General features: G+C 41.0%; 2 protein-coding genes across 3 annotated transcripts; one reads left to right on the top strand and one right to left on the bottom strand.

Annotated features, from left to right (window-relative positions):
* Window positions 1-8,158: 8,158 nt before the first annotated feature.
* Window positions 8,159-11,203, top strand: LOC101289185 (ubiquitin carboxyl-terminal hydrolase 25-like). The gene is given in 4 exon segments (XM_049707866.1): window positions 8,159-9,405; window positions 9,407-9,575; window positions 9,577-9,716; window positions 9,718-11,203. Coding segments are annotated over 4 exon segments (3,042 nt in total).
* A 35,797-nt stretch (window positions 11,204-47,000) lies between these two features.
* PRELID2 (PRELI domain containing 2) lies at window positions 47,001-132,604 on the bottom strand. Of its 2 annotated transcripts, none has more exons than XM_004280405.3 (7): window positions 132,360-132,604; window positions 118,490-118,547; window positions 115,545-115,618; window positions 113,856-114,016; window positions 79,915-80,020; window positions 55,669-55,738; window positions 47,001-51,294 (listed from the first exon to the last, which is right to left on the bottom strand). In XM_004280405.3, exons 1-6 carry the CDS (start codon window positions 132,432-132,434, stop codon window positions 55,679-55,681), a joined length of 534 nt encoding a protein of 177 aa, XP_004280453.1. In that variant the 5' UTR covers window positions 132,435-132,604; the 3' UTR covers window positions 47,001-51,294; window positions 55,669-55,678. The 2 variants fall into 2 exon arrangements, with proteins under 2 accessions (XP_004280453.1, XP_049564016.1); XM_049708059.1 differs by lacking the exon at window positions 132,360-132,604 and adding an exon at window positions 122,219-125,659.
* Between the last annotated feature and the right edge of the window lie 11,575 nt (window positions 132,605-144,179).

Here is a 144,179-nt window from a genome sequence, read left to right as displayed (position 1 = left end):
TCAACAAAGAAACGCAAACTTCAATGAGAATGATCTCAGCTCAATTAAAATTGCCCCCCCCAAAAAATCTTTAAAGATGACAATAACCAACTCTAACACAGTTCTGATGAAACAAGTACACTTATGCATATGACCATATAAATGGATATAGCTGGGCTTCCCTGGTGGCGCAGTGGTTGACAGTCTGCCTGCCGATGCAGGGGACACGGGTTCGTGCCCCGGTGCGGGAAGATCCCACATGCCGCAGGAGCGGCTGGGCCCGTGAGCCATGGCCACTGAGCCTGCCTGTCTGGAGCCTGTGCTCCGCAACAGGAGAGGCCCCAGGAGTGAGAGGCCCGCGTACCGCAGCAAAAAAAAAAAAAAAAAAAAAAGGATATAGCTATTTTGGAAATCATATTGTAATATGGTCTAAAGCTTTGACCCAGTAATCATACTCTTATAAATGTATCCTAAGAAAATAATTGCAGAGACCATTCTCTACCTTGCTGAACCCTCCTCATCTAACTATAGTTCAGCGATGTCCTATTTAAAGACTAATTAGTAAAAGTGTACACCATACTTTACATATAGTAGAATGTAGAATACAGTGTTCCTACTCATTTTCAGGACCCTGAATAATATTTCTGTGTATACTAATGAAGCTCAACTTTTTCTTGGAGGGGAGGGTGGGTAGTTTATAGTAATCTTATCAAATCTCTTTTGCATATAACCATTACTTAAATCTTGCATTGTAAGTGAGTTCTTTACATGTTTATAGCTCATCTCGTCAAGAAGACTGGAAGTTCCTTGAAACAAAGTACTAGCTCTCATCTTTATAACCACCCAACAACATTTCAGTCAACAAACATGTAGTACATGCCTACTATGAAGTGGAAACTGTGCACAGTAGCTAGTGCAGGGCCATGCACAGCTGATGTTGGACAGAGATTATGATAAATGTCTTCCTGGGAATATTTACCTGGCAAATGTTTCTACGATACAATGAACTTCTTGAGGTTTTCATTCATCTTTGTATTGCAAAATTTAGAGCAGTGCAGACATACAGTATGCTCTATAAATGCTAAATTAATTGATTAGTAAATAAATTTTTAATTGACTGAACCTGAATATTTTTGAGAGTTCCAGTTGATGGGGCAGAAGACATTTACATGTATTTTTGTCCAACCAGTTCTGCAAGCTTATATGTACACATACACAAACACACACACACACCCCTAAGCCTTGGATGCAACTACGCCATGCATTTGTGATTATTAGCAAAGGGAACACTTGACGAGCTAGAGACCTTCTCCCAGAACAGCACCATGCATCAATCATAAGCGTTTGAGCTGACAACTCAAGAGGTAAAAATGTTCAGTATTTTCACCCAAAGGATGACATTTTGTCTAATGATGTTAATTTTGCACCATAAACACTTTATACTACCAAAAAAAAAAGTAAATGCGTGTCAGGTTGACAATTACAAATGGCAAAGGAGAAATAGATTAATTCCTGCAACAGTGAGTTTGAATTATCTAGAAGACAAGTATTTAAAAAGCAATTTGACAGAGATTAATTAGGTCTGTGTCTTCATAAAGCAACATCTTTTGTTTGGTGCCACTTTGGCTCCAAATACACTCCAATTTGCCTGTAGTGTTAAGTATATGGGTTTGGTTTACTTTACTTGCTCAGTCTTTACCTGAATTTTCATTCTCAATTTTCCACTGTCATTTATAACTCTTGCCACAGTCATAAGGTCTCCATTTAGGAACACATTTTTACTTGTACATAGTTGGTTACCAAGGGGATTTTCAGCTAAAGCAACCATTTGATAAGAGGGAATACAGGTCAACCTCACTTAGAGAAACTCATAAAGCAACTGCCTAATACTCCAAATGTATAAAACTACAAAATTGTCTGCTTTTCAAGATTGTTCCCATAGTTTCCTTATTTCATGATTTTGCTGAACTTTATATATCAGTTCGAGAAATTTAACCTAAGGAAGGTATCATATCGTTATGCAAAGATTTACCTTCAAGTTGCTTTATTGCAGAATTATTCATAGTAGCCAAGAAGGGAAGGGGATGGGAGGGGATGGGAGGAAAAGGGAGAGGAGGGGAAGGAAGAGGACGGAAGGGGGAAGAGAAAGGAAGGAGGGAAGGAAGGAAGGGGAGAAGGGAAGAGGGAAGGAGGGAAGGAAACAAGGGAGGAAACAAGGGAGGAGAGGAGGAAGGAGGGAGAATTTCTAACAATTTTTTAAAAATAGAAGAATTAGAGCAGCCAAGTATTGAAATACTGCACAGCCTTTACAAATTATATTGGAGGAGAACATATAACAGTTGGGAAAATGTTCTTGATATAGTGATAAGAGAGGAGAAAAAAAAAAAAAGCAAGCCACAAGCAATATACGGAGCAGCAAAAATAGTGATTAACACCATGGATGCTGGAGCCAGACTGCCTTGGCTCAAGTCCCAGTTCTACTACTCAGTAGCTGTATGACTTCAATCAAGTTAACCTCTTAGTCCCTCAGTTTCCTCATCTGTAAAATGTGGGTAATATTAGGATCATAAGGTTGTTGTGAAACCTTAGATCGTAAGGTTGTTGTGAAATTAGTGTAAATAAATATAAATCAAGCACTTAGAACAGTGCCTCAGAGTAAGTGCAATGTAAACATTGGCTCTTATTAACATTTACAGTATGCTTCTGTTTTTATACACAACAGATGAAACTATTACACACAGGAAAAATACTTAGAAGAATATGCTCCAAAATACTAGCAATGATTACCTCAATGGGATTAAGGGTAATTTTTAGATTTTTTCTTTACTTTTTTGGGTTTTTTTTTTTACTTTTCTAGAATAAAGTTGCAGCATTTTTGTAATATTAAAAATTAACTTTTAATCAATCACCTTTTATATGCTTTTTCTCTTAAAATATTTTATTAATAAAACTATTTTTAAAAGCAAGTATATTACAGTATAATGTAATATCCAGCTACAGATTTTACCTGAAAGTAAGCACAAATTCACTGTAGTTAAAGAATTTGAAGTTCATGATATAAAGTAAGGTGGTTTTGTTTTCCTTTGTTTTGTTTTTAATGTTTTTTTCCTGGGATCAACCATCCCTATATGATATTCAGATATGTCATTCATTTATTCACTTAACAAATATTTTAAGTGCCTACAATGTGAACAAAATACACAAAAATCCTTGCCCTCCTATAGTTTAAATTCTTGTGGGGGGAAACAAAAAACAAAATATATGAGTAAATTATGCAGCATGCTAGAATATGATAATTGGGTCTGAAAGAAATGAAGCAGCATGGCAGGGATTCAGCAGAGGGCAGAGGAAGAGGGGATGGAAGGAGGTTGGGCTACAGGTTTTAAAAGTGTTCAAACTGAGCCTCACTGAGCAGGCAATGTATGCCAGAACTGACGAAAAGTCTTTTGATAAATATAAGGGTCCATCAACAGATGAATGGATAAAGAAGATGTGGTACATATGTACAATGGAATATTACTCAGCCATAAAAAATGAAATAATGCCATTTGCAGCAACATAGAATGACCTAGAGATTTTCATTCTAAGTGAAGTAAACCAGACAGAGAAAGACAAATATCATATGATACCGCTTATATGTGGAATCTAAAAAATAATACAAATGAATGTATAGGCAAAACAAACAGACCCACAGATATAGAAACAAACATGGTTACCAAAGGGGAGGGGAGAGGGATAAATTAGGAATTTGGGATACACACTACTATAACAGATACACACTACTATATATAAAATAGATAAACACAAGGACCTACTATATAGCACAGGGAACTATACTCAATACCTTGTAATAACCTATAATGGAAGAGAATGTAAAAAGTGAATATACATATTTACATATATACGTATAACAGAATCACTTTACTGTATACCTGAAACTAACACAATATTGTAAATCAACTATTTCAATAAAAATTTAAAAATAAAATTCAAAAAAATACAAATATTCACTTCATCATTCCACAGAGTTGCTGAGTACTTAGAATTTGCCAGGTCCTAGGCTGGGTGCTAAGGAAGAGGTAGTATCCAAGGAGTCATGCTTCCTGTCCTACTTTACAAAGGGTAAAATCTTATGGTCATAATGGTCCTTTACAGGAAAAGTTTCCCAACCCCTGCTCTTAACCATTATCTTACTTTAAAAATTAATTTGAAGTTTTAGGGGAAATAATTGCAGTCCATTTAGACAAGAAAATCCCTTGGGTGTGGTTGTGCCTGCTTAGTTTAGATCTACAGTGAATTGGGATACGTAGACTGTGCCTTTGAGATTTAATGCATTGAATGCTTGAGGAGAATGACAGGAAGACATTTTGTGACATTTGAAGCTGTTTCGATTTCAGCTGCCTGTTATCTGACACTCCAAAATAAAATCACTAAAAATTTTCAGCCTGCTTACTTCGAAGTTCACATAAGACCTGTGATTATCCTGATGCCCCTCAAATATGAAAAATCATTTTAGAGACGTTATGGCTTGCAAGGCAATGAAAAATATAAATTCAAGACCTTGGGTATTATCAACTAAAAATAGCATCCATGCTTCTTTGCAAGCTCCGTTATATAAATCTCTATTATAAGTCTAGAGAAAGTTTAGATTTTAATTCCAATCCACAAAATCTCAAGTATTCACTCATTCAACAATTTTTTACTGAGGACCTACTATATGCCAGGCATTGCTACTGCTTAACAGAACAGTTACTTCTCAAGTGTCAGGAGCCTTCCAGTATGACATACCCCTTTTTAAGTGAAATGATAAACATTTTTTCATCTTTAAACAAGAGGAAAAAATAGATATGTCCTTAGTATCTTGCAGTGTGCAGTCTACTGGAGAAGAGAAAACCCAAATAAACACAAATAACAAAAAAAAAATTGTATCATTACAACTGTGCAGAATGCATGAAGAATAGCCTTCTAGGAAAGGAAAGGGAATAATAGCCCACCTCACTGCCACTGGAAGACTTGGAAAGCTCCCTGGAGGAAGTGTCATCTCCCAGAGGAGGAGCAGGGCAAAGCCAAATGAATTTTGTGGGAAGAGTACCCTTACCCCTACCACAACGGTCACACACTGAAATGCTAAGGATTGCAGGAAAGTGGGACCAGAAAATAATATTTAACATATGAAAGTTGAATATTAGTATTATTATTACCCTTCGATACACACACACACCAACTTACAAAGGGGCCAACTGAGGCTGGGAGAACTGCCGATTCATCCACTTCCCAGCAGTAAATGGCAAATCTGGGGATCAACTTCAGGTTGGCTCAGAGGCCAGATCTTTCCACTGCCCCATCACATGCATCTCTTCTGGGCTCCACGACACTAAGGAAACCCAGAAGCCTTTGTGCCACTCCTAGCTCCCATTTCAGTTCATGTGACACTGTGCTGTTCTAAGGAGAAACTATTTCAGAGCCATGTGATCTTGCTTTAAGATTTCCAAATTCAGGGAGAAGAAACGTCAGATACTGTCATTTAAACTAAGCTCAGCCCCACCCTCTCCAGCACTCCGGCACCCCACTCACCCCACCCTCAATAACAAGTTTCTTTTCTGGAAAGAACACATCACCGTCCATTCTTCAGAGTCCTGGAGATTCTTCCAGAAAGAGACCCTGGTGCTCTGTGACATGCAATCTCTCCTTCACCTGGCTTCCTGGTCCTGATGGGGTCCCTCATTTCCTGGGAATGCAATATCAAGCTCAGGTAGCTGAGTGTAAGTCCCAGGCAGGAAACCATTTTTCTTTTAGAGCAAACATAGATATGGATAGACATAGCCACACATGTCTTTGTGGTCATTTCATTCCCACTTGACAGGCGACGAAAATGGCTGGAGTGGAGTGATGTGACCTTGCAACTCTAATAGCCATTTACATGATATTTCCAAACAGGCACTGAAACTCAGAGGTGTTTCTGGTCCTCAATGTTCCCTCTGCTTTAGACATTGACCTGTAATGATTCCAGAACCAACAGACCTGTATCCAAACCCTTCACACATTGGCTATGTGACCTCGGGCAACTTACCTGATGTATCTGAGTCTTACTTTACTAATACCATGTGTTCTAAAAATATTAACTTACATTCCTATATCCTGTTTGACTGATATTCTGCTGGCTTTCATAAACAGGACAGAAGCCATTATAAAATATTAAATATTATTTAGTTTTCATAAATAGGCACTGCCTTGAGCTCTCCAAGGAAACCCTTTTCCACTATCCCCAGCAGTAAAAGTGTTAGTAACTGGCACATCCACCACCTCTAGGTTCCCACAGCTGCTATTCTTTATGACTGGTTGATGCACAAGACAGTCAATGTGCCCAATATATCTGTACTTGCCCCCCACCATAGATTCTCCAAGTAATCCCCAAGGGCTAGCCCTACTGTCTCCAGGCACTCCTCCAGGCCCTGGGAATCCCTGGCCATCCTGATACCCACATATAAGAGCAGCCAATTCACTATGCTCCCATATGCCAGGATCTGTTCCACCTGCCAGAGTGTGTTCTGATCCGGCAGAAGTTGGGTGGGGGATGCCTTTGGTGGCATTCCTTATACCCACGTGGGCAAGCCCTCCATGCTCATCTGGACCACAGAGGCTGTGACTGCCCACCTTGGTCCGGCACTCCCTAGAATCATCTCTGTGTGGCCACTTGTGGAAAATGAAGCCACCGTGAGCCAGGCTCTGAGAGAACCAGAGAAAGATGGGGATGGCAGATGGTCAGGCCAGACGACAGTAAGAGCCACTAAAGAAGAGGAGAGTTCTTTTTGTAGTAATTTATTTTAATTTTTATAATTACTATGATTTTCCTCATTTCACAGATAAGGAAACTGAGGAATGAAGAGGCCATTTAAAACGTCAGTGACAGCAGGTGTGTACTTAACCATCACACTCACCACCTCTCATTTGACCGGAAGTATAGTTTCAACTTAATTAAAAATGACATTCCAGGGACTTCCCTGGTGGTCCAGTGAAGAATCTGCCTTACAATGCAGGGGATGAGGGTTCGATCCCTGGTCAGGGAACTGAGATCCCACATGCCACGGCGGCAGCTAAGCCCGCGAGCCACAACTACAGAGCCCATACACTCTGGAACTCGTGCACCATAACTACAGAGCCCATGCGACCTGGAGCCTGCACACCACAACTGGAGAAGAGAAAACCCGCATGCCACAACTAGAAAGAAGCCCACGCGCCACAACGAAGAGCCCACATGCCACAATGAAGGATCCCACGTGCCTCAACTAAGACCCTGTGTGCCACAACTAAGACCTGACACTGCCAAAAATAAATAAAGTCTAAAAAAAAAATGACATTCCAGTAAATTATTTTCATGGCTTAGTTGATGGGACAGAATTTGACCATATAAAAATCTTTGGCAACATTGTAAAATCTAGGAAAAATTTTAACATAATTGCTTAGTTCAACAGAAGCTGAAAAAGTTCTTAGCACCATGAAAAACATTACTGATTTTTAAGAAAGTCTCCATTTTTTTTTAAACATCTTTATGGGAGTATAATTGCTTTACAATGGTTTCTGCTTTATAACAAAGTGAATCAGTTATACATATGTTCCCATATCTCTTCCCTCTTGCGTCTCCCTCCCTCCCACCCTCCCTATCCCACCCCTCTAGGTGGTCACAAACCACCGAGCTGATCTCCCTGTGCCATGCAGCTGCTTCCCACTAGCTATCTATTTTACGTTTGGTAGTGTATATATGTCCATGCCACTCTCTCACTTCGTCACAGCTTACCCTTCCCCCTCCCTATATCCTCAAGTCCATTCTCTAGTAGGTCTGTGTCTTTATTCCCGTCTTACCCCTAGGTTCTTCATGACTTTTTTTTTTCCTTAGATTCTATATATATGTGTTAGCATACGGTATTTGCTTTTCTCTTTCTGACTTACTTCACTCTGTATGACAGACTCTAGGTCCATCCACCTCACTACAAATAACTCAATTTCGGTTGCGGGGAGGGGAGGGGAGGGGAGGGGAGGGAGTCGCGGCGGGAGGAGGAGGACAGCGCCATTCCGGCAGCTCCCTCTGTCCCTTCTCCCTTCCCCGCAGTGGCCCGCGAGCCGCCAGCGAAGGAGCGCGCGCGTGACGCGTCCTCCCGCACCGAGCGTCCGCCGCCCGCTCATGGCCCGGGCCGCGCAGAGTCGTGGGGCCGCCGCCGTGGCTCTCGCTGTCTGCGCCTCGCCGCCATCGCCTTCGCGCCTGGCTGGCGGGGACGCTGTCCTCCCCGGTCGTCCGCGCCGCTCCCTGGAGCTCGGCGGAGGGTGGCAGTCAGTGCCGGCGGAGGCTCGAGGAGCCCGACGCCGCCGCCTGTGTCGCCGCCGGCGCTGTGGGGGCCATGACCGTGGAGCAGTGCTGCAGCAGAGCGCGGCGCAGAAGCACCAGCAGACGTTTTTGAACCAGCTGAGAGAAATTACTGGGATTAATGCTGCCCAGATATTACAGCAAGCCTTGAAGGATAGTAACGGAAACTTGGAACTAGTAGTGGCTTTCCTTACTGCGAAGAATGCCAAGACCCCTCAGCAGGAGGAGACAACTTACTACCAAACAGCGCTACCTGGCAATGATAGATACATCAGTGTGGGAAGCCAAGCAGATACTTATGTGATTGATCTCACTGGAGATGATAAAGATGATCTTAAGAGAGCAATTACCTTGAGTTTGGCAGAATCAAACAGGGCATTCAGGGAGACTGGAATAACTGATGAGGAGCAAGCCATTAGCAGAGTTCTTGAACCCAGCATAGCAGAAAATAAAGCATGTTTGAAGAGGACACCTACTGAAGTTTGGAGAGATTCTCGAAACCCTTATGATAGAAAAAGGCAGGACAAAGCTCCTGTTGGACTAAAGAATGTTGGCAATACTTGCTGGTTTAGTGCTGTTATTCAGTCATTATTCAATCTTTTGGAACTTAGAAGACTAGTTCTGAATTACAAGCCTCCATCAAATGTTCAAGATTTACCCCGAAACCAAAAGGAGCATCGGAATTTGCCTTTTATGCGTGAGCTTCGGTATCTAGTTGCACTGCTTGTTGGTACTAAAAGGAAATACGTTGACCCATCAAGAGCAGTTGAGATTCTTAAGGATGCTTTCAAATCAAATGCCTCCCAGCAGCAAGACGTGAGTGAGTTTACACACAAATTATTAGATTGGTTAGAAGATACCTTCCAAATGAAAGCTGAAGAGGAGACGGATGAAGGGAAGCCAAAGAACCCCATGGTAGAGTTGTTCTATGGAAGATTCCTAGCCGTGGGAGTGCTTGAAGGTAAAAAATTTGAAAATACTGAAATGTTTGGTCAGTACCCACTTCAGGTCAATGGATTCAAAGACCTACATGAGTGCCTAGAAGCTGCCATGATTGAAGGAGAAACTGTCTTTACATTCAGAAAATTCAGGAAAGTCTGGCCAAGAGCATTGGTTTACTGAACTACCACCTGTGTTAATGTTTGAATTGTCAAGATTTGAATTTAATCAGGCATTGGGAAGACCAGAAAAAATTCACAACAAATTGGAATTTCCTCAAGTTTTATATCTGGACAGATAACATGCATAGAAACAGAGAAATAACAAGAATTAAGAGGGAAGAGATCAAGAGACTAAAAGATTACCTCACAGTATTACAACAGAGACTTGAAAGGTATTTAAGTTATGGTTCGGGTCCCAAACGATTCCCCTTGGTGGATGTATGCGTTGGAATTTGCCTCAAGTAAACCTGTTTACACTTCTCCTGTTGATGATATTGATGCTAGTTCCCCATCTAGTGGTTCTGTACCATCACAGACATTACCAAGCACAACAGACCAGCGGGGAGCTCCTTCTTTAGAACTGCCAAGCACATCACCTGCATCAATAGCTGCCCTTTCATCGAGATCAGTAATACGCAAATCATTCACTCAGACTCGGATACCTCCAGATTTGCCCATGCATCCAGCACCAAGGCACATAACAGAAGAGGAACTCTCTGTGCTAGAAAGCTGTTTACATCGCTGGAGGACAGAAATAGAAAATGACACCAGAGATTTGCAGGAAAGCATATCTAGAATCCATCACACAATTGAACTAATGTACTCTGACAAATCTATGATACGAGTTCCTCATCGCTTACATGCTGTTTTAGTTCATGAAGGCCAAGCTAATGCCGGGCGCTACTGGGCATACATTTTTGATCATCGTGAAAACAGGTGGATGAAGTACAATGATATTGCTGTAACAAAATCATCATGGGAAGAGCTAGTGAGGGACTCTTTTGGTGGTTATAGAAATGCCAGTGCATACTGCTTAATGTACATAAATGATAAGCCACAATTCTTAATACAAGAGGAGTTTAATAAAGAAACTGGGCAGGCCCTTGTTGGAATAGAAACACTACCACCAGACTTAAGAGATTTTGTTGAGGAAGACAACCAGCGATTTGAGAAAGAACTGGAAGAATGGGATGCACAGCTTGCCCAGAAATCTTTGCAGGAAAAACTTTCAGCATCTCAGAAATTGAGAGAGTCAGAGTCTTCTGTGACAACAGCACAAGCAGGAGAACCAGAATATCTAGAGCAGCCATCAAGAAGTGATTTCTCAAAGCACTTGAAAGAAGAAACTATTCGAATAATTACCAAGGCATCACATGAGCATGAAGATAAAAGTCCTGAAACAGTTTTACAGTCGGCAATTAAGTTGGAATATTCAAGATTGGTTAAATTGGCCCAAGAAGACACCCCACCAGAAACAGACTATCGTTTACATCATGTAGTAGTGTACTTTATCCAGAATCAGGCTCCAAAGAAAATCACTGAGAAAACATTGCTAGAACAATTTGGAGATAGACATTTGAGTTTTGATGAAAGCTATCACAACATAATGAAAGTTGCTCAAGCCAAAATTGACATGATAAAACCTGAAGAAGTAAACTTGGAGGAGTATGAGGAATGGCATCAGGATTATAGAAAATTCAGGGAAACAACCATATATCTCATAATTGGGCTAGAAAATTTTCAAAGAGAAAGTTATATCCGTTCTCCCTTTATCTGTCCTTCCTTCCCTTCCTTTTTTATTATTTTATTTATTTTGCAGGAGATGGGGCTAGCCCTCAGCATCCCTCCGTGGGAGAATCAACACTCCCCTACTTCATGTGGTCCTGGCAGAATGCATCAGGACACATTCTATAACATTAATTAAGAAAGAAAAAGAGGGGGGAAAAAAAAACCCTAACAACCAGCCTCACATAATAAGACATTAAGAACTGTGAGATAATAATCTCACCAAATAAGAAGCCAAAAGGGAAAACAATTCAATAACATTAACGTCCTCTGTTCTTCAATGAGCTAAGGAACCTTTCCCTAAAGCAATCTCATCCCCAGCAGACTTCCATTCTGCCTCTTGGCCAGAACTGAGCCACACACATCCTTCTAAGCCGTGTACTTCCATAGGGGAAGGAATTGTCTCAGTGATGTAGATTCGTCATGACACTCCTGAGATTCCAGAGCACCCTAGTGAAACTTCATCAGCCCAAAGGCAGAAAAGATACCACTTGGGCTTAAGTTCTACATTCACTAGAAAAATTCATAAAGGTAGACCACAGGAAATACTCTCAAATAAAGCAATCGTTCATCTCTCAACCCTGATAAATGTACACTAGCCATGCAAACAGGAAGCTGGGAACAAACTGGGAACTAGATTTGCCGTTCCTTTACTGGTGTGTGTAGCACCCGCTGGCCATCAAGGAACAAGTGTGTTCAGCCTTTGGAAAATGCCAAATAACCAAGCAAACATCATCTATTCAGAGCAGACAATTGGTGGCACTACTTATATTTGTTAGGAATTTTTTAATGCAAATGATTTTAAACTCAGCTCAAATGGCTTAAGCAACCCACTCAGCGTGACTTTCAGTGAAGTTTGTTGATTTAGCAGCTCAGACATCATCACCAAGAACCCTTGGTGCCTGGTCTTCTTTCCATCTCTTAGCTCTGCCTCCCATGGGGTCAGCCTTATCATCAGACTCCAGATGGCAGACACACCCCACATATACGCAACAGCTAAAACTTTACTCTTACGGCAAAATGGCTGCTTCAATTCCAGGTCCCACATCCTTATCCTAAATTATCTATGGCAAAGAAAATACCAGTTCCCATAGCACATACCCTGGTCCTGGGACCTTTCTTTGTCCTAAAATGAGTCAACTGACTAAACCCAAATTAATAACTGTAACCAGGGGAAAGACTACACAGGTTGGCGTGGGTCCATCAGAGCCTACTTTTTTTTTTTTTTTTTTTGTGGTACGCAGGTCTCCCACCGTTGTGGCCTCTCCCGTCGCAGAGCACAGGCTCCGGACGCACAGGCTCATGGGCCCAGCCACTCCAAGGCACGTGGGATCCTCCCGGACCGGGGCACGAACCCGTGTCCCCTGCATTGGCAGGCGGACTCTCAACCACTGTGCCACTAGGGAAGCCCAGAGAGCCTACTTTTTGAACTGTGTGTGGGATCAGTCCCACCCCAAAACCACACAGAAAGGGGATATGTTCAGGGCATATCAGAGGGAGAAGGGGAGGAGAGAGGAATGGTTATTCGAGTGACAAACAACAAATTTCCACCACACCTGTCCTCCACACCTGAGTTCCTCTAGATAAAGGAATTCTTCCAGCAAGTCCACAGTTTCCAGAGCTATTCCGAAACTACATTTTACAAAACCACATGGCTCATTTTACTCCTTCAACTTAAGAGAAAAAAAATCCATAAAATCACAGCATATTTTATTCAACAAGTGCCCCAGAATCAGAGTCATGGTACCTGGGGTGTCCTCCTGGGTTGGCACAGGAGTGGGTTTTGTAGCAACAGCCATCACTGACGAAACACCATGTCACAGCCGTTTCGGGATGCATGTTCACTGGGCTGCAACCACTGCTAATCAAGCTTGGAGATTTAGTTACTGGCATTAGACACAGGGATGTGAGACAAAAGCCAGGCTAAGGGACAATATCCACAGATTGGCATGTGGATCATTTTCACTCAATTTCCCTCCGTGGATGGATCAAAGTACTCTAAGCACAGCAATCAACCAGGAGAAAATTCCAAAACCTGCATCTGTCCATCCAGCTCCCAGCCTGGAGACAAAGTAAAAGACACCAAGGGAATTCCCAGCTTCCAGTAATATATAAAGCAACGAGATAAAAATGAGTGAACCACCATCTGCAGCCAATGTTACTGTTGTAACATTGAATGTTAGATTCAATAGAATTCAAATAGAATGTTACTGTTGTAACATCCCAAGTGCAAGGCAGTTAACCAACAGCAGTCTGCTGTACTCAAAACACGCCTGGGATTGGAGTTTGTAGACTTATATTTTACCAATTATTTTGCTCCTTGTGTAATTCACTTGGTGTCTCTGAGACTCAATTTCCTCCTCTGTAAAATGGGAGCAATTTAATGAAGCTGATACATTTTGAAGTAGCTGTGTAATTCACAATTACCCCACCTAACTCTCCCCAATTTATAGAGATGCCATTTTGTAAATGCTTCCCCAGCAGCTGTTTTCTATGAAAGTTACAGGTGATCGGACCAGGAGTGAAATCTGGCCAATACTGGGCCAAATACATTACTCTTCCTCATAATATTTAGAATTGGGCCCAAAAGGGAACAATTAAACTCCTTCAGAGTGGTGGGGCCAGTAATGCGGAACCTCATACTATTAGCAACCAGAGTCCACTAGTACTGACCAGCAGAGGAAGACGATCTATGCAAAAAGATTAAAAAGTAGACACACAAAGGGGCTGAGAGGGGACCATGAGACTACTTTCCAGGCCCTTCCAGCTATAGTCCTGCTCAAGAGTTCCATGGCAAATCCCATAATCTTAAATCAATCCTCCTAAATCCCCTTTTCTTGTTTAAGACATTTAAGTTGGTTTCTATTACTTGCAAGAAAATAGTTTTAATGAACTCATAATGTCTATCTCACTGGGTGGCTGTGAGAATTAAATGAGATAATAATGCCTTTAAATGGAAGGTACTTACAAAAACTGGTAAGGACAATAAATATAGTGACTGACAAAGACATAGACCTGGACAAGTGTCCTGTTTTGCTAATGAAAAACAAATTATTTTGGAGAGAGGAATTTCTTGATATGGAAGGATGTTTAAGATGTATCATTACTCAATACTCTGTAATAACCTATATGGGAAAAGAATCTGAAAAAGAATAGATATATGTATACATATAACTAAGTCACTTTGCTGTACACGTGGAACTAACACAACATTGTAAATCAAATATACTCCAATATAAAATTTTTTTAAATAAAATAAAATAAAAAGATGTATCAGTAAGCAGGTGATCAAGTTACCAACATAGACATTATTTATATCAGAGGTTGGCAAAATTTTAGGGTAAAGGGGCAGACAGTAACTACTTTATGCTTTGGGGGCTGTACAATTCCTGTCACTACACTACTGTTACATCTAGGAAGCAGCCATAAATAGTATGCAAACAACTGAGTGTGGCTGTGTCCAAAAAGATTTTTTCATGGATGCTGAAATGTGAATTTCATATAACTTCACATGTCACAAAATAATATTCTGTTGACTTTTTTCAACCATTAAAAAATAAAGTGTAAAATATATTCTTTGTGCACTGTACATACACAAAAACACACACGACTTTGACAGTCCTACTTCAATAAAAACAAAAATAAACAAATGGGACCTAATTAAACGCAAAAGCTCTTGCACATCAAAGGAAACAGTAAACAAAACGAAAAGACAACCCTCAGAATGGGAGAAAGTATTTGTGAACGATGTGACCAACAAGAGATTAGTCTCCAAAATTTACAAACAGCTCATGCAGCTCAATATCAAAAAAACAACCCAAACAAAAAATGGGCAGAAGACTTAGACATTTCTCCAAAGAAGACATACAAATGGCCAAGAGGGACATGAAAAGATGCTCAACATCACTAATTATTACAGAAATGCAAATCAAAACTAAAGTGAGATATCACCTCACACCAGTCAGCATAGCCGTCATCAAAAAGTCTACAAACACGGCTTCCAGGAAGATGGCGGAAGCATAAGATGGGGAGATCACCTTCCTCCCCACAGATACACCAGAAATACATCTACACGTGGAACAACTCCTACAGAACACCTACTGAAGGCTGGCAGAAGACCTCAGACCTTCCAAAAGGCAATAAACCCCCCACGTACCTGGGTAGGCAAAAGAAAAAACAGAGACAAAAGAATAGGGACGGGACCTGCACCAGTGGGAGGGAGCTGTGAAGGAGGAAAGGTTTCCACACACTAGGAAGCCCCTTCATGGGCAGAGACTGCGGGTGGCAGAGGGGGAAAGCTTCGGAGCCGCGGAGGAGAGCACAGCAACAGGGGTGCGGAGGACAAAGGGGAGAGACTCCCGCACAGAGGATCAGTGCCGACCGGCACTCAGCAGCCCGAGAGGCTTGTCTGCTCACCCGCCGGGGCAGGCAGGGCTGGAAGCTGAGGCTCGGGCTTTGGTCGGAGAGCAGGGAGAGGACTTGGGTTGGCGGCGTGAACACAGCCTGCAGGGGGTTAGTGCGCCACTGCTGGCTGGGAGGGAGTCCAGGGAAAAGTCTGGAACTGCTGAAGAGGCAAGAGACTTTTTCTTCCCTCTTTGTTTCCTGGTGCGCGAGGAGAGGGGATTAAGAACGCTGCTTAAAGGCGCTCCAGAGACTGCAAGAGCCGCGGCTAAAAGCGCGGACCCCAGAGACAGGCATGAGACGCTAAGGCTGCTGCTGCCGCCGCCAACAAGAAGCCTGTGTACGACCACAAGTCACTCTCCACATCCCTCTTCCGGGGAGCCTGTGCAGCCCACCACTGCCAGGGTCCCGGGATCCAGGGACAACTCCCCCGAGAGAATACACGGCGCGCCTCAGGCTGGTGCAACGTCATGCCGGCCTCTGCCGCCGCAGGCTCACCCCGCACTCCGTGCCCCTCCCTCCCCCCGGCCTGAGTGAGCCAGAGCCCCCGAATCAGCGGCTCCTTTAAGCCCATCCTGTCTGAGCGAAGAACAGACGCCCTCCGGCGACCTAAAAGCAGAGGCGGGGCCAAATCCAAAGCTGAGCCCAGGGAGCTCTGAGAACAAAGAAGAGAAAGGGAAATCTCTCCCAGCAGCCTCAGAAGCAGCGGATTAAATCTCCACAATCAACTTGATGTACCCTGCATCTGTGGAATACATGAATACACAACAAATCATCCCAAATTAAGGAGGTGGACTTTGAGAGCAAGATATATGATTTTTTCCCCTTTTCCTTTTTTGTGAGTGTGTATGTGTATGCTTCTGTGTGAGATTTTGTCTATATAGCTTTGCTTCCACCATTTGTCCTACGTTTCTATCCGTCCGTTTTTTTCTCTTAATAATTATTTTTCTATTTTAATAACTTTATTATATTTTATCTTACTTTATCTTCTTTCTTTCTTTTTTTCCTTCCTTCCTCCCTCCCTCCCTCTCTCCTTTCTTTCTTTCTACTTCTACTAATTCTTTCTTTCTACTTTTTCTCCCTTTTATTCTGAGACATGTAGATGAAAGGCTCTTGGTGCAGCAGCCAGGAGTCAGTGCTGTGCCTCTGAGGTGGGAGAGCCAACTTCAGGACACTGGTCCACAAGAGACCTCCCAGCTCCACGTAATATCAAATGGCGAAAATCTCCCAGAGATCTCCATCTCAACACCAGCACCCAGCTTCACTCAACAACCAGCAAGCTACAGTGCTGGACATCCTATGCCAAACAACTAGCAAGACAGGAACAAAACCCCAACCATTAGCAGAGAGGCTGCCTAAAATCATAGTAAGTCCACAGACACCCCAAAACACACCACCAGACGTGGACCTGCCCACCAGAAACACAAGATCCAGCCTCATCCACCAAAACACAAGCACTAGTCCCCTCCACCACGAAGCCTACACAACCCACTGAACCAACTTTAGCCACTGGGGACAGACACAAAAAACAACGGGAACTATGAACCTGCAGCCTGAAAAAAGGAGACGACAAACACAGTAACATAAGCAAAATGAGAAGACAGAAAAACACACATCAGATGAAGGAGCAAGATAAAAACCCGCCAGACCTAACAAATGAAGAGGAAATAGGAAGTCTACCTGAAAAAGAATTCAGAATAATGATAGTAAAGATGATCCAAAATCTTGGAAATAGAATAGACAAAATGCAAGAAACATTTAACAAGGACCTAGAAGAACTAAAGATGAAACAAGCAACAATGAACAACACAATAAATGAAAAGAAAAATACTCTAGAAGGGATCAATAGCAGAATAACTGAGGCAGAAGAACAGATAAGTGACCTGGAAGATAAAATAGTGGAAATAACTACTGCACAGCAGAAAAGAGAATGAAAAGAACTGAGGACAGTTTCAGAGACATCTGGGACAACATTAAACGCACGAACATTCGAATTATAGGGGTTCCAGAAGAAGAAGAGAAAAAGAAAGGGACTAAGAAAATATTTGAAGAGATTATAGTTGAAAACTTCCATAATATGGGAAAGGAAATAGTTAATCAAGTCCAGGAAGCACAGAGAGTCCCTTACAGGATAAATCCAAGGAGAAACACACCAAGACACATATTAATCAAGCTGTCAAAAATTAAATACAAAGAAAACATATTAAAAGCAGCAAGGGAAAAACAACAAATAACACACAAGGGAATCCCCATAAGGTTAACAGCTGATCTTTCAGCAGAAACTCTGCAAGCCACAAGGGACTGGCAGGACATATTTAAAGTGATGAAGGAGAAAAACCTGCAACCAAGATTACTCTACCCAGCAAGGATCTCATTCAGATTTGATGGAGAAATTAAAACCTTTACAGACAAGCAAAAGCTGAGAGAGTTCAGCACCACCAAACCACCTCTACAACAACTGCTAAAGGAACTTCTCTAGGCAAGAAACACAAGAGAAGGGAAAGACCTATGATAACGAACACAAAACAATTAAGAAAATGGAAATAGGACCATACATATCGATAATTACCTTAAATGTAAATGGATTAAATGTTCCCACCAAAAGACACAGACTGGCTGAATGGATACAAAAACAAGACCCATATATATGCTGTCTACAAGAGACCCACTTCAGACCTAGGGACACATTCAGACTGAAAGTTAAGGGATGGAAAAAGATATTCCATGCAAATGGAAACCAAAAGAAAGCTGGAGTAGCAATTTTCATATCAAACAAAATAGACTTAAAAATAAAGACTATTAGAAGAGACAAAGAAGGACACTACATAATGATCAAGGGATCGATCCAAGAAGATATAACAATTGTAAATATTTATGCACCCAACACAGGAGCACCTCAATACATAAGGCAAATACTAACAGCCATAAAAGGGGAAACTGACAGTAACATATTCATAGTAGGGGACTTTAACACCCCACTTTCACACATGGACAGATCATCCAAAATGAAAATAAATAAGGAAACACAAGCTTTAAATGATTCATTAAACAAGATGGACTTAATTGATATTTATAGGACATTCCATCCAAAAACAACAGAATACACATTTTTCTCAAGTGCTCATGGAACATTCTCCAGGATAGATCATATGTTGGGTCACAAATCTAGCCTTGGTATATTTAAGAACATTGAAATTATATCAAGTATCATTTCCGACCACAATGCTATGAGAGTAGATATCAACTGCAGGAAAAGATCTGTAAAAAATACAAACACATGGAGGCTAAACAATACACTACTTAATAACGAACTGATAACTGAAGAAATCAAAGAGGAAATCCAAAAATACCTAGAAACAAATGACAATGAAGACACGACGACCCAAAATCTATGGGATGCAGCAAAAGCAGTTCTAAGAGGGAAGTTTATAGCAATACAATCCTACCTTAAGAAACAGGAAACACCTCAAATAAACAACCCAACCTTGCACCTAAAGCAATTAGAGAAAGAAGAACAGAAAAACCCCAAAGTTAACAGAAGGAAAGAAATCATAAAAATCAGATCAGAAATAAATGAAAAAGAAATGAAGGAAACGATAGCAAAGATCAATAAAACTAAAAGCTGGTTCTTTGAGAAGATAAACAAAATTGATAAACCATTAGCCAGATTCATCAAGAAAAAGGGAGAAGACTCAAATGAATAGAAATAGAAATGAAAAAGGAGAAGTAACAACTGACACTGCAGAAATACAAAAGATCATGAGAGATTACTACAAGCAACTCTATGCCAATAAAATGGACAACTTGGAAGAAATGGACAAATTCTTAGAAATGCACAACCTGCCAAGACTGAATCAGGAAGAAATAGAAAATATGAACAGACCAGTCACAAGCACTGAAATTGAAAATGTGATTAAAAATCTTCCAACAAACAAAAGCCCAGGACCAGATGGCTTCACAGGCGAATTCTATCAAACATTTAGAGAAGAGCTAACACCTATCCTTCTCAAACTCTTCCAAAATATAGCAGAGGGAGGAACACTCCCAAATTCCTTCTACGAGGCCACCATCACCTTGATACCAAAACCAGACACGGATGTCACAAAGAAAGCAAACTACAGGCCAATATCACTGATGAACATAGATGCAAAAATCCTCAACAAAACACTAGCAAACAGAATCCAACAGCACATTAAAAGGATCATACACCATGATCAAGTGGGGTTTATTCCAGGAATGCAAGGATTCTTCAATATACGCATATCAATCAACATGATACACCATATTAACAAATTGAAGGAGAAAAACCATATGATCATCTCAACAGAGGCAGAAAAAGCTTTCAACAAAATTCAACACCCATTTATGATAAAAACCCTGCAGAAAGTAGGCATAGAGGGAACTTTCCTCAACATAATAAAGGCCATATATGACAAACCCACAGCCAACATCATCCTCAATGGTGAAAAACTGAAAGCATTTCCACTAAGATCAGGAACAAGACAAGGTTGCCCACTCTCATCATTCTTATTCAACATAGTTTTGGAAGTTTTAGCCACAGCAATCAGAGAAGAAAAGGAAATAAAATGAATCCACATCGGAAAAGAAGAAGTAAAGCTGTCACTGTTTGCAGATGACATGATACTATACATAGAGAATCCTAAAGATGCTACCAAAAACTACTAGAGCTAATCAATGAATTTGGTAAAGTAGCAGGATACAAAATTAATGCACAGAAATCTCTGGCATTCCTATACACTAATGATGAAAAATCTGAAAGTGAAATCAAGAAAACACTCCCATTTACCACTGCAACAAAAAGAATAAAATATCTAGGAATAAACCTACCTAGGGAGACAAAAGACCTGTATGCAGAAAATTATAAGACACTGATGAAAGAAATTAAAGATGATACAAATAGATGGAGAGATATACCATGTTCTTGGATTGGAAGAATCAACATTGTGAAAATGACTCTACTACCCAAAGCAATCTACAGATTCAATGCAATCCCTATCAAACTACCACTGGCATTTTTCACAGAACTAGAACAAAAAATTTTTGAATTTGTATGCAAACACAAAAGACCCCGAATAGCCAAAGAAATTTGAGCACGAAAAACGGAGCTGGAGGAATCAGGCTTCCTGACTTCAGACTATACTACAAAGCTACAGTAATCAAGACAGTATGGTACTGGCACAAAAACAGAAAGATAGATCAATGAAACAGGATAGAAAGCCCAGAGATAAACCCACACACATATGGTCACCTTATCTTTGATAAAGGAGGCAGGAATGTACAGTGGAGAAAGGACAGCCTCTTCAATGAGTGGTGCTGGGAAAACTGGACAGGTACATGTAAAAGTATAAGATTAGATCACTCCCTAACACCATACACAAAAATAAGCTCAAAATGGATTAAAGACCTAAATGTTAGGCCAGAAACTATCAAACTCTTAGAGGAAAACATAGGCAAAACACTCTATGACATAAATCACAGCAAGATCCTTTTTGACCCACCTTCTAGAGAAATGGAAATAAAAACAAAAATAAACAAATGGAACCTAATGAAACTTCATAGCTTTTGCAGAGCAAAGGAAACCATAAACAAGAGGAAAAAACAATCCTCAGAATGGAAGAAAATATTTGCAAATGAAGCAACTGAGAAGGGTTTAATCTCCAAAATTTATAAGCAGCTCATGCAGCTCAATAACAAAAGCAAACAACCGAATCCAAAAATGGGCAGAAGACCTAAATAGACATTTCTCCAAAGAAGATACACAGACTGCCAACAAACACATGAAAGAATGCTCAAAATCACTAAGTATTAGAGAAATGCAAATCAGAACTACAATGAGATATCATCTCACACCAGTCAGAATGGCCATCATCAAATTTAGAAGCAATAAATGCTGGAGAGGGTGTGGAGAAAAGGGAACCCTCTTGCACTGTTGGTGGGAATGTAAATTGATACAGCGACTGTGGAGAACAGTATGGAGGTTCGTTAAAAAACTACAAATAGAACTACCATATGATCCAGCAATCCCACTACTGGGCATATACCCTGAGAAAACTGTAATTCAAAAAGAGTCATGTACCAAAATGTTCATTGCAGCTCTATTTACAATATCCCGGAGATGGAAACAACCTAAGTGTCCATCATCGGATGAATGGATAAAGAAGATGTGGCACATATATACAATGGAATATTACTCAGCCATTAAAAGAAACGAAATTGAGCTATTTGTAATGAGGTGGATAGACCTAGAGTCTGTCATACAGAGTGAAGTAAGTCAGAAAGAGAAAAATAAATACCGTATGCTAACACATATATATGGAATCTAAAAAAAAAAAAAGGTCATGAAGAACCTAGGGGCAAGACGGGAATAAAGACACAGACCTACTAGAGAATGGACTTGAGGACATGGGGAGGGTGAGCTGTGACAAAGCGAGAGAGTGGCATGGACATATATACACTACCAAACGTAAAATAGATAGCTAGTGGGAAGCAGCCGCATAGCACAGGGAGATCATCTCGGTGCTTTGTGACCGCCTGGAGGGGTGGGAATAGAGAGGGTGGGAGGGAGGGAGACGCAAGAGAGAAGAGATATGGAAACATATGTATGTGTATATATATATATATATATATATATATATATAACTGATTCATTTTGTTGTAAAGCAGAAGCTGACACACCATTGTAAAGCAATTATACCCCTATAAAGATGTTAAAAAAAAAAAGTCTACAAACAAAAGCTGGAGAGGGTGTAGAGAAAAGACAACCCTCTTAAACTGTTGGTGGGAATATAAATTAGTCCAGTTACTATGGAGAACAGTACGGAGGTTCCTTAAGAATCCAAAAATACGGCTTCCCTAGTGGCGCAGTGGTTGAGAGTCCGCCTGCCGATGCAGGGGACATGGGATCGTGCTCCGGTCCAAGAAGATCCCACATGCCGCGGAGCGGCTAGGCCCATGAGCCATGGCCGCTGAGCCTGCGCGTCTGGAGCCTGTGGTCCGCAACTGGAGAGGCTACAACAGTAAGAGGCCTGTGTACCACACACACAGAAAAAAACTAAAAATAGAGGTTCCACATGATCCAGCAATGCTACTCCTGGACATATATCCAGAGAAAACCATAATTCGAAAAGATACATGCACCCCAATGTTCACTGCAGCACTATTTATAAGAGCTAGGACATGGCAGCAACCTGAACGTCCATCGACAGGGGAATGGATAAAGAAGATGCGGTACATATATACAATGGAATATTACCCAGCCATTAAAAAGAATTAATTAACGCCATTTGCAGCAACATGGATGGACCTGGAGATTATCATACTAAGTGAAATAAGTCAGACAGAGAAACACAAATATCATATGATAGCCCTTACATGCACAATCTACAAAAACCAAAATGATACAAATGAACTTATTTACAAAACAGGAACAGATGCACAGACTTAGAGAACAAATTTATGGTTACCAGGAGGGAAGGAGTGGGGAGAGATAGATGGAGAGTTTGGGATTGACATGTACACACTGTTATATTTAAAATAGATAAACAACAAGAACTTACTGTATAGCACAGGGAGCTCTGCTCAGTATTGTGTAATAGCCTATATGGGAAAAGAATTTGAAAAAGAATAGATACATGTATATGTATAACTTAATCTTTTTGCTGTACACCTGAATCTAACACATCATTGTTTTTTGGTTTTTTGGGGGGTTTTTTGGCTGTGTTAGGTCTTCACTGCTGCACATGGGCCTTCTCTAGTTGCGGCAAGTGGGGGCTCCTCTTCATTGAGGTGCACAGGCTTCTCATTGCAGTGGCTTGTCTTATTGCAGATCATGGGCTCTAGGCACACGGGCTTCAGTAGTTGCAGCACACAGGCTCAGTAGTTGCAGCACACGGACCCTAGAGCACATGGGCTTCAGTAGTTGCGCCACACGGGCTCTAGGGCACTCGGGCTTCAGTAGTTGTGGCACGTGGGCTCAGCAGTTGTAGCTCGTGGGCTCTATGGCACAGGCTCAGTAGTTGTGGCACATGGGCTTAGTTGCTCCGCATCATGTGGGATCTTCCCGGACCAGGGCTCGAACCCATGTCCCCTGCATTGGCAGGCGGATTCTTAACCACTGTGCCACAAGGGAAGTCCTAACACAACATTGTTAATCAACTATGCTCCAATATAAAATAAAAATTTAAAATAAAAGAAAGTACTACTTCAAGCTCTTAATAGAAAAAAATGTTAACAGAATTTATTTTAAAGTGTTGAGTTTCAGGATTACTTATTTTCTTCTTTGTGATCACCTATATTTTCTATTTTTCTAGGATGGTCATACATTACTTATAAAATTAGTTTGAATTAAAAAATTTTTAAATGGAAAACAGAGTCATAAGATATAGTTCATGAAACATAGGTAAAGAAGGAGGCATGAGAATGGCAGGATTGGAGGCCCCCTGGAGCCCTAGCACTCTCCCTGGGAGCTAGGCTGGATGCATGTCTCACCGTGAACCCTGACTACACTGCTGGGACAAAGCAGAGAATCCTGTCTGAAAGCAGCCTCCCACATCATCACAGAGTCACCTTACCAACCACACCAGCCTCAGCTATCCCGGCCTCCAGTTCTAGAAGTTATAGTAAGAACCCCACAGCCTCGAATCATAGTGATTTCCAGAAGGAACAAAGCAAAAATTAATGGCATCACTCCTTCTTTTTGGTCCCAGATGACTGATAAGTAGTTGGTTTTGCTTATAGAAGGGAGCTCTAGGGACCATCCACCTAAACTCTCAGCCCGGCCTGAATGCCTCCACGTAGCAACCCTTCCCAGTTCTCAACTAGCCTCTGCCAATATGAACATCAAATGTTCAGAGGAAGCCAACATCTGTGCTTCACCTCCTATGTGCCAGGCACTGGGCTAGTCGCTATTCAAAGGATGTGCTCCCTTCACCTAGAGCTGCAGGTCATGTTTTCTATGCCAGTGCTATTAGTCTTCTGTTTAATATATTTAACATAAAAGTAGCAAAAATAGTAATGGTGCTGTACTCCTGGTACCCACTATCTCATTTTAAATCTTCACTGTACCTGTGATGCATAATCACCCCAGTTGAGAAACTGAGGCTCAGAAAGGTGAGCCTCAAGATCACCCAGCCAGTGACTGGCAAAGTCAGGATTCAATCACAGGACTGACTCCAAAGTGACCAAGCATATAAAGCATGTCCAGGGGCTTTGCATGCAGTTACTACTTGGAAACCTGTTGGAAATGCAGACTTTCAATCCCAACCCCCAGACCTGCTGATTCTGATTTTGCATTTTGACACAATCCCCAGGTGAGTCTTGTTCCCCATAAAGTCACTGTCCTAAGAAATTTATTCTTAGGAAAAGAAAAAATTCAAAATGGAGATTCAAAGGAAAGGGAAGAAGGAAACAAGATGTATTATGCGTCCATCTGTGGGCCAGACACTGTGCCACTTTCATAAAATTCTTTTCCTTTTAATCACACAATGACCCTGATTTCATACCCATTATACTTATAGGTAAGGAGCCTGAAACTCAAGGAAGTTAAATCACTTGCCCAACATCCTCAGCCAGTGCAGGGCAGAGCCAGATTTGACCCCAAGGACCCCAACTCTGCTCTGTCTGCCTTTTTACTTTGTGTTGGGGTCTAAAGGGAGGTGAAGGACCATGTAGCCAACTTGCAAGAGGCTCGGTTAACCTTTGGGATTTGAGTTTACTACTAATGTTGGAAAGAGGGTGATTTTCTAATAAGCTACTTTTAGGTGACAATCTCCCCCAGAAATGAGGTTTTGTCTTTTAACTTCTGTTAAATTGGGATGTGTAGTTTCCTTACAAAATTTGTCACAAAAATGCTAAAATGGAAGCCTTTGGAATTGACAAGTTCCTCATCTCTAATAAAAGTGGAAGCAGAAATTAGTCTCAGGGCAACGCCTAAGCCCACTGTCAGAGAAATGGATGGCTGCTAATGAACACTGAGGAATGTTGCATCCTTCTCAGAACAAAGAAAGACCAAACAGTTATTCAAACCGAGTCAGAAAAAAAAAAAATAGCACTTGAGGGATGTTTTAGATCAATTGTTGTCCCTGATTCAAAAGATAAGGGGTAACTAAAACTACACAGAAGGAACAGAAAAGGCTGCCACGGGTCAGCAGAGGACAGAGTCCAGGAAAGACAGCCTACACACGCTACACCACCCCCACTCCCCACCATACATCCTGTTTTCTTTTTGCCTGTTTTTGTTCAAGGCTGTATGTTTTCCTTTCACCTCAAAAAGTGCCTGGCACATAGTAAACACCCAATAAATGGCTGGTGAAAAAAATAAACGAATGAATGATATCAAGGAATGATTATTACATGTATCATATGTTGCCCCGGAAAATCTGAGGCATTCTCTTAGGGTATCTCCAAAGAATTCTGGGGGTCATGGGAGGTGGGGAGAATAGACCTGCAGCTCTCCCTCCCCACCTGCTCCCATCCAACAAGTACACCTTTGTTTTATATGTTGGGCTTCTAAATAAGATTTGACTAAAAAAAGAGTCTCATCACTAAAAGAGAAAAAATAAAAATTTCACAAACCCTGGTACAATAAAAACATATTAATCAAAAAAGAAAAAGATTCTAAGTCTTCTTATCATTATTAGCCATGTGACCTTGAACAAGTTGCTTAACTTTTCTGAGCCCCAGTTTCATCCTTTATAAAATAGTTTGATGAGTTTACTTAGATTATTTCTAAGGTCCCTTCCAGCTCTAACATAATCTTATTTCATTTGTTTCATTACCATCCAACTTTTTTCTTTCTTCTTTGTATGTTTTCCGATCTGTTCTAATTTCTTTACAATGAGCATTTATTTTTGTTGTAGGGAGAAAAGATTTATTTTCAACCAGATAAATTAGACTAAAAAAAAAATCCCTCCCAAGTATTCCCTGCATTTGCTTTTTTTTTTTTTTAACATCTTTATTGGGGTATAATTGCTTTACAATGGCGTGTTAGTTTCTGCTTTATAACAAAGTGCATCAGTTATATATATACATATGTCCCCGTATGTCTTACCTCGTGCGTCTCCCTCCCTCCCACCCTCCCTATCCCACCCCTCTAGGTGGTCACAAACCACCGAGCTGATCTCCCTGTGCTATGCGGGTGCTTCCCACTAGCTATCTATTTTACGTTTGGTAGTGTATATATGTCCATGCTACTCTCTCACGTTGTCACAGCTTACCCTTCCCCCTCCCCGTATCCTCAAGTCCATTCTCTAGTAGGTCTATCTTTATTCCCGTCTTACCCCTAGGTTCTTCATGACTTTTTTTTTTTTCTCTTTCTGACTTACTTCACTCTGTATGACAGACTCTAGGTCTATCCACCTCACTACAAATAACTCAATTTCTTTCCTTTTTATGGCTGAGTAATATTCCATTGTATATATGTGCCACATCTTCTTTATCCATTCATCTGTTCGTGGATACTTAGGTTGCTTCCATGTCCTGGCTATTGTAAACAGAGCTGCAATGAATATGTTGGTACCTGACTCTTTTTGAATTCTGGTTTTCTCAGGATATATGCCCAGTAGTGGGACTGCTGGGTCGTATGGTAGTTCTATTTTTAGTTTTTTAAGGAACCTCCATCCTGTTCTCCATAGTGGCTGTATCAATTTACCTTCCCACCAACAGTGCAAGAGGGTTCCTTTTCTCCACACCCTCTCCAGCATTTACTGTTTCTAGATTTTTTGATGATGGCCATTCTGACTGGTGTGAGATGATATCTCATTGTAGTTTTGATTTGCATTTCTCTAATGATTAATGATGTTGAGCATTCTTTCATGTGTTTGTTGGCAATCTGTATATCTTCTTTGGAGAAATGTCTATTTAGGTCTTCAGCCCATTTTTGGATTGGGTTGTTTGGTTTTTTGTTATTGAGCTGCATGAGCTGCTTGTAGATTTTGGAGATTAATCCTTGGTCAGTTGCTTCATTTGCAAATAGCTTCTCCCACTCTGAGGGTTGTCTTTTTGTCTTGTTTATGGTTTCCTTTGCTGTACAAAAGCTTTGAAGTTTCATTAGGTCCCATTTGTTTATTTTTGTTTTTATTTCCATTTCTCTAGGAGGTGGGTCAAAAAGGATCTTGCTGTGATTTATGTCCTAGAGTGTTCTGCCTATATTTTCCTCTAAGAGTTTTATAGTGTCTGACCTTATATTTAGGTCTTTAATCCATTTTGAGTTTATTTTAGTGTATGGTGTTAGGGAGTGTTCTAATTTCATTCTTTTACGTGTAGCTGTCCAGTTTTCCCAGCACCACTTATTGAAGAGGCTGTCTTTTCTCCACTGTATATTCTTGCCTCCTTTATCAAAGATAAGGTGACCATATGTTCATGGGTTTATCTCTAGGCTTTCTATCCTCTTCCATTGATCTGTATTTCTGTTTTTGTGCCAGTACCACACTGTCTTGATTACTGTAGCTTTGTAGTATAGTCTGAAGTCAGGGAGCCTGAGTCCTCCAGCTCCATTTTTCATTCTCAAGATTGCTTTGGCTATTTGGGGTCTTGGCGTTGAGATGGAGATCTCTGGGAGATTTTCGCCATCTGATATTATGTGGAGCTGAGAGGTCTCTTGTGGACCAGTGTCCTAAATTTGGCTCTCCCACCTCAGAGGCACAGCCCTAACACCTGGCTGGAGCACCAAGAGCCAATCATCCACACGGCTTGACAAGGCTGCCTGGCATCAGCTCCTTCTTGACCCTCCAAAGGACTGTCAGCTCCTGTTCAGTAGTGTCTTTGCCACCCTACTGTAAGCTCTACAAGGCAGATTCTGTTTGGTCTTTTCACCCTGTATCGCTGGTACTTGGCATAAAGCCTGGTGCATCACAGACATCCAATAAATATCTAGAACCAAAGAGCTTTCTAATAGCTTTCGATGTATATATGAATTTCAGCTCCAAAAAACACATCCCATCAGAGCCCCTGTGGATAGGTGTGTGGCACTTTGTAACTTGATCCTTAAAAACTTAAACCAGAGACCCGCAACAGCTGGGGCCTCAAAAAACTTGGCGGCAGTCATCAGGAAAACTGTAGCTGTCTTTTTAGTATCCTCCTCAGGTTTCTCATGAGCAATGTCTGGCATCCCATTCAAGATCCGCCCTTTAGTTCCCCAGCTCAGGGCTCCGCATCCACTCAGTCCAGTCTCCACATAGAGCTTCCCCGGCTACCTGCATTTGCTTTTAACAAAAGCTAGAAGAGATGTTTTCCACGTTCTCGCCTGGGGAGAACAGAATTTAAAGTCATGCTGTAAGGAGAGCTGGAGCCTTCAAAAGCAAGTGATGCTTAATCTGTTCTATTTCTGAAGCACAAATGAAACCAAACAAAAAAGGAAAATAAGCTACCGCTTCACCAGTGCCAAGTTTCCTCATGCATAAACAGAGAACTATCCAGAAAATCAGCTTTCTCAGTCGGGTGGGGCAAATCCTCATGTGCTTTTGTGGAAAATTTCCCAGCAAACTGGCATCAAGGACACTGTCTACAGCTGCCTCCAGGTATGGCCAGAAAAATGCACAAAGGTAGTGAGATGCCATGAGCTATGCTAGGGCAAGTGCCTGTGTGGGAAAGTTGCCCTATCTCTGATCCCATGGAATAAATATAACTGACACCTCCCAAAATCACTACAAGACCATCCTGAGCAAAACTTCTGTAGAACAGGTTTGATTTTAGACCTCCAGTCGCCATGTTTTTGGTGTCTTCTCCTGGCCCAAGAATGCCCTTCCCCCCATCCCACCCACTGTGAATCTTAGTGCTCAGTTCTGCTTCCCCATGGATCTATCATTAATCCTCTCTCCCCCTTCCTCATTAATATCTTACTCCAGAAGGGACCGTAGCCACAATCATTCAAAAATAAAACGATGTGGCTTCCTGTCATCTCTCTCATCAGGAGCAGGGGGAGCTTCTGGGTCCATCTGAAATCTCACATCAGAACTGCCTCACTATGAAAGTACAAGACAGGACCTCTTTTTCTTCTTTAGCTACACACTCCCTCTAGCTGAGCCCACCCAATCCCCTGGTTTTAAATACCACATCTGCCTTCAATAGTAAATGGTAAAAAAAAAAAAGCTATGGTACATACAATGGAGTATATTCTGGGATAAAAAAGTAAATTAGCTATTACGCCACAAATATACATGGTAGATTCTTAAATGCATATTGCTAAGTAAAAGAAGCTAGTCTGAAAAGGTTCCTACCGTATGATTTCAACTCTGTGACATTTTAGAAAGGCAAAACTAAAGAGACAGTACAACTATCAATGGATGAGAGGGTTCAAGGGGAGGAAGGAAGAGCTGAGTTGGTGGAGCACAGGGCATTTTTAGGACAGTGAAATTATTCTGTATGATTCTGTAATGATGGATACATGCTATTATACATTAGTAAAAAGCCATAGGACTGTAAAACACGAAGAGTAAATTATTCTAACTATGGAGTTTAATAATTATGTATCAGTATTGGTTCATCAATTGTAACTGCACTAACGTAAGATATTAGTAACAGGAGCAACCACGTGTGGAGGAGAGGCAAATGTGGAAACTCTAATTATTATATGTGCAACTTTTCTGTAAACCTAACACTTCTCTAAAAAATGAAGTCTGTTAAGAAAACTAGACTTAATAAATAAATAAATACCACAGAAGTATTGAGGACTTCTGTATCTCTCCTGGAAATCCGTATCATATAATCAAGTCTCCATTTGTCATTTCTATTTGCATATCTAATAGGAATCTTTACTACAATCAAAACAGAACTTTTTTTATTCCCCAGACAGTCTTCAGTTTTCTTCAAAGGAAATAGCATCACCACTTACTCGTTTACTCAAGCCAAAAATCTAGGAGTTACCTTTGGCTCTTTTACTTTCTTCATGCCCCACAATTCAGGTGCAGATCCAGGTAAATGTCTTGAAAAGAACCACAACAACCATTTCTTCTCCACTGCTCCTACCCTATCCTGAGTCATCATCATCTCTTGTCCAGACCGTTGCTATACCTCCCAAATGATCTCCCTGACTCCATTCTCCCTAAAATCGATTTCCCAAAGAACAGGCAGTTAGATGTTTTTTGAAACACAGATCCAAGCAAGTCACTCTCCTACTTAAAACCATCTAATGCTTCCCACACTTAGAATAAAATCCAAACTCCCTGCCCTAGCTTACAAAGCCCCACACGATCCGACGCTTGTCTTCCTCTCTGACCTCATTCTGCTCCCACTTTATCCACCACTATCCAGCAACACACACACTGGCCCATTTTCTGTATTTCCCACCCACCAATTTGGTTTCTGCTCTAAAGCCTTCAGGTGTTGCTATTCACTCTCCTGAAATATTCCTCCCCAGAACATTCCCATGGACGGCTTCCTCTTGTCATTTAGGTCTCAACAGGTAAACTTCTCTGCAGAGAAGTCCTCTTAACCACCAAACTAAAGTAGCCACCCCAGAGACTTAGTCGGTGGCACAGTGGTTAAAAATCTGCCTGGCAACACAGGGGACATGGGTTCAAGCCCTGGTCCAGGAAGATACCACATGCCGTGGAGCAACTAAGTCCATGTGCCACAACTACTGAGCCTGTGCTCTAGGGCCTGTGAGCCACAACTACTGAGCCCTTGAGCCATGACTACTGAAGCTGCATGCCTAGAGCCCATGCTCTGCAACAAGAGAAGCCACCACAATGGGAAGCCTGCACACCACAATGAAGAGTAGCCCCCGCTTGCCGCAACTAGAGAAAGCCCACATGCAGCAATGAAGACCCAATGCAGTCAAAAATAAATAAATAAAATAAATTTCTTAAAAAAAAATAATAAAGTAGCCACGCTGTCCAGTATCATCACATCATTGTATTTTAATTATCTGCATAGCACTTATCATTGGTATTTTCTTATTTATTTGTTGGTATAAGTCTAAGATTTTTTTTCTAGAGCAAAACTCAAGAACTCTCCATTGTTCAACATAGTTCACTAATGTCCATTCAGTGCCTAGAATGCCTAGCGCACAGTGGGCTCTCAATAAATATCTATTGAATGGATGCATAAATGAATAACCAAGGAGATAAAGCAAAGATTTTTACAATGAAGGGAGAGAAAACCATGAGGAAGCCTTCACAAGATGATGAAAAAATCATGGTGAGCTACCTGAGTCTTGACTCACTCCTGTCAGAGCCACATTGTTTTGGGTGGGGGGCCCCAGCAGGAAGATGCTTGGGAACCTCTTTCTCACTCAAGGGCAAGTCAAGATTTCTTCTTCTCTCTCCACATTTCTTATCATTTTATACTGACATAACATTTTGAAAGACATTCTGAAAACATAAAAAGGCAGCCCACAATACCATCATCATAGCAAAGCAATTCTTTCCACATATAAATATTTCCTTTGAGTTTTTATTCATAAGCAGATGTAGTTATCACAAAATTGCAACCGAAGAATATATACTATTTTACTGGGTTGCTTTTTAAACTCACTACTGTATCGTAAACATTTGCTATGCTACTGAAGATCTGAATATTTCTGTAATATTAATAACATCTACCATTTATTGAGAGTTTGCTATTTGCCAGGCATTGTTCAAAGCACTGGTATTATCTTGCTTTATCTGCACAATAAATTTTTAAGGTGGGTACTATTATTATTTTGTAGATTCCCCTGGTAGACAAAGCTCTTGCACATGCACGTTACATGTATCAAAAACATATTTCAGTATGAGATTGTTGATAATATTGACCGGCTACAACCCATATATCCATCAATAATGGAACACGAATAAACTAGGATGCATCAGGTCCGTGTATGCTATACTGCCACTAAAAATAATTACGCAGAAATATATAAGATGATATGGAAGAAATACTAAGAGAAAAAAGAATCAGAATGATATGTTTACTATATGTGCAACTTATATGATCCCATTAATACTCATTTTAAAAGTATTGATCCCATTAATACTTATTTTAAAAAGTCATATGGAGCTAAGTAAAAGAAGATCGCATATTGTTTGATTCCACTTATGTGAAGTATCCAAACTACACAAATCCAATGACTGAAAATATATTAGTGGTTGTGCGAGGCTAGAGGAAGAGAGAGATGGCAAGTGACTATTAACCGCTATGGGGCTTCTTTTGGGGTGATAAAAATGATCTGGAAATAGTGACAATGGTTATGTAACTTTGTGAAAATACTGAAAACCACTACATTGTACACTTTAAAACAGTGGAATTTATGGCATGTGAATTGGGTTTCAATAAAGAATATATTTAAAAAGTAGCTGAAGAAAAAAGTTGTGTAATAGATAAGCATATGTATTTAAATATAAAGAAACAGGATGAAAGATGCACCCAAAAACTGCTGATAGTGATAGAAGGAAGGGCAGGTGGACATATGAAATAAGATAAAAGGAGGGGTTTCTATTCTGTCTCGTTCTACATCATTTGAATATGATTTGAATAATTTACAATGAAAATGTTTTAATTTATTACTTATTTAGTTTAAAATAATAAATTGTACAATAAAAACAAAAAAATTTTAATTCAAATCAAGTAAGTAAAATAGACAATGTTTGATTTTTGTTAGTCAACCCACCAAGGTATTAAGATCAACAGATATCTAAAAAACTAAAAACAGAACTAACATATGATCCAGCAATCCGACTCTTGGGCATATATCTAGAAAAAAACATAATTCGAAAAGATACATGCACCCCAATGTTCATTGCAGCACTATTTACAATAGTCAAGACATGGAAGCAACCTAAATGTCCATCGACAGAGGAATGGATAAAGATGTGGTACATATATACAATGGAATATTAACCAGCCATTAAAAAAGAATGAAATAATGCCATTTGCAGCAACATGGATGGACCTGGAGATTATCATACTAGGTGAAGTAAGCCAGAGAAAGACAAATATCATATGATATCACTCATATGTGGAATCTAATTTTTAAAAAGTGATATAAATGAACTTATTTTCAAAACAGAAACAGACTCAGATTTTGAAAACAAACCTATGGTTACGAAAGGGCAAATGTGGTGGGGGAGGGATAAATTAGGAGCTGAAGATTAACATACACGCACTACTATATATAAAACAGATAACAAACAAGGACCTACTGTACAGCACAGGGAACTCTACTCAATATTCCGTAGTAATATATGGGAAAAGAACCTGAAAAAGAATGAGTATATGTATATGTATAATCGAATCACTAGGCTGTATACTTGACACTAACACAACATTGTAAATCAACTATACTCCAATAAAATTAATAATAAAAAAAGATCAGCAGGTATCATATACATGAAAGGATTTCAGAGAAATGTTTCTCCTCCTCAGTACATGTGGTCTTCAGAGGTTGAATATTTTCTTCTCCATGTTACAAAGAATGACTTTTTTGGACTCATAATGAATCTTAACATAATACTACATACACATACACACACATACACACATATATACACACACACACACACACATACACACCCCTACAGGTGCTGCCCCAACTCTCAAATAATCACACTGGACAGTACAGGTAAGAATAATTGAAGCTCATGTACAACAAAGAACAAACCTGATACTGCTATATTTTCTTACTTTTATTTCACCCAAGTACAAAATAAAATGCTCAAAATGCAACAGTGAGTAGTGGAAGCATTACTTACAGATTATATATGGCTGTCTACTTAGAAAAACCAACATAATCTAAAGACAAACTACTAGAAAAGAACCAGAGAGCTTAGCCATGTTGTTGATATATGATTGACCTACAAAAATCAACAGTATTTCTCAACATCAGCAATAGCCAATAGAAAATATAATAAGCAACAAACATATTAAATATTTAGGAATTCAGCTAAGCAACAAATCTCAATACTTCTCTAGAAAATAATTTTAAAATCCAATAAAGGACAAAGATGAGCGGAATAAATGGAAATTATAATAATTTTTAAAATGTAAATTTTCCCATAACTAATCTATAAATTCCCAATAAAATTTCAACTTGAACACCTTTGAGAAAGTCATCATATTTGCTCTGAAATTTACATGGAAGAAGAAAGGTCAATGCATATCTAAATCAACTATAAAACAGAAAATTAAAAAGCTGGCCACTATATATAAAGACACACAATAAAGCCATAATAGCAGAAAAACAGACCAATGAAACAGAATATCTTAAAAACACAATCATGTGTATAGGAACACCTCATGTGAGAAAATGCAAATAAATATATTTGACAAAGTAAATATGATATAAATAAAAAGTAGAAGAGAACAGAGAGGGAAAATGAAAAGGAGAATAATTTCACTGATGTTGCACAAATGTGGGATTTGACCTCCCAAATCCTTGCACTTGTAAAATTTGAAAATCTCATAAAGTTTTTATTTATTGAATTATAGGTATCAATATATCCCATATTACAAATTAAAACTGAGAAGCTATTTATTTACTTACAAATAACAATAATAAGCCTATTACACAGAAACATAAGCAACATTTTTATGAAAAACAATGCTTTTCCCAAAAAATATAGTTAGAAGAGTGGCATCATTTCACATTTTTGCAAATCCCTTTAAGGTCTGGCTTAATAGAAGACACCTGAATTTTCATATGTGTTTCACACATTTCATTAGCTATCAAAGGGATAATATCATCACATATCATGTAGCCCCTGGAAAATGTTCATTTGCATTCATGACAGAGTGAGAGTGGAAAAGCAAAGTAAAGTCTTAGTATTATTATGAAAACAGTTTTGACATCACAGACCCTCTGAAAGGGTTTCAGGGGCCTCCAGCAGACCACACTTTGAGAACATCTGTTGTACAGATAAAAGGGAGGAGTCAAAGGATACATTAGAAACTGACACACCAGATAATAAAGGTTAACTAAGAAAACAGTAGAGAAGGGCATTTAAAAAGGTATAAGTACAGAGCTTATCAACAGATACCTAATCCTAATTTTTAAAAACATGTTTTGTTATTAAAGACCAAAGCAAACACGTCACGTAGAGAAACAGAGAAAATTTAATAAGATGAGATAGTAATTATAATTAAAATAACATGACAGAGACCCAACATAACAAGTATATTAATAAATGTGAGTTAGCTTAACTCATCTTTTAAGAGAAAAATATTTCCAAAATGACTCATAAAGAAATATCGAACCTTTGGTATACAAGAGCCACACCTGAAAAAAAAAAAGTGATTCTGAAAGGCTAAACATATAAGGATGGATACAGGCACAACAGGCAAATGAAATCAATAGGAAAGCAGTGTTTGCAATCCTGATATCAGTCAAAGTAGGATGCAAACCCAAAACAAAAAAATATTAATGTGACAACAAGGGCACTACTAATGCTAAAAGCTGCAATTCAAAATAGAGCTATAATATTCAGAAGTGTCTATGCACCAAATAACAGAGCAATCATCTTCATAGAGCTGAAACTACAAGAGAAGCAAGTACACAAAAATGCCCTGATAATAGACTTCAGCAAACTACTCTCATTATAACACAGGTAAAGTAGACAAAAAGTTAACAGGGCTATAGAACACCTAAACAACATTCTCAATAAAATAGATCTTATGGAAACATAGCAAACATTAAACCCTGATAATGAAATATATATTTTCCTCTCAAGCAGCACAGAACATTTACAAAATTGACCACTCAACTCTTAGGTCACAAAGAAAGCAACAGTAAGTCCTATGGAGAAGAAATATTACAAACCCACTCCCTAATTATAATGCAATAAAATAAGCAATAAATTTTTCTCTTAAACAAGTATTAAGTGAAAGAGGAAATACAGTTCCAAATTTCAAAATTTCTAAAATATGATAATGAAACTACTACATATTAGAATTTATGGAATACATTCAAGCAGTAATCAGAAGAAAAAAATTGATTTATATGCTTATTGCAAACTAAAAATATATCTTTTTAGAGGGAACCCAGACATACGGAGGCCCTCCATGATATTCTGACGTTTACTCTCAAAAATTGTTTTTTAAAAGAACAGTAAAGTTAACCAAAATAAAGCACAAAGAAGAAAATAATAGATAAAAGTAAAAATTCATGTAGTAGATACCCAAAGCAATCTACAGATTCAATGCAAGCCCTATCAAACTACCAATGGCATTTTCACAGAACTAGAACAAAACATTTCACAATTTGTATGGAAACACAAAAGACAAAGATAGCCAAAGCAATCTTGAAAAAGAAAAAAAGAGCTGGAGGAATCAGGCTCCCTGACTTCAGACTATTTACAAAGCTACAGTAATAACAACAGTATGGTATTGGCACAAAAACAGAAATATAGATCAATGGAACAGGATAGAAAACCCAGAGATAAACCCACGTACACATGGTCACCTTATATTTGATAAAGGAGGCAAGAATATATAGTGGAGAAAAGACAGCCTCTTCAATAAGTGGTGCTGGGAAAACTGGACAGCTACATGTAAAAGAATGAAATTAGAACACTCCCTAACACCATACACAAAAGTAAACACAAAATGGATTAAAGACCTAAATATAAGGCCAGACACTATAAAACTCTTAGAGGAAAACATAGGCAGAACACTCTAGGACATAAATCACAGCAAGATCCTTTTTGACCCACCTCCTAGAGAAATGGAAATAAAAACAAAAATAAACAAATGAGACCTAATGAAAGTTAAAAGATTTTGCACAGCAAAGGAAACCATAAACAAGACCAAAAGACAACCCTCAGAATGGGAGAAAATATTTGCAAATGAAGCAACTGACAAAGGATTAATCTCCAAAATATACAAGCAGCTCATGCAGCTCAATATCAAAAAAAAAACAAACAACCCAATCCAAAAATGGGCAGAAGACCTAAATAGACATTTCTCCAAAGAAGATATACAGGTTGCCAACAAACACATGAAAGGATGCTCAACATCACTAATCATTAGAAAAAGGCAGATCAATACTACAATGAGGTATCACCTCACACCAGTCAGAATGTCCATCATCAAAAAATCTAGAAACAATAAATGCTGGAGAGGGTGTGGAGAAAAGGAACCCTCTTGCACTGTTGGTGGGAAGGTAAATTGATACAGCCACTATGGAGAACAGTATGGAGGATCCTTAAAAAACTAAAAATACAACTACCATATGACCCAACGATCCCACTACTGGGCATATACCCTGAGAAAACCATGATTCGAAAAGAGTCAGGTACCACATTGTTCATTGCAGCACTATTTACAATAGCCAGGACATGGAAGAAACCTAAGTGTCCATCGACAGATGAATGGATAAAGAAGATGCGGCACATGTATACAATGGAATATTACTCAGCCATAAGAAGAAACGAAATTGAGTTATTTGTAGTGAGGTGGATGGACCTAGAGTCTGTCATACAGAGTGAAGTAAGTCAGAAAGAGAAAAACAAATACCATATGCTAACACATATATATGGAATCTAAGAAAAACACACAAAATTGTTCTGAAGAACCTAGGGGCAGGACAGGAATAAAGACGTAGATGTACAGAATGGACTTGAGGACACGGGGAGGGGGAAGGGTAAGCTGAGAGGAAGTGAGAGAGTGGCACTGACATATATACACTACCAAATGTAAAACAGATAGCTAGTGGGAAGCAGCTGCATAGCACAGGGAGAACAGCTCGGTGCTTTGTGATCACCTAGAGGGGTGGGACAGGGAGGGTGGGAGGGAGATGCAAGAGAGAGGGAATATGGGGATATATGTATACGTATAGCTGATTCACCTTGTTATACAGTAGCTACTAACACAACAATGTAAAGGAATTATACTCCAATAAAGATGTTAAAAATAAAATAAATTTAAAAGATAAAACCTTGCTGATGTTACAGACTTGTCACCCAGGACCTTTCATCACTGCCTCTGGTGTCTGGAAAATGCAAATTGAGTATCATTTTTAAATAAAACAAGATGACAAATTAAAGTCCAGGCAGGTTCCTTTGCAATTACAACCTAACACTGCAACTGGTCCTTGTTAAAATGGTTCCATTAACTCCAACTGCTCAATTCCCTCTTTCAACGTATGGTATTTAACTGCTGCTACACAGTGAGGCCACACATTTATTATAAAAATAAAATCACAACCACTTTGGCCTTTTTTTCAAAATAAAGTTTTTATCGAGTGTACAATATAGTGACAAGTGGGCTGCTCAGACCTGTTTTTTGAGAAAAACATTTTTGTTTGAATGTATGTACTGGTGAGGCAGAATAGATGCTAAGTGAATTGTGAAATGGACTGTCTTAACGTTACAACTCCCATACTCCTGAGCAAAATATTTATTAAATGAACACTAAAAAAAGAGAGGGTGGCAGGTGGATAAGCAGCTAATGTGGAGATGTAATTCACAGAAGATATGTAAATGATCAATAATAATATGAGAAAACCTCAACTGTAAGCTCCATGAGAGCAAGGCCTTTGTTTTGTGAATTGTTCTACCTCTAGGGCCTTCTTCCACAGAGTTTGGAACATAGTAGATGTTCAATATTTGCTGACAGGATGAATAAACTTCCCTGGTATTCAAATAAGTGCAAAATAGAACCACAGTAAGATGTCATTATTCATCTAACATACCCAAAATTTTGATTTTGTTTTCCATGATAAAACCTAATGTTGGCAAGGCACAGAAGGAGAAGATTTCAGGTATGATTCTATTTTGGAAATTATTTGGAAGGGGGAGGTGGGAGAAAAGGAGAGAGAGAGAAAGAGAGAAAATGGGGAGAAAAAAGGAAAAGAAGGGAGAGATGAAGGATCTCCAAGTTCATCTATTTCAACTCCCTCGTTTTACAAATGATGTCACTCATTTATTCAGGATGGGACCAAATCCCTGCCCTCAGAGCTGTCAAATGGAGGAGACAGACACTGAACAAAGTCATTAGAACGAGAAGTGCAGAGTGCTATGGGAAAGAGAAATGGAGCCCCAGCCTAGGGCGTAGACTCAAAGGGAGTTTCACAGAAATGACACTTCAGCTAAGACTTGAAAGACAGGTAGGATTGAAGTAGAGAAAGGAGCCCAATGACTTTGGACTCATAAAAAGTCAGTAGTAGTAAACTTAAACCCCTGAACCATGAACACTGGGGTGCATGTGTCTTTGAATTATGGTTTTCTCAGGGTATATGCCCAGTAGTGGGATTGCTGGGTCATATGGTAGTTCTTTTTTTAGTTTTTTAAGGAACCTCCATACTGTTCTCCCTAGTGGTTGTATCAATTTATAGTCCCACCAACAGTGCAAGAGGGTTCCCTTTTCTCCACACCCTCTCTAGCATTTATTGTTTCTAGATTTTTTTGATGATGGCCATTCTGACTGGTATGAGGTGATACCTTATTGTAGTTTTGATCTGCATTTCTCTAATAATTCACCAGGACATGGAAGCAACCTAAATGTCCATCTACAGAGGAATGGATAAAGAAGATGTGGTACACATATATACAATGGAGTATTACTCAGCCATAATAAGGAACAAAATTGGGTCATTCGTAGAGACGTGGATCGACCTAGAGTCTGTCATACAGAGTGAAGTAAGTCAGAAAGAGAAAAACAAATATCGCATATTAATGCATATATGTGGAATCTAGAAAAATGGTACAAATGAACCTATTTGCAGGGCAGGAATAGAGACACAGAGGTAAAGAACGGATGTGTGGACACAGGGGAGGGGGATGAATTGGGAGATTGGAATTGACATATATACACTACCATGTGTAAAACAGAGAGCTAGCGGGAACCTGCTGTATAGCACAGGGAGCTCAGCTCGGTGCTCTGTGGTGACCTACATGGGTGGGATGGGGGTGGGGATGGAGGTCCAAAAGGGAGGGGATATATGTATACATATAGCTGATTCACATCATTGTACGGCAGAAATTAATACAACATTGTAAAGCAACTATACTCCAAAAAAAAAAAAAAAAAAAAAACCCTGAACATGACATACAAAAAAAGAATGCTATGAAAAAATGAAGTAAAGAATGCAAACCAACCAGGAAACTTGAAACCTAAATGACAACACTGCAATGAGTTTTCTGAATTCTCTCCGTGACACTCATATTTCAGACTGAGTGCTAGAGAAGCCAGCAACCTGGAAATGCCAAGAGGCACAGACAAAAACAAAAACAACAAACAAAAACAATAAAAGCCTTCTCTCTCTAGGCAGAGGACCAGGAAAGGGGCAGCCTAGCAATCACTAGAAGAAAAGGCTATACAAAGAGATTCACTCAAGAACACTGTATTGATAAACCAAACACGATTTCTAAAATGTGTCTGAATAACCCCAAGGAAGGCCGCCACTCTAAAAGAACAAAGTTTTTTTTGAAAAGGAAGACTTAAGCCCTAATAAATCAATAATTACATTAAATGTAAATTATCTAAATCACCAATTAAAAGTCAGAGATTGGCAAAGCAGATTAAAAAACATGACTCAACTGTATGCTATTTATAAGAAATGCACTTAAAATGTAATGTTAATAAAAAGAAATATAGGCACTCCTATTAAAGGTACTCTAGCTAAAGGAAACTTCAGGGCAAAGAAAATTATCAATGACAGAGAGCAACATTATAAAATGATAAAAAGGTTAATCCAAAAAGAAGACATAGCAACCCTAAACGTGTTACGTACCAAACAACAGAGCTACAAAATATGTAAAGCAAAAATCTATAGACATAAAAGAAGGAACAGACAAATCCACAACTGCAGTTTGAGATCTCAGTACCCTTCTCTCAATAAGTGATAGTACAACTAGACAGAACATCAGATAGAATACAGAAGAACTCAACAACACCATTAACCAAGAGAAGCTAATCAACATTTGCAAAACACTTTCCCCAACAATAGCAGAATATCCATTCTTTTCAAGTGCCCATGAAACATATACCAAGGTAGTTTATACATCCTGGGCCAGAAAACAAACCCCAGCAGATTTAAAGAGTTGAAATCATAGAGGGTGTGTTCTCCAATCACAGTGTAAGCAGATTAAAATGAATTGCAAAAAAGACATCTATTTTTGACTTACCTCACTCTGTGACCACCTAGAGGGGTGGGATAGGGAAGGTGGGAGGGAGACACAAGAGGGAGGAGATAATGGGGATATATGTATGTGTATAGCTGATTCACTTTGTTGTAAAGCAGAAATTAACACACCATTGTAAAGCAATTATACTCCAATAAAGATGTTAAAAAAAAAAAAAGACATCTAGAAAATCCCCAATTGGAAGACTAAACAACACACTTCTAAATAATCCATGGGTCAAAAGAAAGTCTTGAGAGATATTTTTTAAAAATACATTGAACTGAATGAAAATGAAAATACACCATATCAAAATTTGTAGAACACAGTTAAAGCAGTGCTAGGAGGGAAATTTATAGCACTCAATGTACACATTAGAAAAGTGGGAAAGTCTCAAAAGAATACTCTAAAGCTCCCACCTCAATACCTATAAAAGAAGAGAAAAATAAACCCAAAGCAAGCAGGAGACAGAAATAATAAAGAGCAGAAGTCCATAAAATACACCAGAAAAGCAACAGAGAAAAATCAATGAAAGAAAGAGCTGGTTCTTTGAAAAGACTGATAAATTTGACAAATAGAGCTTATCTTTAAAGACCAGGCAGACATCAAAAAGATAATACGAAAATACTATGAACAACTCTACACACATAAATTTGACAATTTATATAATATACAGCAATTACTCGAAAAACACAAACTACCTCAACTCACCCAGTATGAAACAGAACATTCAAATAGCTCTACAACTATTACACAGACCACATTTGTAATTAAAAATCTCCCTAAAACAAAAATCTGAGGCCTGAATACTTTCACTGGCGAATTCTACCAAATGTTTAAAGAATTAACGCCACAGTCTCTTCCAGAGATTGCTGAGTGTTTACTATGTGCCAGGCACGGTTCCATTCCAACTGTTTTTACATGTCTGGAACTCATTTAATCCTTTCAACAACCCTATAAAATAGTCCCTATTATTACTCCACCCCATATGAGGAAAACGAAGCCCAGAGAGTTTATGTACACAGCTAGCACAGAGCATAACTAACTAGGATTCTAGTTTAAACCTTGGGGCTATGCTTGAATCCAATCACATGCTCAGATTTCTTGTATTTTAATCTAATGCCAAATTTATTGTCAAACATCACTTTTGTGCAGGGAAATTCAGATCTGACCAGGATGTGCTATTTCGACAAAGAAGCCGGGGTAATACCAAAGTTGGCATTCTCAATAGAAATATGTGTTTTGTAAACAAAAATTCCTGCTATCAGCTGCCATACAATTTCCATCTACATGACAGTTAAAATATATCTGTAAACCAGAAAAGAGGTTTCTTCTTGGAAATGATAAGAGCTTCACTATAGCAGAGCCAGTCACACCACTATAATTACAAGAATCGAAACACTGCTTCATTAATTTTTCCCTGCGTTTGTTATTTTACCTCATCAAGACTAATCACACCCCTTCCCATTGATTTTATCAAGCACCCTGGGTTAAACACTGCAGACAGCCTGGTTAGAGAAAGCTGTGGTTTATAGGTGCATCTGAACTGCCTCTGTTTAGGAGAAAACAGTATGTGAAAAACATTATATTAACAAATAAAATTTTCCTGACTAATGTTTTCTCTGAACAAAAGTGGAAATACAACTGCCCCCCAAAAAATTATAGTGAAAAATAATTTAAATTTTAATATTCAATAATTGCTCTTCCTACTTATGTTCTTCCTTCTCAACAACTAAGAGACATTAACTCAGCCCTCAAAATAATCTGTGATGCCCCTGAAGGCAAGGTTTACCCATTTTATATTACAAGACACTGGCAGACAAAGGCCATGCTGCTGGGAGGGAAGACCAACTCCGAGGGGCATGGGAATTCTGGGAGTTCCAGGGATTGGAGGTGGCCTACATCAGGGTTTCTCCAACTTTTCCAAAGAGGGACCTCTCCCCAGCAGAACAAGGCCCTGCAGTGTTTGAGGATGTACTAATTGCAAGTGCTTCTATCAGGCTGAGCATAAGTAATTATCATCCTTTGGTATTTCCATTATATTCAACCTAATATAACATCTGCTGCGTACAATGCAGCTTTCTAAGCAGTGTCCCAAGCAAAATGTCTTCTACGTCTCCTTTTTTAAAAATTAAGAATCCCGGGCTTCCCTGGTGGCGCAGTGGTTGAGAGTGCGCCTGCCGATGCAGGGGACACGGGTTCGTGCCCCGGTCCGGGAGGATCCCACATGCCGCGGAGCGGCTGGGCCCGTGAGCCATGGCCGCTGAGCCTGAGCGTCCGGAGCCTGTGCTCCGCAATGGGAGAACCCACAGCAGTGAGAGGCCCGCATACCGCACAAAAAATAAATAAATAAATAAAATTAAGAATCCATTCCAATCTTACCCTCTACGAAGTTATACATTTGTTTTAATAAAAATGTTTTCCCCACAAATCTTTGAGAAAAATGTTCTAAGAGGAACATTTTGCCCGTCTATCTTGTGGCTTCACACCTCCCTCACATAGACAGCCATACATTCCCACTACAACTACATACCCTGCTTTGATTATATGAGGTGATACCCCAGGAAGAGGTTTCAGAGGCAGATCGAGGGAAATAAATGCCTGGCTAGCACTTTGCTATTCCCCAATTCTTCTCTGCAAAATCTCTGCCTTTGATAAGGCCCAAAAACATTGTTAGCATTTATTTTTCCAGGAGGAAATGGACTCATACCACTTGACAGAACGATTAACACCTAAGGAAACAAGTTATAATGCTAGCTCTAACTTCACACAGACAAAAAGACTACTTCCCATACTGGAATCGTTCTAATTGTATTCTGAGGCATAGTTTAATCCAATTTAAAACTGTAATTAAAAATCGTAGCCATCTAGTGCCTCAGATGTGACTCCAAGTTTTCCAAAGGCTTTAAATCCAATCATCAAGATATCAGAAGAACTGTACTGAACTTTTTTCTGCTGTACCTATGGATATGTTCAGAAATATTTTTTTTAAGACATGAATTAAGGCTCTTAACTTCCATGCTATATCCCCCAACTCTGAAATGTCACTTGGGAAAGAAACTTTCAGACAGTAAAGGTTTCCTGGTAGTCACCCTAATGAGTGACAGGTATGACCTTGCACATTTCTCCCCCTCCTTGCCCCAAATTCTGTTCCCATTTACAATAATGTTACGTGGGGGTAATTCATTCATTAAAATATTTCTGGCTACTTTTGTAAACCTCTTGTCCTGAGGCCCAGGGGAATTTTTTTTGGACTGACTGACAAGAATGACTTTGGTTTTGACTACACTAACGACTACATCCTTAAACACAAATAACAGAGGAGCTTCAGCCCAGAAAATAATTTCCCTTAAACTTCTAAAGAAACTGGCAATGGGATGATTTCAAAGTTTGAACAATTTAAGGACTTCTGAATTTAAGAAGACACCTAAACTCAAAATAGGAAAACAAAAACATACAACTGAACAGTTAGCATTTTCCTTTGTCATCGGATCTAGATGCTTATCCTGGCACCTACACAAAGAAGTAATGATTCCACCAGCAGCCTAACAAATGGCAGGCACAAAATGGCTCTAACCTTCTCTGAGAATGCCACAGAAGAGCTCCATGAAGTTGAATTTAGCAGGATGGGGGCTGCTATTTTCTCTCCGTTACCTCCTGCACAGCATGGCTGTCCATAGCTCAGAGCACTACATCTTAAGGTCTGGAAGTACAGTTACTCAGTTTAACCCTTTCAGACAAGTAAGGGTCTTGAGTTATTATGGAATCCTTTTTCTGCACGGGATTCTGTTCCACCAAATACAACCCAAACTTTTGATCATAACAAAGCAGGCTGAGCATGGTGAAATATTTTTAGGCTCTCTTTTCTTCTATTAGCATTTAAGAGACAGTGGAGCACCTTTTTCTTAGACAGTGAATTATATTTTTCTTAAGGACTAGAGGCAAAACATTAGAAAAAAAGAGTTCTCATACTGCAAACTCCTTCTGCCAGCTAGCTTAAGGATAACCCCTTTTGGGAGAACAAACATTACTTCTGAAGTTGACAGAATTGCTGGCCATGGCATCAGGATCACCTGGGGAGCTTGATGCATTCCTGATGCAGAGGCTGCAGCCTAGAGTCTCAGGGGGTGGGATCCAAGCATCAGTATTTCTGAAGCTCCTCAGGGGGTTCCTATTGGCAGTCAAGGAATGTAAGAAATACTGCATGTTAAGAATTAAATACTGCATTTTAAATGTCTGTCAATTGTTTCTGTAAGTTAATTTTTATTCCGAGTCCTCACCACACTGGGTTTGTCATTCTTAGGACTCTACCCCTCTATCTGCCTCAGTCTCTCCAAGGCTCATGTTAAGGTTCTGGCGTCTGCAGGATTAGCCAGAACTAGTTAGCATGACCACCCAGACATCAGGGAAACAAGACACTGATACTGCAGCCCTGAATTCAGGGACGTCCTCAGATCAGGCTGTAATAGAACAGTCTGAAAGTAAAAGACTTTTATGCCAGAAAATCCTGCACCCTGCAGTCATTGTGCACTGTGTGTGGCTCAGATGAGAAGGCGGTCTCATGCAGGGCAGCTCCACCTTTCCGTAAATAAGGCTGAGGCTGGAGAGAACCCGTTATCTTCCAAAAAGGGATGAGGTGCCCCCCACTAATTCAGACATGATTACACAACCGTGCAATCTGCTGGTGAGGCTCTGGGGCCATCAAGCTATACATTTTGTGCTAAGCTCTCCATTATGCTATGCCTCCTGTGCTATTTTCTGCATCCTTTAAGCAATCATGGTGTGATTTACCCAAGAGGTAAATGTGTCTGATCTTACCATCAATCGGTGCCCATTACTGCCCTCTGTCAGTACAATGAAGGTGCAAGCCTCCTGGAAACCCACTGGATCAAGTCAAAAGAGAAGACAAATCCTGCCTTTCTCTTGCATGCAGCAGGTACTCAGTAAGTGCTGGATGAACCAAGGACTCTACCCCTACAGGCCTTCAGGCTCTAACAAAAGAAAGGCATCAACAGGGCTTGGACAAGGCACTCTGGAAACCAGGCACAGAAATCCACTCGCATACATTCAAGTAAAAGGCGGACAAATAAAAGGATAAAGGCAAATCTCACGGAAACCAAGTACAGAAGGTATAGCTGAGCCTCACAAGCAGGTCAACAAGCAGTTGCTCTGTCTCTCCCTCCCCCTTTGGGACCCCATGACTTCACACCACTGTTTGTGCTTCATTTCTTCTTGCTCTGCATATCCTGGTCCTTTGCTCCATTAGCACATGGCCCATTCTGTCACCCAGTAACAGCAGCTTCTGCTTAATTCTGGGAGAAACGTTAACGGCTCAACTTGGGGGAAGTGGGGAGCTAACATCATCTGGCTGGTGTAACACTCTTATCTGGGGCTGCTGAAAGGACTAGAATCACTACTACAAATGATAAACACAAGCTCTGCCAGGCGATGTTATACCCTCAAGAAATTAAAATTCACACATAAATATTAGTTGTGACACCTTTATTTCAGAAGGACGGCAGGATTGAATTTCACAGGTATACAACTGATTTATAGCTCTAGATCACAGTAACACTGCATCAAAAACACTTTATCCTGCACAGAAACTTGGCACAGAAATGTTCACTTGTAATCTACTTACGTTTCACATTATAAAACTGGACATATAAAAACACTAACACAGCTGGGGAGACAACAGCTTACAGATCTAAGTAAATCATTTGTAGCAGTATCTCGGTTATCTTGAGGTCACAGATCAGACAACTGCAGTCGAGGATGAGGAAGTAAGTTAGAGGAAGTAGCAGAGCCACTAAAATAATGTCACCAAGTCAATGCAGCAACGTTCATCCGTTTCGCTGCTGAAAAAAGCCTCCCAAAGACTGACTCAGCTCCTGTTTACTGTTACTTGACATACAGTATGCAATTACAGCAATTCCCAACTCCATATAGTAAAGGAGAGCAAAGTTCCTAGAGACAGGCAGAGTGAAGGAAGAGAGAAACGACAGGGAACAGTGACGGAAAAGAAGAAACTATGAAAACCATGGCAAAACTCAAAGAGCAGAGCCATTCAGTGGAGGGGCTTTAACAAACCTAAATAGGACCTGGAAGAATTCAAAACATAAATGATGACTCTGAAATGATTTCATTATCTTCAGTAGATTCTGTTTGCAAAAGCAGGGAAATGTATACTAAATTAGGAGGAGGCTCAAGAGGGAGGCAATATGGGGATATATATATACGTATAGCTGATTCACTTTGTTGTACAGCAGAAACACAACATTGTAAAGCATTTATGCTCCAATGAAGATGTGAAAAAAAAAAAGAGCTCCGTGTAAATGGCAGAAATAGAGCAAAAAAGATGTGACACTTAAAAGAATAACCTTGAGTCAGCTATACCATGCACCCACGATGTCTGATAAATGGGATATTACTACACAGGTACTGCTTATAAAATACACAAAGCAATTTATATCAAAAGAATATAGCACCTTTTTATTCCCACGATTGAAACCATAAAAGCCCGTTCATGGTAAAAAGCACCTCAACCATGTAGGGATAGCCTCAGTCAGCTTCTCTGTGCATGAGAACTTTATATTATGTCCTGAGTGATCAGCTGTATTGATCAGTAGGCCCAATTGACTATAAGCCCTTCTTAAATGATAGAAGACACAGAGGCCACAAACACCTCCCCTAAATCACTGTTTCTCAAAATCTGGTCTGCGAAACAGCACGACCAAGACTCCTGGTGAACTCGTTTTAAAATGCAGATCCCCGAGTCCCAAATGAAATTCCATGAATCAGAATCTCTGGGGGAGGCCCTGGGAACCTGCAGTTGAGCCCACCTACCCAAGGATTTCTGGTACAAGTAGAAGCCTGGGAATCACTGTAATACCTCCGCACCTTCCGTGTGTAGGTTCAGCAACCCAGTCAGGAGGAGACTGGTCAGATCTGTGAATTAACCCTTCCCACCCTTGTTCCTAATGCACCCAGTAAGGCTATACTCCCGGTTTTGACATTTTATAGATAATCAAATTACATGTGGACTTCTAAATGTTTTATCACAGGAAGAAGATTCTGACACATAATAAAAATAAAGTTTAACAAGCCCTAACTAATTTTAAAAGGAGCATACGATTTCTAAGCCATATATGTGAAACCTGAAGTAATGGATGCCCACGGGGGTGGGGGGTGGAAACTGAGGATAAGTGTCTGATGCAAGTTCAGAGGATTGCTTGGGAATGGGGAGGAAAATACATGTAAAAGCAGTCTTGGAGGAGAGGCAGAAAGCAGCTTACAACCAGAATAGGGAAACGCAAATCTCTTAAAAGTTGGCTGAGATGTTTAAGCTGGTCCTTAACACTCTTGAAGCAAAGGCTGGAAACTACTGGCAAACATGTTTTGTTTGGCAGGCACAATGTTTTAAACAATCCTGAATTCGTTGCCAACACATAAAAATTGGGTGATTTCTTTCTTTTTTTTAATACTATCTTTTCCTGGAAAATTGGAAATTGGAAGAACTAGAAAAACCAGCCACTTGGCAACACTGTGCTGGAGCCGGGCAGCAGCTGCCCACCTTTCACCACAGCCACGGTACTCCTGGGGTCTCCCCACTGGCCGCCAGCCTGCTGCACACATCACATCACCTGCCAGACCCCTGCAGGCATTTGCACTGGCCACGTGAGCTTCAAGGAATTAAGGCAAAAAATCAGCCTCTCTGTGCTTCACTCTAACAATAATTCTTACTACAAAGATACTTTCCTACCTTGGAGATGTGAAGAAAGGAATCAGATAATATCTGCAAATCACCCAGAACTGTAGTGTTCGCTGGCCATTGGAATCACCTAGGGAGCTTTAAAAAATACTGCTGACTGGGTTCCACCCCCAGAGATTCTGACTTATTAGTCCCAGATGTAATAAGGTAGGCAGCAGGAGTGCAGAAAGCTCCCAGGTGGTTCTAATGGACAGTCAAGGTTGAGAACTGCTTTCACAGAATGCAAGTTGTTGAGTATGAAGGGTTACATTCATTCTTTCTTTTTTTTTTTTTGGCTGTGCCAGGAGACTTGCGGGATCTCAGTTCCCCAACCAGGGATTGGACCCAGACCCTGGCAGTGAAAAGCTTGGAGTCCTAACCATCAGGCCACCAGGGAACTCCCAGAATTACGTTTATTCTAACGTCAACCTCCAAGTACAGATTTCTCGCCTCTCACCTCTGTGATAATTCACATCACCTTTTATTTGTGTAAATGTGCTCTTATTCCTAAAGCCTACCAACTGCCATTTACAAACTGGAAAAAGGGCAAAGTGTGTTCTGGTTTCTACCATTCATTTTCCCTCCAACACAACTGAAGAATGAAACACTAAGGAAATGAAGGGAAATTATCCTAAGACACAAAACTCAGGCAGCACAAACAGCTCAAATGCAATAAAAGGAGCTCACAGTGGCAGGCTTGTATTAAAGTTTAAAAAAAGATAAAGAAAAATAAATTTAAGAAAACAATTGCTTTGAAATTCATCATTCACTAAATGGAAAATTTTTCAAATATTAAAAAAAATAATTTCCCCAGGACTTTCCAGTAATGGCCCAACTTGTTTTAACTTAAGACAATGAATTCCAAATTATTGCCCCTCTTCAAGTTTTCTTTTAGGTAGCGTGCATTTACATTTTGGCTTCGGATCATGGGGAATGCAAACTCCCGTCACCTAATTTTCAAACAATACTACTACATTACCTTACATTAGAAAAGTATATTTCCAAAATGGTTTCAAGTACTAATAATAGCTTCTATTTACTTCTGTGTACCAGGTAGCATGCTAGGCACTTTATCACATGATCTCCAATTGTTCCAACAGCCTCATAAGGTTAACTCTATAATCCCATTTTATAAACCTAAAAAAGGAATCTAGGAAAGATCTTTAAGAAAGATTTTAAATTACATACGTAATCACCGAGCTGCTGCATGGCCCTGCTCAGACGCAAACCGGAGTCCTTCTGACTCCCAAACCTGTGCTTTTCATACCAAACAACCTTGTTTAATCAACACAAGTAGAAAGACCTGTGCCCAACTATCCCCATTTGCCCAATGAAAAACAGAGAGATCGCATAATCTGCTCCACAGCCCAGAATGAGTTAGAAGGAGCCTGTCTCCCCACTCCCCAGGTGCTTTTAAGGACCAATCACAGTTCATGTGTTATATTATAAAAGCTAGCTGACGGCAGGGATGTAGTACTGATGGGGAGAAATCAAATGCTCCTGATTTCTGAGAATCTTCAACATTACTGTGAATGTGGCTTAACTTCAACACAGGTATGGTATATTCCTGTCTGTTCCAGGCCACCTAAGAATCAGGTATCAGGTTTAAGTCCTTTATTCGCCCCAGAATCCTCTCATGAATCCTATGAGCAACGACGGAGAGAACAAACAGGCAAAAGCAGAATTTTCCATGCCTCTGGCCCATCCTTGGCTGCCCCAACACCGCCACCAGGCACTCAGCAGGACATCCTGAAGAAGGGCAGACATCACCTTCTATGGGATTTTTCCTTTATTTGTAAAACCGTAGAGATTATGCCATAAGAATCAGCCAGAAGGTCTCAGCTCCACGAGAGCCGCTATCTGAGGTCGGCTCCCAGGGGGAGTGCATCATGTCATATCCCGGCAGAAAGGTTTCCTCTTCTGTAAGCTGCCAACACCGCATTCTTATACCTGTATTTCGAAAACTGTGTCTTTGGATGTGTTGTGTCCGAGAAAAGATTCTCGAGCAAAAGTAGACACAACACAGCTTCCCTGCAAGAGAAAGCAAACAGGCTTTATCACCTAATAAACATGTCTCAACAATCAATACTTATTTGCCCTCTTTTCTGAAGCAACTCTTAAGAGTCACTTGAACTCTATCACTACGGATAATTCTTGAAGAAATTGCATTTCCGCCTCCTAATGATCTTCAAACGAAGCAAGCACCTCATTTTATTAATAAACTACCAACTGCCCAGAGGAGCTGGTTCAAAGGGGAGTTAAGATCTAGCTAAAATTAAGGTCTTACTCATTCCGATGTGAAAGAACTCTACTGTGTTTTCGAACCTCACCAAGCCCGGTCTCCCAACTGCCAGCAGCAAGAACAAACAGATGTCAGAGCTACTTATTTTCTTCAAAAATGACAGGAACTCAAAAATCTATAAGATGGATGTGTCAGCAGCAACACCCCAAGCCCACTGATTAGTGAGATTTATGCACCTCCATTTTGGCTCAGGACAAAATCACTTTCTAAGCTTTTTAACTATCAAACGCCCACTTAGATACACAGGCCAGAGAGATCTAGGGAGCATCTTTAGTGTGAGGTACCCTACACAATGTGGTCACGTTCTATGTGACTTTAAAGTATGCAAATTTGAAATGTGGTAGAATATAAAAATATTAAATAATGTCTCCTTAGGCACACGTGTGCAGGCCCGTTTTTTTAAAACATTAAGATTTTTTTTAAAACATTAAGAACTGCAAAATTCCAAAGCTCAAAATTTGAGTACACTGTATACGGCACCTACGCTATTGCCACATCCCAGTGCTATCTTATCTGCTAAACAAAATGCCTATATTCCTATCCCATTCATGCACATGCATTGGAACTTTATGAAGCAATTTTAATGATCACTATTGCTGGTATCTTAACTTCCTTGTTGTGATTATTTTAATGCTTTTTTATGCCTTAAAATAATACCATCCAAGTGGTTATGTTGGCGCTAATGCAGAAAAAATAAACTCTTGCACTATTAACTTTGGAACAGAGGTAAGATGTGATCAAATGCTACATTAAAAAAAGCCCAAACCACCACCACGAGGCCACCTGATGTTAATTTAGGCAAACTCTAATCCCAGGGAGAGACAACTTTTTCTTAAAGGACCAGACAATAAATATTTTAGGCTTTGTAGGCTGTAAGATCTCTGTCACAGTTCTTCACTTTTCTGTTGTAGCTGGAACATAGCCAGGAACATAGGTGTTTTCTAATAAAACTTTATTTACAAATGGAGGCCACAGGCTAGATTTGGCCCCCAGGTTACAATTGGCTGACCTCTGCTCTACAGCTATGGAGCTAATCCCCCTCCGCCAGCCTTTTCTTAACGTAGCATTTTACTGCTCATAAAAGGTAGTTCCCCCATCTACAAACATTCTCCCACTTCCAGTAGATAAAATTTTGAGAAAATAAAAAGTTCCATTAAAACAGGTGTTATTTCAAACTTGCCAAACTTTGTAAAGTCAGTCAAGAAAATGAGCTAAAAGTAATAAGCTGGCAACAGCACTGCAGCAACAGCAATGCCTCAAAATGCTCCATATCATGTTTTTCGTGATGCTTACATAACTGTACATATGTGTCAAAACATACCAAATCCTACATTGAAATTAGTCATTTTAACTGTGCACAGATGATACCTAAATGAAGCTGATTTTGAAAAAAGCTTAAAGTCTCAGCAATAGCCCCTAATTTGCATTAATTATAGATCCAAGTGGTAAGAGTATACACCTCTTCATATTTGCTCCTGAGAAAACTGGTCATAAATTATGACAGTTCCAACTATGTAAATCCTTCGGGAACTCTGTTGCATTAAATGCACCTGTCCTGCACTAAACTAATAGTTATCCAGACCTCAACTATTTCACTTCAGCGAGGAGGAATTGGTTGCTTTTTAGAAACAATACAGGGTGGCACAGTGGTTAAGAATCCGCTTGCCAATGCAGGGGACACAGGTTCGATACCTGGTCCGGGAAGATCCCACATGCCGTGGAGCAACTAAGCCCATGTGCCACAACTACTGAGCCTATGTGCCTCAACTATGGAAGTCTGTGCACCTAGAGCCCGTGCTCCACAACAAGAGAAGCGACAGCAATGGCAATGAGAAGCCCGGCACTGCAACCAAAGTAGAGCCCACTTGCCTCAACTAGAGAAGGCCCATGCACAGCAACGAAGACCTAACACAGCCAAAAATAAATAAACTACAGTTAATTAAAATTTAAAAAAAAGGAAATACAAAGCCCTGAGTTCATGACTTAGCTCTCCACCACAGTAAAAGCAAAACAAAAAAACAAAACCATGGGTCATTTAAGACAGGAGGTAATACTTGTTTAGTTTCCTCTTTCCCATTAGCAACACTTTAAATCACAAACACAAGTTGATAATTTCAAATACGAGTTGTTGTTGAATCTCAACTCTTTTCTTTTCAGTCATCTTTGCTCCACTGTGGAGCCTGTCAACATTCAAGCAGGGGGAAGAAAAAAAGAAAAAAGGGCAAACAAGCAGAAGCAGAGATGCTAAAATCAGGGAAAGGCCCCACAAAGAAAATCATTCCTCCTCTGATTAATCTAAAGTCGATGGAATACGTGACAACACTTTCAAAACCCCAGCTATTAGCTTTCGCGGGGCTTGCGTTTCATCTGTCTCAAACTCAGAGATGAGAACTTATTTAAAGCAATCGTTCTCAAAGTGTGTTCCATGGATCAGCCTCACCAACATCACCTGGGAACTGGCTAGAAGCACAAATTCTCAGGCTGCCCCCCCTGCAGACCTAATGAATCAGAAATTCTGAGAGTGGGACTCACCAAGCTGTGTTTACCAAATTCTCCAGATGATTCTGATACTCACTAAAGTTTCCAAATCACTAATTTAAAGTCTGAAAACCAATGTACACTTGTAAGTGGAGTCTCCTCGCCCTCTCTTTTAACTTGGAGCTGACTGTAGACCCCACCCTGCAGGATAAGATGGGCTCTGTGCTCAAGTGCACAAGTACTAGTGGCGCTTGGTGAGCCTGACAGGAGGCCAGCCTGGAAAAACAGGGGGATATGGCCAAGTTCTTCTCCACAGCTTTTCCACGTACAGAGATGTGGGAGCACGCCACATTCAGATTCCATGCCAACATTTTTTGAGCACCTGCCATGTTCTGGGCTTGTGCTAAATGAAATTATCTTGATTAGCCGTTCCAATAATAAATAAATGTATTAGTATGTGTTATGTATACAGAGGCTTGATATTAATCAGAATGGAGTCAAACCCGCAAACAAGCAGAAACCTTTATAATTCTCCAATTCTCATTCACAGGCCTGGCCAGCATGCTTTGAACGCTGAGGTCCTCGTACACAAATATTCCTTGTGCTTCCTCTTTGGTTAACTGTTCTCAAACTTTATTGTATATCAAAATTAGAGACCAAGTTGCTTATACAAAACCATGTATACTCTAGTTTTAAGTCAACATAAGGAAATTTGAGGTAATTTTGAACTACCCACAACAATGTGTGCTCTACTCAAAGGTTTTACCTTCTCTCAGACGTTAAAAATCAAAGTCCAATCAATCTTGTAAGATGCAAATCCACTATACAAATTTATTTTAGGCTTTGAGTCTCTCAGATAATTTTGTTCTGCCCTTTCCACCATGAAGACCATTGTCCTTGAGGCAGACAATAAAAACTTAAGGAATAAAAAAAGGAAGTAATTCCAAAATCCCCCTGCTTATCTGTTAACCCTACATCACTTGCCCTAAAAGTGCCATGTGCTACAGCACAAGTGCTATATTCTTCATCCTGTGCCGTGGCAGACATCGCTAATCAATCATAGCACTCTTACCCAGAGCTGGAGAGTTATTCTCAAGGCCTTGGAATCCTTCTCAATAGCATTTCAGGGAGCACCCCTGCCCCCAAATCGGGAGGAGTATTCATGACTCGTAAAATGTCTGTATTTCACTGGCCAATCAACATGCCCCTGTCTTGTTTTCTTTTAAACAGTTGAAGCAGTTTAAAGCTGCTCCAAATACAATTTTAAACCCCTCCTTTCACTGTTCTCAGGACAATAAAATTAAGCTTCAGTTAATTCTGAACTGCAGTCTCTACAAACCTATGCCACCTTGAGGGTGCTAATCATGGTGGATTGTGTTAAACAGTTTAAACAATTTGAGTGCAGTTGTAACCCAGAACGTAGTACAAAACTGCTTTGAAAATCAAAGAACCAAGTAAATAAAGGTACAGAACGGATAACAAAAACCTGTGAGGCAGTATCCCATGCATATAACGGGGAAACGTACAGCATGAAGAGCCCAGGGAGACTGATGCATAATACTCAGGCTTATAAGCATGAAGACATGGCTTGAGTAAATCATTCTGATTTTGCTTTTGGTACTCACTGATGATTCTTTATTCAGCTAAGGGGGCACCACACTGTTCCTTTAACAGCATCTCCATTATTCTAATTCCCTATGGAGAGAAGAAAGAAAAATCAAAATGCCACATTTCACGGACGAGCACTTTTACATTTATCACCACCTTTCCCTTCAAGGAATCCAAGCCATGGCCATATATTCTTTTCAGAAAAGGCTCGTAGTCATACTTTACATTTTTATAAAATTCCACTCAGCAATTTCACATACATTATCTTCACATGGGCTCAGAACTACTCAGGGAAGCAGGCAGAGCAGAACTGTGAATCTTCCATTTTAAATCTAAGAAAGCCATCCAAGGGATGTTAAGAACTTCCTGAAAGTGGCCCAGTTACTGAGTGGCACTGCTAGCGCTGGAATAATCATGGTAATAGTTAATACTACAACAGTGACATTAAAAATCACAGATCACCATAACGAGTATAATGATATCGAAAAAGTCTGAAATCACTAAAATGTGACACAGAGACACAAAGTGAGCAGACGATGCTGGAAAAATAATGCCTAAAGACTTGCCTGATGCAGGGTAGCCACAAACCTTGAGCTTGTAAAAAGCTCAATATCTGCGAAGTGTGCTAGAGCAAAGCATGATAAAACGAGGTATGCCTGTGCTCACTGAACACTTACAAATGTGTTAGACTCACTGCTAAGGTCTGTATGTGCATTATCTGAGGTAGTGGGTGCAGGGCGCACCACGGAGATACCCCCAGGGCTCAGGCACTCCTCCCCCTTCTGCCAGCACCATAGACTGGCACACAGCTACCCTCAGCGAAAGGGAGATGCATTCCCTGAGGTCATGCCCCTCTGCAGAGGTGGCCCACATCTCATGGCTGGTGGGTAGCGTGTAGAAAGGCCCAGCCCCCGCCCACAATTCGGGACAACTCTGAACAGCATCCCATCGCCACAGTTCCCCACGGGATCAGCTGGGACCTACATCACAACTGCATCGCAGTTCAACGTCACCTCCTACCTAATCCTGCTTGCCTCGCTCCCTTACAAGAGTTGTTTCCGAGAGCCCTCTCCAGTGACCCTCCACATAAAAATGTCCATCTGAGTCTGTGTCCGAGAGCCGACTAGGACACCTTGTTTAATACACACAAAATCTATGAACAAGTACTATTCTTACCCCTGTTTTACTGATGAGAAAAACAGAAATTCAAAGAGAGTTAAGTAATTTTCCCAGCGTTATACAGCTATTAAGTTATAAAGCCAGGGAAGGAACAGACACTGAATTCTGGTTTCAAGGGCACCCCTTAACCTTGCAAGGCTCACTCCATGACTGTATGTATCAAGCTGTTTGGACGCATCAAGTTGACTACCTACCCACCCCGGCCGGTCAAATTCTACCCTGGAAGAAAGAGGAAGCAGATACTCCCTCTTTCCTCCTTCAAGGACAAGTTCTGTACCAGAGGCTGAACCTTCAGACGGAAAGGCAGGATTGTGATGTAATTATGAACTGGGGTGTTAAGGAACTCAAAGCTGGATTGTGGGGAATGGGACACGATGCTCTCAGGGACAGGAGTGTGGATGACAGGGAGTAATAATGATCAACACTAACTTAAACTGCAGGTCCCCAGGCCCCGCACAGGAAGGCTTTGATTTCATAGGACTCAAGTAGGCCCCAGAGAGCTGTACCTTTAACGAGTACCAGCTGCTCGCCATGGTCAGGCCGGGCTGGGAGACACTGAGTGGGCCTCCAAGTGAAAGGCAGGGACTTCTTACCTGGGGTGTGTTCTGAGCCACGGGAGGGGGATGCACCTCGAGAAGACAATAAGATATATTGAGTACCAAAGTACACTGAACAAAATCTAACGTTTCCTTGAGGTTTCCGAAGGTCCTTCAGATTCTAGCTGGCTGTCACCACAAATACTGCCACTAGCTGGAGAGGAGGAAGTATTAATTAAAGGATCTTGACAATGCCAAGGAGCACGGACTGTGGGGTGAGCCAAAACAGTAGACTGTAGGACCAGGAGCCCTGTTGTCAGAGTCAAGAGACCTGGGTTCTGGTCACAGCCCTGCCAATTATTCTGCTGGGTACCTTAGGCTAATCACTTTTACAAAGTTGTAGCTTAGACCAGAGAGCTAAGGGGCCTGGGAGGTTGACTGGATAGTGCAGGCACACACCAGAACTACTGGGGGAACCCACAAAAGCGAATACAGATTCCCAAGCCCTACCCAGACCCATTCAACCAGAACTTCGAGGGCTGGGGCATGGAATCTGCAAACATTCCTCATGTGGTTCTGAAGCACAACTAGCTCATATACTAGAATTTGTAAAAAGCAGCTTGATACCACCTCTGCAAGCCTGGGAATTGAGGAAAAAATCGTCCTTAATCATTTGTGAAGATACAGTATATACTCTTGTACTCTTAGAGCTACTCACCTTTTTAAGAATTCGGGGGAAAAGGAGGGGTTGGGGGATGAAACAACCAGTGGAATGAAATTTAACTTAATTCTTAACCTAAGATCTGAATTGTGCTCGCTTCTGCTCTCTCTCACTCAACCACAGAACAGTTAACAAATATTTATCGTGTACCTGCTATGTGCACTGGAGATTAAGTGGTGAACAGACCTAAGTCCCTGCATTCATGGAACTTACAGACTAATAGATTTCATTCCCCTTGTCTCAACTTCTTTTGTTTGTTTCAACAAACCCCTGAGCAATAATTAAATGCCTTCCTTCTATTTTCAGGAAGAATAAAAATAGCCATGTTACGTCACAGTTGCAAGCTTCTTTTTGCATAGTGGGCCCATAAGTCTTGTCGGTATGTCTTTAAAACCAGAAAAGCAGACTCCTTCCTTAGGAAGTGAGCACAGGTGAGCTCTTCCCATCTGTCTAAATTAAGAATGCCACCATCTACTGAGCTGAGCGCTAACTGACATAAGTGAAGACGCTGGGGTTTGCCTTGGGAATTGAAAGACATTATTTATTGAATCAATTATGCTCAGACTGTGACAGTTGATTTTCTTTCCCTTTTTTCCCCCTCTCTCATACCTCTTTAGTCTTTTTAAGCAGAACAGTTAGAAACAGAAGGTGGAGAACAGGGGCAGAGAGCGACCTATAAATGAATTAAAAACAAAAAACAAAAAACCTACCAGGGAGGCCAAGCCATTATTTAGTCTGTCTCTTTGGTAAGGAAGGACCAAATCAAAACCCAATCGATAGAGTCCTTTCGAATAGTTTCAATGCTTAAAATTCAACCCCTAAGAGATCAGGCTTAAAGGGGCTAAATTTACACCACTTACCACACAGTGATGCCTGAAATGCAGAACAAATATTACATGGATCCACCTTTATAGATAGAGCTTAACTTAAAAGCTTTTTGGACTAACAAACCATAAACCAGCTTGATTTTATTATGTCCTTCCCCTCTGAGAATTTTTTCTCCCTGTTACCAGGCCATCTTTTTGTATTTGCCAAGGTACAGACAAGGGAGCCCTCTCAGGCTCATTTCCCTGATACCAGGGCTGTGCTGGCCAGACACGTTCCCACAGAGGAGTCCCAGAGTCACGTCCTTCAGATTCAAAACATTTCACCAATTCCCCACTCTAGAAGTATCTGAAAAATAGCTGATTATTACAGAAACCGAAAAGCTTGCCTGAAGAGAAGGCAGAATAAGTTGGAACTAAATGTGGCTAGATCCAGATGCTATCTTTATTTTGTTATCAAACTGATGCTTCCTTAAGAAGCTCTGATTTACCTATGAGTCCCCAAAGAGGGCTGCATGAAGGGAGGACCTGCAGAAGCTGCTAGAAGATGAATGGTTTGAATAAGACCCAAGCCTGGTTATGAGTGTGACATACAGAGTGAGGGGAAGGTCCAAGCAGAGGAGAAGAGGGTAATATTAGACGTTATAAAAATTACAAGGTTCTTGGGGAGTTCCCTGGCCATCCAGTGGTTAGGACTCTGTGCTTCCACTGCCAGGGGCCTGGGTTCGATCCCTGGTTGCGGAACTAAGATCCCACAAGCTGTGCGGCACAGCCAAAAAAAAAAAAAAAAAAAAATTACAAAGTTCTAAAGCACTTCTCAAAAGACACATATATAGGGAGCTCTTAACAAAAGAGAATTGCTCAGTTAGTTATCACAATGATAAAAGATTGGCCATAATTAGATGAAGAACAACTGTTTGTGTACTGAGTGTTTACCAGAAGCTAGGTACTGTGATAACCAGATTACGCACTGGAAGACCTCTCCTCCCGCCACTGAAAACAAGATTTCTTTTGGATCATGGCTTTGGAATAAGTACCGGAAACAGTATCCATGCCCATTGTGTGTAAAGACTGCACTGCTGCTGTGAGGAGTGAGATGCATATAAGCCTTGATGCTTCTACTCAAGAGGGCATCATCGGTCTCTTGGGAGGAATTAGAGGAATGCAAAATAACTGAAAAACAACACAGCCTCTGAGAAACATTACCACACTTGGGAAAAAAAAAAGGTCAATGGAAGAAGGGAAGTAGAGACTGATCTTGCGTGAACGGAGGACCTGCAGAAGCTACTAGAAGGTGAATGGTTTGTATAAGACCCAAGCCTGGTTATGAGTGTGACATACAGAGTGAGGGGAAGGTCCAAGCAGAGGGATTAACAAAAGGCATGGGGGTGGGAACATCAGTCCATGTGCAGTTAAGCGGACTGGATGCAGCAGGAGATGAGACTATTACACTTCTAATGTTTCCACTCCCCCGCAAACTCCCCACCTGCTCACACATACTCTTCCTCCCACCTTAGTTCTGCTCTTTCCTGGAAGAGACAACAGCACATAAAACATCTCACAAATAGCCCTGTAATTATGCAACAACACTGAAAAGGTTTTAGGGTGGAGTCCAAGCTAGCTGTGAAACCTTGGGCACTTTACTTAAATTCTCCAACCTTCAACTGCCTCATCTTTGAATGGAGATAATATAGTAACATGGGTTTGTCCTAAGAATTTGTCAAAATAATGTCTGATCTGGTTACCACAGTACCTAGCCTCTGGTAAACACTCAGTAAATGGTTGTTCATCTAAATGTCTTTCATGATCATCTAATCCCACTAGAATTCAAATCCCATAAGGCTAGGGGCCTCGTCTGTCTTGTTCAAGATGTAACCCCTAGGAAAACAATGCCCAGTACACAGAAGGCATGCAGTAAATGTCTACTGAATGAACAAATGAATCAATCAATCAACCCATCAATCATCAGCTTACAAGTCTACCACACTAGATGGTAAGGTGCTCAGAAACAGGGAACAAAAGTTACTTACGTTTGAATCCTTATTGTCTGGTGCAGAATCTGGCACAAAATACATGCTCAATGTTGATGAATCATAAGACGGACCAACTGATACTTTTGAATGCCAGGCTGATGAGTGTGAATTTTGGAATTATAGTGCAATCTGCCCAGTAGTTGGCATCCTAGAAAGTGTGGTGAAAGGTCAGGATAACAGGGGCTGCCATAGGAAACGAGAAAAAACCAAACAAGGAAAGAATAAAGAATGAAAGATAAAAGGAAGGGAATCCTGCGGAAAGAACTGACAGCAAAGCAGGGACTTAAAATGAGTCCTGAAGAATCCTGATTAGCCGAGAGGAGTTAGAAAGTGACATAATCTCAGATGCTGAAGTGTGCATTATAAAACCACTCACCTTTTGATAAAAAGGTACACATCGAGTTTACTTTAAAAATCTCACTTCCCTTTTGAATCTAAACTTTTTTTTATTAAGTTGGTTTACATAAAACTTTCTCGGAATCTTTTCATTTACTTTATGTAGAATCATAACAGTATGAATAAATGGTAGAAAAAAGAAAATGTCGCTTCCCTGCTTCAACCCTTCAACAGTGTTCCACTGCTCTTAAAACATAAGGCTCTGTCTGATCTGCCTCTAGCCCACTTCAACCGCAGGGAGCGAAGAAGGGAGGAATCCGCATTCAGTTTTCTCATCAAAAGATAAGAGAGGGGCTCCCCTGGTGGTGCAGTGGTTAAGAGTCTGCCTGCCGATGCAGGGGACGCGGGTTCGTGCCCCGGTCCGGGAGGATCCCACATGCCGCGGAGCGGCTGGGCCCGTGAGCCATGGCCGCTGGGCCTGCGCGTCCGGAGCCTGTGCACCGCAACAGGAGAGGCCACAACAGTAAGAGGCCCACGTACCGCAAAAAAAAAAAAAAAAAAAGGTAAGAGAAACACTGTTCATTGCTTCTCCAGGAAAAGATTCTTTGCCACAATAAAGTATCTTTTCATCTGATGCTGTCCAATTCTTTTATATTTAGGATTTCTCATCTATAAAACTAGGATAACACCAAACAACAGGAGTTCAAATGTACTGGCACATACTGTGTGCCAGGAGCTGTGCTGAGTACTTCATCTGCACTGGCTTATTTTACCCTCCTATCTGCCTTAGAGAGTATTTTCTTCTTTTGGATGAGACCCAAGGCTCAGAGAAATTAAGCATCTGGACCAAAATGACATAATAACCAAGAGGTAGAGCCTTGATTTGACCCAAGGCAATCTGGATTAAGAATCCAGGATCCAGGATCTTACAACACTGGGGGCTGTAGGGTTTTAATGAGATTGCATGTGCGAAGATACCTAGTATGATGCTGGGTACACAGCAAGGGCTTTCCTTCCCTTCCCTATTGATTATGTTCAAAAAGCCTGATACATAAAGCAGGTATTTCAGCCCTACGCCCAAACTAAATGGCATGATTCTTAATATACAAATCAATATTTAATCGCATCTACAAATTATTTTAAATATAATGCTTTTCAAGTAGGAATATCCTAACAGACTGTATGACTTCAATATAATTTTCCCACAGGGGCTAATAAACTATTGAGTAAGATTCACTTTTATTTTGATAAGTAACTCAAAATCTTTAGGTGTAACTGCAGAACATTAAACTGATACAGTAATTTAGATGTCTTTGCTTCACATTATAAAGCTTCCTCTCTCCTTAAGGAGAACATTTAATCTCACAGTTTGTAAAGGAAAAGAATATATTCCAAAATAATAAAATCTAAAAATTGGAAAGCACATTATATTATCTAGTCCAGATAGGAAACTCTCAGCAAAGAAATGAAAGTGGCCCATCCAGTTTAAAGAGTTGTCCTGGGATCAAATATCACAATGGAAGATGACAAAGCCATTTCCCTATTGCCAATTTGCATATAAACTCTGATCTGACACGAACCTTTTGTTGGCTAAAAGGCATTTAGTCACTGGTCTCCCACCCTCCAGTGTGACTCAATAAGTCTATTTCCATTTTTAGTTTTTTTAAATGTGACTTGTATATAATTTCAGTTTTTCTGACTTAGACTTCATGCAAAATATGGCTTGTTCATGTGTATCTGTTGGGTATAATTATCAGTAATTTTTTTAAACATCAAAGCCAGCCTCCCATGCAGTGCCACATCCACCCATGACATTTCTGACAATTGTGATCTTGCTTAGAAACTTCCATGGATGGGATGCTTTATACTCCTTATTCCCTCTGTCTCAGGCCTAATTGTAAGACAATCTTCCTTACATTGAAGCAGCACTGGCTCGGCGCCTGGCACCAAAGGGTCCTAGTGCCAAGTCTTGTACCAACTCTTATACTACCAAACAAAAAAAACAACAAGGTTCCTATCAATTCCCTTTATTAGCCATTTTTTTCACTATTCATCAGATTTAAGCTCAGTCATAATTTCCCCTTGTTTCTTCCCTATTCTGAGAGAGAAAATGGTTAGCAGCATGCTTGTACATTTAATCAATGAATTGTCTCTAACAGAGTAAGTAAATTCAACTGATGCCTAGACAATAAACAAATCCAATGGGTGCCCAGATAATTCTCTTTTTATCTTAAGTTCATATATACCCTATCAGAGAGGGGACGGAGATTTAAAATCAGGTTGGGTTGACTCCAAAACAGCCTCATTATAACCGCTAAACATTTGTCTATCATGTCATAATGAAAAAATTAAGTTTTTGCCTATAATTTCCTTGCATTTTTCTTTTTGAATAATAGTAACAACTGGGACTTCCCTGGTGGTCCAGTGGGTAAGACTCCTCTCTCCCAATGCAGGGGGCCTGGGTTGGATCCCCAGGCAGGGAACTAGATCCCGCATGCCGCAACTAAGACCCGGCACAGCCAAATAAATATTTTAAAAAACAGTAACAACTGATCATTTACTGTATGCCAAGTCGGCTCCTAAGCATTTTATGTATGTAACTCATTCACTCCTCACAAGTACTCTCTGAAATGGGTTCCTGTATTATCCTCATTTTACAGATGACAACAGTGAGACTCAGAAAATTAAACGGCTTGCCCAAGGTCACACAGCAGGTCAGTACAGGGTACGCTGCTTTCAGAGAGCGCGAGAGCAAAAGAACATAAATGGCTCTGCTGCAAATATAATTTAAAACATTTACGTGCAGGTAATACCTACTCAAAAACATTTTATATAAAATGTTTTTTTTTTTAATTCTGCTTAAAAACGGAACAAGTCTTTTTTGGGGGGAGTGCAGCAATTGTTTAAATTACGAAATATTTCAAACGTATCAAGAAGTGCAAAGAGTAGAAAAACTAGTGGACTTTAACAAACATCAATGTCTTTAAAAGTAACAAAAGCTACATCCTCACCAAAGGCCAGTGATCAAGAAAATTTTTAATTATAGCCTTTAAATTCTTCTTAAACTGGGTATCAACAACTCAACTCTCAAAAACCCACCATTTTCCTTTACCAAGGAAATTCAGAAAAAAATAGTTTAGCCAGAATCTAAGAAAGCAAGCTAGACAAAGAATAAGGGGTCAAATCCCAGGCAGTAAATGGAATTCTGAGGATATTGAAAGTGACAAGAAATATCACTCCAACAAACCTGGGTTCATGAAATACAAGGCTTCTTTTCTCCTTAACAGGCAGACACCCCAGCGTCCTCCCCACCATCTGCTTGGGGCTCTACCTGGTGCCCCTAGTCCCACACAGTGTGGGCACACCAAGGGGTCCTTCAGCAAGAGATGAAGTTCTACCATAGACTGGGGATACAGAATAAGAAGTGACCACTGACAGAAGGGGTGAGAATGACCAAGAGGAACAGCTGGACACCTCGGAGAGCTCAAGGGGCATTTAATTAGCATGCTCCAGGGTTTAAGCACACAACTGAAGTTTAACTATTAGATGTACCTTCAAGAAATTAAATTAGCTTTGCAATTCAAGTTGCTCTGCCCAGAATTCTGTATTAATCCCTGACCTTGTTGGTCAAACTAACAGCCTTAATTTTGCGCCAAGAGCCTAGCTGAATCCAAGCCCGATCCTACAACAGATTTGATCCACCAAAGATCTGTGACTAAAACACTCTTAGTCCACACAAGCTGTGGATGCAGCCCCTATCTTTCTGCTATTTCAATGCAGCCCAGCCAGAGCTGTTTCAGTTTTCAATTCTGTGTCCGCCTTAGGTTTACATGAGGTACGTGAAGATTTATGGTGGCCACGAATTCCTATTTTCTCATTGTCTCTGAATTTAGCACAACAAAGTACAAGAACGGGCCCAGAAAAGTAACAGACTGGTTGGAAATTCCATCCAGAACAGTCAGGAGAACATGGCTCCCAAATTTCCAAAGATTCCAGTCGGCCGTGAGCATAAAAGTGCAACAGCAAAGCAAGTACAATACTGTACACTTCGAGTGTCTACTTCAAAGTCGTATGCGTACTAAGCTCTGTACACTGGCTGATGACACCGTGCAGGTAATTTAACCTCCGTGTGCCTCCACTTCCTCATCAGGGCCTGGCTCCTGGTAAGCACTCAATAGATTATAGCTACAACTATTATTACTGTAACTGGCTTTCTCCAAATTTTCTAGAAGAGTCTGCATTTATAGAAGACACGGACTGAAAACAAGCCAACATATCTATTACCAGGCACCAATACTCAAAGACATTTAAGAGATTTACAAATCTTTGTAATATGCGGTGTATTCAGCTCACGTGCATAGGATTTTAAAATGAAATTGGAACATCAGTACCACGTGCTTACTACCCTCTCTTGCTAATTAGTATTTTTTAAAAGCACGTGTCTGGGAATTCCCTGGCAGTTCAGTGGTTAGGACTTTGGGCTTTCACTGCCAAGGGCCCAGGTTCAATACCTGGTTGGGGAAATAAGATTCCACAAGTTGCGTGGCATGGCAAAAAAAAAAATGTAAAAGTGTGTGTCTTATTTTTAAATATTTTGTTACCAACACCTCAACCCTTGACCATCTACTTGTTACGTGAATTATCTCTGATGGTCTTGGATCCATACTTAGCTTCAACTCCTGAATTTTTATGCAGACTTCAAGACTTTGTCAGTCAAATTTAAAAATATTTTTTAACATCTTTTTCAGAGTATAATTGCTTTACAATGCTGTGTTAGTTTCTGCTGTATAACAAAGTGAATCAGCCATATACATACACATGTCCCCACATCCCCTCCCTCTTGAGCCTCCCTCCCACCCTCCCTATCCCACCCCTCTAGGTCATCGCAAAGCACAGAGCAGATCTCCCTGTGCTATGCGGCTGCTTCCCACCAGCCAACTATTTTACATCCGGTAGTGCATGTACGTCGATGCTACTCTCACTTCGCCCCAGCTTCACCGTCCCACCCCATGTCATCAAGTCCATTCTCTATGTCTACCTCTTTATTCCTGCCCTGCAACTAGGTTCATCAGTACCTTTTTTTTTTTTTTGGTTCCATATACTTGCATTAGCATATGGTATTTGTTTTTCTCTTTCTGACTTTCTTCACTCTGTATGACAGACTCTAGGTCCATCCACCTCACTACAAACAACTCAATTTCGTTTCTTCTTATGGCTGAGTAATATTCCATTGTATACATGTGCCACATCTTCTTTATCCATTCATCTGTCGATGGACATTTGGGTTGGTTCCATGTCCTGGCTATCGTAAATAGAGCTACAATGAACATTTTGGTACATGTCTCTTTTTGAATTATGGTTTTCCCAGGGTATATGCCCAGTAGTGGGATTGCTGGGTCATATGGTAGTTCTACTTTTAGTTTTTTAAGGAACCTCCATACTGTTTTCCACAGTGGTTGTATCAATTTACATTCCCACCAACAGTATAGGAGGGTTCCCTTTACATCACACCCATTCCAGCATTTATTGTTTCTAGCTATTTTGGTAACGGCATTCTGATCCGTGTTAGGTGATACCTCATTGTAGTTTTGATTTGCATTTCTCTAATAATTAGTGATGTTGAGCATCTTTTCATGTGCCTCTTGGCCATCTGTATGTCTTCCTCGGTGAAATGTCCATTTAGGTCTTCTGCCCATTTTTTAACTGGATTGTTTGTTTTTTTGATATTGAGCTCCATGAGCTGTTTGTATATTTTGGAGATTAATCCTTTGTCTGTTGTTTCATTTGCAAATATTTTCTCCTCTTCTGAGGGTTGTCTTTTTGTCTTAGTTATGGTTTCCTTTGCTGTACAAAAGCTTTTAAGTTTCATTAGGTCTCATTTGTTTATTTTTATTTCCTTTTCTCTAGGAGGTGGGTCAAAAAGGATCTTGCTGTGATTTATGTCCTAGAGTGTTCTGCCTACATTTTCCTCTAAGAGTTTTATAGTGTCTGGCCTTATATTTTGGTCTTTAATCCATTTTGAGTTTGTGTATGGTGTTAGGGAGCGTTCTACTTTCATTCTTTTACATGTAGCTGTCCAGTTTTCCCAGCACCATTTATTAAAGACACTGTCTTTTCTCCATTGTATACTCTTGCCTCCTTTATCAAAAATAAGGTGCCCATATGTGTGTGCGTTTATCTCTGGGCTTTCTATCTTGTTCCATTGATCTATATTTCTGTTTGTGTGCCAGTACCATGCTGTCTTGATTACTGTAGCTTTGAAGTCCAGGAGCCTGATTCCTCCAGCTCCATTTTTATTTCTCAAGATTGCTTTGGCTATTCGGGGTCTTTTGTGTTTCCATACAAATTGTGAAATGTTTTGTTCTAGTTCTGTGAAAAATGCCATTGGTAATTTGATAGGGATTGCACTGAATCTGTAGATTGCTTTGGATAATACAGTCACTTTCACAATGTTGATTCTTCCAATCCAAGAACATGGTGTATCTCTCCATCTGTTTGTATCATCTTTAATTTCTTTCATCAGTGTCTTATAGTTTTCTGAATACAGGTCTTTTGTCTCCTTAGGTAGGTTTATTCCTAGATATTTTATTCTTTTTGTTGCAGTGGTAAATGGGAGTGTTTCCTTAATTTCTCTTTCAGATTTGCCATTATTAGTATATAGGAATGCAAGAGATTTCTGTGCATTAATTTTGTATCTTGCAACTTTACCAAATTCATTGATTAGCTCTACTAGTTTTCTGGTAGCATCTTTAGGATTCTCTATGTATAGTATCCTGTCATCTGCAAATAGTGACAGTTTTGCTTCTTTTCCGATTTGGATTCCTTTTATTTCTTTTTCTTCTCTGATTGCTGTCACTAAAACTTCCAAAACTGTGTTGAATAACAGCGGTGAGAGCGGGCATCCTTGTCTTGTTCCTGATCTTAGTGGAAATGGTTTCAGTTTTTCACCATTGAGAATGATGTTGGCTGTGGCTTCGTCATATATGGCCTTTATTATGTTGAGGTAAGTTCCCTCTATGCCTACTTTCTGGAGAGTTTTTATCATAAATCAGTGTTGAATTTTGTCTAAAGCTTTTTCTGCACCTACTGAGATTATCATATGGGTTCTATCCTTCAGTTTGTTAATATGGTGTATCACATTAATTGATTTGCGTATATTGAAGAATCCTTGCATTCCTGGGATAAACTCCACTTCATCCTGGTGTATGATCCTTTTAATGCGCTGTTGGATTCTGTTTGCTAGTATTCTGTTGAGGATCTGCACCTATATTCATCAGTGATATTGGCCTGTAGTTTTCTTTGTTTGTGACATCTTTGTCTGGTTTTAGTGTCAGGGTGATGGTGGCCTCATAGAATGAGTTGGGAGTGTTCCTCCCTCTGCTATATTTTGGAAGAATCTGAGAAGGATGGGTGTTAGCTCTTCTCTACATGTTTGATAGAATTCGCCTGTGAAGCCACCTGGTTCTGGGCTTTTGTTTGTTGGAAGATTTTTAATCACAGTTAAAAATCTTGGTATTTACCCATTGGGGGAAAGCAGGGTGGTTTCGGAAAAAAGAAAAAAAAATCACACAGTGTCAGAATTGAAAATGACCTCCTAGTGCAATCCCTGATTTTACAAAAAATGATAGCGAAGTTGAGAATAACTAGTCCAAGCACCTTGGCCTGGAGAGTGCAGCCAAGGCAGGGCCAGAGCTCAGATTTCCTGATTCCTGGCCCCTGTGCTGCACAGTCCACTGTGCAGGGACGTGGCTTCTGATCACTATGCAAATAATGACAGAGACTCATCTCAAGCTCAGGAAACCACTTTCTATCATTTCGGGAAAGAGCTTAACTTCCCAGGTTTCATCTAGTTTCATAGAAGATAATACCCCAGAATTTCAGCTGGCTGACTTAAGGGATTCCCAGAAGCTTTACCGCTGAGTATTCTATCACAACCATGCTGAATTCAAATGAGCCATTGAGTGGTTTTGGATTCCTGAGTCTCACAGTCAAGGTAAAGGCATGGATTTAAACTTCGTGGAAGGAACAAAAACTGTTATCAGTTGCAGAATACTCATTTTCACTATGATGTTTTCACTGCAAAGGTTGTATTTCTCGGGACTAAAAACTCTAGAGATAAGAGCAGGCTGAGATGAGTTGATGGGGAGTGATGGATATGCAAAAAGAGAGCAGCTACTATCACTTAACTGATCTAGAAACAAGTTGTTAAAAATCAGAATCCTGGTAATATTCTCATGGCATCTAATGAATAAACATCAAGTAAATCAATCTATTTGAGCACTCAAGAGTGGGATTAAAAAGTATTATCAACAGATTTAAATTGAAAGCTGGGAAATAAGAGGGACAGAACATATTTCATCAGTTCTTCAAGTGATTCAAGTAATGAAAAGAATCTTGAAAGAATTCACATAATCAAGCAGGAAATAGAAGTCTCTAATATATAGTCAGCAGAACATTACACTAGTGTTCTTTTTTTTTTTTCTTTGCGGTACGCGGGCCTCTCACTGTTGTGGCCTCTCCCGTTGCGGAGCACAGGCTCCGGACGCACAGGCTCAGCAGCCATGGCTCACGGGCCCAGCCGCTCCGCGGCATGTGGGATCCTCCCGGACCGGGGCACGAAGCCGTGTCCCCTGCATCGGCAGGCGGACTCTCAACCACTGCGCCACCAGGGAAGCCCCTACACTAGTGTTCTTATGTCATCTTTGTGAGTTTATTCTTTTGAATAACAGTTTTATTTGCTCTTTTCCTCTACCTTGGAATTATTACTGGGTTTTGAAATGTCCACTCTTTTTAGGGTTGTGACTGTGATGCCTATGTGGACACTATATAGTCAATTCATAGATAAGGAATTGAGCAGTTCAGGGCAACTAGCCCAAGGTAACACAATTAAAACCTTGGAGGAGGACTGAGGTCACACAACTAGTTAACGACAGAAGCATTAACTTTCACTGTCTTTGGAGTAAGAATCAGAAGACTGGAGCTAACAACTTCATTTCTTCTTCACAACAATCCCATGAGGATGGACTAATTAGCCCTGCTTTCCTAGTGACAAATGCAAGTTCCTAAGAGGCTGTGATTCATTCAAGTCATACAGCAAGAAAGCTGATAATACCCAGAGCCAGCTGGTGGTGGAAGCTACAAATGGGCAGAATTCTTCTGGAAGCAAATTGGCGTTACACATCAAAGGTCTTTAAAATGTGCACACTTGTTAGCCTAGGAAGTGATCAGAAATATACACAAATATTTACATTCATGGATTTACTATAATATTATCTATAATAGTGAAAAAAATAGAAAACAACAATAAGAGCTATCATGCCAGTGGAATATTGTGAAAGCATCAAAAATCATGTTTTCAAGGAATGTGTAATGTCACAGAAAAATGTTCACAGTATGTCCATAAATGACAAGGTCGGGCTAAATAAACAGAACAATTCCAATTTTGTTATTCAAAAAAAAATACATATACATACATATGCAAACATACACAAGGACATATGGAAGGATCTATATCAAAATGTTAAATGTAGATACAAGTAATAAAATTATGCACCTAAAAAATGATTAGAAAAATAATTTTTAAAGAAACGAAACCTTACCCATACTGCTGCTATGTAAAATTTTTGTTTGGATAAATATTTAAAAGCCTATTTACTTAAAAAATATACTTCTGGGGCTTCCCTGGTGGCGCAGTGGTTGAGGGTCCGCCTGCCGATGCAGGGGATGCGGGTTTGTGACCCCGTCCGGGAGGGTCCCACATGCCGTGGAGCGGCTGGGCCCGTGAGCCATGGCCGCTGAGACTGCGTGTCTGGAGCCTGTGCTCTGCAACGGGAGAGGCCACAGCGGTGAGAAGCCCGCGAACAGCAAAAAAAAAAAAAAAAATATATATATATATATATATATTTCTTATTAGAGAATTTCTCTTAATACTAGTGATTATTTAAGTTTTTCTATGTGCCAGGCATATTTCATATATATGCCCTCACTTAACCCTTAAAATAACCCTGTGAAAGATTATTATCACTCCATTTTAGAGGTGAGAAATTTGAGGGTCCAAGATGTGAGACGTGACATCTGGGAAATAAGAAAACCAGATCATGTACCAAGGGGCACTTCTCTAAAGCTTCACATTTGTTAAGCACACAGGCAAAACCTCGTTTCACACCGAATAATCTTTCTAAAGGCAGAACATACTAGGCTTTTAGTTCAGGAGTTGGCATGTGGAAAACGATTAATAGGATGTCTATAATTTGCTTCAAAGTATGTCAGCATGTGCAGCATAATGTTATGGTGCATGTGTTAGCTCAAGTTACACACCAGGTAGTAAGTTGCCCTAATGTAGGCTTCACACTCCAGGCGTTGGCTATGAGCATTCTAATCAGCAATCTTCACTCTACAGAAACCTCAGTTATCTTTATCAGCAACCACCAGAGGCTTTGATGATTAGCATAAGTAATGTTAAAATAGTGAATTTTCACTGGCTTGCTAACTAGCATAATGGATATTAGAAATGGACTCTCATTACCTCAATTAGTAGAACTTAAGATATGGGGATTAGCTCAAAATTCTAGAGTGACACTCATCCTTGCAGTGAGGATTTAAGACTAGTTAGCAACGCCTTCACCTGCCAACTTTAGGGAAGGCACCCACAGTTTATGACTAAATAGTCCTGTAGCCAGACACTGGACAGACGATTCTGGCTACCTGATGCTACCTGTAAAATAGCTGAATCTTGCCTTTGGAATATCATCAGCTCTGCCTGCAGAGAATGAAACACCCAGAAGGACGGAGATGTAATCAAACTTACAGAACAGGAAGCTACTTTGGGTGTCCTTGTAAATGATTAACAAAGCATCTGTGTGTGTTGCAGAACTTTTTCATAAGCTGGTAGTGAGGTTATGAGGGTGCAGCTGACCCTCACCATTCCCAATAGGTACCAAAAAGACGTTAACAGCTGTACATACAACCTGGCATATACCCATCTGCTTAGGTCAGTAGGACAGGCAATTCCGACACTGCTCCTAGTGTTCCTGATCTCTTGGTATTTATGCCCTTGTGTAACCCCTTCCTTTGACTGTGGGCTACACCTGGTGACTTGCTCCTCATGAACAGAACACAGAAAATAAAGGGATGTCACTGCTGTGATTAGGAAATAAAAAAACTATGACTTTTGCCTTCCTTGCACCCTCTTGTCCTCCCTCTTGCTTGCTGCCATGTTGTGAGATGCTGTATAGAAAGGCCCACATGGCAAGGAACCAAGGGAGGCCGGCAGAATCCTACCAGCAACCACGTGAGCGTTTGGAACTGAATCCTCTCCATTGAGCCTTCAGATGAGATCGCAGCCCCAGCCAACAACTTGATTACATCCTTGTGCAACCAGAAGGCTGAGCACCCAACTAAGCCATGCCAGACTCCTGACCCACAGAAACTGAGAGACAATGAACGTGTGCTGCTGCAAGCTGTGGAGTGTTGGGGTAGTCTGTTACACAGCAACAGATAACTAATACAGTTAGCTTAAAAAAATGATGCAACAGATTCTTCCAATGCCCATTTGGACTACATATATAGTACCTGAATATACTATACTATATACATATAGCATATAGTGTGTATGTGTGCATATATACATATATCCACATACATGTATCCAGTATATATACACACACACAACATACATATATGTACACTAGCATACATATATATATACTAGTATATATACAAGAACAGTATCTTCTGTCTCAAAGAATTATCTTCCACTATTAAAATGGATTTCATAAGGCTCAAATAAGCACACACTCTAAGGAAGCAGCATATTCAGATCTCTTTAGCCATAACATGTCTAGGCCAGACCTTCTTTAAAAAGATGCACAAGTTGTTTGACTTGCCCACATTGTTTCAGTGACAAATATTTCACATGCTGTTGAATCCAATCTCTTTCTGCTTCAGCCTCCCAATCAACACAATAAGAATAATGATGGAACCAATAACGGGGCCTTGCCAGGAGAGTGGCTGAAATAACAAATTATTTTATCACACATTGAAAATGTATTTCATAAACTTGAAAAAATATATCTCTGTGTGAGTACATAATGAAGGCCCTGCATTTCCGCAGCATTTGTAGTCATCCCGAAGTACTCAGACAACTGGACTAAAAAAAGAACACTTGCATGACAAGACTGTTATCATCCATATTATCTCCTGCACCTCTCCCAGAAAAGTAAAATGTGGGATTTACAAGAACCACATGGGAGTTCACCAAATAGTTCTTTTGATTTTTGTTTGGAATTTGGGGGGTGGTAGGGGAGTGGGGGATGAACTGGTGATTATTTTGTTTTGATTTGGAGAGATGGAGACAAAAACTACAAAAGACAGTTACACCCAATGCAGTATAAAGCACGCTTTCTCAGTGGGGACAATACTGAAACCAGATGACAATTTGTTCATGGAAGTGAAAAATATCTTGCACTTTTTATGTATATAGCAAAGATATAATACAGTGTATAAACAGATAATTAGGATATTTATCATAATTATAGGATAATACTATAGGATATCAGTATTAACATTGGGTGGGGGGACAATTAGGAAAAAAGTCTACAAAGGATCCTTAGTTGGGGGGTGATAATGGAAAAAAGACTAAGCAACACTGGCCTGAGGGTTGCCTTCCCAGAATTGGGGAGCACCTGCAGAGCCATGTCTGCCCCAGGTAATATCCTGATCTCTGTTTCCTGTTCTGAGGATCCCTGAGGTTAGACTTGGCTGGCGTGGGTTACAACCAGCTCTGCTTCACAGTTGCTGGCCATTTCCCTAGGCTGCAGAAATGTGTATGAAGCCTTACATGTTTCCCAGATTTCCACCAATCCCTATTTTCCTTCAGATCTTCCTCTGTTTCCTTAGTCAGTTTTTTGAGTGCTTGCTTACCTGGAGGCATAGGTATCTGTATGTATATGGCAAAATACGTATTTGACAACTAGCATACTACTTGTCCACAGTATGAGAAAAATACACAGTAACGATACTGTCCATTGCTGTCATGGACAAAGATAGACAGCTATCTCAAAAAGAAACTTTTAGGAAATTTCCTTGAAAAATTAAACACAGAATTACCATATAATCCAGCAAAGAACTGAAAGCAGAGATTTAAACAGATATTTATTCACCTTTGTTCATAGTAGCAACGTTTTGTGTCAGAAAGGCCCCCGAATTGCAAGTCACCTCAAAGTGGTAAAGGGAAAAGAGAAAAGCAGTTGAACAAGCCCCCAGAGGAACAAAATCAGAAGTGATCCTGAAACAGGAGGGAAGGGGGCAGGGCACAACCTTTAAAAGAAAGACAGCCATAGGACATGACAAAAACTGGTGAGAACTAACTAGGTCCAAGATGGCAGAAGATTCGACTTCCAGTAGACCTTGAGCCTCAGGATACGCTCACTGTAACACATCAGCACGTTAAATGACAAACCCACAGGTGCCATGACAGTTCCAAGGCCAACCATAAAAGGTCAAAAAGTGGGCCATGGTCCAGTTCCCCACTCCTTCCCCATAACAGCTGAAATACTCCTACCACTCATTAGCCTATGAAATTATCCACCCCTATAAACACTGACAACCCCCGTACCCTGGTTCCTCTCACCTTCTGAGACGGCCCACACTGTCTGTGAAGCGCGTTTCTCTCAAATAAATCCACTTCTTACCTATCACTTTGTCTCTCACTGAATTCTTTCTGTGACAAGAATCAAGAACCTGAGTTTCATTAAGTCCTGAGGCCAGGTGTGCGATCTCAATTAAAAGACCGTGGGTTCAACGTTCATTGCAGCTCTATTTACAATAGCCAGGACATGGAAGCAACCTAAGTGCCCATCGACAGATAAATGGATAAAGATGTGGCACATATATACAATGGAATATTACTCAGCCATAAAAAGAAACGAAATTGAGTTATCTGTAGTGAGGTGGATCGACCTAGAGTCTGTCATACAGAGTAAGTCAGAAAGAGAAAAACAAATACCGTATGCTAACACATATATATGGAATCTAAAAAAAAAAAAAAAGGTATGACGAACCTAGGGCCAGGACAAGAATAAAGACGCAGACGTAGAGAATGGACTTGAGGACATGGGGAGGGGGAAGGGTAAGCTGGGAAGAAATAAGAGGGTGGCATGGACATATATACACTACCAAATGTAAAACAGATAGCTAGTGGGAAGCAGCCACATAGCACAGGGAGATCAGCTCGGTGCTTTGTGACCACCTAGAGAGGTGGACTAGGGAGGGTGGGAGGGAGATGCAAGAGGGAGGAGATATGGGGATATATGTATATGTATAACTGATTCACTTTGTTATACAGCAGAAACTAACACACCATTGTAAAGCAATTATACTCCAATAAAGATGTTAAAAAAATAAATAAATAAGAAGGCATTCCATAACATCTCAAGATTAATCTCCTTCTCTCCCGTGGTCACATAGGGCACAATTAAAATCATTAAAGTAGAATGCATATATCAAAAAAAAAAAATGACCATGGGTTCAAGTCACAGTCTGGGTTGCACAGTTTCAATCTCACCTTGGGGGTCCACATCTAGGACTAGGTTTTAATTTATACACACAGAGATATATATAGATATATATGTACTTAGTGAGCACCTAGTTTTTCTTTTTCTGGGAAAAAAAACAGATCCCACCTTCACCACTGTTACCATGACTATTAACCTCAAGCTCTAACCTGCCCTCTTCCTGGAAGGAAGGGAAGTGTTATATTGTCTTACAGGAAACCGCCAGAACAGAAAAACAAGAGGCCACCAGAATTGGTTAGAACGAGTCAAATCCAAGAAGGTGGAAGACCTGACCTCCAGCAGACCCTGAGGCTCATTATATGCTCATGATAACAATATCATGCTGAATGACACACCTACCAGTGCCATGACAGGAAGTACCGGACCACAGAAGGAAGAAAAAGAAGTGGCACCCAGTTGCAGGAAGAACCCTGCCTTTTCCCAGAAAACCAATGCATACGCACCCACCACCAGCATTAACCCTGCCTTTAAAAATCTCGCCTTGATCAACTCCCCACCCCCAGAAGTTGATTTGCGAACTAATTTCCTGCTTCTCCAGTCTCTGGCCATTGAATAAAATTTGTGCTGTTTCAGACACAGCATCGTTTCATTATTGGCTGTCTGAATCCAAATGGAAAAAGAACCTTCGCCACCACCGAGGCAGGGGGCTTCTGCTGAGCTATGGTCCAACGATCAATCTGGTAACATCCCCACTAAAGAGCCTCAGGGATAAAGTTCTAAACTGAAAATAAAGTCACCTAAAACACTCTAATGATGACTTCTACAGAAACCACTTAATCAGGCTCAGCTGTGAAGGTTTATCAGGAAGTCAGGCAGATACCGGAAAACATCACCACTTGGGTAAAAGATAAAAGATACTTAAGCATGAGTGGCTCCTAAAATTGAAAAGCTAACTAATTAAACTAAGCCTCTTAAAAAAAAAAAAAAAAGTAAAGTCACAAAAGGCAAAAGCTAGCAGGAAAAATATATTCTTCCTTCTGAGCATAAATAAGTGGGAATTCAGAGGAATCACTGGATTACTCACTTTAAAAATTTAGTCACTTGATGATTTCCAGATAAGTCACCAGAAACCAGCTGTGGACCTTGCTGTGCATTCTATTTCCTTTTTACTCATGTCCACGTTATGTACTGAGCACTGTCCTAGGTACTATGGTTGGGGGGACTGGGTGTAAGATGAATGAAACTGTCACTCTGTCATCAAGAGCCTAGTACTACTGTTAAGACCATGCCAGAAAACTTTAAGAGTATTTACCCATTCTACCACCCCTTTCCCTGGGAACTAACACCCTAACACTGATCCACGTAGTTGTGACATCGGATTAGCCATATTTACACGACCTGGCTTCACCCCTCCTGGCCATGTTTGACCTATGGAAGGCCACTGAGAGTTCCTTCCAGAGAATTTGGAAAGGAAGAAATAAGCAGTCTCTCTGTTGGCCAGAAATCTACATAACAGTACACTTGGACTGCGGAGGCCCACGTCGCACTATACAGCCTGTGAAGCAGAGAAAGCCAGACTGCATAAGAAGAGAATAACGCCGATGTATATTCGTATGGACAAGTGCTAAAGGAGGAATACCACCTGGATTCCTGGCAGCTCTCAGTTCCAGGGCAGACCATTCTGAAGCCTGCCAGCCTCACCACCCTTGTAGCTCTATATCAAGCTAGCCTAAGGTAGTTTCTGTTATCTGCAACCAAAGAGCCCTAATAAATACAGAGGGAGTAGGACCACAACACAAATTCATCTAAAGCACAACATGATGCTGAGTTGGCTAGCATTCTGCTTCGTTCACCTGAACACATCTTGAACAGTGAGTGGCACAGTAAGTGATAAAAGATGGGGGTGTGAGTCCAGTCTCCACCCTTTGCCAGTCCTGTGACCTTGAGTAAATCCATTTAGCCCACACTCAACACAGTGCCTCCCACAAAGCGGGTACTCAAAATATATCTGCAAGAGGAAGGACTCTGGGCAAGCAGCCACCTACAGACTGGGTGCACTTACCTCTTCAAGACATTTCTCATCAATAAAATGGGAATAATAGTGTCTCTTTATGTATCTCACAGAATCAGAATGTACACGATCACTGTGTGATTAAAAGTCACTAAAAGGTTCAGAATGATGGGCAGGTCAAACAGAGACCCACTCGGATCAAACAAACAATATTTATTTATCTAAATATTTATTTATCTGTGGGCTGCCAAACTATAGCCCACAGGCCAAATCCAGCCACCACCTGTGTTTGTATGGTCCACAAGATAACAATGGTTTTTACAAATGAACATTTGCAACCAATTTGATGGTAGGGAATACTAATTTTTAACCCCAACTCAGGTAAATGTTATCTCCCCCCAAAAAAGAATTCCATTCTTTTAAGAATTATATGCTTAGTAGACTTTTATTGTAAAAACTATACTCAATTACTATTATTATAATTTTAATTTTGTCAATAAAAAATGTGTGCACATTTGGTTCTCTCTTGTTACAAAGCACCTACACAGTATCTTGATTTTGTCTATTGGCCCACAAAGTCTAACAAATTTACTATCTGGCTCTTTACAGAAAAACTTTGCCACTTTTAATCTAAACAATGTCCCTGGGAATTCCCTGGTGGTCCAGTGGTTAGGACTCTGACGTCCACTGCAAAGATTACAGTTCAATCCCTGGTTGGGGTACTAGGATCCTGCAAGCCACACGGTGCACCCATAAATAAATAAATAAACAAACAAACAATGTCCAAGAAGTCAACTCAGTCAGGGACATAGAACCAAAGTTATCTTCTCCTCAGCACTATTATTTTTAGAGTGCAATTTTGCAGAAGATGGGGCTGTTTACAAATGCATATTTTGCAAGATAGCAGGGTAAACCCGCAATAATGTCGGAGTAGGTGACAGTCACATCAGACCTTGCAGAAGCTCAACTATCCACTTCAAGCCCAGGCTTACACAGGCAGGGCCAGCCTGGCGATGTGCTCACCAGGGTCAGGAACACATCATCGATCTAGACAGTATGTCTATGGAGTACAGTACAGCACCAAATATTCATTCATCACCCTCAGCCTCCCAGATTAACACACTGTGGTCGAGGTTCATTCTTGAACCTAGATCTGTAAAACAAGAACCAAGGCCTATCACCCATAAAATCTCTAAGGTCATAACGAATAGTTCTTTAGACCAGCCATTAAGCCTATCCCACAAAACAAAACTAGGTAACATGCATCATACCTGAGTAAACCCTGGAAATAAGTGATATGTTCACCAACATAATTAATAACAATAATAATGACAAATAATTTTAAAATATAATAAAACAAATACTAATAAAATAATTTTAAAATATTTTGGAACACCTACAATAGGCATATAAAGGTGCGTAAGAAATGGACTTTCCTAGGCAAGAAAACAGGATATATGAGTCTCTTATGTAATACTATATAAAACAGATGAAAAAAAGAATAGCACTACTTAAAACACAGGGTTAACACAGGACCTTAGAACTTCAAGGTGGCCTCTGAATAACATTCACGGAAGCCTAAGCGCCCACAAGTATAGAGCTTGAAAACCACAATAAAAGACAATCAGCAGCTCCAGAGCTCTGTGTCTTCTTTGTCCAGAATATCAGGACAACAATAACAGCTATTTCCAAGGTTTGCGAGCATTAAATGAATTGATGATTAAATATTCTTTTTAGTGAGTAGCACATGGTAAGCACTCCGTAAATATTAGCTATTAGTATCTTTTTTACTAAATAGCTGTCATCACATTGTATATACAGTAAATATAATTATTCATTCTGATTATTTCTCTTTATTAGACTATACGTATTCCCATATTGTCACATAGTCTTCATCGGCATGTTTTTAACTTAATGAGCCACAAATGGCTCTTCAGTTTTACTTTGATTTGGATTTATGTAATAATTAGTGAGGGTAATTATCTTTGCATATATTTATTAATTGTATATTTTTCTTGTTTTGTCTGTTCATGAGGCTTGTTCAAGAACCCAGTGGGAATCTCCATGCTTTCTTAAAATTAATGTTGGTTCAAAGTGAAAAGAAGCTTACCTTCTGGGCACCCTGTCTTAAAAATGTGCTGGCAAAAGTTTCCAAAATGCAGTTGAGAAAACCAGCCCCTGTGATTGAAATCCTGCCTTTTTGAATGAACTCTGTCCTGCAAAAAACAAAAATATACATCTTTGTAACACAACATTGTAAAGCAACTATACTCCAATAAAAATTAAAAAGAAAAAAAAAAATACATACACACACACACACACACGTTTGGTGTCATTGGTGTCACCTCTGGTGTCATTCTATATTTGAATATTTAAATTATAGGGATTTCCAACAGCATTATTACCACTTATAATCAACACAAAATAATATCCATAATAATTCATTAATTGCCTATTACAACAAAGATTTTATCAAAAGGAGACTTCCAGTTTATATAATATAAGCAACGTATTATATTCAAATTAAAGGCTATTCATTTCAAGTTGCTAAGAAAGTAGATTTTAAAAGTTCTCACCACACACACAAACTGTAACTATGTGAGGTAACGGATGTGTTAAATAACCTTATTGTAATAATTATTTTACAATATATACATATATCAAATCATTACACTGTACATCTTAAACTCACACAATATTACATGTCACTTACATCTCAATAAAGCTGGAACGAAGAGAAAACACATGGGTACATTATGCTGATTATAAAAACTGCAGAACACAGAATTTTTATTTATACCTAACAAATAATTCAATGATCAAACTGTAATAGTCAGGACAGTCAACAAACTTTAAGAATCTCTACCTGACCCAAAATAAATAAATTTAACTTATTCTAAGTAAATATATATATATATATATATATTTATATATATATATTTCTCATTCCATGCTACAAAATGTCTTGTTAAAATTGAGTATGAGACAATAATCAGCTGTATGACCTCAGGTAAATTACTTAGATTCTCTTAACTCAGTTTCTTCCCATGAAAATTGGGAATAATTATAGTATCTTCCTTTTACAACTAGTGTCAGAAGTAAATGAATTAATACATACAACAGGAACATGAACAGTTCCTGACACAAAGTAAGGAACTTCTTATATGTTAGCCACCATTACTAAAGAGAGATAGACAGAGACAGGAAGGAAGCCTGGAATGACTTCTTTAATCTTTGATTAGAAAAGGAGGTGAGACAGATTATATGTGCCACTAACCTATTTAAAGTTCTACCAATATTGGGACTTCCCTGGTGGCACAGTGGTTAAGAATCTGCCTGCCAGTGAAGGGGACACGGGTTTGAGCCCTGGTCCGGGAAGATCCCACATGCCATGGAGCAACTAAGCCTGTGTGCCACAACTACTGAGCCTGCGCTCTAGAGCCCGCGAGCCACAACTACTGAAGCCCGTGTGCCACAACTACAGAAGCCCATGCGCCTAGAGCCCATGCTCCATAACAAGAGAAGCCACCGCAATGAGAAGCCAGCGCACCGCAATGAAGAGTAGCCCCCACTCACTGCAACTAGAGAAAGCCCGCACACAGCAACGAAGACCCAACACAGCCAAAAATAAATAAATAAATAAATACATTTATTAAAAATAAAAAAAGTTCTACCAATATTAATTATCTCCATTTCATAAAGCAAAGATTTGAATAACACTTGAGAGTGATGTCATAAAGATGGCAGGATAGGAAGCCCCAGGCCCTCATTCCCCCACAGAGATCCCAACTTATGGGCCAAGTTGCCTTTATGAGAAGTGCATAAACCAGCTAAGAGACTGCAGCACCCCAGGCGAGTACAAAGCCAAGCAGAGACACACTGAAGTGAACAAAAATGTTTGCTGCATTTACCTGCCACAGTCCCCGTCCACCCAGCACAGGGCACCACAATCAGGAAAAAAACCCTGTCTCCTGGCTTCTCCTTGAAAGGAAAGAAAAGAGCAGAATGTACAGCTAACATTCTGACTTTACAGTGGGCTGTCCAAGGAACTGGTTTCTGTCTTGCCTGACTCAGAAGGCTGAAGGGAACAGCAGCATACTTTGGATATCTGGTGGCTGCTAAGAACAAAAGCAAGCATGGTGGCTTCTTATAGCACCAAAGAATCTGCAGTACCATAAACAGACACCAGGGGGAGCAAGAGAATATGAGCTCTTGATAACAGGGGCAAACCTTCTAACTGGAAAATTACACACACAAGCCCCAAAGAGAAACATCCTCACAAAAGACATGAGGGCCACCCCCCCCCCAAAATCTCTACCCAGGCTGATGGGTGAAGGTCTTCCCCTGCACAAAGCCAGTCTGCAGAGGTTGGGAGAGGTGGCTGTCTTTTCAAATGCCCAAGTCTCAACAAAAGATCACAAAGTAAACAAAGAAACAAGGAAACAAGGCCCAACCAAAATAACAAGATAAATCTCTGGAAACCAATCCTAAAGAAATAGAAATCTATTAATTACCTGACAAAGAATTCAAAAGAACCACATGAAAGATGGTCAATGAGTTAAAAGAGAACAGAGGTAGACAACTAAATGAAATCAGGAAAATGAGGCATGAACAAAATAAGAATCTCAACAAAGAGACAGAAACTAATTTTAAGAAAAAAAACAAAAACAGTAATCCAGGAACGGAAGAATAAAATATAAAAACTGAAAAATTCACTAGAAGGGTTAAACACCAGATCTGACCAAGCAGCAGAAAGAATCAGTGAACTTGAAGACAAGTCATTTAAAATTACTGAGTCAGAGGAGAATGAAAAATGAAAAAGAAAAAAGAATGAAGAAAAGTTAAGATGGCCTAATGGACTTACAGGACATCATGAAGTGGTCAATGTGCACATAACGGGAGTGCCAGAAGGAGAGGAGAGAAAGAAAGAAGCAAAAAGCCTATTTGAAGAAATAATGGCAGAAAACTTCCCAAATTTGAGGAAGAAAATGGACATCCAAATTCAAGAAGCTCAATGATGCCAAAGAGGATAAATCCTAAAGAGACCCACATCAAGACTTTTATAATCAAATCATCAAGTCGCAGACAATGAGAGAGAATCTTGAAAGCAGCAAGAAAAAAAGCAACTTGTCACATACAAGGGAGCCCACATAAAATTTTCAGCGATTTCTCAGGAGAAACTTAGTAGTTCACAAAAAATTGATATGATATATTCAAAGTGCTAAAGAAAAAAAACCACTGTAAACCAAGAATACTGTATTTGTTAAAACTATCCTTCAACAATGAAGCTGAGCTCTTTGTTTCCTGGTGGGCGAGGAGAGGGTGTTCAGAGCACTGCTTAAAGGAGGTTCAGAGACGGGTGCAAGCTGCAGCTAACAGCGCAGACCCCAGAGACAAGCATGAGACGCTAAGGCTGCTGCTGCCGCCACCAAGAAGCCTGTGTGTGAGCACAGGTCACTATCCACACCCCCTTCCGGGGAGCCTGTGCAGCCCGCCACTGCCAGGGTCCCAGGATCCAGGGACAACTTCCCTGGGAGAACGCACGGCGTGCCTCAGGCTGGTGCAATGTCACACTGGCCTCTGCCGCCGCAGGCTCGCCCCGCACTCCATATCCCTCCCTCCGCCTGGCCTGAGTGAGCTGGAGCCCCTTTAACCCCGTCCTGTCTGAGCGAAGAACAGATGCCCTCTGGCAACCTACACGCAGAGGCAGGGCCAAATCCAAGGCTGAGCCCCTGTGAGCTGTACAATCAAAGAAGAGAAAGGGAAATCTCTCCCAACAGCCTCAGGAGCAGCGGATTAAATCTTCACAATCATCTTGATGTACCCTGCATCTGTGGAATTCCTGAATAGACAATGAATCATCCCAAATTGAGGAGGTGAACTGTGAGAGCAAGATTTACTATTTTTTCCCCTTTTCCTCTTTTTGAGAGTGTGTATGTATATGCTTCTGTGTGAGATTTTGTCTGTACAGCTTTGCTTTCAACATTTGTCCTAGGGTTTTTTCTGTCCATTTTTCTTTTGTTTTTTTTTACTTTTTAAAAAACTTTTCTTAATAATTATCTTTTATTTTAAAAACTTTATTTTATTTTACCTTACATTATTTTATTTTGTTTTATCCTCTTTCTTTCTTTCTTTCTTTCTTTCTACTTTATCTCCCTTTTATTCTGAGACATGTGGATGAAAGGCTCTTGGTGCTGCAGCTAGGAGTCAGTGCTCTGCCTCTGAGGTGGGAGAGCCAACTTCAGGACACTGGTCCACAAGAGACCACCCAACTCCACGTAATATCAAATGGTGAAAATCTCCCAGAGATCTGCATCTCAACACCAACACCCAGCTTCACTCAACGACCAGCAAGCCACAGTGCTGGACACCTTATGCCAAACAACTAGCAAGACAGGAACACAACCCCACCCATTAGCACAGAGGCTGTCTAAAATCATAATAAGTCCATAGACACCCCAAAACACACCACCAGACATGGACCTGCCCACCAGAAAGACAAGATCCAGCCTCATCCACCAAAACACAAGCACTAGTCCCCTCCACCAGAAAGCCTACACAACCCACTGAACCAACTTTAGCCATTGGGGACAGACACAAAAAACAACGGGAACCACAAACCTGCAGCCTGAAAAAAGGAGACGACAAACACAGTAAGATAAGCAAAATGAGAAGACAGAAAAACACACATCAGATGAAGGAGCAAGATAAAAACCCACCAGACCTAACAAATGAAGAGGAAATAGGAAGTCTACCTGAAAAAGAATTCAGAATAATGATAGTAAAGATGATCCAAAATCTTGGAAATAGAATAGAGAAAATGCAAGAAACATTTAACAAGGACCTAGAAGAACTAAAGATGAAACAAGCAACAATGAACAACACAATAAATGAAATTAAAAGTACTCTAGATGGGATCAATAGCAGAATCACTGAGCCAGAAGAACAGATAAGTGACCTGGAAGATAAAATAGTGGAAATAACTACGGCAGAGCAGAATAAAGAAAAAAGAATGAAAAGAACTGAGGACAGTCTCAGAGACCTCTGGGACAACATTAAACGCACCAACATTCGAATTATAGGGGTTCCAGAAGAAGAAGAGAAAAAGAAAGGGACTGAGAAAATTTTTGAAGAGATTATAGTTGAAAACTTCCCTAATATGGGAGAGGAAATAGTTAATCAATTCGAGGAAGCACACAGAGTCCCATACAGGATAAATCCAAGGAGAAATACACCAAGACACATATTAATCAAGCTGTCAAAAATTAAACAATTAAGAAAATGGGAATAGGAACATACATCTCGATAATTACCTTAAATGTAAATCGACTAAATGCTCCCACCAAAAGACACAGATTGGCTGAATGGATACAAAAACAAGACCCATATATATGCTGTCTACAAGAGACCCACTTCAGACCTAGGGACACATACAGACTGAAAGTAAGGGGATGGAAAAAGATATTCCATGCAAATGGAAACCAAAAGAAAGCTGGAGTAGCAATTCTCACATCAGACAAAATGCACTTTACAATAAAGACTATTAGAAGAGACAAAGAAGGACACTACATAATGATTAAGGGATTGATCCAAGAAGAATATATAACAATTGTAAATATTTATGCACCCAACATATGAGCACCTCAATACATAAGGCAAATACTAACAGCGATAAAAGGAGAAATCGACAGTAACACATTTATAGTAGGGGACTTTAACACCCCACTTTCACACATGGACAGATCATCCAAAATGAAAATAAATAAGGAAACACAAGCTTTAAATGATACATTAAACACGATGGACTTAATTGATATAGGACATTCCATCCAAAAATAACAGAATACACATTTTTCTCAAGTGCTCATGGAACATTCTCCAGGATAGATCATATCTGGGTCACAAATCAAGCCTTGGTAAATTTAAGAAAATTGAAATTGTATCAAGTAACTTTTCCGACCACAACACTATGAGACTAGATATCAATTACAGGAAAAGATCTGTAAAAAATACAAACACATGGAGGCTAAACAATACACTACTTAATAACGAAGCGATCACTGAAGAAATCAAGAAGAAATAAAAAAATACCGAGAAACAAATGACAATGGAGACACGAGGACCCCAAACGTATGGGATGAAGCAAAAGCAGTTCTAAGAGAGAAGTTTATAGCAATACAATCCTACCTTAAGAAACAGGAAACATCTCGAATAAACAACCTAACCTTGTACCTAAAGCAGTTAGAGAAAGAAGAACAAAAGAACCTCAAAGTTAGCAGAAGGAAAGAAATCATAAAGATCAGATCAGAAATAAAACAGAAATGAAGGAAATGATAGCAAAGATCAATAAAACTAAAAGCTGGTTGTTTGAGAAGATAAACAAAATTGATAAACCATTAGCAAGACTCATCAAGAGAAAAAAGGAGAAGACTCAAATGAATAGAATTAGAAATGAAAAAGGAGAAGTAACAACTGACACTGCAGAAATACAAAAGATCATGAGAGATTACTACAAGCAACTTATGCCAATAAAATGGACAACCTGGAAGAAATGGACAAATCGTTAGAAATGCACAACCTGCCAAAACTGAATCAGCAAGAAATAGAAAATATGAACAGACCAATCACAAGCACTGAAATTGAAACTGTGATTAAAAATCTTCCAACAAACAAAATCCCAGGACCAGAAGGCTTCACAGGAGAATTGTATCAAACATTTAGAGAAAAGCTAACACCTATCCTTCTCAAACTCTTCCAAAATATAGCAGAGGGAGGAACACTCCCAAACTCATTCTACAAGGCCACCATCACCTTGATACCAAAACCAGACACGGATGTCACAAAGAAAGAAAACTACAGGCCAATATCACTGATGAACACAGATGCAAAAATCCTCAACAGAATACTAGCAAACAGAATCCAACAGCACATTAAAAGGATCATACACCATGATCAAGTGGGGTTTATTCCAGGAATGCAAGGATTCTTCAATATACGCAAATCAATCAATGTGATACACCATATTAACAAACTGAAGGAGAAAAACCATATGGTCATCTCAATAGATGCAGAGAAAGCTTTCGACCATATTCAACACCTATTTATGATAAAAAACTCTCCAGAAAGTAGGCATAGAGGGAACTTTCCTCAACATAATAAAGGCCATATATGACAAATCCACAGCCAACATCGTCCTCAATGGTGAAAAACTGAAAGCATTTCCACTAAAACCAGGAACAAAACAAGGCTGCCCACTCTCACCACTCTTATTCAACATAGTTTTGGAAGTTTTAGCCACAGCAATCAGAGAAGAAAAGGAAATAAAACGAATCCAAATCGGAAAAGAAGAAGTAAAACTGTCACTGTTTGCAGATGACATGATACTATACATAGAGAATCCTAAAGATGCTACCCGAAAACTACTAGAGCTAATCAATGAATTTGGTAAAGTAGCAGGATACAAAATTAATGCACAGAAATCTCTGGCATTCCTGTACACTAATGAGGAAAAATCTGAAACTGAAATCAAGAAAACACTCCCATTTACCATTGCAACAAAAAGAATAAAATATCTAGGAATAAACCTACCTAAGGAGACAAAAGACCTGTATGCAGAAAATTATAAGACACTGATGAAAGAAGTTAAAGATGATACAAATAGATGGAGAGATATACCATGTTCTTGGATTGGAAGAATCAACATTGTGAAAATGACTCTACTACCCAAAGCAATCTACAGATTCAATGCAATCCCTATCAAACCAACACTGACATTTTTCACAGAACTAGAACAAAAAATTTCACAATTTGTAGGGAAACACAAAAGATCCCGATAGCCAAAGCAATCTTGAGAACGAAAAACGGAGCTGGAGGAATCAGGCTCCCTGACTTCAGACTATACTACAAAGCTACAGTAATCAAGGCGGTATGGTACTGGCACATAAACAGAAAGATAGATCAATGGAACTGGATAGAAAGCCCAGAGATAAACCCACACACATATGGTCACCTTATCTTTGATAAAGGAGGCAGGAATATACAGTGGAGAAAGGACAGCCTCCTCAATAAGTGGTGCTGGGAAAACTGGACAGATACATGTAAAAGTATGAAATTAGATCACTCCCTAACACCATACACAAAAATAAGCTCAAAATGGATTAAAGACCTAAATGTAAGGCCAGAAACTATCAAACTCTTAGAAGAAAACATAGGCAGAACACTCTATGACATAAATCACAGAAAGATCCTTTTTGACCCACCTCCTAGAGAAATGGAAATAAAAACAAAAATAAACAAGTGGGACCTAATGAAACTTCAAAACTTTTGCACAGCAAAGGAAACCATAAACAAGACCAAAAGACAACCCTCAGAATGGGAGAAAATATTTGCAAATGAAGCAACCGACAAAGGATTAATCTCCAAAATTTACAAGCAGCTCACGCAGCTCAATAACAAAAAAACAAACAACGCAATCCAAAAATGGGCAGAAGACCTAGATAGACATTTCTCCAAAGAAGATATACAGACTGCCAACAAACACATGAAAGAATGCTCAACATCATTAATCATTAGAGAAATGCAAATCAAAACTACAATGAGATATCATCTCAAACCAGTCAGAATGGCCATCATCAAAAAATCTAGAAACAATAAATGCTGGAGAGGGTGTGGAGAAAAGGGAACACTGTTGCACTGCTGGTGGGAATGTGAATTGGTACAGCCACTATGGAGAAAATTATGGAGGTTCCTTAAAAAACTACAAATAGAACTACCATATGACCCAGGAATCCCACTACTGGGCATATACCCTGAGAAAACCATAATTCAAAAAGAGTCATGTACCAAAATATTCATTGCAGTTCTATTCACAATAGCCCAGAGATGGAAACAACCTAAGTGTCCATCATCGGATGAATGGATAAAGAAGATGTGGCACATATATACAATGGAATATTACTCAGCCATAAAAAGAAACGAAATTGAGCTATTTGTAATGAGGTGGATGGACCCAGAGTCTGTCATACAGAGTGAAGTAAGTCAGAAAGAGAAAGACAAATACCATATGCTAACACATATATATGGAATTTAAGAAAAAAAAGTCATGAAGAACCTAGGGGTAAGACGGGAATAAAGACACAGACCTACTAGAGAATGGACTTGAGGATATGGGGAGGGGGAAGGGTAAGCTGGGACAAAGTGAGAGAGTGGCATGGACATATATACACTACCAAACGTAAAATAGATAGCTAGTGGGAAGCAGCCGCAAAGCATAGGGAGATCAGCTTGGTCCTCTGTGACCACCTAGAGGGGTGGGATAGGGAAGGTGGGAGGGAGGGAGACGCAGGAGGGCGGCAGACGCAGGAGGGAAGAGATATGGGAACATATGTATATGTATAACTGATTCACTTTGTTATAAAGCAGAAACTAACACACCACTGTAAAGCAATTATACTCCAATAAAAATGGAAAAATATAATAATAATAATGAAGGTGAAATTAAGGCTTCCCAGATAAACAATGCTAAGGGAGTTCATCACCACAAGATACTGGACTTTGCCTCATTTATTCATTTGTTCAATACACACTGCCTGAGTGGCTACTATCTACTAAGCACCTTACTGGGTTCAAGAGCCCCACAGGGAAGGACCGTTTCTGTCCTCCAGGATCTCACTGACTAGTTGGAAAGACACATAGACAAGAGGGTGAATGTCACACCAGCAAATGCAGGCAAAGCATTCTACCAGAGGAAAACCACAAGGTCTCAGACAAGAAGGTGTGTGAAGGAGCAGAGAATGTCTGAAGAGCAGCCAGTTATCTGAAAATACCCAATACTTAGTAAGGGGCTTGATCAATTTTTTCCCATAAAAATGACTAGAGTATAAGGTGGGTATGGGAGATGTTAGGAGATAAGGCTGGAAGGACAGATGGAGACCAGGTTGCAAATGGTATTCCCAGACTGAGGAGTTTAGACTTTACCCTGAAGGCAAGAAGGACTTCGCCTCTGAGGCCACCAAGTAACAGGTACAGATGAACAGTTACATGTGCACCATTGCCTAAAAGGCTTGTTGCCATTCCTTAATGTTTTTAGATGACTTCCTCTCCCCCATTTTCGGCACAGTGCCTGCATTCAATGAGTTCAATGAGTATTTGTTAAATGGATAAATTAATATTAAGTTTCTTTACAATCAAAAATATTCCACAACAACAAAAAACTTCCCCCTACCTTCTTATATCTCTAAGGAAAGGAAATGGGAGCCAAATCTCCCATAGGTGTACTTGGGTGTATTTGTACATGTATATATGAGCACATTCACTAACACTAAGAAATATATTGAGAAAACTATGAATTCAAAAAGCTGTGTTTTTGGTAAAAATAGCTACTATAACCTCTTAATTAGACCTTGTCTCTAATTCTCTAATAGCAGTAGCCTCTACATTTAGATCATGCATATAGTGAAAGGAAGCCTTCAGAATACTTCTCTCTCCCTCACCCTCTCCTGTCTACCCTCTCCTCTCTCCCCTCTCCCCTCCCCCCACACACACAGTTATCTTAGCCAATATGACATAAATAGTCTAGGCAACTAGTCAGTCTAAGCAAAGCAGCTTCCACCTTAGACTTAAGCCTATTTTAAATGATTTGCTCATGTAAAACTATATCCTGGTGACACTAATCTTTCCTGTCTTTGTTCCAGACTAGAGTCGAAATTTACAGTGATTTTAATATTTCAGAATGAAAAGTTGAGCAGTCTTTCTTACACTCTTAGGAGAAATGTACTCTTCAGTCTGCAAGGAAAATGTAGATGAGAGATTAATAAAAGTCTCACATCATATTCTAACCAACATTTCTTTCTGCCACTTTTGGGAGAAGCAAGTGCTCAGAAAAGCACTCTCGGGCTTGGCCCACATATAAAAGAATAACAGGGCAGTAAAGCAGGGTCAGGCCCTTGCCATCAATGAGCTAAGAGTTTATCCTACTATATTTTAAGACTGCCAGAGAAGGAACTGCTGTGCTTTCTCTCAATAACTCATTGACAAAGCACACCAGACATTTTCTTCTTAATACACATAGCTAACCTAAATCCCTCATGTTAGATAAGCCTCCATTTAAGTTCCTACACAAAACACAGCAGCTTACACAACAATTTACAGGTTTAATTTCAGCTCTTTTTTATTTTTATTTTTTTAATTTCTTTGTTTATTTTTTGGGTGCATTGGGTTTTTCGTTGCTGGGTGCAGGCTTTCTCTAGTTATGGCGAGCAGGGGCTACTCTTCGTTGCACTGCGTGGGCTTCTCATTGCAGTGGCCTCTCTTGCTGCAGAGCATGGGCTCTAGGCACGCAGGCTTCAGTAGTCGTGGCACACGGGATCAGTAGTTGTGGCTTGCGGGCTCTAGAGCGCAGGCTCAGCAGTTGTGGCACACGGGCCTAGCTGCTCCGCAGCATGTGGGATCCTCCCAGACCAGGGCTCGAACCCATGTCCCCTGCATTGGCAGGCAGATTCTCAACCACTGCACCGCCAGGGAAGTCCTCAGCTCTTTTTTAAAAAAAGAAAGAGAAAAAGATGGATGGATGGATGGACGGACGGACAGACAGAAAAATGGACAGAGCTGAAATATGAACAGTCTCTCCGGGCATGAGAATTATAGGTGTTATTTATTTACTTTGTTCTTTTTACTAATTTCTGTAATAAAGATGTATTACTTGGCAATCACCAAAAAACATCACTAATAAATCCCTGAGGATCATTTTTATATAAATAAAAAGTTATTCTTTAAAAGGCTCTGTGCTACCAAGAACCATTTTCAGCAAAGGGACTTGCTAACTTTTTTTTAAATGTGTATCCTGCCACTGTTTTTTAATTAATTTAATTTATTTATTTTTGGCTACGTTGGGTCTTCATTGCTGCATGTGGGCTTTCTTCTAGTTGCAGCAAGCAGGCTTCTCATTGTGGTAGCTTCTCTTTGTTGCGGAGCACGGCCTCTAAATGTATGGGCTTCAGTAGTTGCAGCACACGGGCTCAGTAGTTGTGGCTTGAGGGATCTAGAGCACAGGCTCAGTAGTTGTGGTGCACGGGCTTCGTTGCTCTGTGGCATGTGGGATCTTCCCAGACTAGGGCTCAAACCCATGTCCCCTGAATTGGCAGGTGGATTCTTAACCACTGTGCCACCAGGGAAGGCCCGGGACATGTTAACTCCGGACTTATCCTTCATTTAAAGTCTCATTAAATCACCTCTTGGCTTTCCTTTTCTCACACTATGTAATTCCATTTCTTTGTGTCTTTTTTTTGTTTTTCCCCCTCTCCCATTGCAGAGCACAGGCTCCGGACGCGCAGGCTCAGCGGCCATGGCTTACGGGCCCAGCCGCTCCGCGGTATGTGGGATCTTCCCGGACCGGGGCACGAACCCATGTCCCCTGCATCGGCAGGCGGACTCTCGACCACTGCACCACCAGGGAAGCCCTTTTTGTGCCTTTTGACCTAAGACTTGCTCCTGCCCCCAAGTTTTGTTTGATGTTTCACTCAAGAGATATATAAAGATGATTCAAGTTTTCCTACACCTGTCTTATCTCTGTTAAGCCTAAAGGAATGACTGCATCCATTTATGATTTTATATACTCAGGGTCACACTTATTCTTCAAAAAGCTGTATAGTAACAACGTGTATTATGTATCAGACACTGTACTATGTTCTGAGGTTGTTACTCTTAATATGTTTTCTCGCTTTTACACATGAGGAAACTGTGGCAAAGAGAAGTTAAATAACTTGCCTGAGGTCACAGCTTAATGTCATGCAGCTTCATATCTACCACCTCAAAACCCAAGTCCTGCTCCTATCTCACTGAAGGAGACAACCATCATCCTAGTCTATGAGATTAGAAATCTCAGCAACAGGTTAAATGGTTCTTTTTCTAATCAATCCAAACATTCACTCAGTCCCCAGATTGTGTTTATTTTACTTCTAATGTTACTCAACAGTCCATGTCATTCTCTCTCTTGCTGCTGCTACTGCCTGGGTTTAGCACAGCACTTTCTCTCTCCAGGACCACCAAAACTGCCTCCCAATGGGATCCTTGCCTCCAGAGTGGGCTCCTCATAACCCACACTGCCCCGTCAGCTTTCTTTTTTTTTTTTTTGTGGTACGCGGGCCTCTCACTGTTGTGGCCTCTCCCGTTGTGGAGCACAGGCTCCGGACGCACAGGCTCAGCGGCCATGGCTCACGGGCCCTGCAGCTCTGCGGCATGTGGGATCTTCCCGGCCCGGGGCACGAACCCACGTCCCCTGCATCAGCAGGCGGACTCCCAACCACTGCGCCACCAGGGAAGCCCGCCCCGTCAGCTTTCTAAGCACACCCTGATCTTGTCACTGTTCACTAAGGCACAGGGAATTAAACCCGCATGCTCAGTGGAGATTCACCCAGACTGTTGCATGAACCTGTTGTTTGTTAGTTTTCATTGCTGCATACTGTTCTATTGCTTGAAAATACTCCATATTATTTATCCACTCTACTGAAGATGGACATTTAATGTGGACTCAGTTTGGGGCTACTAATAGTTCTGTAAAGTAAATATCTATAATGCATCCAGCTACATATGTGCACAAGTGTCTCTAGAGTGTCTAGTGGTCAAATATCTGGGTCACAGGACATGCACAGTTTCAACTTTTAAAAAATGCCGGGGGGGCTTCCCTGGTGGCGCAGTGGTTGAGAGTCCGCCTGCCGATGCAGGGGACGCGGGTTCGTGCCCCGGTCCGGGAAGATCCCACATGCCGCGGAGCGGCTGCGCCCGTGAGCCATGGCCGCTGAGCCTGCGCGTCCGGAGCCTGTGCTCTGCAACGGGAGAGGCCACAACGGTGAGAGGCCCGCGTATCGCAAAAAAAAAAAAAAAAAAAAAAAAAAAAAATGCCGGGACTTCCCTAGCGGTCCAGTGGTTAAGACTCTGCACTTCCACTGCAGGGGGGCACAGGTTCGATCCCTGGTCAGGGAACTAATATCCGGCATACCGTGCAGCGTGGCCAAAAAAAAAAAAAAAGAAACCGGGGGAAAACATGCCAAATGTTTTTCTAAATGGTTGTACCTATTTATGTTTTCTTCATTGAATCATTTCCAATTGTAATGACTTAGCACATGGTTAAGAAATCAATAATGCATTAGGGGCAGAAGGATGGAGAGAGGAGGGAGGGGAGGGGAGAAGCAAGAGAAGAGAAATTTATGGTACATCTCAATACTTCTGTCAGGGAAATTGAACCAAATGTCTCAGGAGGTCACTTGCTAGTGTCAGTAGGGGGCAGCCTTCACCTGGCTGAGAGATAAGCCAGCACAGTATCTGGAAACGTGTTCAAAGAGGAGGCTCACTCACTCACATGGTGCCTATACCTGACTCACATCTATCGCTTTGTCCATGGGCGGACAGAATTCAACACAGAACACAATGGAATCATGACAGAGCGCACAGCTCAAAGCTAGGAACACCTTTGTGACAGTGAATGACAGCTTATACCATCAGTCTCCTACTCTGGGGTCATTTAAAAATGTGTTTCCTTCTGAATTTGGGGAAATAAAAAAGTTCAGAGGGAACATGGATCAGGAATTAATCCCCAGAGCACACAGCCACCAGCTCTGAATCCTCAAAACAGCAGTTTCCAGAAAGCAAAGCTCTTAATGAGATCCTGTCCCTGAATTAATGACTGGTTGGGTATGGCAAATCTTGCCCAATTGTTTTCACGATGGGAATTTAATTAAAGTGTCTTTGAGAAGGAAAGATGGTTCCACGGATATGCTTGTTGTGATGACATCTCAGTTCTAGTCAGGCTGTTTTCGGCATTCTCCTGTAACCACACAGAGGGATGGCCCAAGGGACAGGCAGGGCCCAACACGGCTGCGGAGACTGCCCTGCCCATGTGTGCACTGCACCATGCCAGGACACGCGGTCCCTCCCCCCAGCTTACCAGACCCACTTACAGAACTGTGCTTCCTCAGAGACCTAATTCAATTTACAGGGTCCTCCGTCAGCGCTAAGCACTTTTTAGCCTTAACACGAACACACATAATTATACATGTGCTTCTTATATTTTATATATCTGTTTTAAATATATATATCTTTACAGGACATGATTAGGCATATGGTTCCTGGAGTCAGATGGCTTGGACTCACATCTCCTCTCTAACACGGAATGGGGACCCGCCCACGTAGGCAAGTTCCTGAAGCCCAGTCTCCTCTGGAAAATGGGGTTAATCACACCTACTCAAACTTTGTTCCAAAGGTGAATAAGGTAATAGGTGTGAAGCACTCAAGGTAATGTGCATAAGCATTCGATACATGTTAGTGAATCATACTAACACTGGTAGTAATAATGCTATTTACTACTACCATCATTATGATTCCCATTTGCAGAAAGAAGGGCACAGTGTCTGGGAAGTTAAATGCCCACAGTACAAATCCAGCTCCAGTAAACTCCAAAGTATTTCCACTTCACTGGCATCTAGATGGCACTCGATCCCCATAAACTACTTGGCCAGGAGTCCCTCCCTCCCCATGCTGGCATTCAAGGCCCTCGGAGCTCCAGAGCCCTCCATCTTTCCAGCCTTCCCTCCCTCCCTGCTATCCCATGTCACACACCCAGCACAGCGGCCACAGAGACCAAACACCCTGCTGGTCTCTATAACCTTCACTCCTAAAGCCCTTCCCCTCTGAGCGGCTCTCCTTTAACCCATCCCAGAAACCACTGGGTTGCGGCCTAAATGATTAACCAGGAGCAGGAACAGGGAGTAAGTAAACGGTGGCTCTCAGGAGCCTAGCAGTCCAATGTGGGTAAACATTACAGGGCAGGGTGGCTCAGTCTCTTAAAACATAGCATTCATTCTCACAATCTATCTTATTAATAGCCTATCGTGCAGAAGCGCTGTATTAAGTCTTTTATATACACATTTCAGTTAATTCTCACTATCTATCTTATGAGGTAGATAACCTCATTTTACAGATGAGAAAACTGAGGTTCCGAGTGGCAAACTTGCTAAGGTCACCCAAAAGTAACTGGCATGACCACTTTTTGAATCCACACAGGTAACATCAGCTCCTGTGTCCCTTCCCACAATCCTGCCTCCTAGAAATGTGCCTATTCAGTGCAAGCTTACTGGCATCCTAAGTGGTGGACAAAGCTTCAAAATACACAAGTCTGTGAACTGGTCCAACTGGAGGCTTGTCTTGGGATATCGGGCCCACCAGCGCGTGTATCCTATTCAGGCTGGCTTCAAGGATGTATGTTCTACGGGGTGGCACAGGGCTTAGCTATCAGAAGGGCTACACACTCAGTTGAATGCTCCACTGTCCCTGTTTCAGAATTCTTATCTATTTATTTTTGCGGTACGCGGGCCTCTCACTGCTGTGGCCTCTCCCGTTGCGGAGCACAGGCTCCAAACGCGCAGGCTCAGCGGCCATGGCTCACGGGCCCAGCCGCTCCGCGGCACGTGGGATCTTCCCAGACCGGGGCACGAACCCGCGTCCCCTGCATCGGCAGGCGGACTCAACCACTGCGCCACCAGGGAAGTCCTTCCCATATTTTTTAACAGGGACTCTGCATTTTCATTTTGCACTGGCTGCTGCAAATTATGTAGCTGTTCCTGATCCCATTTCAAACATAAGTCTATACAACACTGCCAACTGCCAGGTCCCTGGGAAGTTTTATGAGATGCTTAGGAATACATACTTCAGTTTAGCAATACCTAATAAAAGCCTCAAGTATGTGCAAACCCTTGGACCCATAACGTCTACCTCTAACAATGGGTTCTGAGCAAAAAATCTTAGATGAGGGCCTAGACTAGCCTACAAACATATTCATCACATCACTATCTATAATGCAATGCCCAATAATTAAACACACTTGAATAATTTTATCCAATAAATACATTTTTAAAAATCATTTTCAAATGACACATTCAATAAGGAAAGACAGTCCCAAATGCAATGTTAAATTGTAAAAGTCAGAATACCATGTACAGTATGATTCCGAGTCTGTCAAAATTCTGCCCAATGAGTAAATAAATTGTAGCAACTGCAGTATGCTCCTACCATGGAATGCTATGCAGCAATGGGAAAAGAACAAACTAAACTGCTGATACACACAAGATGAAGCTCCTAGACACAATGCCGAACAAAAAAACAACGACGACAAAAAACTAATATGACAGAATACATACTATACGATTCCATTCCATGTGAAGATCAACAAGAGACAAAACTAATCTATAAAGATGGATGTCAGAATACTGTTTCCTCTGGGGTCACTGCCTAGAAACAGCACTGACCTGAAGAGGGCATGAATATATTGTTTTTTTCTTATATGTATCTTGTAACTGTCCTACAATGAACATGTAATACTTGTGAAAAAAAGAGGAAACGTTATTTTTAAACATGATAATAAAGAATACTTGGAACAAGACTCATCCAAACAGGACGTATGTGAGGGCCAGAAGGTTTTCCTACCTTCAGAAAAGAGGCTGTTGAGTCTTCCCAGAGCAGAGCAGAGAATAAAACAGAACAAGCTAGGAATTACCACTTAGATTTCTCTCAAGACGACACCTCTCTTGAGGTCAGACACATAGGAAATGGAACAGCCTCCACCTCCAGCACAGAAAATGTCTTAAACTGTAGCTGTGAATTCAAACCAGGAAAACGAACTCAGCTGGTCAATTTTTTTCCCATCTCTTTGCTTAGCTACCAACACTAGCCATGATTAAAAACAGGGTGAACAGCTCCCAGGCGTTGACCTGCAACCTGATGGAGGAGGCAGACCCTTACACTGGGAGGACAGTCATCAGGCTCCTGGCTACTGTCCCAGGACCGTTAGGGTTTCTGCATGGCATCGATTCTTGGTTGGTAAAACATTCTAATTTTTAATACCCAAACTTTTTATTTACTAGAGATGGATGGAGGAAGAGAAGGAAAGGGGAGGGTGGAGGGGAGGGGAGGGAGAAAGTAGAAAGGAAAAAAAATAAGAGAAAGAGAGGAAGGAAGGAAGGGAGGGAGGGAGGGAGGGAGGGAAGGAAGGAAGGAAGGGAGGAAGGAAGGAAGGGAGGAAGGAAGGAAGGAAGGAAGGAAATTAAACTGGCCTCTCTGCTCCATAAGAGATTCCAGAAGAGTTAATCCAAATTTTGCTAAACTTTCCAGCAGGGTGTTTCTGCCAAGAAGTGTTTACTGTTTGCTGGAGAGTCAGATTATCAACTGGTCATGCTTTATAAGATTAACAGGAACTTTGCACAAAACAGAGCTCCAAAAGGGGTGACAGCTGTATGTCTGCTTTCCACTGTAACCACAGGATACTAACTAGTTATCAAGGGTTCCCAGATCTGGAGGCTCAACAGATTCACCGGGAAAACTTTAAATATATTGACTCCCAGGAGCCAGCCCAAGCCGACAAAAATAGAATCACCACAATGAACCCACACATTTAAACTCCCCCCAACCCTTCACTAATACACAACTGAAAACCAAAGGGCAAAGGAGGATGGGAGAGGAAAAAAAAAAAAAATCAATAGGCATTCACTAATATATTTCAAAAGCTCTTACTTGTAAATGGCACAAAATGCTCTCTTGGCTAAACATCATTGTTTCCAGTTCAATCATCACCTCCATTTTCAATAAAACAGCTTACTCCACTTGTCAAAGTTAGTTACCTTTAAGGAAACACGGCACTTTGAAAACAGCATTTATTCACCATTAGTTCCAACAACAACCTACATTATCTAGTGCTTTATACTCCCCAAGTGTAGGGCATTTATTATCTTATTAAATCTTCACACCACTCTGTGAGGGATCTCAGGCCAGCTTCATCCCTTCTCCCAGAGTCCAACAGCATGTAAGCGACCAAGCAGCAAAAACCAGCAGAGAAGTAACCATATTACTGGGTTCAAGAGTCCCTCTATACCGAATTTCCTACCAAATCCTATCAGACTTCCCCAATCTGCATGTGCCCTTTCTGCCAGTCCCCTTTTCAGCCCATAAGAAGCATAATCTGCTATTCATTCAACAAACGGCCACGGAGCCTCCTCTGTGAGCCCAGCACTGTGCCAGATGCAGGGGTGCAACAGGATGGAAAAGCAGAGAAGGCCCTGATTATATGGACACAAACGTTATCTTTGTAGGGCACTCTGACTGAGTGGAAAATAAGGCTCTTGCCCAGACACCTGCCATATTTACAGAAACGGCACTGGTGCTCCGTGCTCTATAACTGGCAGTACGTTCTGCTAATTATCTCATCACCCACTAGTGCATGGGAAATGAAGGTCAATATAAGCACAGGGCATCCTGTTTGGGGATGAATACAGTGGGTTTTATTCAGGATATTAGATAACAACACCTTCAAGACCTTTATCATCATGATCGAGGCTTAGGAACCATTCCTAAGTAAAGTTGACAAAGCCAGAATATTTTAATACCTCAGTGAAAACAAGCTTGGAGGTCAACTAAAAAGGCTATTGCCAAATGCATGCAAGTCACCAAACTATCCAATTTGCTCCTGGGAAAAAAATACATCAGAGTACGGAAAAAACAAATACCAACAAAAAATGCCCAACCATTAGTCCCTCGAAACAGGCAAATTATACTATTTGTGAATCACCAAATGAATACTTGAGACTTGGGATGTTTTAATCCAGAAATTTAAAAATTAAAAATATTATGTACCTTATTTAACAGAACAAAGAATATTCACATGAGTCACTTCAGTGATGACGAAAACTGACTGAACTAAGAACAGCTGCTCATCCGAGTCATTTAATCTGTGTGTAAAGTTTGATTTTGTTTCTTTTACTATATTGCAGGTAGGATTTTTTTTGATATCTTATAAATGTTGAGTCAACATAACCAATGTTATTAACACACATTCTACTAGGCTGAACATCTCCAAATCTCAGAAATAAGGTTGGCAAGCCTCAGTGGATAAGCAGAAGCTCTTAGACACGGAAAGGTGAAGACATGAGCCATCATGATGCTCAGTGCTGAGTATGGGATTATGGTCTTGTCACTCAGAAGCAAAACCCAGCTCCGTACCCTCATGAACAGCCTGAGTCTCCAGTGACAGTGATAATTTAAATCCTGCTTCAAGATAACAGTTTTTACTTACCACCAAAACACACACAGTTATGGTGAAAGAGAAAAGCCCAAGAAAATACTTTTACAAGATGATTATCTTTTAGAATTACATTACTTGGATACAGTAAACGTTATTAAAACCAAATCCAGTGCATATCAGTTACATTCCCACATAGTACAATAAAAATCTATTTATTAGGACAGAACCAGGACTGATAGATAAATACATTTTAAAGTCTAGAAGCAGGAGGAGCTTCAAGATGGAGGAGTAAGATGTGGAGATCACCTTCCTCCCCACAGATACATCAGAAATACATCTACATGTGGAACAGCTCCTACAGAACACCTACTGAACGCTGGCAGAAGACCTCAGACCTCCCAAAAGGCAAGAAACTCCCCCACGTACCTGGGTAGGCAAAAGAAAAAAGAAAAAACAGAGACAAAAGAATAGGGACGGGACCTGCACCAGTGGGAGGGAGCTGTGAAGGAGGAAAGGTTTCCACACAATAGGAAGCCCCTTCGCGGGCGGAGACTGCGGGTGGCGGAGGGGGGGAGCTTCGAAGCCGCGGAGGACAGCTCAGTAACAGGGGTGCGGGGGGCAAAGCGGAGAGATTCCCGCACAGAGGATCAGGGCCGACCGGCACTCACCAGCCCGAGAGGCTTGTCTGCTCACCCGCGGGGGCGGGCGGGGGCTGGGAGCTGAGGCTCGGGCTTTGGAGGTCAGATCCAAGGGAAAGAACTGGGGTTGGCTGCATGAACACAGAATGAAAGGGGCTAGTGCGCCACAACTAGCCGGGAGGGAGTCTGGGAAAAACTCTGGAACTGGCTAAGAGACAAGAGACCATTGTTTCGGCATGCGAGAGGAGAGGGGATTCAGAGCACCGCCTAAACGAGCTCCAGGGACGGGCGCGAGCCACGGCTATCAGAGTGGACCGCAGAGACGGGCATGGGACGCTAAGGCTGCTGCTGCCACCACCAAGAAGCCTGTGTGCGAGCACCGGTCACTATCCACACCCCCCTCCCTGGAACCTGTGCAGCCCGCCACTGCCAGGGTCCCCTGATCCAGGGACAGCTTCCCGGGAGAACGCACGGCGTGCCTCAGGCTGGTGCAACGTCACTCTGGCCTCTGCCGCCGCAGGCTCGCCCTGCACTCTGTGCCCCTCCCTCACCCCCGACCTGAGTGAGCCAGAGCCCCCGAATCAGCTGCTCCTTTAACCCTGTCCTGTCTGAGCGAAGAACAGACGCCCTCAGGCAACCTACACACAGAGGTGGGGCCACATCCAAAGCTGAACCCCAGGAGCCGGGCGAACAAAGAAGAGAAAGGGAAATCTCTCCCAGCAGCCTCAGGAGCAGCGGATTAAATCTCCACAATCAACTTGATGTGCCCTGCATCTGTGGAATACCTGAATAGACAATGAATCATACCAAATTGAGGAGGTGGATTTTGGGAGCAATGATATATTTTTTTTTTCCTTTTTCTCTTTTTGTGAGGGTGCATGTGTATGCTTCTGTGTGTGATTTTGTCTGTACAGTTTTGCTTTTACCATTTGTCCTAGGGTTCTGTCTGTCCGTGTTTTTCTTTTTTTTTTTTTGGATTTTTTTTTTAGGATAGTTTTTAGCGCTTGTTATCATTGGTGGATTTGTTTTTTGGTTTGGTTGCTCTCTTCTTTCTTTCTTTCTCTTTTTTTATGACTTTTCAACTTTTATTTTTAATAATTATTTTTTATTTTAATAACTTTATTTTATTTTACTCTCTTTCTTCTTTCTTCCTCCCTTCCTTCCTTCCTTCCTTCCTTGCTTCTTCCTTTTATTCTGAGCCATGTGGATGACAGGGTCTTGCTGCTCCGGCTGAGCGTCACACCTGTGCCCCTGAGGTAGGAGAGCCGAGTTCAGGACACTGGGCCACCAGAGACCTCCCTGCTCCACGTAATAGCAAATGGCGAAAATCTCCCAGAGATCGCCATCTCAACAGCAAGACCCAGCTCCACTCGACAACCAGCAAGCTACAGTGCTGGACATCCTATGCCAAACAACTAGCAAGACAGGAACACAACTCCACCCATTAGCACAGAGGCTGCCTAAAAACATAATAAGGTCACAGACACCCCAAAACACACCACCGGACGCAGACCTGCCCACCAGAAAGACAAGATCCAGCCTCATCCACCAGAACACAGGCACCAGTCCCCTCCACCAGGAAGCCTACACAACCCACTGAACCAACCCTAGCCACTGGGGACAGACACCAAAAACAACGGGAACTACGAACCTGCAGCCTGCAAAAAGGAGACCCCAAACACAGTAAGATAAACAAAATGAGAAGACAGAAAAACACACAGCAGATGAAGGAGCAAGATAAAAACCCACCAGACCTAACAAATGAAGAGGAAATAGGCAGTCTACCTGAAACAGAATTCAGAGTAATGATAGTAAAGATGATCCAAAATCTTGGAAATAGAATGGAGAAAATATAAGAAACGTTTAAAAAGGACCTAGAAAAACTAAAGAGCAAACAAACAATGATGAACGACACAGTAAATACACTTAAAAATTCTCTAGAAGGAATCAATAGCAGAATAACTGAGGCTGGAGAATGGATAAGTGACCTGGAGGATAAATTAGTGGAAATAACTAGCGCAGAGAAGAATAAAGAAAAAAGAATGAAAAGAATTGAGGACAGTCTCAGAGACCTCTGGGACAACATTAAACGCAACAAGATTCAAATTATAGGGGTCCCAGAAGAAGAAGAGAAAAAGAAAGGGACTGAGAAAATATTTGAAGAGATTATAGTTGAAAACTTCCCTAATATGGGAAAGGAAATAGTTAATCAAGTCCAGGAAGCACAGAGTCCCATACAGGGATAAATCCAAGGAGAAACACACCAAGACACATTAATCAAGCTATCAAAAATTAAATACAAAGAAAAAATATTAAAAGCAGCAAGAGAAAAACAACAAATAACATACAAGGGAATCCCCATAAGGTTAACAGCTTACTTTTCAGCAGAAACTGCAAGCAAGAAGGGAGTGGCAGGACATACTTAAAGTGATGAAAGGGAAAAACCGACAACCAAGATTACTCTACCCAGCAAGGATCTCATTCAGATTTGATGGAGAAATTAAAAGCTTTACAGACAAGAAAAGCTAAGAGAATTCAGCACCTCCAAACCAGCTTTACAACAAATGTTAAAGGAACTTCTCTAGGCAGGAAACACAAGAGAAGGAAAAGACCTACAATAACAAACACAAAACAAGTAAATGGTAATAGGAACATACATATCAATAATTACCTTAAATGTAAATGGATTAAGTGGTCCAACCAAAAGACATAGACTGGCTGAATGGATACAAAAACAAGACCTGTATATATGCTGTCTACAAGAGACCCACTTCAGACCCAGGGACACATACAGACTGAAAGTGAGGGGATGGAAAAAGATATTCCATACAAATGGAAATCAAAAGAAAGCTGGAGTAGCAATTCTCATATCAGACAAATAGACTTTATTACAAAGACTATTACAAGAGACAAAGAAGGACACTACATAATGATCAAGCGATCAATCCAAAAATCAAGAAGAAGATATAACAATTGTAAATATTTATGCACCCAACATAGAAGCACCTCAATACATAAGGCAAATGCTAACAGCCATGAAAGGGGAAATCGACAGTATGCAAGGCGGAAATCGACAGTAACATAATCATAGTAGGGGACCTTAACACCCCACTTTCACCAATGGACAGATCATCCAAAATGCAAATAAATAAGGAAACACAAGCTTTAAATGATATATTAAACAAGATGGACTTAATTGATATTTATAGGACATTCCATCCAAAAACGACAGAATACACTTTCTTCTCAAGTGCTCATGGAACATTCTCCAGGACAGATCATATCTTGGGTCACAAATCAAGCCTTGGTAAATTTAAGAAAACTGAGATCATATCATATGAAGTATCCTTTCCGACCACACACTATGACACTAGATATCAATCACAGGAAAAAATCTGTAAAAAATACAAACACATGGAGGCTAAACAATACACTACTTAATAACCAAGAGATCACTGCAGAAATCCAAGAGGAAATCAAAAAATACCTAGAAACAAATGACAATGAAAACACGATGACCCAAAACCTATGGGATGCTGCAAAGGCATTTCTAAGAGGGAAGTTTATAGCAATACAATCCTACCTTAAGAAACAAGAAACATCTCAAATAAACAACCTAACTTTACACCTAAAGCAATTAGAGAAAGAAGAACAAAAAAACCCAAAGTTAGCAGAAAGAAGAAATCATAAAGATCACACCAGAAATAAATGAAAAAGAAATGAAGGAAACGAGAGCAAACATCAATAAAACTAAAATCTGGTTCTTTAAGAAGATAAACAAAATTGATAAACCATTAGCCTGACTCATCAAGAAAAAAAGGGAGAAGACTCAAATCAATAGAATTAGAAATGAAAAAGGAGAGGTAACAGCTGACACTGCAGAAATACAAAGGATCGTGAACGATTACTACAAGCAACTATATTCCAATAAAATGGACAGCCTGGAAGAAATGGACAAATTCTTAAAAAGTACAACCTTCCAAGACTGAACCAGGAAGAAATAGAAAATATAAACACACCAATCACAAGCACTGAAATTGAAACTGTGATTAAAAACCTTCCAACAAACAAAACCCCAGGAACTGATGGCTTCACAAGCGAATTCTATCAAACATTTAGAGAAGAGCTAACACCTATCCTTCTCAAACTCTTCCAAAATATAGCAGAGGGAGGAACATTCCCAAACTCATTCTATGAGGCCACCATCAGCGTGATACCAAAACCAGACAAAGATGTCACAAAGAAAGAAAACTACAGGCCAATATCACTGACGAACATAGATGCAAAACTCGTCAACAAAATACTAGCAAACAGAATCCAACAGCACATTAAAAGGATCATACACCATGATCAAGTGGGGTTTATCCCAGGAATGCAAGGATTCTTCAATATATGCACATCAATCAATGTGATACACCATATTAACAAACTGAAGAATAAAAACCACATGATCATCTCAGTAGATACAGAAAAAGCTGTGGACAAAATTCAACACCCATTTATGATAAAAACCCTCCAGAAAGTAGGGATAGAGAGAACTTTCCTCAACATAATACAGGCCATATATGACAAACCCACAGCCAACATCGTCCTCAATGGTGAAAATCTGAAACCATTTCCACTAACATCAGGAATAGGACAAGGTTGCCCACTCTCACCACTACTATTTAACATTGTTTTGGAAGTTTTAGCCACAGCAATCAGAGAAGAAAAAGAAATAAAAGGAATCCAAATCAGAAAAGAAGAAGTAAAGCTGTCACTGTTCACAGATGACAAGATACTATACATAGAAAATCCTAAAGATGCTACCAAAAAACTACTAGAGCTAATCAATGAATTTGGTAAAGTAGCAGGATACAAAATTAATGCATGTAAATCTCTTGCATTCCTATACATTAATGATGAAAAATCTGAAAGAGAAATTAAGAAAACACTCCCATTTACCACTGTAACAAAAAGAATAAAATATCTAGGAATAAACCTACCTAAGGAGACAAAAGACCTGTATACAGAAAACAATAAGACACTGATGAAAGAAATTAAAGATGATACAAATAGATGGAGAGATATACCATGTTCTTGGATTGGAAGAATCAACATTGTGAAAATGACTCTACTACCCAAAGCAATCTACAGATTCAATGCAATCCCTATCAAACTAGCAATGGCATTTTTCACAGAACTAGAACAAAAAATTTCACAATTTGTATGGAAACACAAAAGACCCCGAATAGTCAAAGCAATCTTGAGAACGAAAAATGGAGCTGGAGGAGTCAGGCTCCCTGACTTCAGACTATACTACAAAGCTACAGTAATCAAGACAGTATGGTACTGGCACAAAAACAGAAATATAGATCAATGGAACAGGACAGAAAGCCCAGAGGTAAACCCACACATATATGGTCAACTTATTTTTGATTAAGGAGGCAAGAATATACAATGGAGAAAAGACAGCCTCTTCAATAACTGGTGCTGGGAAAACTGGACAGCTACATGTAAAAGAATGAAATTAGAATGCTCCCTAACACCATACACAAAAATAAACTCAAAATGGATTAAAGACCTAAATATAAGGCCAGACACTGTAAAAGTCTTGGAGGAAAACATAGGCAGAACACTCTATGACATAAATCACAGAAAGATCCTTTTTGACCCACCTCCTAGAGAAATGGAAATAAAAACAAAAATAAACAAACGGGACCTAATGAAACTTAAAAACTTTTGCACAGCAAAGGAAACCATAAACAAGACCAAAAGACAACCCTCAAAATGTGAGAAGCTATTTGCAAATGAAGCAACTGACAAAGGATTAATCTCCAAAATCTACAAGCAGCTCATGCAGCTCAATATCAACAAAACAAACAACCCAATCTAAAAATGGGCAGAAGACCTAAATAGATATTTCTTCAAAGAAGATATACAGATTGCCAATAAACACATGAAAGAATGCTCAACATCATTAATCATTAGAGAAATGCAAATCAAAACTACAATGAGATATGACCTCACACCAGTCAGAATGACCATCATCAAAAAATCTACAAACAATAAATGATGGAGAGGATGTGGAGAAAAGGGAACACTCTTGCACTGTTGGTGGGAATGTAAATTGATACAGCCACTATGGAGAACAGTATGGAGGTTCCTTAAAAAACTAAAATAGAACTACCATATGACCCAGCAATCCCACTACTGGGCATATACCCTGAGAAAACCATAATACAAAAAGAGTCATGTACCAAAATGTTCACTGCAGCTCTATTTACAACAGCCAGGACATGGAAGCAACCTAAGTGTCCATCGACAGATGAATGGAAAAAGAAGATGTGGCACATATATACAATGAAATATTACTCAGTCATAAAAAGAAACGAAATTGAGTTATTTATAGTGAGGTGGATGGACCTAGAGTCTGTCATACAGAGTGAAGCAAGTCAGAAAGAGAAAAACAAATACCCTATGCTAACACATATATATGGAATCTAAAAAAAAAAAAAAAAGTGGTCATGAAGAACCTAGAGGCAGGATGTGAATAAAGACGCAGACCCACTAGCGAACGGACTTGAGGACACAGGGAGGGGTAAGGGTAAGCTGGGGCGAAGTGAGAGAGTGACATGGACATATATACACTACCAAATGTAAAATAAATAGCTAGTGGGAAGCAGCCGCATAGCACAGGGATATCAGCTCAGTGCTTTGTGACCACCTAGATGGGTGGGATAGGGAGGGTGGGAGGGAGGGAGACACAAGAGGGAAGAGATATGGGGATATATGTATATGTAGAGCTGATTCACTTTGTTATAAAGCAGAAACTAACACACCATTGTAAAGCAATTATACTCCAGTAAAGATGTTTAAAAATTTAAAAAAATTAAAATGTCTAGAATCAAACGCAGAAGAGTAAGAAATTAATATGCTTATCTTGGAAAGTAATGTTTCAGAGGGCAGAAATCATGACTTTTCATTCTGAAAAATCTAAGATAGTGCACTCCTTTCCCCACTTCCAAGAGTAAATGCTTGTATCCTACTCTACATAATAAACAAAGCAGAGGACTTCCCTTGCAGTCCATTGGTTAAGACTCAGTGCTCCCAATGCAGCGGACTGGGGTTCGATCCCTGGTCAGGGAAGATCCCGCAGGCCATGTGGCACAGCCAAATACATAAATAAAGAAAGAAAAATAAAGCACGTTTCCCCGAGAGCTGACTTCTGATTTTTTTTATTTCAGATTAAGATTCATTTTTCTATTCTCTGCTTTGGCCCAAGTGTCCCAAGGCCATGCTGTGCCTCGCCCCCAGCGTCTCTGATTCTGGAAACCCAGTCAGTTCCTCAGAGCACTGCGCGTGTCAGTCCTGGGTCTACAGCAGCCCTGGTCATAGCAGGTGCCGAGAACCCCAAATCCAGGAGAATTCAATCCATGCCCTGCAGGCTATGCTCTCCAGCGCTTTGACCTCACTCTGGAACTAACAGAGAAGTGTTCCTACTCCCATGACTCTCGAACTGAGGAGCTCATACCCCCAGAGACGGTGAACCAGGGGAATGCAAAACCACAACGTGGAACATCTCCCTGCGGCGTGATGGAAATAACCATAAACACTGTTTCTGTATTAAAATAGCACATGCTTAGGATTAGAATCAAAAGTCATGTGAATTTTTAAGAAGATGAGGATGACAGCAACAGTAAGTCACGATGTTGAGCAATAACATTTATTGACCACTACGGGCAGGTGCTGCTCTAAGCTCTCTGCATGTACCAACTCATTTGATTCTCACAACAGCCCTCCAAGGTAGGGATATCATCCCCATCATACAGATGAGAACACTGAGGCTTAGAGAAGAGGAATAAATTGTGCCAGGGCATATAATTTTAGTTTCAGAGGTGGTTTCTAACCCCAGAATCTAGTCAGTTACCGTGACACAGGACAGGAGAGACCCTGCACGGGCCTGGAGGAGCCAGGCTGCCTGTGTAATGAAGTAGATCTGTATTTTGGACAATTGAGCTAGGTATGGAAAGACAAGAGACTGTGAGACTGCCTTAGTTCCTGGTTCCTGTCCCTTGGGAGGCCCGATGACTGGTACAGAGATATCCCTGTATTCACTTGCTGTAGTGTTTATCACTTCCAAAGCATAACAAAGACAATGGGTACCATGTTGAAGAGGAAAACCAGTATGCAGTGGTCCTTCTTACTATACTCTAGTGGTGTTTGTGTCCAGGTGCCCATCCCTCTCCCATGCAGCCCATGTGTTTCAGAGGGAAGGGATCCCACCCCCAGCTCTAGGGGCAGATCCTGACTGGTGAGGGCCAGTCAGCCGGTATCAGCCTCTGATCACTCTTACTGGTCCACGAGGTAGCAGGTGACTGAGGCTGTCGCAAAGAGATTCAGGGAAAGGCCTTTTCCCTCTTGGTTGGGATGGGTTCTCTCACTCTCACAGGTCTCTTTCCCTCACTAAATGAGGACAAGTATGTGTGCTACCCTAGCTGCTGCTGGCAGCCATGAGCTAAACAAACTTGAAAAAGAAATCGGATACACAGGGAAAGGTGGAGCCGAAAGAACAACTATGAAACTGTACCCCACTTGGTTATGAGATAATAGAGCTCCTTACTAAGAGGAAGGACAGCGTCATTGCCAGCAGCATAGATTCTGCAGCCAAACCACCTGGGGTTTGAATCTGACTCTGACACTTACTGGCCATCTTAGCTAGTATAAGTTACTTAACTTCTCTAAGCCTCAAGTTGTAAAATGGGCATAATCATAGTTCCAACCTCATAGGGTTGCTATGAGAATTAAATGAATTTATATATGTAAACTCATATATACACAAATACATACATATATCAAGCACTTAGAACAGAGGCTGGCACCTAGTAAACATAAATAAGTGATGGCTGGAATCACCTGAGTCAGGGTGTCTGTAATTTGCTGTGGAAGGTGGCCTGATGGGTATAGGAGAAGGGACAGAACTAGTATAGGAGGACGTCTCTGAGGCATGGAGTGCCAAGCTGGACTCTGGAAAATTTGAGATGAGTGCAAAACATCACATCACTCTAGCTTCTGAAAAGGATGTAAACTCCATTCCATAAAAACTGCAGAGAAAAAATGCCCAATGAAGTTAATAAAGGAAGAAAGCACATTAGAAATACCCAGCTGTGTGATACACAGACAGAGAAAGACCGAAGGAGCTCTTGCCCAAGAAGGTGCCACAACTGCAGAGACGTCAGCAGAAAGCCAAAACTGGATCTAGTAAAGAGACACAGATCAAGGCTTGGCCAGATTCTACGGGAAACCCATTTCAGGCCATCCCTGCACTGAGCCGACGGGTCACGCACAGGGACAGAATGACATCTGGTTTCCCGTCACACATTCACACCTGCTAACCAACACACAGCTTGAAGGTCTAATTTTAGACTCAGCAGCCGTGACAGCATTTTTTTTTCTTTAAAAAAAGATTGTCCATATTTCCTCTTCTGGGTGCAGTGGATAGCCCTTACTCTCACATTCCCTGCAAAGGAGGGGAATGGAAATAATAATGGGTCCTTTCTTTCATGTCCTCCCAAGATTCCCCACTCATTTAGAATGTCCACCTAAAATGCCTTTCTAAATCCATGTCAAGACCTAAGAAAACATAAGTTTCCCAGAGCCTAAATCACAGCTGTCATTACATCATCCCCTGCTCAGAAACCTTTGTGTGACTGCTTGTTGCCAGAAGAACAAAACCCATTCTCCATAACCTGGAATCCAAAGCAACCTACAGCTTGAGATTCAGTCCATCCTTTAAAAATGTCCATATTCCTGTGTCACCACTTTGCTCAAGGTGGGGTCACATATTGGGTAAGTTATTTAACCTTAGCTTCAAAACACCTCAGGTGAAGGATCTAGCTTTGACCTTGACATAATAAGAGTCAATAAATACTGGCCTGCTGTGTCAATCATTAAAAAGAGAGTGTTTTGCAGAGGACAGGAACATAACAAACCAAAGAAAGGAAAAGGTGTAGTTGGTCGAACTTTTTTACAGAGGAATCTGGTAATATGCATCAAAATATAAAATGCACATAACCTTTGAATTGACCCAGAAATCCCACCTGTCCCATCGACCTTAAAAGGTCATTGAATAAGTGAGGAAATATGTAATCATAGGGATCTCACCACAGCATTCTTCATAATAGCGAAAAATTCAGAAACAATCTAAATGCCATTAGGATTGGACCAAGAAACTTATGTAAACAGACACTATTGTTAGATGATGAAAATTGCTTCTTTTTTCCCTGAATTTAGTGTTTTTTACAAGATACATTTAACATTTTTTCTAAAATCAGAATGACTATTTAAAAAATAATTTTAAAAACACACAATGTAAAAAGGTCCTGCAGGACATTTTCTTGGATTCTCCAGGACAGTTATTATTTTACAAAGAACTGATGAAGGTTTAGTACTGCTTTTCAGACCAGCCGACAGCCCAGGTAGCTGATAAAATGAGGCTAAAATGAGGTATATGAAAGACTTCTGTGCTTTTTGCATAAAATCAGCCAATTCTGTCCTTTTACTACTTCTACAAAAAAAGAAGAAAAAAAGCTCTATTCTTTACCCACAACTTTTATAGTTAATCCTAAATATCTATGTTCTATGTGAAGCTCTTGACATGTGGGAGACTAAGAAGAAAAAAGCTAGTGGGTGGTTCAGAGCAAGCCTACCTCAGACGCTAATAAGACTTGGCATTCATACTCACCCAGTGTGCTGCTGGAACATTCTAGAATTATCACTATAGGACCAAAATTATGGGGAGCAGAAATGATTTGAACAAGTGATGGGGCTTCAGACGGATTTTAGATTTCTGATTTTTAGCTATTTGGGTTTGAGGGCTTTATTTCCCTTAAAATGACAGGTAAATAAAAATCTCAAACCATATAGAACAGAAAAACATACAGTAAATTATCCTCTGAAATCACAGTTCACAGCAATAATCACTATTAACATGTGGTGCTTGTTATAGTTTGCTTTTGTTTGTAAACCTATTTCAAAGGAATTAATCATTCTCACCCATTATACTGGCAAAAATAAAAAGGTATGTTAATATTAAGTCCTGGCAATATTGTAGGAAATGAGCTTTCATGTGCTGCTGCTGAGAGTGTAAATTAACTTATTAATATATTGGTGACAGAATCTGTATAAACTTAAAAGATGCATGTCCTGAGAACCAGCCACATAACTTTCTTTTATCGAGGAATAATTCATATACCATGAAATTCACCCCTTTAAGGTATACAGTTCAGTGGTCTTAGTATTTTCAGAGGTGTGCAACCATCAACGCTAGTTCCAGGATATTTTCATCACCCCAAAGAGAAATTCCATACCCATCAGCAGTTCACTCCCTCTTCTCCTGTCCTCCTTGCCCATGGCAACCACTAATCTACTTTCTGTCCCTATGGATCTGCCTGTTACGGACATTTCAAATCAACTGACTCAAACAATATATGGTCTTTTGTAACTGGCTTCTTTCGCTGAAAACAGTGTGTTCAAGCTTCATCCACATTGTAACATGAATCATTGCTCCATTTCTTTTTATGGCTGAATAATATTCCATTGTATGGATATACCACATTTGGTTATATATTCATCAGATGAAGGACATTTGGCTTGTTTCCACATTCTGCCTATTACAAATAATGGGGCTATGAACATTCCTGCAAATTTTTGTGGATTTTTTCAATACAATGTAGAATTGCTGGGTCAAGTGGTAACTCTACATTTAACTGTTTGAGGCACTGAAAAACCGTTTTCCACAGCAGCTGCACCATTTACATTCCCACCAGCAGTGTGCGAGGGTTCCAATTTCTCCACATCCTTTCCAACGCTTGTTACTGTGTCTCTTTTTTATTACAGCCATCCTGGCAGGTTTGAAGCGGTATCTCAAAGTGGTTTCAATTTGCATTTTCCGAAACACTAAAGATGTTGAGCATCTTTTCATGTACTTATTGGTCATCTGTATACCTTTCTGGATAAATATCTACTCAAATGCCTTGCCCCTTTATTAACTGGGTTGTCTTTTTATTACTGAGTTGTAACAGTCTTTTACATATGCTAGATACTATACCCTTATCAGTTATACAGTTTGCGAATAGTTTCTCCCATTTGTTGGGCTGTCTTTTCACCTTCTTGACTGTGTCCTTTGAAGCACAAAAGTTTTTCATTTTGATGAAGTCAATTTTACCTATTTTTTTCTTTTGTTGCTTGGGCTTTTGGTGTCATATCTAAGAAACTACTGCCTTATCCAAGATCGCATAGACTTACACCTATGTTTTTTCCTAACAGTTTTATAGTCTTAACTCTTTCATTTAGTTCTTTGATCCATTTTGAGTTAATTTTGTATTTGGTGTGAGATAGAGGTCCATCTTCGTTCTTTTGAATGTGGATATGCAATTGTGCCAGCACCATTTGTTGAAAAGAATACTCTTTCCTCATGGAATTATCCCGGCATATAGCTCTTTAAAATCTACCTGAAGTGTTCTGTAGCTTGATTGTGGCAATGGTTACACAACTGTATATGTGTGTGTTTGCCAAAACTCATCGAATTGTACACTAAGAAGAATAAATTTTGTATGTAAATAATAACTCAATAAACCTGACAACTAAAAATTCTCCTTTAACATAATACTGTATGTCAACTATATTTCAATAACAAAATCAATTCTCCTTTAGAGAAACATTCACATATAGAATATACAAGGATGGTATGCTTCACAAATATTACAGTACTGCTTATATATATAAGAGTAACTAGAAACCATCTGAACATCTGTCCAAAAGGAAAAAAGCTAAATAGAATGTAGCATAATGATAGGATTGAACACTATGCAGCAGTTCAAAGGAATAAGCTAGATTTTACAGACATCAACTGGATAAAGTTTAGAAACTTCTACTAAACAAAAAAGATAAGTGCACAATGATTTACACAGAATGAAAGCATGTATGTAAAAAAGATAATCAAAACCATACTATACAGGTTCTATGAGTATCTAGAGGTATCTCTTAAAGGTCTGGAAGAATACTCAATACACTGATAACACTCACTGCCTCTGGAGAAGGCAAAAAGGCACCAAATTGGATAGGACAGTCAGAAAGGAGTTGGGCTGTCATTTTTCCCCCAAAGGGAAATCTATTTACTGATTACTTGTGTGATTAAAAATTAATAGTATATAATTTATGTGAGTTGTAAACAGAGGTTATAAGTATGGAATCATAGCTTTTTAATATGCGTGCTCATTTGTGCTTCCCCGCACCCAACCTACATGCGCGCGCGCGCGCACACACACACACACACACACACACACACACACACACACACACAGGTGATCTTACCAATTTGGATTTTCTATACTTTCCCGGAAGACAGACTCTTCCTTCATGGATGCATATTGTGTCCACGTAAGGCAGTGACTCCTTATAGCCATGTTCCTTTCCTGAGGATTGAACCATGATTCCTCTTCTAACTGGACATTAGGTACCTTTAAAATGTTCACCTGTCCAAAAGACAGAAGATGGTTTTCTGAATTTAGGAGGAACAAGCTACATAAGGACTGTGTCCAGAGTTGCTTTTAGTCTTAGGGAATTAAGAGGACAAGTGATCCTGATATGTGGATGACGACTCACCAATGGCGGTAAGTCCTTGATAATCAAACATACTGTGACCTTACTAAATGTTGGTAAGGACATGCAAATGGCCCAGGATTTACACAGCCTGTAGAGTCCCTGGCCTGATTCCCCTAACTGCTAAACACTAAGCAAAGTATCAGCCTCCTTCGTGTCTCCTCTAGGGCTGGTTATGGCCTTCTTAAATTGATGGATTCTAATTGGGCCCACTTATGGGCTCACATGCAGGACAGTATCAGATAAAATATTTTCTTCCTTTTAAACTCTGCCCAATATCTAGAAATGTATGCTTTCCTAGGTGGAGGAAACATGCAAAGCTACAAAGGCAGAATTGTACAAGTCAGGGTGTTCTTAAATTATTTAAGAATGGAGATACAAGACAAAGTTGAATGCCTTTTTAAATAATAGATGCAAAGCATGTATACAGGGCAAAGGCAGGACACACTCTGGGGAAAAAGCCAGCAATAATTTGCTGCACATACTGCAACATATTATTATCTGGAAAATAAAAGAAAGTTCATTTTCATTGTCATATCAGCCTTCTTTCCACTAAAGAAAGCAACAGAGTCTTAATCCATGATAAAAAAGTGATGGAAGCTGCCATGTTTTCTACATACAGCACAGCAAAGCAATTTGCAAGCTCACCGGCAGGAGCCCCACTGGGTTTTATATCACACACAGGATCACTTCCAGGTTGAAAAGACGGAGACATTTTTAGAAGTACGCAGCAAGACACTCTCCTCTATTTCCTAATCATTCTAAAAGGACTCTTGTCAATAATCCCTCTACGGTTAAAGCAATGTGATTAAAAATTTCACTCACCTTTTTCCAACAATCACCAGAGTGCTCAAGGATTTCAAAGAGAGAAAACAATTTGCTATCATGAAGATTTCATCATCAATACCATTACTTTACAGAAACACACACAAAAAGACTTACAGAGGGTGCTGAAAACACTATACTCTCAAAACCATTCTTACTGACAGTAAAATGGAAACTGAAGTTTTTCTCTTCCTTACTGAAGTTAATACTTACCATCTGCCCACTTCTGATCATTCTTACCTAAGAGTCATATCTAACCATAGACAGATTAGAAAAGATGGCCACTTCATGCAAAATGTCCAAAGTATCTTTTAAAATAATTGTTGCCCATCTCTATGTACACTAAGAGCCCTCCACAAAAGAGACAAAACAGACAGGAAAAAAACTCTCTCTGGTAGCACCTGTCAAAACTGAGGTTGGACAGGAGACAGATTTCTTCCTTAGAAGGGCTCTGAGGTAGGAGAACTGGGGAAGTTCTAACACTCCTTCACATCAGAAAATGCTATCTCTTTCCATGACTATTTGGAAAACACCCAACGTTACACCAAATCTGATTAAATTTTGAAATGAATTTACCTTCCTTAAAATTTCTGGAACCACATTTTGACAGACTGCAATCCTCTTTCTATAGATGATCCCTGTTGACACATCTAGAAACAGAAAATTTTTACACTCAAAAAAGAACTGACGGAAATGTATTCTTGTTTTAATGTCAATAAAACTTTTAATGTCAATCTCAATTTTCGATATGTAGAATTCCCAGAGAAAATATTTAACTCAAAACCCAGCATCCCTGACCACTTTTCTGGGCCAAATCCCTGCAAATATCTGTGAGCAAGGAATAAGGATAAAATAGCTAGCCACTCACACTGCACATTCTAAATTCAAGGACAAAAGAATCGTAAATCGTTCACTGCTCAGGACTATCAATGTCAACACTCCAATGGCCATGGCCAATGAGCCCCCTGCTCAGCTCCAACGAAGAGAATGTTTTAACAAAACGATGGAGAATCTGATGCTGCCACCTTCTGCACCAAACATGTTTTCAAGCACAGGTTTCTGGCTACAAATTTAAACTTTTTTTTTTTTTACATCTTTATTGGAGTATAATTGCTTTACAATGGTGTGTTAGTTTCTGCTTTATAACAAAGTGAATCAGTTATACATATACATATGTTCCCATATCTCTTCCCTCTTGCGTCTCCCTCCCTCCCACCCTCCCTATCCCACCCCTCCAGGTGGTCACAAAGCACCGAGCTGATCTCCCTGAGCTATGTGGCTGCTTCCCACTAGCTATCTGTTTTACGTTTGGTAGTGTATATATGTCCATGCTTCTCTCTCGCTTTGTCACAGCTTACCCTTCCCGCTCCCTATATCCTCAAGTCCATTCTCTAGTAGGTCTGTGTCTTTATTCCTGTCTTATCCCTAGGTTCTTCATGACTTTTTTTTTTCTTAAATTTCATATATATGTGTTAGCATACGGTATTTGTCTTTCTCTTTCTGACTTACTTCACTCTGTATGACAGACTCTAGGTCCATCCACCTCACTACAAATAACTCAATTTCGTTTCTTTTTATGGCTGAGTAATATTCCATTGTATATATGTGCCACATCTTCTTTATCCATTCATCCGATGATGGACACTTAGGTTGTTTCCATCTCCGGGTTACTATAAATAAAGCTGCAATGAACATTTTGGTACATGACTCTTTTTGAATAAACCTCTTATTAATTATACTGGGCATACTCTTCTCTCGTAGGGGAGCAGACTCCCTGTGGCTGGAACTATTCTGTTTTGGAAAGAAGTTTACAGAATAGCACGAGGGACATAAAAAAAAAAACACAATAAATGTGAGTTGAGAAAAAAAGGAAACCAAATCAGAGAAAAATATAAACTCTGAAGTGTTGTCTTTTGCTCTGTGAATTACTGTGACTCAGCATGTTCCTACAGTTTCTCAAAGCTCTGGCTATAACAGCCCTGAACCTTGGTGCAAACACCCTGAGTGCCCAGAAGTTGTTGGTAGGGTGAGAAATGGGTTCACCTCCTCTGCCTACTGGCATGCCTTTGGCCATCTCATCCAATGTCTGCAGTACACGTAGTGAAAATGGATGAGCCACTCCCGGAGGCAAAGATGCCCCTGTCAGTGGTAGAAATTATAATTAACCACTTAGAAATATGCACATTGTTCTATCATTTGATCTTCTCAACAACCTAAAGGCAGTTTGTTATTATTTTCCCATTTAACAGATGAAGAAATAGAGCCTCCAAGAAGTTAGTTCATGTAGATAGTAACAAAATCAGGACCTGAAATCACTTTTCTAATGCCATATAAAACCTTTCTCCTACGAGTGCAGGTACCTGAGAAAACGGCTTTTAATCATATTTACAGAGTTACGGAAGTGCAGGAAATACCCTCGCAAAGACAGTTCTCTCTTCACCAAACAGAGAGAATGGCTCAGGGTCACGAAATGAACATCTCATACGTTTTCTCAGAAGGTTCAAGAGCATGGTAGACCGAGCCTGGGTGTCTTCAAAGGTTTACACATTGATGATGTGCCTCATTATAGCTTCCTTCATTGCCAGCTCTCGAGTTCAAACACTGACAGTGAAAACGCTTCTACCGGAGATGTAAATGACAGAGAACAGGAAAGACTCCTACACTCCAGTCCAAGGATCAGTAAACATCTTCTGTAAAGCGCCAGATGGTAAATATTAATATTTTAGGTTTTGTGGGCCATACAGTCTCTGTTACCACAACTCTATTGTTGTGATAAGGAAGTAAGCACAGATAATACATAAACAAATGGGCATAGCTGTGTGCCAATAAAACTTTATTTACAACAACAGGCAACACAAGCATAATTTGTCAAGCCCCACTCTAGTCAATACTGAACCATATTGTTAAGCAGTTTTGATTCCATAATCCAATCATTTTACAGTCACATCTCATATACATGCTATTAGTAATATCTATTTTGCCATCTATAAAATGATATACGAATATATCAAGAGACATAGCCATGTGACCTCATTGTTCTGAGGATTAAGTTAATAAAAGTAAGAGTGCCTGGCACACATTAAGTGTTCAAAAATGTAAACTGTCACAGCTGTCATCAATTCTTAATGGAGAAAGTGACAAGAGCATAAGGCAAGCCTTCTACTGCTGGAAATGCCGGGTGCTCTTTTCTATCAGTCGCCTCGAATACAGAACTATACCTGTTAATATACCTGTTTAAAATATAACAGGCCAGGGCTTCCCTGGTGGCGCAGTGGTTGAGAGTCCGCCTGCTGATGCAGGGGACGCGGGTTCGTGCCCCGGTCCGGGAAGATCCCACATGCCGCGGAGCGGCTGGGCCCGTGAGCCATGGCCTCTGAGCCTGCATGTCCAGAGCCTGTGCTCCACAATGGGAGAGGCCACAACAGTGAGAGGCCTGCGTACCGCAAAAAAATATATATATATATAACAGGCCACACACACACACAAAGACACACATCTTCACAAAGATCAGTAGCACTTACCTTTTTTCTCCTCCACAATTTTTACAGAGATGACATTTTTATCCATGGGGTTTGGATACTAAATGAAAACACATAAAGAAAAATTACCATTCTTTTTTTTACCAAAGTGAATTACTTCACAGTAACCAGTTATTTGCAGAAACAGTAAATATTATCCAAGCAATCTCTAAGGCCAGTTTTCAATCAAGAGTCTTAATTTTACTAGTTTGGAATAGGTAAGTAGATGCTGTCATCAACTGGACCTGTATGAAATCCGGAGAAACCTTCTTTGGAGTCAACCTAGCTCTGGATGGAGACGGGGAGGTTAGGTTAAGCTAATTAATAAGTAATACTATTAATATTGAACCAGCCTTACGTAAATCAAGCGTGTTCTTTGTATGAGGCACTGTGTTGAATGCTTTACTTGCATGATCTTCTCTCAAATCAGCCTCTCTGTTGTGATTGGGTCATGGGATATCATTATCCCATCTTTCAGAAACTAAATGGAAACTAAATAAAATCAGAAAGCTTAGGGTCACCCAGCTGGTTAGTGGTAGAGCCACAAAATGAAATCAGGCCTAGTATCAATACATAGTGAATTCCTTCACTATTGTCCTTTACTATTGCCTGGTGGCTGGGTCAGCATCACAGGAATATAATCACAGAAGGAGTCTGTGCCAGGTGCTCAATAGTTTATTTATGTATATATGTGTATGGTGAGTCACTTTGCTGTACAGAAGAAACTGGCACAGCACTGTAAATCAACTATATTTCAATAAAGAAAAAAATACAAAAAAATAAGTTTATTGATTAAATTCCCCTGAAACACAATTTCATGTTAATAAAAAGCTGACAGGGCTTCCCTGGTGGCACAGTGGTTAAGAATCCGCCTGCCAGGGCTTCCCCGGTGGCGCAGTGGTTAGGAATCCGCCTGCCAATGCAGGGGACACGGGTTCGAGCCCTCGTTCAGGAAGATCCCACATGCTGCAGAGCAGCTAGGCCCGTGCGCCACAACTACTGAGCCTGCACTCTAGAGCCTGTGTGTCTAGAGCTGGTGCTCTGCAACAAGAGAGGCCACCGCAATGAGAAGCCTGCGCACGGCAATGACGAGTAGCCCCCGCTCATCGCAACTAAAAAGAAAGCCCACAAGCAGCAACGAAGACCCAACGCTGCCAAAAATAAATTAATTAATTAATAAGAAAGAAGAAAAAAAAAAGATCCACCTGCCAATGCAGGGGACATGGGTTTGAGCCCTGGTCCGGGAAGATCGCACATGCCACGGAGCAACTAAGCCCGTGCGCCACAACTACTGAGCCCGCGTGCCTAGAGCCCGTGCTCCGCAACAAGAGAAGCCACCGCAATGAGAAGCCCGCGCGTGCACCACAACGAAGAGTAGCCCCTGCTCGCCACAACTAGAAAGGTTGCGCGCAGCAACGAAGACCCAACACAGCCAAAAATAAATTTATGGAAAAAAAAACTGATAATAGCTACCATTTTTGTCCTAGGCAGTTTAATATATTATTTCAGTTTAATTCTCAAAACTATTCCATGAGTTACATTCTGGGTGTTTTTTTTTCCCTTTCACTTGTGAGAAATTAAGCTTGGATAAACTAAGTCATTTGCTCAAAATCCCCCAGTTAATGAGCATCAAGACTGTAATTCAGCCACAGATACTTTCTTTTGCCTTCAAGGCCTGCCCACCTAACCTACCCTCAAACACCTCAGTCACTCAAACCCCACCCTTTGCACTGCTCAGATGCAAAAACAGACTCAGACAGTAGAAGTCCTCCAAGCCAGAGGACAAGCAGGCTGCTGACCAGGCCTGCTGAGTGCCTGTCAGGCTCTATTCCCAGAGGTTTACTGCTTCATCATGCGATCTCATATGAAAGGAAAATCACAGGGAAGTCTTACCCAAAACACCGTAAGGTGCTGAGGGGGAGATGAGAGCAGCGAACAGGCTCGGCGGGGCGGGGTGGGGCAGGGGACAGGGCCCTCCACTTGGTAAGCTTAAGCTTTAAGCCTTCTGAACCCAGGAAATGGTCTACAAAACTCAGTGAGCAGGGCTCTTCCCCACCCCACGGCAGCTCTGTGTCTGCATGCATCAGTTTGTATAAGAGGTTGACTGAGGGACTGATTTTTCAGGGAAAAGGATCCGTCACTTTCACACATTGTTACAGATATCTGTGGCCCCAAAAGACCTGGGATAAGAACACAGACTCTGCAAGAGCAGGAATTCTGTATCTCCACCAGCCAGCACAGTGTCTGGCACATAGCAGGCACTCAATGAATATTTGCCGAATGAATGAACAATCTGGAAGATAAACCTTGCTGACCTCCGGGACCAATGTGGAAACTAAACTTTACTCCCTTCGAGGACCAGGGGAACCAATCTATGAAGTGAGCAGTGGGCTCAGTCCTTGGCATCCTCAACACCACATCACACCCCATGCCGTAAACTCTGCCAGTCACACTCCCATCCGGGCAGCTGCAATCTTGATAACAAATCAACAACTTGCCTTTTTGTTTGTTTGTTTGTGGCCACACGCTCGGCTTTTATGATCTTAGTTCCCCGACCAGGGATCAAACCCAGGCCCCAGCAGTGAAAGCACCAAGTCCTAACCACTGGACTGCCAAGGAATTTCCCAACATGGCTGTTTAAATATTTATGTATTCATTCATTCATGTTTGCTCCAGAAAAAAATGCTCAAAATTACGATGCTTGTTTTCTTGAAGTTTAACCTTCAGTATTTTTTTGAAGATAATGTCCATCACAGGGGGTCAGGTTTAGCTGTTCTGTCCCTCAGCAAGGGGGCTTCACTTACACAACACCCGTGAAGTGAGGGAGACATCTGAGACTCACACAGATGCCTTTAATTTTTATTGTGTGTGTGTGTGTGTGTGTATAGAAATCAGAACTTTTGTACTAAGGTAAAATGAGAGTATGAGAATATTGCCTCTACTACAGTTCTATTTTACTCGTTTTATTATATTCATCAATACATCCTGACTGACTGAATATTATAAATACACTGTAAGCTGTAGGAAGATGACTGAACTAAATTATGAAAGAGGTTGGAAACATAATCACCAGAGAAGGCTAATGATAAAAAGTTCCCAAGTTCTGATTACTTCACAAAGTTATCAGTGAAATTCCTAAAGATTATAAACTCAAATGCTTTACTCACGCTTTTCTATAACTTTAATATCTGCTTATTAGGGTGAAGGGTATCGATTTAAATAATAGTGACACTATTCTTCACTTAACAGTTTTCCGACTACCTAGGCACTGTTCCAGGCACTAGGGACAGAGTAATGAAACAAACAAAATTGTAGCCTCTTCGAGAGTTTACACGTTAGTCAGAAAAACAAAAAATAAAATATATAAGGCGAAAATAAATCAGACTAAGGGATAACAGGGGCTTGGGAAATCATGAAGAGGAACCGTTGTAAAATACTTAAGGGTTACTCATTCGACAATTCTTGCAAATTACAAAGTAAAATGGAAGTTGCCTCAGCCAAACACAAGAAATCCTAAGCTATTCACTCCAGTAAACTCATCTGCAAGATTCAAGGCATTTTCCTATGCAACTACTTTTGGAGTTGAAGAGACGTGAGCCTCGAGTCTCCTTCCATACGAGAATGGAAAAAGAAATCAGAGGTTTATTTACAATAGCTAAATACCATGACATGAAAGGCACATATTTTAACTTTTTTTAAAATAAAGATTTATTGTGCTGAGGCGCCCCCTACCTGGCATTACTCAAAATTTTCTGACACCATATTGTGGTAACTTGAATATTCATGATTGAATTCACAAAAATGTATCTGAAGTCAGCGAATAAGGGGTCGAGAGAGGGAAGGCTGCTCAGAGAGGGTCACCACCAGGAATGCCAATTGGGAAGACAGGAAGCAGGTGACCAGGTTTTTCTGGACACCTGTACAAACACAGTGTGACAGTGGAAAGGGTTAAGCTAGATCAGGATCAAGCCCATCAAAGACTTAATTGCACATCTACTTTGCCCGTGCAGAGTGCCGTATTAGAGGTCACCATATGTATTATCTCATTTTGTCCTCCTCAAAATGAGTAAATCTCTTAACAAGTGTTAAGATAAGGAGTCTCCATGTTAAAAACATAATGGCCTAAGACCTGCACACGAGCAGGGCAACCCTGGGATCTTCCGGTCCCCGCTCCACACTAGTGGCTTTCATGGAAGCAAAGTGGACTGATGACCCAAATATCTACCAAAAACCCTTGCCATCCTTGGACCTCAATCAGTGGACCACAAACTGCAGTGGCTAATAATTACTGCACAGGGCTCTGCACATTTGCCATACTTTCTGGGTGACACAAGGGATTTTTCAAGGTATATTTGAGTTCATTCTGAATTTACTTATAATTTTTACATTCTTCACAGAATGTATAAACTAATCCCTTCTCTTTCCCCAAGACATAAATGTGTTGCAAATATCACTGCTTATATTATATGTATGTAACAGTCTAACAAGAGTAAAACATAGACTCTCCTACACTGTCATATACCTTGCTTTCATGTGTTTTACATATTAAAAGGCAAGAGGCCAAAAATTTCAAAATAATGGGTAAAAAACAAAATACACATTAAAACAAATACATAGCTATGAAGAGTGAGAGGTCAAGAAATAGAGTCCATCTAACTACAGGAATAACATTCAGTATATTTCTGGGAGTAGATCCATGAAGATAGGGTATATTTACGTCTCTTATTTACAGGGGGAAAATATAATAAGCTTTCATAAAGCCGACTCTTAAGAGAGTAAGGAGTTATTAACATATCAACTTTCCAGGACTTCGGTGGTCCAGTGGTTAAGACTCCAAACTCCCTATGCAGGGGGCCAGGGTTCGATCCCTGGTCAAGGAACTCGATCCCGCATGCATGCCGCAACTACGACCTCGTGCAGCCAAATAAATAAATAAATAATATTTTAAAAAAAAAGAAAGGGGCTTCCCTTGTGGCGCAGTGGTTGAGAGTCCGCCTGCCGATGCAGGGGACACGGGTTCGTGCCCCGGTCTGGGAAGATTCCACATGCCGCGGAGCAGCTAGGCCGCTGAGCCTGCGCGTCCGGAGGCTGTGCTCTGCAACGGGAGAGGCCACAACAGTGAGAGGCCCGCGTACCGCAAAAAAAAAAAAAAAAGGAAAGACACAACTTTCCAAAAAGCTCAGAAGTCTATGCCTGCCTTTTATAATACTCCCACCCAAAAAGTCAATGACCTCCAAAGAAGCCATTGTTTACCAACTTCCAACTGGCATTATCCAAGAGAGCACGAGGAAGCAGTTAAGCTGATATATCTGTATTAGTCCTTCAAAGAAGGCCAAGGAGACCTAAAGTAAGTCTGGTATATTAACATATCAGTTTTATAAGCATTAAGGGAATCTCTGCTACCCAGGCTGATGCCAAACATGTACACACAAAGGGATGGAGCTGTTGAAAAGAGATATGGCATTTAACTACACAGAGAAATCACTGCGAGCTGTGCCAAATTCCCTTTATGAGCTACATACTATTGTCTATCTTAAAAGAAAAGCAAAGGTGACTTTATACCAAGACCAAATGATGAGTCAAAATGTCAAAGACTAAACACATTTAAGTCAACGGACATTGTGAACGGCTGTTCGTTGGCCTTCGCAGTAGGAGGATGAAGTAGAAGAAACAAAGGACAAGGAGGCAGGATGTGCAGACTGTGATGCTGCCATCTGTGAAGCCTGGGTGGTAGACCACCAGATGATCCTCAAAGGCCCTTCTGGTGGGACAAGTTATGATTCTAAACAAAGGCCAACCAACGTCACTTCACGCTCATTCATACCAAAATGTCCCAATAATTGGCAATGACATAATGAAGTGTATTAAAAAGAATCATTCATACAATTGTGACACCAAGGAAAATCCTCTTCCCTAAACATTAAATGCAGCTCTATTTACAATAGCCAAGACATGGAACTAACCTAAATGTCCATCGACAGATGAATGGATAAAGATGTGGCACATATATACAATGGAATATTAGCCATAAAAAGAAAGGAAACTGAGTTATTTGTAGTGAGATGGATGGACCTAGAGTCTGTCATACAGAGTGAAGTAAGTCAGAAAGAGAAAAACAAATACCATTTGCTAACACATATACATGGAATCTTAAAAAAATAAATAAATAAATGATACTGATGAGCACAGCTGCAGGGCAGGAATAAAGACGTAGACATAGAGAATGGACTTGAGGACACGGGGGCAGGGAGGGGGAAGCTGGGGTAAAGTGAGAGTAGCATGGACATATGTACACTACTGAATGTAAAATAGATAGCTAGTGGGAAGCAGCAGCACAGCTCAGGGAGATCAGCTCGGTGCTTTGCGATGACTTAGAGGGGTGGGACAAGGAGGATGGGAGGGAGGCTCAAGAAGGAGGGCGTATGGGGACATATGTATGCGTATGGCTGATTCACTCTGGTGTGCAACAGAAACTAACACAGTATTGTAAAACAATTATATTCCAATAAAGATCTATTTTTTTTAAAAAATGCATACACAAACCCAATGCATTTAAAGTTACAAAGTCTACAAAGTAACTAATCAGTACTCTTGGAAAGCACCATGGTCCAGAAAGCACTAAGGAACTGAAGAGGAGACTAAGATACAACAACTAAATGTAATGTGGGATCCTGGATTGAATCCTAGACTAAAAAAAAAATCGTATTAGTAAACAAGTGCCAAAATTTGAGTAATGTTTATAGGACAGTTAACACGGTATCAGTGTTAATTCCCTGATTTTAAAAATTATATAGTGGTTTGAGGAAGTTAAGGACATGAATTTTCTGTCTTCAGATTTCTGTTTTTGCAACATTTTGTAAGTCAAATTATTTCTAAATGAAAAGTTAATAAATAAATGAAAGTAAAATTAAGACAGTCTGGGAAACAGAATGAGTTTTAGAATCTAAGAGACCTCAGTTGAAGCCCACCTATGGGAGTCTATGGCAAATTATCTCAGTCAGTCACAGTTTTCTCATCTGTAAAATTAGAAAAACAAAAACAAAACAAAACAAAACAGTCTACCTCAAAGAGCTGTTATAGGAATTCAAGGAAATAATTTTATGTAAAGTGTAACACCTGGCACCTTACTGGTTTTGCTACTAAAAAATGACTCAATATTTTTGAAAACTTAACTTTCAAGACTTCAGTCTTTATCTTGTAACTTACTGTGGTGTCGTATTAAGTATACTATTAGTGTCCATTTGCAATTCAGATATATTTAAATGATTACTCAAAAATTACTAGAAGATATTTCTTATTTCCCTAGACTAGTAAAACCTCACAAGCTCATGCTTTCCCATTGCAGAATTTGTAGAAGATACGACAAGGACTCCTTGACACATCCCTGCCCACTAGCATTAAGGAAAGCGCCACATTGGAGAAGAGAATAGAGAGAATACTTACTTTTAAAAAAGGCAACAAACTCTAAGTCCTCTAAAAGCTCTTACAGATTTATAATTAAAACATGAATCTTGCGCCACACTGTATGTCTGTGATATGCCCCTGAGAAGGCACTTATCACAAAAATTAATTTATTTCCCTTTGTCCCCTTTGACAGTGAGCTCCTTGAGGCCAGGGCTATGTTTTATTTAGCTTTTCATCTCCCAAGGGCCAAATGATACACAGACCTATTGTGGATTTCTATTAGGAGAAATATAATGAATGTTTAACTACTATACTTTGATAGTTAAAATTTTCCTATCTTTCAGGCACTGATTAAGCCACAACCTCTACTAGGTAACTCACTAAGTATGTTTTAATATTATATAAATGACATTTTAAAAATAAGTCATAATTCAGGGCTTCCCTGGTGGCGCAGTGCTTGAGAGTCCGCCTGCTGATGCAGGGGACACAGGTTCGTGTCCCGGTACGGGAAGATCCCACATGCCACGGAGCGGCAGGGCCCGTGAGCCATGGCTGCTGAGCCTGCGCGTCCGGAGCCTGTGTTCCGCAACAGGAGAGGCCACAACAGTGAGAGGCCCGCGTACCACAAAAAAAAAAAAAAGTCATAATTCAAATATGCACCTTTATTCATGCTTACTCTCCCTTTAATTACTCCAAGTTAAAAAGATTTCTGCAGACTACTTCTCTCAGCTTTTTATTTTCAAGTTCATGGATTTACATGTCATAAATTATTTCTGTTAGTATTACTATAACGATTTTTAACAAGTACTTTAAAAGTACTTGTTTTAAACAAGTACTAAAGCACCTACTGTGTGGTGACATTAAACTATGTATATTGTATGCAACTGTGTGCATTATCCAACTTACTTTCTCCCAACAACTCCAGAAGATATTATTAATATTATGCAGATGATAAAACTGAGGCATAGAAAAATGAACTGACTTGCCCAAACTCACACAGCTAGAAGCACCCCGACACCTGGCTGATGTCAGAGCCCACGCTCTTCCTGTCTTCACCTTCTTCCCGTTGCGCCTAATTTTCTAGTAGAATTGAGGATAGGAAGATAAAAGTGAAGAAAGACTATTAGAGTGTGAACAAAAAGATAAATAACCATTATGCTAACCCAGGCCTATCATTTTCAAATCACTTATTTTGGAAATACGGGTCCACTCCCAATATTTCAGGAGCTCTGTAGGGAGAGATGTGCCACACACGTGTCAGATATGCAAGGAAGAAAAAATAGGATCAGAAATGGAAACATTATTAATTACCCAATCAACTTTCTACTCTAAACAGAAATAGCCATTCATAAATCCCCTTTCTGAGTTTAAGGGTAAACATTCAAACCATTTTGTTCACAACATCAAGCTCCTGGCTAGAATGAATAAAATCCGAGGCCACTGTGTTGAAGCAAAGAAATTATTTTAATCTGTCCATTTGATTACAGTACCCAAAGTAAGGACATATTACTGAATCCACACGGGCTTCGGTCTGAAATTACATAAGGCTAAATCCTGAAGAGAGTATTTCACTCATTCATTCAATAAGGATTTGCTGAGTCCCTACTATGTTCCAGGATCTCTTTGGATACTTGAGATACATCAGGAACAGATGATAAAATCTCCACCCATGAAGCTTACACTCTATTCACAGTGACTCTTTTACCTACAGCATAACAAGAAAATCAACCTGAACAACTCTATGCTAAGAAAAGCTGTAGCTTCTCTGGCCTCATTTAAGAATAAACAAGAAAATTCCAGGCCACATAATGGCCTTTTGTATGACTTTAAATTTCAGGTAGACAAAATTTAGGAAGTCTTCTAGGAAGAAATTTTTAGAAAATCTAGGAATCCAGCTCATGCAAGGCAAGCCCATTAAACGGACCCATGTTAGCTTCCAGAGATGAGTAAGCCTATCAGCTGCTATATCCATCTATGCAACAGTGTGTTCTCTTTGCAGATGGTTTTAAGTAGAAGGAAGGAAACAGCTATAAACGATGAGAACTAGAAAGCTAAGAGTCATTCAAAGAAAGAAACCAAAACACACTGTCAAGAGCACTGACACTGTAGTTCATGGAAAGTACAGTTTAGCATCTTATGAATAAACCATTTTGGTTTTCACAGCACTCCTCCATGAAGAGTTCAACGAGAAACATTGCACTCCACGAACAAAGAGTATTGTGGTGTTTGCTTTCAAGGTGCCACTTAGCTTTGAAAGCATGTAGCTAATATTTTGCCTGTAGTATCCAACAGGCAGGTGTAAGAAGAGCAAACATTCCTCAGGTTTTAAAAATAGCAGGATATTATAACTTGGAAGGCAAGCCCTAACATACCAAAAGCCAGAGATCAGTAGACTCTATTTAAAATAGAACTTCCTCAGTGCTGTAGCACCTTCAAACATACCATTGTGCAAAATCAGATTAAATGCTTCCCAGAGATCCTATGATTGTCCCTTCTGCCAAGTGCTTTCCTTTGAATAAAAAAAAAAATACAAAAAGACTAAAAGAAAAATAAAAGGTATTTTGCCAAAAGGATCATTCTTACTACCTTATGCTTTAAGAGAAACATATGCTTGTCAAACTGTTACACATCTGATCCTCACAACAATCCTGGGAGACTGGTGGGGTACATAGCATACCATTTCACAGATAAGAAATTAAGACAGTAGGGTTGTCTCATAAGGTTGTGCATGTTGCTCACTGCACAAGGTTTTCCAGTCAAGCAGGCCATTGGGCACCTAGTAGAAGAAGGAGCACGTTTTTCTAACTTGCCTAAGTAGCCCCATACACCTCCCACTAGCCCCATTTACTGTGGGCTTATGGGTGTAGACCACCTAGATGATGCCCCTTTCTAATTTGCTCAAGGGCACAGTATAGGCTGGTGAAAACTGTTTCCCAAGGCCACCTCAAAACTGCTTTTAATGAAGGAAGCACAATGATTGGGATCCAGGTCTACTGACTTCCAGTTCATGGCTTTAAATAATGTAAGGTGGGGACCTCCCTGGTGGTCCAGTGGTTAAGACTCCTCGCTTCTACTGCAGGGGGCACAGGTTTGATCCCTGGTCAGCGAACTAAGATCCCGCATGCTGCGCCGCCAAAAAAAAAAAAAAGAGAGAGAGAGAAAAGAAAAGAAAAAAGAATGAATAATGTAAAATAAAGTGAAAATTCTCAGAGCAACTGAATTTACTGCCATCCTAGAGACAGTCACATAGCCCCATCCAGGGATCTCTGAAGGACTACCTTGTGAATAGAAAGAATGCAAGTGTAATGTCCATAGAGATAACACTGTCCCACCCCTACACCTTTTCTGCAAATGTTCTCCTCCACTTTCCCTAGCCTTACCTTCCAAAATGTCCTCCTCAGTTTTTACTTACTATGTGCCAGGCACTTTGCTAAGTATTGTATAAGAACTCTTCCAGGGCTTCCCTGGTGGCGCAGTGGTTGAGAGTCCGCCTGCCAATGCAGTGGACGCGGGTTCGTGCCCCGGTCCGGGAAGATCCCACATGCCGCGGAGCAGCTGGGCCCGTGAGCCATGGCCGCTGAGCCTGCGCGTCCGGAGCCTGTGCTCCGCAACGGGAGAGGCCACAGCAGTGAGAGGCCCGCGTACCGCAGAAAAAAAAAAAAAAAACTCTTCCAGATCCTAACTGAACCCAGCTATAGAAGCGACCTCAGCTATAACACATGGCACCTAAAAACTGCCCACCTGAGCCCAGTCAACTCGTAGAAATGTGAGCATTAAAAGCTTTCCATCAAAAGCTTACCATTGGTTTAGGCCACTAAATCACTAGGGTGATCTGTTACACAGCAGACAACCAAAACAATGTATTTTCTCACCCTCGCACCTTCAAAGCTATACCCTTAGACCAGGCACAACCGGATGGAGATGAATAAACTCTGAGAGAAGACTGCAGGCAAAAGGAAACTGAGACTGGATAAAGAGTACACAGAGTAGAGTCTACAGCACTGTATTCCCTCAGTGATTAGCTGAGTGTCTATTATGTGCAGCACAGCCTGGCGATTCGGGGGTGTGAGCTGAGAGTCAGATGTGTTGAAATCCTGGCTCTCCCACTTGCTAGCTGTGGGAACTTGGAATCTGAACCGCAGTTTCTCCAGACCATGGAATGGAAGTCAATCATAACTAATTCCTGAAGCTGCTGGGAGGAGTAAAAACGATAATGTATGACAGCACTTCCTCCCCCGCCCCGCTGGCCTAGGAAACTCGTCTCACGTTTCAGCCATCACTTCACAAATGTCACTTTCTCGAAGAAGTCTTCCCTAATGCCACCCTCCGGGACTTCACAGCACTGTGAACTTTCCCTGTGTAAATACACATCATCAGCTGGAGTTACGTGTTCACTTGTTAATCATTGATTAATGTCAGTCTCACCCACCAGAGACCATCAGCTCCATGAGAAGAGAGTCTGTCTGTGGTGCCCTACACCCAGCACGGAGCCTGGCACACAAAGTGTCTCTAAACACCTGCTGAATGAAAGAAAAGCATTTAGCCCAGAAGCTTGACACATGCCAAGTACTCTCTAAATGAGAGCTTCGTGCTTCTTCAGGAGTGAGACCTACCCCGAGGAAGGTTAGAGTCTAATGAGGGAAAAGACACATGCAGTAGTAACTACCCAACACTGTAGAAGACGGTCACTGAGGCCCAAAGTGTCCCTCCAGCTCTGACAAGGCAGAGATTGCCTCCTGATGAGGACAATCCAGAAAGGCTTTCCAAAGGGGCAGTGACACTGGAGAATCCACACTCCAAAGTGCCAGCCCTAAAACAAAAATGGGGTGTTGGCTTTTTCTCTTTAGGACCCAGAAGCCTAGCCTAAGGCAAAGTCTACAGCACATCTGTAATTCATTTATTCATTCATCATTCATCAGACTTGTACTGAGCACCTAGTAGGTACCAGGTACTACATACAGGAGATAATTAACAATATTAACCAGCTGACATTCCCCCGCCAAAAAGGCCTCCATGGCAACATCATGTTAACCAGGGTCCTACTCACTCCTTTGTGACCTGGGCCCCCAAGTGCATCCTCTAATGGAAGTCAGGTCTTATCACTTAAAAAAATCCATCTCCCGGCTTCCAGGTGGCACACCGGGAGCACTGCCGGTGGCAGCTGTCCAAGGCAAATTACAATTCTTGCAAATCTTCCTCAAGATCGTGAAAGCCGAAAGAAGATCTGATACAACACTCATCTGTGGACAAAAAATGTCACTTGCCATTTCAGTGAACCAACGATGTTGTGGCCATAAGTCCTTCAGCCTCTGCAGCCATCCCCAGCGGTGCACCCTGAGAGGATTCAGGACAGAGTAAAACAGGATACAGGTCCTAGATAGTTAAGGCACTTATCAAATGAATTTCAATGAGCCCAGACTCTTGCATTGTTCCATACACAGAAAAACACTAATTTCATTGACTTGAGATGTCCCGTTTTCTTTAATTAGCAGTAATCTTTGGATGGTCAACTATCCTTTTTTTTGTTTGAACTCCTATATATCCTGGCCCCTCCCTTACCTCCTCAGACCAGCCCCAAGGAGCTATCTCAGAGGCTGTATCCAGGCTTAAGTCCTCAGCAAGTCTGCCCAATAAAACATAATTCTCAACTTATAGGTTGTGCATTTTTTTTAAGTGGACACACCTTAGATGCAGAAACTGAAGCCTAGAGAGAAAATGACCCTTGACCAAGGCCATCAAGTGAACTAACTAAAGGCAGAACCAGACTAGAAAGAAATTTCCCATTCTACTGTTAGGAGCCACAGTCCCAGGAGCAGCCCTTGAGATAAAGAGGGCCACTGAATATTGAGGCTAGGGTGTACAGTTATAGCAGCACAAACAACAACAATATATTTTAAAGAACTTAGCAAGCATCAGTCACTGTGATAAGCACTTTACGGGAATTATTTCACTTGAATCCTCACAACTCCTGAGGTGTTACTATTATTTTTCCCATTTTACATATTACAAAACTAAGGCATGGGGACTGCCCAAAGTCCCAAGCTGTTAATGAAAGAGAAAGTGGTGAGGTGGTAGATGACGGCTTCAATAGCCTCCACTAGCTTTGAAGGAGTCAATGATGTACTAGAGAGATCGAGAAGCCCCGTGCAGCCTCACCGGGGCTCCAGAACTTGGGTTCCCCGCGACTCTCCCTCCAGCTGGGGCAGGGTGTGAACGTGTTGCCGCGCACGGAGCCTTTCCCTCATCCTGGTGGGGGAGCTCTCAAGGAAATCCACCCCCGCCCTCGCCCAGCACATCCCAGAGGCGAAACCCGCAGTTGGAAGGGGAGACCGACCGTGGGTGTGGACCTCCAAGCGGGCAGAGGGGTGAGGGGAGCTGCGGGCGCCCGCTGCCCGGAGCGCAGACCGCTGAGCCACCGGGGCAGCGCGGGAGAATGCGAGCCCCGGCCGAGACGGAGCTGGGTGAATACCTTTCGGAGGAAGCTGGCGACCACCTGCTCGAAGGGGTACTTGAACACCTCGTGCACGTCCACGGTGACTCCCATTCCGGCGCGCCTGCCACGCCTCCGCGAGCACACTGCTGCTGGAGCTCTGTATGTGCCGGGCCGCAGGCGTCCGCGCCAGGATAGCCGAAGGGGCGTGGGAGGTTTATTTCTCCTCCTTCTTCAAACTTTCTAAACTTTATTGTCCAGAGAACCAGACAGTCGGTCACGCCCCCGCCCCCTTCCGCCAGCGTCCCGTCGGGCGGCGGGCGCGGGAGGTGCCGGGGCCCCTGGCGAAATCGGCTGGAGGCGCCTGGAGCGGCCCGGCCCCGGCCCCGCCCTTCCCGCGCCGGCCACGCCTCGTCCTGGCCACGCCACGCCCCCGACCACGCCTATGGACCCAAGTATCCGCCCGGGAGCCGCGGCACAGTTCCTCGGAGGCTTGGACCTTGCCGCTGGGGCTTTTGTCATCACCTCTCCTGGAGCCTTAAGCCGCTATTGGCAGCACTAAAAAACAGTAATAATAAATACATAAACTACCCTCCCTCCAAGTTTAGGGATTGTAATATAAACCTCCTCGTGTTGCCGAGTCCTGTGTGACAAAGACCAACAACTGCATTACTCACACTACCCGGGCAGCTGCCTCTGAGGCTTTAGGTTGCATCTCAAATACTTAAAAATTGCCCGTATCTGCATCTGACGCCGTGAGGAAATCCTACGCTCATGAAAGGTTAAACACCATGGAGCAAGCAAGTGAATCCATTAATCCGATAATTTATCCAACATGTTACTTCCTGAGCACCTACTATGTGCCAAGCACTGTGGTAGGCACTGGATTCCGCAGTAAGGAAAGCACAGTCCCTGCTGTCAGATGATTTAACACAAAATAGAAAAAGCAGCAGGATAATAGGTCAAAGTTACAGGCGGCATGATTTTAGCTCGGATAAATAAGGAAGGTCTTTGAAGTGGTGGCTTTTTCACTTATAAATTTATAATCTCGCTTACACATAGTCATACTGGACTGGCAAAACCCTAGCCTTGGAAAAATCCAGCTCTCCACTTACTGCCTCACCCAAGCCACCGAAAGGGCCTGGAGGAAAACTATACACCCAGGCCTCTCTTTAGATTCATAACCACCAACCTCAAGGGGCCTTTTTAATGGTGCTTAGACAAAAACACTGCATTTCTCTAACCCACTTACTGTCCCAGGCTCCTCTCTCTTCAAACCTCCAACACCTCCCTCCCCAGCCTTATTCTCAGGTGATTACCTTGCTTCCTTTTTCCCTTAGTAAATAGGAAACATCTCTCTACCACACCTATCTACCCACCTGTCCAAATGCCCTGCCTTCTCTCCTGTTCTTGTGGACAAACTATTGCCACTTAGTTGAGGGCCAATCTCTCCACTTGTCCACCAAATCCAGGCATGGGCTGCAGTTGGTTAACAAACAGCTCTCCTTTAAAAAAACAAATCAAAACAAGGCCCTGATGTCTAATGGCTGCAATTTTTGTGGTGTAAATACTCCCACCACGGCCAATTTGAAATGACCAGCATGGTGTCATTTCCACCACCCACTCACGATAGACATAACTGCAAGAACACAGACCATGGTAAAGGTAGTAATGAAGTTAGGAAGGGAAGCTTTTTGGATATCTATTACCTTTTAAAATATTGTTTATTTAATAGTAAATTTATATAATTTAATATTTAATTACAGTTGTGTTTAACAACCAGCTGATGAGGTTCAGAACACAGTAGCCCAAAACATGCACCTTAGCATATAGGATATTTTAAGCTGAAGGCGTCTGAGAAAACAGCAGGAGCAGGAAGATCTCTCTGGCTGTCCCCCACCCTTCTCCCCTGAAGCAGGTCATAAGACCCTCTTCTAACAGGTGCCCCTCTATACCCGGAGGAAAGAAGCATCTTTATCTCCAGGAAGAAGGGTCACCAGGAAGAATCTGAACAAACAGGTCTTGCCAAGTTTCCCCCAGTTTGCTACACTTACCTCGTACCCTTTGTCCTATCATATTTCTCCACAACTGCCCACTCTTCATCAAACCTAGAATAAAAACACTCAGGTTTAACCATTTCTTCAGGTCTTCATTTCCTGATGAAGGCTCCCATGTCACTTATAAAACTTACAGGAAGTAAATGTGTATGCTTTTCTCCTGTTAATCTGTCTTTGTCAGTTTAATTTTCACATCTAGCCAGGGACTCTAAGAGGGTCAAGGAAAACTTTTTCCTCCCCTACACAGCTCTACCACATCCCTAAAAGTTCTTTGTCCTCTTTCTGGTTCAACGACATCTCAAGCCATAACCACTCCCTCTTTTTTGAATCATCAGTTTTGCCTCTACTGGATCATTACAACCAGCGTACAAGTACACTGTGATTTCTTCCATCTTAAAAAAAAAAAAAATCTACTCTTAACCCCATGTCTTCTTCCAGCTCTATTTCAACTCTCTGCTCCATTTTTTTCTTATAATCTCTTGAACCCATTCCAGCCAGTTCAGGCCCCTGGCACTCCACTGCACTTACTGCTGTCAAGGTCACCAAGGACCAAATTGCTAAACCCACTAGTTAATTCTTAATCCCCACCTTACTAAACCTATGGGCTGCATTACCTTGAAATACTGAATGAGAAGTGGGGTGGAGAGTTAGACACCAAAGCCATTACATGTTGAATGTATGTATAAAGCAACTCTACTATATCACCAACCCATCCTTACAGGAAAAGAACAAACATCAATGTCCCTGGGGAATTACACAGGCCTACAAAGGAGAGATAATTTACTTGTGGAGTTGACGGTGTCTCTAATCTGCCTCTGCAACCAGACAGCAGCTGGATACTGGGTGTGAAAGAGAAGCTCCTACCAGACTGGACCCTGTGCCCACGCTCCACCCGGACCACCGATTTCTTCCAGAATGTATCCTTGGACAGCTGCTCACCCACTCCTGATTAACCAGCCACAAAAGGCCAAGGTTGTGTCCTGAAAGATTAAAGGACCCAGCACCTGTTGGCTCTACTTGGGCTGGCTGGCCAACTGCCTTGTGTAAGAACAAACACTACCTGCCCGTTCCAAGGACATCAGAGCACTCTGAAGGTGAAAAGGGGTGTCGGGCTTGACAAGGGAGGCCACCTCCAAGCAGTCTTGTGGCTCAGAATCACAGCCAGGTTGCACAACTTACTCACTGTGTCCCAAGGAAGAGAAAGGGGCTGTGAAACAAATTTCCTTTGCTTTGAAATTGAGTGGCTTAACCAGTCAGGGACTCGAGTTTGGAAATTTGGGGGCCAACCTCACAAGTTCATGACCTTATTTGACCTTTAAGATACCAGACTCATCTTTGTATCTTCAAGGCAAGGCCCAGTAGAAGAATATCCAATATATTTGGGTGGAAAGAATGGATGATTGGCCCTTTATAAATACTGTGAGATTTAAGTGGATGGAGAGCTTCAGCCCTGACCTTCTCTCCTTGCCCTCTCACCTCTGTGCCGTTCTCACCCTCTTTATGCTGACCGTCTCTCACTGATCTTTTTTTTTTTAATAGGGTTTTTTGGGGGTTTTTTGGTTCTTTTTTGGGTTTTTTTGTGGTATGCGGGCCTCTCACTGTTGTGGCCTCTCCCATTGCGGAGCACAGGCTCCAGATGCACAGGCTCAGCGGCCATGGCTCACGGGCCCAGCCACTCTCCGGCATGTGGGATCTTCCCGGACCGGGGCAGGAACCCGTGTCCCCTGCATCGGCAGGCGTACTCTCAACCACTGTGCCACCAGGGAAGCCCTCACTGACCTTTTTTATCCAGTCTTGTAATTGTCTGTTTATGTGAATTCTCCATTGAACTGTGAGGTTGTCCAGACTGGGAAGAACTGTGTCTTATTCATTCTTCCCTATTCAGTGCTGAGTAGGAAAAACCTCAGTCCGCCTCTTGTGTTTCTTTTATTCTCACATAACTACCACACTCACACTTCTGACACTAGATGCATAGGGGTTTCCCTCACATCAGGCAATTCTGTGATACCTGGGTGTCACACTGGGTGTCCTCCAATTTAACACAATTCTGACACGATCTATCTGGAGATAGCTTCAGACCCCACAGGTTAAGGGCTCACTCCCACAAGACTGCCCCTCCCTCCAGATGTCAAGCCCATGTCAAGGTGATTACCTGATGGGCTATCAATCAGAGGTTCCCATGGTTCAATTAATTTGCTAGAGCAGCTTACAGAACTCAGGGAAACAGTTTACTTACTGTTTACTGGTTTATTATAAAAGGATATGACAAAGGTTAGAGATGAACATCCAGACGGAAGAGTTGCATAGGACTAGGTGGGAAGGGACATCGAGCTTCCATGCCCTCTCCGGCCAGCCCACTCCCCCAGCACCTCCACATGTTCAGCAACCTGGAAGCTCTCCAAGCCCCATCCTTTGGGGATTTTTATGAAGGCTTCATCACACATAGGCAGGATCAATCATTAACTCCACTTCCAGCCCATTTCCCGTCTCTGGAGCATGGGGGATGCGGCTGAAAATTCCAAGTTTCTAATCCTGGTTTGGTCTTTCTGGTGATCAGCCCCCATCCAGCAGCCTAGCCAGAGTTGCCTCATTAGAACAAAAGACACTCCTATCACCCATAAATTTCCAGGGGATTTAGGAGCTTGGTGTCAGGAACAAAGACCAAATATTAGAAAAAAATATGCTCCTAGTGCTTTTATCACTTAGGATATGACAAGGGTTTTAGGAGCTCTGTGCCAGGCGGAGTTTAAGAGGTGGGAGAGGGGAGTGTAGGAGGGAGGGGGGCAGAGACCAATATATATTTTTTCTATTATTCTACAAGTGCCTAGCACATAGTATATATTGAATAAATTCATGAATGTACTTAACATGGAATATGACCTTGAGCGAGTTCCTTCCCGCCCCTGCACCTCAGTTTCACCATCAACAAAATGACCACATGGGCCAATTTTATCTCTAAATTCCCTTCTAGCTCCCTGAGATTTCAGATATGGACTAGAGACTCAGGGCAGGCAACATGGATACAAGGGCACAAAGCAGAAATCTGCAGGGAAAACAAGGCAAAATCTCAGAACAAGTTCACAATGTCAGGGTAAGTTAGACCCATGGCATCATTGAACCAGACTTCTCTTCCCCCAATTGACTAAGGATGACACTGAGGAGACAGAGTGTATGGTCAGGTCACTCAGAATAGCGGTTCTCTTGCTCTCTGTACATCCCCTGCTTTAACTACACCTACTCACATGACTGACCTTCCCTCTAAATCATAGAGCCTAATTGGTAAATGCCTACATACTTGCCCCTAGCCCCAACTAGTGGCTGTTCTAATCTTTAGATCAGAACTATCTCCACTATGATAATTTATCAAAGGGGCGTGTCCCTCTGCTGGTTTCCCTGGTAACCTGACTTCCCTCTGCAACTGGTAACACATACACATTCCTCCCCAGCCAAAGACTTCTGCCACGCCCTGTCCTCCATCTACAGACGGTGGGGTGACAGTGGGGTGTAGCTCCAGGTCCTTGCTTTAGACGTGTAAGCTCTCCCATCCATTAAACCGGTGATGTCTCTGTCCCTGACTCCAGGCTCTTTCTTCAGTCTTAAGGCTGGGCAAGTAAAGGGCTTGCAGGCCTGAGGGGTGCAGCTCAACACAAAGGAAGTTCAAGAATTTTAATCAGGCAGAGAAGAAACATTCCAGGGCAAGGAGCCAGCTGGTCATCATACCACCCACGTGTCATAGAGAACCTAGAAGGCATTCAATTTCCAACGCAGAGCAAAACAAATATGTAAAATATCTGGTATTACACAAGTATGTGTGCTAAGGAGAAAAAGTGGAGAAGAAGGATGATAAATGGGGGCAGGGCAGAAGGGAAGACTTCCCAGACAAAGTGACATTTAAGTAGAAGATTTGAAAGAAGAGAGGGAGCAAGTCATGTTCATACTTGAAGGATGATCATTCCAGGCAGAGGGAGTAGCAAGTTCAAAGGTCCTAAGACAGCGCTCCTTTGCCTGGTGTATTTGAGAACTGAGGCCAGTGTGGCTGGAGCAGAGTCCTGGGAGAAAAGGTCAAAAAAGTAATAAGGATGTAGGTCACATAGAGTCTTCTAGGCCATTGGTGAAGATTTTGGCTTTATCTCTGTGTGAAATGGGAAGTTACTGAAAACTTTGAGCTGGGGAGGGACATGGTAGGAACTATTGCTATCATGAAAATCCTGGTGGGTAAATTTTTATCAGCATGTTTCATTGCTTTTTTAGAACAGAGTCCTTGAAGGGTAGTTACAGGGTAAAAAGATAGGACTTTTGTTTGAGGACCATTTTAACCCTGTCAACATCTTGATCTTAGACTTCCAGCCACCAGAACTGTAAGGAAATAAATTTCTTTCTTTATTTTTCTTGGCCATGCCACGCAGCCTGTGGGATCTTAGTTCCCTGACCAGGGATTGAACCCGGGCCCTCGGCAGTGAGAGCACCGAGTCCTAACCCTGGACCTCCAGGGAATTCTCAGGAAATAAATTTATATTGTCTGAGCCATGCAGTCTGTAGTACTTTGTTATGGCAACCCCAACAAACTAACACATCATCTTAATTTGCTCATCTGTTAAAATTCTCTTTCCAAATAAGGTATTCACAGATACTGGGCATTAGGACTTCAATACCTTTTAGAGGACAAAGGTATCAACCCACAACACCAGACACAAACAAGCAGAGATCAAAGATGAAAAGAGAGGCTGGTGGAACCGGATTTCCAGGTCTAGTCCCTGAATCCCATGAGCTGCCCTGTTTCCTGCAGCTCCTTGGGTTTTCTGAGTTTCTCCAGAATCCTTCTAGTAAATCGCCTTTTCTGCTTAACTTAATTTGAGCTGAGTTTTCTAACACTTTCAACTGAGACTCCTGCCTAATATAAAGCAGGAGAAAAATTTAGCTGTTATGAGTTCATATGCCAGGAAAAAAAGAAACGAGAAAAGAACCCCTTATTGCCTGCCAGGCCTTATTCCATCTGCAAATCAACCCAACTCTTGATACCTTTGAAAGTTGAGCTGCCTTTCACATTTATATTTTCAACTCTTTCTTTTTACTTTTTCCACCTTGATTGTTTAGAAATCCACTGAGAATTTTATTCATTTTGTTTGGTAAAACTGCATCCTTTAAGGCCAATTTACCTCATGATGTTCATACAAAAGGGGAAATTTTCTTTGTAATAGCGGTAGCAATTAATGGCATGAATTATAAAAGAATCTAAGATATTTCCTGTCTGAGAAGACCAATTTTAAAAGACTGATCTCACACCAGACTGAAAACCAGAAATTATGGAAGGGCAGTTGTGGTCATAATACAGGGAACAATGATAATAAAACAAAAGGCACAGATAGAGAATTTCAAAAGAAGTGTAACTTAGAAAGCTAAGGGGTAACATGTTCAGCCTCAATGAGAATAAGTTTACCAAGTCTTTTCCCTTCCCACCTATTTTTCTAGGACAAGAAGGTGTGAGCAGTAAGGAACTGGAGGGCTGGAACTGTTGGAGGGGAAAGAGGCAACCATGAAGAGCCCCAGAGCAAAAGAAGAGTGAGTTTAGGGACAAATAACAAACTTAAGACAACTTAACTTTGAGTTAGTTACTACTTTTCTCAAAGGACTATCTGATTGATGAGATCAGGAGAAATGTGAATGTCATCAGTCAATGACGTACAGGAGGATTGGGGGTGCTTTGGGAGATACAGCCACCGGTAGTGAAGAATGCAAGATTAGGCAAAGAGATAATCTAACCCAAAATATGGTTCCAACTGAGTCTCAGCCAACCCTATAGGAGCAGAAGCTCTGGTTCTGGGTGAGCCCCACTGAGGCGAGGGGCTAGGGGAGGCAATTCCCTTGCAGTGCAGGACAATTCCCAGTGAGGAGCACGGCTTTCGGTTGGGGGTTGGAGGAAGCATAGGTCCTGAAGAGGGGATCCGGGTAGAGTACCACATCCATTATCATTCCTACCCACAGTATACAGATGAATAAACTGAAGCTTGCAGAGGTTAACTCATCCGAAGGGAGTAGAATCCAGTCTCCCCAAATTTTTCTCTGCAGAGGTGTAAACTAATAGACATAAAGTCACTGGAAGAAAACTGGAATGATTTGAAGGCAGAACACAAAAGAGCATTTAAAGGCATTCATAATTCTGAAGAAAGAATAAGCCAATCAAAAGAGGTATTGGTGACTCATGAAAGCATGAGAAAATAAAATTCGAGGTAAACATAAATATTAGAGAAAGTACCCCTAGAAATAGACGATTCATGCAAGGACTTTGAATAATTCTTTCCTCTTTGGAAAAAAATATTCTTTTCCTAGAACAGTCACATCAAGATTAACTTAAGCCGTCAAGCAACGGCCTTTGTTTGCTCGCCAAGAAGGCTGATCTTACCAGTAAGAGCATATCTAATTAATGTGGTAGTGATGTCTCAGAATAAAGCGGCTCCTGACTTTGCTTTTAGCTCCCCAAAAGCTTAAATGACTATTGAAGATGATATTATGCCGTGGTTGTGTGTACTTGGTTACCCCAAGTCTACCCCTAAAATATGGATGCTGTCTTAGTTAGAGATGAGATAAAAGAGAGCAAGTCAAAGGGTTAATTCCAGGGATGTAACACATTTACCAATGTCACATGTACCTAACATTATTCTTACTTGTGACCAGGCATTAGACTTGCTTTTCTTTCTTTCTTTTTTTTTTTTTTTACTATAGTTGTTACCATTGTCATTACCTATGATGACTTGGAGGCTAGGCCAGGCTGTTTTTTCTGCATGAAGCAACATTCCAGTGAGGCTCTCAGTGTCTCTCTGGGACAACCGATTAAACAACAGTTTAAGGATGGGGAGCTCATTCTGAGTCCTCCTAAAATGCTAATTAGTCCATCAACATCTGCTTCCCTAACCTCAGAGCTGAAATAAAGAGGGAGCTTAAATGGCAACTTCTCTGGGCACAAACCTTAGAAGATTGACTCATCTACCATGACGTACGATACCAACCAGCCAAAAGATGCCCCATGACCTGGGAATGAATGAGGAACATCACAACTTATAATTAAACAACGATGGGGCTCCAGAAGGAAGGGTCAATCCAGACCTCCCCTCTGGCACTACTGGGACTAGATGGAACCCATGGTTATATTGCTAAGGGAAAAGGCAATTAAACAAGAAAGAACTGGTCATGCTAGTTCCTGGGACAAGCATTTCTAGGATGCAGGAGGCTTATGTAAGGTGAATAAATAATTCTTCCTAGGTCTATTCACTACCCAGCCTTTCTGCTAGTATTTATTAAGCATCTTCTGTGCAGCTGGCATAGAACGTGTTAGAACATAAAGAAAAGTAAGAGACAATTCCCCCTTCGAAGGGTAGGCTGGGAATTGTTGGTCGTTTACTCTGCATTCATCCTGCCCTCTGTCTTCAGGATAGAACCCTGTTTTTCTTCAGGTGTTCACTCGACCCCTAGCTTCAGTGGTGGGCCTTACGGGCCTAGGAAATATCTTCATTACCACTGATTGGCAGTAGAATGGGCATCTGACCCAGTCTGGACCTGTGAGACATAAAGAGAGGTTTACTGGGGCCACAGCCTTGGTTTGATGCCATCCCTGTGATGACAGGAAACAACAGATAGGAAATTCTAGGCCTTTTCTTCTTTTTTTTTTTTTTTTGCCACACCGCACAGCTTGTGGGATCTTAGTTCCCTGACCAGAGATTGAACCCATGCCCCCTGCAATGGAAGCGTGGAGTCCTAACCACTGGACTGCCAGGGAATTCCCAGTCTTTTTTTTTTTTTTAATCTCGGCCTTAAAGTGAACACTATGGAACCCCTCACCAATTACCCCCAATTACACCACACTATTTTCATTGCCCCATACATGGGCTAACAAATCCACTTTGTAGTCCAAGCCAGTCTGAGCTGGCTTCTCTTACTTGCAACCTAGAGAATCCTAATTGGTAAAAAGCTGACAGTCCAAATTTAGCTCCCTTGGAGCGGTATTTTCTAAAAGCAAGCCATAGGATAAAGTACTTTGCTGGAACTCAATTGCATATTTCTCAAAGATGGGACTGGGTCTTACGTTTCTTTGTATCTCTGGCACCCTGCAAACACTAAGTGCTGAGTCTTTCATGCAATTCAGATAAGGTGATGTATAAATAAGTTCTCTGATAGAGGAAATTGCTATTCAAATAAAATAATAAAGGAACTAAAGCACGAATACAAGCTTTTCGTAATAATAGGTAACATTTCTTGGGCACTTAATATGAGTCAGGCACTGTTCTTTGTGTAATTGCTTTGAGTAATTTGCATGTGTTAACTTATTTCATCCTCACCACAATAGCCAGGAACTGTTATATCCACAGTTTACAGACAAAGAAGGTGAGGCCCAACACACCTACTCAGATACTTACAAGAAAGTTTGCTTAAGATGAAAATTCTCAGTAGTTAACTAATGACTAATAAAAAGAAAACCTTAAAGTCTCCATACTTCAACCAATAGGACTTACCTAAGCCAGTTCATAACAGGATTGTGTTTCATCTTCTTGACAGGATGAGAGTTTGAAAAATATAGATTTGCTTAATTTTTTACATCACTTTAATATGTTATGTTGATTTATAGATTCTTGGAAACCCTTTTTTTTCATTTTGCTGCAGTCTAAAAGTTATTGTAGAAGCATTTGATAATCCATGCTATTACTGCAATCTGTTAGCTGTACTGTCTTACTAAAATGCAACTTCTTGGACTTCCCTGGTGGCGCAGTGGTTAAGAATCCGCCTGCCAATGCAGGGGACACGGGTTCGATCCCTGGTCCAGGAAGATCGCACGTGCTGCAGAGCAACTAAGCCTGTGTGCCACAACTACTGAGCCCGCACGCCGAGAACCCATGCTCCGCAACAAGAGAAGCCACTGCGATGAGAAGCCCGCGCACTGCAACGAAGAGTAACCCCTGCTTGCCACAACTGGAGAAAGCCCTTGCACAGCAACGAAGACCCAACGCAGCCATAAATAAATAAATAAATAAAATTAAAAAAAAAAAAATGCATCTCCTTGTTAATCTAGACATACCAGGCCATGTATCTTTGAGCCAAAATCCCCAAAATTCTGTTCCATGTCCTTATCTTAAAATCTGTAAGTATCCAATGGGTAGTGTTTGCTGTTATTTCTTTCAATAAATATTTTTTGGGGAGCCAACACATACAGGCAGTTTTCCAGACACTGAGGAAACATCAATAAACAAAACAGATATACAGTTGACCCTTGAACAACACAGGCTTGAATTGCATGGGTCCACTTATAGGTGGATTTTTTCCAATAAATTAGTATCTATATTTTCATTTTACAGATCTTTAAATCAGCTAAATATGGGGGAAAGTTTGTGTTCTATTAGAGATCACAGTATGAGGAATCAAAAAAGTTAGGGCTTGAGTTCTGAGTGGTGAAAAATAAAAGATAAAGCATTCCCGTGAACAACTCATGTGAAGGGAAGAAACTGAATCGGAGGTTGAAAATGGGGAAGACGTGTTTTGAGGTTACTTCAGGTAGGAGGTGATGTTGACTGGACTATGGTGATGGTATGGAATGTGGAAAAGAATGGAGAGATTCAAAATATATTTTAGAGATAGAAAATGATAGGAAATAATTTTTCTCTGCGAAGACCCCTTGCTGTCTCATTTTGACTTTATGTTTAACAGCCCAGGGGCAGCATTAAAAAATTAATGAACTGAGAGTTAGAAGACCCCAAATCCGAGGTTAAGTCAGTTAAGTAGGATGTGACTTTGGACAAGTCCTTTGCCTTTTCAGACC

This window comes from Orcinus orca, chromosome 3, assembly GCF_937001465.1.
Source record: "Orcinus orca chromosome 3, mOrcOrc1.1, whole genome shotgun sequence".
NCBI classification, from domain to species: Eukaryota; Metazoa; Chordata; class Mammalia; order Artiodactyla; family Delphinidae; genus Orcinus; species Orcinus orca.
Note: the sequence above shows the minus strand (reverse complement) of the source record. Positions and strands in the feature narration are given on the sequence as shown.

Bases quoted from the DNA above. Each gene is read 5' to 3' on its own strand.
- PRELID2 (XM_004280405.3), bottom strand. From the start codon at position 132,434: ATGGGAGTCACCGTGGACGTGCACGAGGTGTTCAAGTACCCCTTCGAG. The intron at 80,021-113,855 runs GTAAGATCACCT...TGTTTTTTGCAG, and splicing joins AGTATAGAAAATCCAAATTG to GACAGAGTTCATTCAAAAAG. The intron at 55,739-79,914 runs GTAAGCTTCTTT...TTCTCTCCATAG, and splicing joins TAAGACAGGGTGCCCAGAAG to GGAATTAGAATAATGGAGAT.